The sequence below is a fragment of the Fistularia commersonii genome, chromosome 1 (genome assembly GCF_037954325.1).
Source record: "Fistularia commersonii isolate RoL2024-O1a breed Wild chromosome 1, RoL_Fcom_v1.0, whole genome shotgun sequence".
Classification (NCBI taxonomy): Eukaryota; Metazoa; Chordata; class Actinopteri; order Syngnathiformes; family Fistulariidae; genus Fistularia; species Fistularia commersonii.
In genome coordinates, this window is record NC_141284.1 from 17,491,306 (window position 1) to 17,634,916 (window position 143,611).

The following is a 143,611-nucleotide window of genomic DNA, read 5'->3' on the forward strand; positions in this document are numbered from 1 at the left end:
TATATTGGTAGATGGATGCTGGAATTGGAGCTGCCAGGCAGGAGGTCTAGAGGAAGACCAAAGAGAAGATTTATGGACGTACTGAGGGATGATATGAAGGTAGTTGGTGTGAGAGAGGAGGATACAGAGAATAGGGTTAGATGCAGTTGATTCACTGTGGCGACCCCTGAAGGGGAAAGTCGAAAGAAGAAGAGCCTCATAAGTCACTGTCATAGACGGTCTTGGCTCATGCGGTTATGCAAGGTACATCAACATACATTGTACACATAAAGAATGCTTTGCATTCTTGTTGTGGGTAGATCATTTTGACTTGGTCATCATATAAGTAGCTCGCATGTTGCATAAGTGTGTGCACCCCTGCACTAGATGAAGCTGGGCTAAAGGGAATGTCAACTAAACTGTCAAATGAGCCAGTCAGTCAAAATTTATTAACAGAATACAAACCAACGTTCTGACAACTCCGTTCACATCCAAAACAAATTAGTGCATTCACAATACGGTACCGTACGTACCGGTAGCTCTTACCAGTATTTGCGCCGCCTTCGTTGAAAACAGTGTTTTTCCAACTCCAGTTGTCACAAAGCGTTTCATAAAGCGAAAGCATCAAGAAGGACCGCCCCTAAATACATTGATGTTCATATTGCTAGCTAGCGCTGTTGCCTTCAATCGAACAGTGACCGCGGAGAAGCTTCTACTTGCTGCTCTCTGTTCAACACCACTGTTCGAGTTTGTCCTCCAACTGTAGCCATCTCGCTTTTTTTCCCCGGAAACTCCGTTTAGTCTTCTTTATCTGGCGCAGGTCATCTTATTGCTTCCTCCACTTCCGTACCATTGATTCGTTAATGTTGAATTCTTGCGTTGCTGCTCTATTCCCGTGTTTTACTGCGTGACTGATCGCCCTTGAATTTTAACTCTGCGTCGCAGGACTACAGATGGAAATTAGCTATGAGCTATAATCCGGTACAAACATCTCTGCCTCTGTGCTTAATGTATTTGTACACTGTCCTAATAAACTTCTAAACAAACAAACAAACAAGAGTGTCTTTTGAAAGGTTTTGGGATCTTTAAACTCACACAAGTGGTGTAGGACTGGAATTCCCCTTTACCGTTTTTACCGCTGCTACTTCGGCGACACCCCTGACTACGGTAGCCATAATTAACCAATATTGATCCACATATGAGGCGCAGCGGTTTATAAGGCGCACTGTCGGTTTTTGAGAAAATCAAAGGCCTTTAGGTGCGCCTTATAGTGCGGAAAATACATTAATCTTCTGATTCAGTTTTGGCACAAGTCTTCCCTTATGTTGTTTCTTATGCTGACCTTTACAGTAATGTTCTGATACGTTTGTGTTGAAACAAATTTTGTAGAATTCATTTTTTATTTTTTTTTATTAATTTTTCACCTATTCATGTCTCTCCAGTCAGACTTAAACGGCATCTGGATGGCGAAATTGTTGTCAGTTTGGGTTTGGGCCACCAGAGGCGCACGTTTCCCTCTTTACATGCAAGCAGCTGCTGAGAAGGAGTACTGAAACAAACGCTCCACTTTTAAGGGACTGATTAAGCACTGGTTTAAACTCAAAATTTATATGGCATCTTTAGTTACTGGAACCCATTTTAGCAAAATCTTCTGAATGGATCATTTAATGTCAGTCTGAAATAGTTTGTGTGCATATTTTTTCAATTGGTGTTGATTTTGAAAAGACATGGTCTTCAGTGTTTGATCAGGTTCCAGTCACACAGGAACTTGAGACTATAATTTTTTTACAGTTTTTGCTCCATTTATGTGATTTATTGGCAGCTTAGCAGGAGCATTAGAGACAAAAGTTGAAGCTTCTGGAATTATTTAAATCACAGCTTGAAACCCCGGTGATTCCTGTCACTTTAGATTTACTCATATTTTATTGTTTGTCGTTATTTATTTCTGTACTCATGGGCAACCAGAAACCCACCAGGTCTGTTTAACATCAGAACATTTCACTTTAGTTGGAAGAGAAAACCAAGTCAGTTTAAACATGTGAAGTGGTGGGTTTTTAACCGACAAAACATTGACATAAAAAAAAAACATATCTATTACATGGCTGATAGTTTCATTTTTTTTTACTTTGGAAAATGTTAGATTTTGATTTGGTGACAACAATCCAACATTGTTTGCAGTAATTTCCAAATCATATGGTGAACAACTGACAATTGACAAACAACATAAACAACCAAAACTATTGGTTTTCTACAAACTGTTAAGATCATCCATTGGAAGTACTGAGACCGATGAGCATCTCGTTTCGACTTCTGACATGAACCACCTCGAACAGCAGGGTTGGAAAAGGAACTTTATTTGGAAACATTATAGAGAGAAACAAGAAAACAAACCAACTGGTTTTAATTCTTTTTTTGTTTTCATTCTGAAAATCATTTTATTTACTATAATACACAGCGGATGGTTGTTTTGTACACCGGTGCCTTTTCACACCATGAGAGAAATTAATGATGATGGATGCAACGTACACACAAACAGATTCATCTTATTATCTAGCAGCCCCCCCCCCCCCCCCCCCCCCCCCATGCAGATCCGGATAGTCCTCGGCTATATTAACCCCCCCACCCCCCACCTTCCTCTTCAGCCCGACACCCTTCAACCCTCTGATGGGGCCTTTGACCCTCATGTTCAAACCGCAGAAAACGACAGTGATGTGTTTGTGGGAGGGCCCTTGTCCAACATGTGACCCAACAGAATTTGTCTTAAAATGCATTCACAAATGTTACAAGCATTTTGATTTTACATATCAATCATCTATACTTGTGTCATTTATTCATGGATTTGAAAGTGAAAAAAAATAAACCTGCTTCTTCAACAAGATCAGAAACCTTGTGTCAAAATGGTACGATCAATTTAAAAAAACTTTTGATCACTTTTTTCCTTAAAATGTTATAATCACAGATCAAAAAAAACATGAAATTTGTAAACACCTTTGTTTTATGAATTTTGAGTTTTTTGAAACATTTGCTAGTGTGTGTATTTCATTTGCACATGAAAGCTTGGGCTGGTAAAAGAATCCAACCTTTGACACTGAGTCAATGAACTTTTCTACCAGAAATCAAATAAACAGAGCAGTCTGTAGTATAATAAACTATCTGAAAAAAAATGGGAATCGGGACACAAAATTTTGTGTAATACTTTTCACTGATTTTAAAATACTTAAAACAGGTCTAAAAATCTATTGAAAATTTCAAATAAATAAGCAGAAACAAATTCTATGAGCAGATTTCTGGCCTCCCTCAGCAGGAAACTGTATTGTTAATAGGTTGTCACTCCACAAGTCACATGTCAAAACGAGGACACGCCCCCTGCCCAACGCTTCCCACGTCGCCAATTTTTCTCAAGTCTTCAGCAGCCTTGTTTTGTTCTTTAAGAAAATAAAATGCTGACATATTTGTGGCTGTAACATATTTAAGGTGGCTAATTTAAACCCCAACAGGTTAAAACTGTGCAGTAAGTTAGCAAACGACCAAACTGTTAGAATTCTGCATCTAAAGCAGCCAAAATCCTGGAGACAATTTTTCCATTCATTTTTAGTTAAAATACCTTCTGCTCATGACAAGGACAAATTTAGCTGTAGGCAAGAAAATGATTAAACTGGGTTAAAACTGCTTTTTACAAAGGTTCAATTAGTGTTTGCCACTATGAGGCAGTGTAGTGAAAATTAAGAAATTCTATCAACATAATTCAGAGGCCTTGACTTCGCGTTAGCTTGACAGGTGAGTCAAATTTTAAAATTCTGGCCTATCTGAAAATTTGGGCTAGCAGCGCAATAACTGGCATAACACCGGTTTAGTGGAATAAATATTTATGTAGCTTAGATCCGGATGCGGCTTCATACTTCATAGTAAAGATGGCCGGTGGGTTCCATCCCTTTCCTTACGTCAAAGCAGCGGATGGAGATTAATGTATGTGATCATCTTGACGGACTGAAGAGGATGTGGAACCTTCCCAAATCTGTCAACAGACTCCCTCAATCTACATGCGCACACACACACACACACACACACACACATACACAAGCAAATTCTCTCTCTCACATACACACACACACGCATCTTACAAAAAAGTGATTATAATTCCAGTACCCCGCAGTATTTCACTTATTCAGCAACCTCTGCTGCCGATACATTTATAGATTTATATATATATTTATTTATATATATATACTTTTTTCCTCTATTTAGGAAAAAAAAACTATTCAACATTAACAAAAAACATGATATTGTTATGTCTCCTTGCAATGATGAAAAAAAGATCCCCTTAAAACAGAAAAAAGGCTCTGATAACAAAACAAGACAAAAATGCGACTGAATAAATTCCTCCGGTAGTTTCAAGATATTTCATCTTTTTCTTCTTTTTTTGTATCTTCAGACTTAAAAGTTATTTGTCTTTTTTTCACTAAGCGGCAAAAAACAGAGACATGCAAAGTTTAGTTTCCAAACAAACCAAAAGAACAAGATTATAAAACCAATGAAGAGGAAATGGAGGGAAGGGGAGGAATCGAAAAACGGGACAAAGTTGGAAAACATGGAGGAAGATGCCAGATCAGGTCCAGGATGCGTTGAGCCATAGTGGTTTGATCATGTGCCATCGAGGAAGGGGTCACAGGGGTTAGGGAGGGGGGATGGGGTGGTGCATTGTCCCTTCAGAATAAGAGCATCAAAATCCAGAAGCTGGAAAAAAAGACCAAACCAAAAACAGATTTGCAAGTCATTTAAGTCCAATTCTGTGAACAGAGCGGTCAGAGTCCTGGGTTTTACTTCCCTCCTGGATCCCTCAAACTGGCTGAATTACACATCACACACGTCGCCACACACACAGACACAGGTATTACAAAAAAAAAAAGATAACAACAGAAGTAAAACAAACAAAAAAAGTAGACATGAAACTGGCATCTTGCATGTGCTGTCCAGTAAAGTTAGTGGGGATTTCATTGTTTTGTTTCCCTAAAAACTAAAAAATAATCTACAATTATTGTTTCTTTTTCAATATTTCTGCAGTTCAATAAATCCGCGGCTTTGTGTGTAGGATGGATGTCCAAGGTGGGGGAAGGGGTATCCTGGGTCAAAGGTCAAAAGAGAGACAGTGTTGAAATGTGAAGATTCTGCAGGAAGACTCTTGAGGTCATTCAGCAAGAGGAAAAAAATAAAATAACACCGTCTCAGCGGCGTCCCTTCTGTTGGGTCCTGGAGCAGCTGAAGGAAAAAGGAGAGCTGAGTTGGCTCAGGCCCCGTGTGCTATTTCATGGGGAAGGGAGGGGTTCATCTTTACTGCCCCCCCCTTTGCAAACTATGTCCCAAACTCATGGGAGTCTGAGTCGGACCCTGCTATACGATTAGTGTCGCTATGTGCCAAATCAAATCTTTCAGGTTCGTAAAAAGGGGCAAAACTGTGATTTTAGAATCGCTGGCTGAACGTCACTTCACAGTCAAACGGTGGCAAGTGAATCTGTTAAAAATCCCTCGCCCGTGTCACAGCCCTGTCCTGTTCGCTGGCCCGGCGGCGGCAACCTAGATGAGCGGTTCCGGCGGCAGGCTGTGCTGGATCTGCTGGGGCTGCAGTGGAGGTGGCAACTGCAGTGGAAGCAGCGCCTCCACCATGTTGTGGCAGTTTGGCGGCGGCGTGCCCTCGCTGCCTGAGCTCTCAGCCACCTCGCCGCCATGGAAGAAGTAGTCGCTCTGCACAATGAAGGACTCAATGACTGCCTGGTTGAGCTTGGTGGTGGACAGCGTGTCCTTGTTCTCGAAATCGGGCCTCATCAGCGTCGGCCAGAAACAAATGGACAGGTTGTCGGCCGTCATCAAGGTCGTCTTACTGTGCTGACTAACCCTGTGGGGCACAAAGACAAGGCACTGGTTAAAAATGATCAAACTGGTGCGTGTTGGGTCCGTTCAGAGACCGGCCTGCCACCACACTGCAGATGAAACCCTGACATGACCGACAAACTGAGACGTAAATTACTGCATTAATGCACCTGTTCATTTAATTTCCCCTGTCTATTTACTATCATGTCTGGAGGATGCGGTCTCCGTGGCAGCATGAATATTGTTTGTCATGGCAACTGAAGACCAGCCCTGACCAGAAGGGAATGTTCATTAACGCGCTGGGGCTTTCTGTCGGACAGCGGTGGCGTGGAGGAGTTTCCACTTTCACCATGTTGATTACAGAGGTAATCGATCAGCTCGGTTTTCAGCGGCTGTTCTGAGACACATCATCGTTTGAACAGGAGAAAGGGACATCCATTGGGCTCCCATTTTGAGGATGAGGAGCGAGGCTTTAGCAGGCCAGGTGGGACACTCTTGGCCCGCAATCAATACTGAACTTTATATTCATTAAGACTCTGAGGACTCCAGCGAGAAAGGCCGAGAAATCCTTGACAGATTTAGGGGGAGATTAATGTTAAATGTCACCTGATAATATCAGTGACAAAGAAGCAGAATTTACCCTTCAAGATGAAGGAGGACTTACTAAACAATGACAACCTAGAAAATTATAGAAAAGCTTTCAACATCGACAAAAGAATTTTGATAAAAACACTAAAGGAACTAGCAAGAAGCTGATACAATATGTGATGCTACTAAGAAGCCAATGAAAAAATCCCTTAGAGCACATAGCAAACATAAAGAAATTACCATAAACATGTTTAAACTGATACGAATTAAAAATACTGGGAAATCTGGAACAGAACATTTTAAAAAACAATTTGAATGTTAAGATGTTCATCAGCTGTTCATTCAGCTGGTGTTTCGAACACTTCCTGATGTAGAGGGGAAAGATGTTTAGAGTCTGTCTCAGATTCAGTCAACAAAATACTTGTAACATTCAGGAATGAGTCTTATGAATAACTTGCACGAAGGGAAAGATATTTCAGGAGAAACAAAGCAGGTAATTCTAAGAATAAGTTTTCCGGCAGCAATAAAATGACAAAATGATTCCTCTCAAATAACGTTAAAAAAAAACACGAGTATATTGTAAACTAAAACTAAACAGAAAATAAACTGATTTAATTAATCAAATATATTTCATTTGCAGGGGAATAGGAACAAGCTGGTTTCATGGATAATGAAAATAAAAGGGAAATTACCCTAAATTTGCCAAAAACCATTCAAAAGTTAACTTCTTAGCATTTAAAGTGATGATGTGTTTTTTTGTTATTTAATCTTTATTTAACAGGCAAATCACATGGAGGTTGAAAAGTTCCTTTTCAACTGTGTTCTGGCCACAAAAAGGAGAAATTACCAAATAAAAGCAAAAAATCAGATGTGTGCAAGAAATAAAAGCAGAAAACTGGGAAAGCAGCAGAACTTTAAAAACTTATTAGCTCAGTCTGCTCATTTTCTTTGTGCGTGTGTATGTGTGTATGTGTGTCTGTGTCTCACCTGTTGAGATGTGTGATGATGTATTTAAAGACTTGGTAGTTGACAGTGGGAAACTTCTTCACTATCTCCCGAAGGACCTGAAGACGCTCGATGTAGTCCACGATTTCTAAGCATGAACAGACACACACATAAACACAAAGAAAAGTCAGTCAGAAGGTGTTTAAAAGTTTACACACAGTCTTTATCTTAGGAAACGGAAAATATATGCTGCCAAGATCACCCCCCCCACACACACAAACGCACACAGCTGAGTGGGCGGATACAGAAAAAGCACCACAGGGAGGAGGAAAATACTTGGGTTTAAGTTGCTGAATGGATCCTCTTACACATGAATGTTTGACTTTTTCCAGAACTTTCAAGGACACCCTCAGAGGGCACGACCTTCTTGAGAAGCCGTTTCCTGTTTGTTCAAGAGGTTAGAGGAGATTAATGTGAGCTACAGTCTGTCGCGATGAGTCGAGGTTACTCAACTCATTTGTCTTCATGTTGGCTGGGACACCAGCCAACATGAAGGAGTTAATTTGTGTCTTGTGTGCACCGACCAGGTCCTGACCACGCCATCTCCTCCCCCCGTTTGGCTGAGGACTGTAATTGGTCCAGAGGTTACAAAATGACAGAGACTGTCCCTGCCCATTGCCCTGTGATTCACAGGCACCGGCCAGGAACCCACTTGCACCCAAAATTAATTCCTTATTAACCTTACCTTTTCAGGTGACTTTTGATAAGATTTTGAGAATTTTCTGTTTATTTTCTGTAAATTTGTGATATAATTTCAAGGTGTTCTTTTTCATTTTGAAAAACAGAAATAAAAAGATACCGATAAAAATATGTATATTAATTTTTCTAATTTTCTGTTTCTTACTTAAGTGTTGCATGTGTTTTTTTTTGTTTTTTTTGTTTTTTTTTACAAATTTGACAAAATGTTACACAGAAGCATCAACTCCGTCACATGCAACACCGCCAAACACATGGCAAAGATTTCGCACTTTTGTCTGGCAACACCACACACTATATCCACCCTTCTTCAGTACATTTTCAACTCCACAACTCCCTGCGCCAAAAGCTGGCACACCCCATGGACAAAACACCCAGACATTAGATAGAGAATGTGGTGTATGCTGTCACTTCCACTGAGGATTGTGATGTCATCTACATCGGAGTAACCAAACAACCTCTGCACAAACGGATGGTCCAAAACAGGAGAGCAACCATTTGAGGACAGGACTTCGCGGTCCACCAACACCTGAAGGACAAGGGCCATTCTTTTCAAGAAAGCAATGTCTGTATTCTGACCAGAGAAAACAGATGTTTTGAGGGAGGAGTCAAAGAAGACATCTTTGTTGAAACAGAAAAGCCTCTCTGAGTAGAGGAGGGCCTCAGACACAACCTTTCACAAACGTATGACACTGTACTGGGATCATTACTAAGAGGGATTTTCACACATGGACCAGGCTCATCTGTACCGTCCAAACAACCAGGAAAGATTCACCTCCAGAACCAGCCCCTGGTAACTTCCACAAGAGCCTAAGATCATGTGATCTAACAGGGTTCACTCGTTTGTTTAGCTTTACCTTTTCACATTCCAATCCAGGTAATCCCACAAAAGTTGCTCTTTTGTCCCAACGAATGACACCCTTTAGTATAACAACCCCCTTACAGAGAGATTCTGGCGATCAACTCTACATTTAGATAACAAGCCATCATATCCTTGACCCACCCCAAACCCTGGTAGTTATATTTGGAAGCTCCCCACAGGTCATAAGAACTGAAAAGGTGTGATTTTTCAAGTGAAGAAATTCGAGTCCACTTGCCACGACAAGAAGAATTTACTATGACCTGGACGACTGAGAGCCTTCCAGCTAAATTTAGATGCATTGTATTTCTTTTTTCCACATTCACCAGATATTCTTAAGTATTTTGACATTTCCAAACAATCTGAATATATCTCCAGGCACGTAATACTAAAACTAATTTCTCAAAAAAAACAAAACAAAAAAAAGTAAATAATAATAATAATAATCATAATAGTTTACACCAAGTTTTTCAGATTTTCAGGAAATATCTCGTCAAGTTTAAGGAAACTATCAGATAATTTTGAGAAAATGAAATTAAAAAACTTTATCTATTTAAACCTAAATGAATACGGTCAACCCATTTTTTTTTCTTGATTCCAAGGTTTTCATCATATTTACAATGTTTTCATCCGTTTTTGATGGATTTTTTTTGCTTAATTTATGGAGGAGGAAACCATAAATCTGAGGTGAAAAGCTGCTGTTAAATAGAAATAAATAAATAAGAAGAAAAGAAGATGGAGAGATAATTGATAGTCCCTAAAGGTCCTCTGAGTCCTCGGCAGTTTTATGATGTACGTGCCAACAAAAACTCATAATTCAGTCAATATTGGAAGGGCAGGAGAGAAAACCCTTGACAGGCTCCTTCCAGGCAGTGAACTTCCTTCTTCTGGAAACTCCAAGATATTCCAGACATTCCAGGAACAGTGTGAAGCCTTTTAGATGTTTGCACGTGCACATTTATAGATGCAAAGATTTATTCTCGGGGACTGTGATCCATCATCTTAATAAGGCGACAATAGCAGCCTCTAAGGCACTAATGGTGGCCAGAAGTCAAAGGTCCACAACTTGATTGTCGACTAGGAATGTCACAAAGAGCAAGGATCGATGTAAAGCTTCAATTATTTTTAAATCACTTTTTTGGGGAAGCAGCTGCCTCAGGTTGGAATGAAGCTTCTCCTTTCTTTCTTGAATATTCTTCTCTGGTTACCAGGTCTTCTAGAAACATTTCATCTTAATCTCAGAGTTTTGTGGAAAATAAAAAGTACATTCTTCGCTGCCTTTTTCAGCATTAGCAGACTAACAGCTTTGTTATTCTGACCTTTAGATTATTAAAAAGTGTGTGCGTATGTGTGTGTGCGAGAGAGAGGGAGAGAGATAATGCATTCCAAATATGAGCAAGTTTATGTATGTATGCATAGCTAAGAGTGTTGAGCAAGTCTCTGTAAGAGTTTATGTCATTGAGTGTGTGTGTGTGTGTGTGTATGTGAGCATGTGTCTAGCACGTAGTTGGGCCCTGAAGTCTCTTTTCATAATTCCAGTTGTGCGTGTGTATTTCTGGCCCATTAATCTGCTGCAGTCACCATAACAGAAACACAACAGACACACAAACCAGCAGAGCTGATGTGACTGTCGCCTGAGGAGGATAAAGCTCTTACACTACGTGATGTGACAGGATGCTGAGTGAGTGAGTGAGTGAGTGAGTGAGTGAGTGAGTGAGTGAGTGAGTGAGTGAGTGAGTGAGTGAGTGAGTGAGTGAGTGAGTGTGTGTGTGTGTGTGTGTGTGTGTGTGTGTGTGTGTGTGTGTGTGTGTGTGTGTGTGTGTGTGTGTGTGTGTGTGTGGCGACTGAAACACAACAGATTGTGGAAAAATAAAAAGGCCGGGATTATTCAGTGACTGCATTACTTTGTCCCTTTTTTTCTGATCTATGTGTGTGTCTGTGTGTCTGCAATTTCTGGAAAGTGTATTAAAATATCTTTTATGTTTTCAAGTTGTTTGCAAGTCTTTTAAATTACTTTCATTTTGAAAGTGTATGGAAATTAAATTTTCAGAACTTTTCTACAAGATGCACCTTACATTTTGTATTTGTCGAAAATAAATACATGTATTTGTATAATTGGTTAATCTTCTGATAATTTTGTCATCAAATTTTAGGTGATGACAAACTGGTGTTTTTTTTATACCAGAAATTATTTTGTATTTGTAGTAATTTCTTGTTACTGTTGAATATTTTTAAGGAGAGGAGGAAGGCATGTTCAGGAGCAGAGAGAGAGGAGGAAAGGCAAGAATCTGGTACTGACAGTAGGGACTTTGAAGATTGGGAATACAACAGGAAAAGGTAGAAAGTTGGTCAACATGATGCAGAGAAGGAAGGTGGATATACAGTGTGTCAAGGAGACCAGGTGGAAAGGTAGTAAGGCTAGAAGCTTAGGACCAGGCTTTAAGTTGTAATATCATGGTACTGACAGGAAGAGAAATGGAGTAGGAGTTATCTTGAAGGAGGAGTTTGTTAGGAATGTTCTGGAGGTGAAAAGAATGTCAGATAGACTTATGAACTGGAAACTGGAAATTGAAGGTTTGATGCTCAATGTTGTTCGTGGCTATGCCCCGCAGGTGGGATGTGAGTTTGAAGAGAAGAAATGCTGGAATGAGCTACATGAAGTGATGCAGAATATCACCAGAGATGAGAGAATGGTAAGTGGTACAGACTTCAATGTGCATGTTGGTGCAGGCAATATAGAGGGTGAAGAAGTGATGGACAGATTTGGAATACAGGATAGGAGCGCAGAGGGACAGATGGTGGTACACTTTGCAAAAAGGATGGAATTTACTGTAATGAACCCTTTTTTCCAGAAAAAAGACAGGAACATAAGGTAACGTATAAGAGGAAAGGTAGGAGCATGCAGATAGACTACATCTTGTATAGACGAGGTAACCTGAAAGAGATCAGTGACTGCAAAGTAGTTGCAGATGAGAGTGGAGCCAGACAGCATAGTATGGTGGTTAGTAGGATGACTTTGGTGACAATGAAGATCAAGGGGACAAAGGCAGCAGAGAAAGTTGTGGAAGCTGAAAAGGGAGGAGTTGAGAGAGGCTTTGGGTGGTAAGAGAGAGCTTCCAGATGATTGGGTAACTACAGCTAATGTTATCAGGCAAACAGGTACGAGAACACTTACTGTATCATCTGGAAGGAAAGTAGATAAAGAGACTTGGTGGCGGAATGAGGAAGTGCAGGAGTATAATAGAGAAAGCGGTCAGCAAAGAAGTGGGGCACTGAGAGGACTGAAGAGAACAGACAGGAGACAGGAGGAGATACAGCATAGTATAAAGATAGAGGTAGCAAAGGCCGAACAAAGGGGGTACGATGACTCATATGCTTGGTTGGACAGTAAAGGAGGGAGAGAATGATCTATACAGGTTGGCGAAACAGAGGATAGAGAATGAAATGTATTGACAGATGCTAAAAGAGTAATGAAAAGATGGAAACGGTACTTTGAAGAGCTGATGAATGTGGAAAATTAAAGAGAGGCAAGGGTAGAAGACGTGACTATTGTAGATCACAAAGTAGCAGAGATGAGTAAAAGTGAAGTGAGGATGGCATTGAAGAAAATAAAGAGTGGAAAGGCAACTGGTCCTGATGATATACCTGTGGAGGTGTGGAATTGTCTAGGAGAGACAGCGGTAGAGTTTCTGACTAGATTATTCAACAGGATCTTAGAGAGTGAGAAGAAGTCTGAAGAATAGAAACAAAGTATGACGGTGCCCATTTTTAAGAATGAGGGGGATGTGCAGAATTGCATTAACTATAGAGGGTTAAAGTTGATGAGCCATACAATGAAGTTATGGGAAAGAAAAGTGGAAACTACACTGAGAGCAGAAGTCAGCATTTGTGAGCAGCAGTATGGCTTCATGCCTAGAAAGAGTACTACTGATGCAGTATTTGCTTTGAATATGCTAAGAATGTACAGAGAAGGTCATTAGAAGAGAAGGCTGCATTATCTTTTTGTAGACCTCGAAAAAGCATGTGACAGGGTGCCAAGAGAGGAGCTCTGGTATTGTATAAGGAAATCTGGAGTGGCAGAGAAGTATGTTAGACTGGTGCAGGATATGTATGGTGGGAGTCCATCAGGGATCAGCTCTAAGCCCCTTCTTGTTTGCAGTGGTGACGGACAGCTGACAGATGAGGTTAGACAGGAATCTCAATGGACCATGATGTTTGCAGATGACATTGTGATCTGTAGTAGTGGGTCCTCAACCTTTATATGTCATCAACCCAGCATGCATTGAGCTAGTAAAACAATGGCAGGGCCCTTATATTAAAATATGTGTTTATGAATTGTTTTTTTTGTTTTTTTAACAACTCATTCTGGTCGCATTCATATGAAACCGCAAGTAAAACATATTTTGGCCTATTAGTCCTCCAAGGTAGGGCCTTTTGGTGGAGATGTTCAAAACTAGAAGTTAGGGACCTGTCTGTAAGGAATGAAGATGCTAAGGTTCTAATTGGGAGCGATTAGGATGGACAGGATCAGGGATAAGTCTATCAGAGGAATAGCACATGTTAGATATTGTGGAGAAGGTCAGAGAAGCCAGATTGAGATAGTTCGGTCATGTACAGAGGGAGAGTGAATATATTGGTAGACAGATGCTGGAATTAGAGATGCCAGGCAAGAGGTCCAGAGGAAGACCAAAGAGAAGATTTATGGATGTAGGGGATGTAGAGGATATGAAGGCAGTTTATGTGAGAGAGGAGGATGGAGAGACTAGGGTTAGATGGAGAAGGTTGATTCGCTGTGGCAAACCCTGAAGGAAAGCCGAAAGGAGAGGAAATTCTTAAAATAGATAGTAGTTGAAATATTTCTTGATTCCTATCCTGTGTCTTATTTTTCTTTAAAGATGAAATGCTGTAACGTTTGTTATTACAATGCAATAGTTGTGTTCGAATGAGCTACAGAGAAACCACACATTGTGCATGCTCCATCCTCACAGCAAGAAAAGTACGAATGAACTTTTTCCTAATTCTCCAGCTCCTCAGACAGAAGACATGTAGTTTTTGAGAGGCAGAGGAAAATATTGCTGTGACGGCTCTGGCCTGCAGCATCGCTGGGATTTATGAAATGTGATTAGTGACGTATTCATTTATAACACAGGGAACTACTGGAGAGGGTGAATCTACTCTTTTTGGTCCAATTGTGGTTTAAAATATAAGATATAAAATAAATCTGTACAACAAGAAAACAGACCAATTGATTGACCTGGTTATTAATCTGTTTGTGTGTGTGTGTGTGTGTGTGTGTGTGTGTGTGTGTGTGTGTGTGTGTCTTACTTGCAGCCTCCACCAGCTCCGGGTGTAGACTGTAGGGGATCAAGGGGTCGGGCAAATCAGCAAAGAAAGCCTTCAGCGCGCCGGCTGCTGCGTTCACTGCCACGTCCATTACCACGAAGTCTATACTGTGATCTGAACACACACACAATGTTAATACTTAAAACCAGATAACTTTTGTAACAGACCACTAGTATTTTTTCTATGAGGTATAAATCAGGCGGCATCCTCAATTTTTCGACAGCATCGACTGAAATCATCAATTTTTCTGGAAAATCTGGCTACAGAAAACCCTTTTAATTTTAGGATTTTCTCAAATCCTTCTCGTTCTTTGTAAGTTTATTGGATCATTTTTAAGGTCCTGTAAATTTTTAGCAAGTATTGCTCATACTTCTGTGAAATTCCAGAAATATTCTCAGGTAAAAATCGTGGAAGTTTTTATTTAAGTTCTTTACCCTTTTTCAAACACACGGCTCACAAGTGTAACGTGAGTGTCTGCTGGGAACGTCTGGCAGAGCCCCCTGTCAGCAGAGCTGCAACCATGTCCCAAGGGCCCCTGGGGACATTGATTCTGAATAGGCCATGTTCCATGCTTACATTGTCAAGGCTACCAACAAGAGCTTCGGCCGTAAGGTGGTCGGCGCCTATTGGGGCAGCAACCCTCGAATCAGCTGGTGGACCTCAGCGGTAAGTGAGGCTATCAAACTGAAATAGGGGTCCTATCGGGGATTTTTGGCCTGTGGGGTTCCAGAGGCAGCTGACAGATAGAGAGAATACTTCTGAGACCTCCTAAATCCCATTGAATCACCTATTTAAATAGGCATGTGTCCCGAAATAGGACACACCAATTTCCAGAGCTAAAGTTGCTGAAGCAGTCAAAATCTCTTCAGTAGCAGGGCCCCAGGGGCAGATGAGGTTCGCCCTGGGTTCCACAAGGCTCTGGATGTTGTAGGGCTCTCCTGGGTGACATGCTTCTGGAGCATTGTATGGCCATTGGGGATAGTGACCCTGGACTGGCAGAAGGGGTGGTGATCCCCGTTTTTTAAAAAAGGGGGTTCGGAGGATGTGCTCCAATTACAGGGGGATGACACTCCCCAGCCTCCCTGATAAGGTCTATTCAGAAGTGCTCAAGAGGTCGTTGACCCTCGGATCCAGGAGGAGCAATGCGGTTTTCGTCCTGGTCGTGGAACAGTGGACCTGCTCTATATCCTCAGCGGGGTCCTCGAGGGAGCATGGGAGTTTGCTCAACCAGTCCACATGTGTTTTGTGGATCAGGAGAAGGCATTTGACTGAGTCCAAGGGGCAATCCTATGGGGGGTGCGCCAGGAATATGGGGTACCGAACCCTGATATATGGGCTGTCCAGTTCCTGTATGACTGGTGTCAGAGCTTGGTCCACATTGCCGGTTCAAAGTCAAACTCGTTTCCAGTGAGAGTTGGACTCTACCAGGGCAGCCTTTTGTCACTGATTCTATTCATAACTTTTTATGGACATAATTTCTAGGCACAGGCAGGGCGTCAATGGGATTTGGTTTGGTGGCCACAGGATCAAGTCTCTGCTTTTGCAGATGATGTGGTTCTGTTGGCTTTATCAGTCCATTATCTCCAGCTCTCACTGGAGTGATTCACAGCCAAATGCGAAGTGGTCGGGATGAGGATCAGCACCTCCAAATTCAAGACCATGGTGTTCAAACAGGTGGAGTGCCCACTCCAGGTCAGTGAAGAGTTCCTGCCCCAAGTGGAGGAGTTCAAGTATCTTGGGGTCTTGTTCACAAGTCAGTGAGGGAAGGATAGAGCATGAAATCAACAGGCGCATCAGAGCAGCATCTCCAGTGATGCAGACTCTGTACCTGAGTTGAGCCAAAAGGCGAAGCTCTCAATTTACCGGTCGATCTATGTTCTTAGTCTCCCCTATGGTCACGAGCTGTGGGTAGTGACCGAAAGAACGAGATCACGAATACAAGCAGTCAAAATGAGCTTTCTCCGCAGGGTGGCTGGACTCTCCCATTGAGATGGGGTGAGACGTTCGGTCATCCGGGAGGAGCTCGGAGTAGAGCTGCTGCTCCTCCACGTAGAGGAGTCAGATGAGGTGGTTCGGGCATCTGGTCAGGATGCCTTCTGGACGCCTCCCGGGGGGAGGTATCCTGGGCATGTCCATTTGGGAGGAGGCCACAGGGAAGACCCAGGATATGCTGGATATGCTATGTCTCTAGGCTGGCCTAGGAAAGCCTTGGGATCCCCGCTGGAGCATGTGGCTGGGGAGGGGCAAGTCTGGGCCTCCTTGCTCCGTCTACTGCCCCTGTAGCAGGATTTCGGATGAGCAGTTATGACAGTTATATCTTCGTCTTTTTTTTGTGGGTTACATTTCAGTGAGAATACATAATTAGGGTCCTCCTCGGTGTGGCAACTTAGGAGGAGAATCTGACTTGCCGAGGAGAAACCAGCAGAGCGGTGGCAACACCGAAATGGCTGAGTGACAACAGGACATGGCGGAAAGAGGACAGAACCCTGAGGAAAGGCCACAGCCATCACACCCCATCTGACTGACAGCCGGACTCCTTGGTAACAATGGAGACGAGACATGGGTGCAGAGACATAAAGCCCAATGATAACCATGGCGTGTGTTCACCCGATACTGGGAAGTATTTTCAAGCCAATTTTTAACGTAATATCTTGTAAATTCTCAGATAAAGTCTGGAAGATGCCATGGTTTAATATGATTGTTTTTCAAGTAATTTTATTCTCTGCTTATTCATCATTATGTTTGAGATGATTTTTCAAATTTAAAACATTCTGAGGCAAAAAAGTTATAATTAACTCATGACACTGATACATTGGAAAACAATCAAGTGAGTTTACTGAAGAAAAAGGGGAATAAAGAGGATGAAAAGAATGTGAATTATCAAAGAAGTGTCAAAACCAACATCTGAATTTTAACATGATCACAAGTCTGGTAATTCTAAATCTACAACCATATTTGTTTGTTTGTTGGTTTTAATAGTCACAGAGTCTTGATCCAGGACTGCCACCTGAAAAGCTGTAAATCAGGACCCATGCTCATAAGCAGACAAGACACAAGCATGGTAAGTCTGAATCCACACTCACATGACTCATCTTCATCCATTTTCCTGGAAATTGAGAGGGTTCCAGCCCTCAGTTCTTCCTCCCTTATTAACACTAGAGCTAATTATCTCTAAATGTGTTTTTCACTGAGGAGCAGGATCCTGCCGACACGTGGCCCAGCAGCAGGGCACCTGCCTCTTCTTGGCTCTCTTGTCCACTTTCTGGGAAAAATATATGTTCTCCCTGATTTTTTTTGCCAATTTTTTTAAACTTCTCGCTAATTTCCTTATAATTGTCTTGGCCATTATTTGGTAATAACTTGCCCAATTTCAGCATTAAAAAGATTTTTTGTGACGTCTTACCTATTTAGGTGATTTCTTACTCAATTTCAGACGGTTCCTGACATGTTTTATGATAATTGCTCAAATAATTTGGTTTGTTTGTTTTTTTGCTGCATTCCAAAAAAAAAAGAAAATTTTGGGGGTGGATTTTCAAGTATTTCTCTGATACTAAACTGATGATTTTTATGTAGAATGAAAACATTCTTCCTGACCAAGTCAGTTTTAGCACATAATTCAGGCTAAATGCAAAAAAAAAAAAAAAAAAACACAATTATAAAAATTATTCAAAGCAAACATCAGATTCAGACCCTGAAAATTTTCTTCTGTGTTTTTTCTTGATCTGAAGTTAATTTGTTGCTCTGTCAATTTTTTCTCTCTTCAGAAAATGTTTCCCTTTCAATTGAAATCATTGAATTTGTTTCTGAAATTATCTATTATGCATCTCAGATTTCATTGCATGGCTGTACGATGACAGTAAAGCTTGTATTCTATTCTATTGTATATATATTTATTGTTTTTTATCAGGATGAGTTGGTAGGTTAACTCATTTTCTAAATCTGTAATTATAAAGGAATTTTCACTGCTTTGGGTAGCAGATTCCCACACACACGTCGTTCAGTCGTCGGAGTGAGTTGGTACCTTGATCAAACTGTTTCTGGATGTTGTCCTGGTCCGTCTTGTTCCCGCTGACCCGGTACAAGCCTTCGGTGGTGAGACCTGCCAGACAAAAACAGGGCTCATTAATATTCTGACTGCATCGCTGTTCACTCGGGGACAAAGGCTGGCGTCACACACTCATCATACATTATGTGAAATTCTAGCAGATTTAGAGGTCATTTCTTGCGGACTTTCCCGGAATTTCATGCTGATTTTCAATTATTGAAAAATGTTATATTATATTTGCATTTTCTTGTTAATTTCCAGCAGATTGTAAGAAAATGCTTATTTCCCATGGCTTTTGAGGTGATTTCTTTCTTTTTGGGTCATTCATGATCATTTTATTAGTGGTTTCTTGCTTATTTCTTGAGAATGTTAAAAGTGGGTCAAAAGACTGAACAGTGGCTTTTATCCAACCACATTTTGCTCTTTTTTCATTTTTGCTGGAATCAACACAACAGTCAGTTCACAGGTTTCCAGAAAAAGCCTCTGCAGCAGCGCCTTGTCCCCTGTCGGATGTTATTTTGGCTTTGCTGCTTGGATAATGATCATTTTGTTTGTCTTTAAAATTGGTGGCAGGGTTGAAACTTTCGTAAGAAATGGAAACGGTTAAGAATTGGACAAATCCAAGGGCTGAGACAGTGGGTCCCCGTGCCACATGGTCAGCAGCCTCCGGCAGCCCATAACTTATAAAGCACACAGAGAAGAAGGAGTTTGATCCAAGAGGTGAAGGCAGCAAAGTAGCTTCCATTTACATAATTCAAACAGATTCCTCTGCAGCAGGCACAATTTCATTTCTGGTCCCCCAGAGAAAACGGAAAGGGGGTGTTAGGCGGTTGGGTAGCATGCAGCTCATCTTGTGACAAAACGCCACCTTGTCAGATCTTGCAGAAATATTTCCATGATAGCTGGACTGGCTGAATGTTACCACCAGAAGATGTTTGAACAGACGGCCATTACTTTTTTCCTTGTTTAAGGTAATCTTCTACAGATTTTTTGGTAAATTTCTTCCCAACTGTCAGCTGGTTTCTGGTAGATCAGAGGATTGCCCTAGGATTTCATTTGTGATGATTTCTTGCTCATTTAGACTGTAGCAGGTTTTAAGTGAATCTGCTCACAGCCAAATAAAAAAAGGACAGTTGCAAATTGTATTTGTGTTTTTTGCTTGCTTTTTGCTGGATCTAAAATTCAATCCACCGATTAAAGCAAAAACTGTCATCAGGGTGTGTTTGTGTGTGTGTGTATGTTTCACAAGGAGTGTTAGCTGGTCTGAAGGCAGCACATGTGGAGGCAAAGAGTCTTAATTAGAGATTTAATGTGTGTTCTGGCTGCAGGAGTGATGGAACTACACGCACGAACGCGAACGCGCGGGCGCATGCATGAACACACGCACAGAGTTAAACACATGCCATCCATACAAGCTGTAATTCTGCTCAGTCGCTGCTACAAGGTCATCCACACTGCAGTACACATGCCTCTGTGTTTGTTGTGTGTGTGTGCATGTGTGTGCGTGTGTGTGTGTGTGTGTGTGTGTGTGTGTGTTGTCCCTGCAGAGGCTGTAAAACAGACAGTATTATGTAAATACAGATTTAATGGATTCAAGTAAACCTTGTTAAGTGTGAGCGTCAATTGATGTCTGGGTGTATTTCTGAGCCTGTTTGACTGTGTGTGTGTGTGTGTGTGTGTGTGTGTGTATGTGTGTGAGCGTGTGTTTGGGAGCACTTTGGCTTAACGCTTACATTAACAGGAATCTGTGGAAAGCAGCGTTTTTGCTAAATGACCTCAGTCTAATCAGCAAGCCACTCGACCCACTTCATGTGTGTGTGTGTGTGTGTGTGTGTGTGTGTGTGTGTGTGTACGTGCATATGTCGGTGTGCATGTGTTTGTGTGTGTGCAGCACGTGTCTCAGCGTCAGCAGAATCCACGAGCTCACAAACCTGCGGGCGAGTGACTTTAAATCCTTTGTGCTGCTGTATGTTACAGCGCAGTTATTTATTTACAGCTGATCCTTTATGATGTTCCATCATTCATCGCTCATCTCTGCCTTTAATTTCTTGGACCATTTCCTCTGTTTATAAACAGTTCCTAATTGGGTTGTTTTTTAATCTTGTTTTTTTTCTGTTATTTCTCATAATTTTGGGGTGATTTCTTCTTCCTGTTTTTTAAGATTTATTTATTTTTGTTTATAGGCCGTTTCTTCTTTATTCATTTTAAATAGTTTTTATCAAATATTTCTGATATCTTCAGACCAGATTGAATGCTTAGACTCAATCACTGTCAACCACGACAAAAAAAAAAAAAACTAAAATCTTTCAATCCTCGGAGGATAGATGTGACTATGTTGCGGCTTCTGGTTTTGATCATCTACACCGCAAGCCATACAAAACCAGTTACCAGTTATTAGGGTTGGTGTGGCGCAGAGGGTTAGAGCAGTTGCCCTCTGAACCACACATTCTTGGTTCGACTTCTGGCTTCTCCTAGCCTGTTGAAGTGTAGTTGAGCAAGACACTGAACCCCTGGCGCTGTTCCTTAGCTGCCCTCTGCTTATGGTGCATCCATGATGGGTTAAATGCAGTGGTCAAATTTCAATGATGTTGTGCTATATGTGATAATAAAGGCATTTCTTCTTGTGGTTCACAGAAGTTGGTCAGAGTTGACCTCAGGTTACTAAGCATTTGGTTCAACTGCTATTGAGCCAAGTCATTTACTGCGCACATGGACGTCACAATTACTGATTCTTACATGGGTAACAAAATGCAGCATCGCTAACTCTTACTCTATTTGATTAAACCCTGTCATTGATGCTCAACAGGATGTAGCGCACACAGGTACACGCATGCATGCACGCACGCACACACGCACGCTCACATGCACACAGGAAGTTTGTAGCTCATGTTTGCATGCTAGAATCTTGATAAGACTCATCCTGCTGAGATCTGATCTAATATCCTGATACCTGAACTGTCTCTCTCTCTCTGATACTGTATCACTGTGACAACCATCAGCTGGGGGTGGAGGGAGCAGGAAGCGATGCAATGAGTGAAAGTCAATGACAGTCTATTTTTACACTGCATGAGTAATTGAGCCGGTGCCTCTGTTGGAGCTGCAGGTTGGAGCTCCTGGACTGAGACCGTCATCATATCAGTAAGTGAATCACAGAGGGGCTGCGGTGCCTTATCCTTCCACTGGGAAATCATCACATGACCCCCCAACCCCAACTCTGGGAAGCTGCATCAGATGTCAGTTGAGCATCAGAAAGACATTGCATGTTCTTGACTAGCTGAAAGCCAGGTTAAACATTGGGACACTGAAAAAAACAAACAAACTTGAAATCAAATATGCAAGCTCGCTCAATGATGAGGGAAACTCAGCAAATCTAAAGAATCACTGATGTCCCGTGTTCCATTTAACATCAGTGACAGCAACGAAGACGTTAGCTGTCAACTGAAGTTCCAGGACAGTGGGCATGACAAGGTCAAAGGTTAGCTACACAACACTGGCAGCACATTGTTGCAAACACCAGCAGCTAAAGTAAACCCTGTCCTGCCAGTGTTCGCCTGTGGCCATCACCTGGATGTGCGTATTCATGTTAGATTTCATAATCAATAGGTGTGTGGCCATCATTTACTGTTTTTTCTTATAGCTTGCAGTTTAAACTTTAAGCATAGCATATGAGCTGTGCTGTCTCTGGGCTGGAGGGACTTCATCAGTCTGTCGGTTAAGAGAAGCGTCCTGGAGTGACAGCTGTGTGAGCACAAGGTGAGTTCCATGTGCAGGTTGACACCTTCCAAACAGCAGGGCCTAAGAGAGGATTTACTTGATGTTTTCATCATCTGTCAAGAGAACATCTCCTCTTTACCTTTAACATCAAGCATGTCATCGATTTTACCTTTATGACCCGACAAAGAGCACAGCACCTTTTCCTTCAGGCTTTTACCTTCAAGGGATGCAGCAGCGCATCCAGCTCTTCCATCTCATCATGTTCTCTGTATCCTCTTCTCTCACACCAAGTAACTTCACTACATCCATAAATCTTCTCTTTGGGGTCCCTCTAAAATTCCTGCATGGCAGCTCCAATCCCAGCATTCTTCTAACAATATATTCACTGTCCTTCTTCTGTACATGGCCAAACCATCTCAGTCTGTCTTCTTTGACCTTATCTCCAAAACATCGCACATATGCTGTCCTTCTGACAGACTCATTCCTGCTCCTATTCATCCTTGTGACTCCTCTAAAGAACCTAAACATCTTCATTTCTGCTACCTCAAGCTATTCTTCAATGCCACTGTCTCCAAAACCATACAGCATTGCTGGTCTCACGGTCCTCTACACATTTCCTTTCATTCTGGCTGGTATTATTCTATTATATAGTGACCCTGACACTTTTTCCACCGGTTCAATCTGCTTTAACATATTTTTTTCCTATTTTCCACACTCTCCATTGCCCCAGGCTGTTGCCCATAAGTACTTAAAATCCTTCAACCCCATCATCTCAACTCCTTGTAGCGTCATCGTTCCAACTGGGTCCCTCTCATTCACACACATGTATTCTGTCTTGTTCTGACTAACCTTTATTCCCCTCCTTTAAGAGCATACCTCCAACTTTTGAGACTTTCCTTCACCTGTTCCCTGCTCTCGCTACAGATCACATCATCTGCAAACATCATTGACCATGGAGATTCCTTTCTAATCTCCTCCGGTAGCCTGTCCATCACCACTGCAAACAAGAAGGGGCTCAGAGTTGATCCCTGATGTCGTCTAACCTCCACCTTGAACTTCTCTGTGACACCAAAAACACCTTCACTACTGTCACTCATCCTGCATAAATGTCTTGCACCAGTCTAACATACATCTGTGCCAGTCCAGACTTCTTTATACAACAACAGTTCATCTCTCTGGATCCTGTCGTATATCTTTCTAGGTCTACAAAGGCACAATGTAGCTCCCTCTGACCTTCTCGGTACCTCCCTTATAAGCAATCTCAAAGCAAATACTGCATCGGTAGTAATCTTTCTAGCATGAAACCATACTGGTGCTCACAAATGCTGACTTCTGCTCTCAGTCTAGTTTCCACTTTTCTTTCCCATAACTTCATTGCATGGCTCATAACTTTATCCCTCTATAGCTACTGCAATTCTGCACATCCCCCCTTATTCCTAAAAATGGGCCCCATCACACTATTGCATTCCTCAGGCATCTTCTCACTCTTTAAGATCCTGTTGAATAATCTGACCAGAAACTCTAACACTTTCTCTCCAATACACTTCCACACTTCCATAGGTATATCATCAGGACCAACTGTCTTTCCACTCTTCATCCTCTTCAATGCTCTCCTTACTTCACTTTCACTAATCTCTACTTTGTGCTCCACAACAGACACCTCTTCTATCCTTACCAGTCTTCCATTGTCCTCTTTCATCAGGTCTTCAAATCCGTTTCCATCTTCCCATCACTCTTCTAGTATCTGTCAATACATTTTCCTCTCGATCCTTGATTACCCAAACCTGATGTACAAACCTTTTTACCTATACTTCTCAGTTTTGCCAACATGTATGAATCACTCTCTTCATCCTTACTCTTCAATTTAGCATACAAGTCATCATACCCCCTTTGTTTGGCCTTTGCTACCTGTCTTTACCTTGCACTGCATCTCCCTGTACTATTGTCTTTTCTCTTCAGTGTCCCATCTCTTCTTTGCTAACCTCTTTCTCTGTATATACTCCAGCACTCCACCGCCAAGTATCCTTATCTACTTTTCTTCCAGATGACACACCACTGGGTGCAGTGTCTTTTTGAAAATATCGCCCCTGCGCTGAAACCTTGCAGGGCTGTGAAAAAGTATTAAATGTCAGTATTGAAAATCTGGGTGCTGTGAACTTTGTGAGGTCCTGAGGGGCATAACTGGGTCCTGACAATCAAAACTGCCCTGGCAGCCACTGAAAATAGGATTTACTTGGGAGGACAAAAAAAAACCCTAAATATTAGTTTACTATATGTGTATGGCAGCTCATCATAAACACATATTCATATATGGGACCTCAAGAAGCAACGCAAGTTAAAAAAAACAGCGAAAAGTTTACAACATAGCCTGGATGTCGTGACCTTTTGGACAGTGTGTTACTGAGTTGAAGATAACTTTTTAAATTTTTTTTATTTTAGAGCTGCTTAGCACTCAGCTTCATAGCACATTGCCCTCAAACATGGTGTGAGGTGACCTCTGACCTCAGCCTGATCAGTGACATGTCTGACAGGGATTGTCAGGGGTGGGTGTGCCACTGACTCAGGTCACATAAATAGATGAGCTGTGACACAACATTCCCATTAAGCTAAGGACTTTCAGGTGTTGACAGACTGAGATAATCATATTGAGGATAAAGAGGTCTGAGTGTAAAAACACTCTCCGGTGTCAACACTTTCCCTTACAATTACCAACAGCATGTGAAACATACAGTGAGAGCAGAACGTGGATGCTTGTGCTATTACACCCTGAAACTGGTTTCATCTCTGCTGATTATTAGAACAGAGAAGAAGAAAAACAAACCCATAGCTCAAGTTCCTCAGATTCCTCTTATCGTTGCTCAAACGCCCATTTTCTTTAGCTGTGATGGAAAAATATCTAGGAGACCACCGAGTCAGTTTGTAAAAACTTATCACAGGCCGGGGCTTAAATTATTTTTCTCTCCTAAAGTGCATCATGGTGACAATTTTATTTCAGTCTTACTTTCAGAAAAATGCTGATACCGAATTCATTTAATGGAGATTGTGCTGCAGTAAAGCGCAGCCTACGCTCAACAATGAGAGAAAATGGACACAAATGACCTGACAGAAAATGAACATTTTCAAGAGTCCTTAAATTCCAAAACCAAAAGAAAAACCATTGGAAAATTCAATTTTCCAATGGAATTTTCCAAATTGATTTGAATATCTTAAATTTCTCTGAGCTAGATGCCAAGGTCTGACTTATGACTGAACTGGTGCAATCAGTTTAATCAGAACATGTCAGTCTAAACCTGCCACACAAACTGGAATCTCAAAAAATTTGCACAGCATTTCCATTGACGTCAAAATGGAAATGTAATCAGGTAATCAGACCAGCTAATAGGAGTTACAAATGACATGTTACATGTTTAGACGATAATTAATTTAATTCATAAAGCAAACATTTTTCAAACTTCTGCCCTTAAAACAATGACACTGAATTGCTGAGGAGTTTCAAAAGAAAACCACCTGTGGCCAAGTGTCAGTGTATTGTTATACACCCTAAGATGCATAATATCAGTAATGATGAACACAGAAAGTAAAAAAAGAGATGTCCTCCCAGGTTCATGTATAGAAATACAGCATCCAGAAGCTGCAGGTTTGAACTTGAAGCCAAACCAAAGGGATGTGTCACCCTGCACTTCCGAGCACAGACAAATTTAGACCTGAATCTGGTTAAATAAATTAAGTTCTTATCTCCTTTTCTCAAATTGTGTTTGTTAAACACACACACACACATACACTGCTCCTTATCACCACATCAGCAGATCCCAGCCCTCATGCTCCACTTTCTCCATGAGATTCAGGTCTCATTATAAAACTGGAAACGACATATTCACGTCCGTCGATTCCCATAAGGAAGATGAATGTGCAGGTGAAAGTGCTGCTTTTCCCCAAGGAGGCCTGGTGCAGATTTTCCCACAATCCTCTGCCTCAGGAATGAGAAACGAGCTGCACTTTCAGGTCTGGAAGTGATTGTGAAACACTGCGGGTTCATGTGTGCAGCTAATGACCTGAGGTGAGCACTTTCTTTGTCTGCCCACTCCCACACACACACACACACACACACACACACACACACACACACACACACACACACACACACACACACACACACACACACACACACACACACACACACACACACACACACACAGATACAAAGTGCAGAGTACTTTTCTGGTGGAGTCATCTGTTCCTCCATCGGTGTGTTAATTTAATGACCAGCCCTCCACACAACCATGGGGTCAATATAAATCAATAGCCAGGCTACAAGGTGTGTAGTGTGTGTGCGTGTGTGCGCGCATGCGTATGTGTGTGTGTGTGTGTGTGTGTGTGTGTGTGTGTGTGTGCGCACACGCATAATTTAATACAGGGGTACCTTGTGTAACAAGATCCAGACACACACACACAGGCTGGTGAGATGTTTTTTGTACTAGATACTGAAGATCTACGATCTATGATCCCAGTTTATTTACTTTCTGTTCTGAAAACGTAAAGCGTTATTGTGTGTCTGTCCCGTGGTTCTTGTCCTTTCGTGATTATGTCGGTCTCTCCCTGTGTTCATGCATCTCTGTCCCCATATTCTTCTTTCTCGATTCCTATTATGTTTAAAAAAAAAAAACACATAAAGATAGATAGTATCTTCCTCCACCCCCTCCTACTCCCTGTCTTCCTAGATTTTGTCTTCCTGTGATTTCCCTCCCTGTCCTCCAGCTGTCTCCTCCTCCTCCCTGTCCTCCTGACCCTCCTGCTTCTTCCCGTCCTCCAGCTCCCTGTCCATGTGACTCCTCTTTGACTCAAGAGTATTTTTTTGGTTGGTGCTTGAGAAGTGCTGCCGCATGGTGGCTTCTTTCTAAAGATGTGACGCTAAAGGCTGGTGAAGGTTGACAGTGGAAGGAGAAAGGAGGTGCGGAGGTGTGTTTTTCTCAGACGAGCTAGATTAAATCCCTGTAACCACAACTTCAGCAGGATTAATGAATCACTGCCACGAAAGCCGAACACACACAACTTTTCAGGCAGAAATTGACAAACTAGGTCACACACACATCTTGTGCGTGCAGACACACACACACATCGTTTTGGCATGGAAGAGAGGATGAAGAAGAGAGATAAAGTCAGGATGTAGGGAGAAGGGTGAGGAAAGACAGAGGAGAGACTGAAGAAAGGTATCAGATGAGAGGTGGGGATTGAGAGAATGAGAGTAAAAATATTAGGCAAAGGAAGGGAGGATGGAATGAAGAAGGGAGGAGAGGTGAGGATGGAAGGATACAACTATACAGGGAAATGATAAAGTGAAGAATTACTGCAGACAGAAAAGAGAGAGGTAACACCTCCTGTTTTATCCTGTGTTTGACGAAAGAGGGGAGGCGACAAGAGGAAGACGGAGAGAAAGAGTGAGGAGGGAGGGAAGAGGGTGGGGAGGTGAGGATGAAAAGATGAAGCCAAATGAAAGAGAAGTGATGAGAAAGTGAGGTGGCACCATGTGCCATAAAACATGGCTGACTAAATGTCCTCCAGAGACCTTCATCAGAAATGTCGTGTGTGTGCGTGTGCGCAGTCTCTATCGACCCCCCACCCCCACCCACCCACACACACACCCACACACCCACACACACACACCCACACACCCACACGCACACACACACACACACACGTCGTCAGTAGATGTCTGGATAGGTTCCAGTGTGAACTGCGGTGAGTCCTGAGTGCAATGTCTGGTTAAATCCCTCTGGCTCACAGGGAAATAAGTGGTAATATTGGGGAAAAATACCTGAAAATTTATTTCAACAAAATGATTGAATCAATAATAATATTAAAAAAAATTGAAAGATAATCTTACGTTGTACTTTAAATGGTTTACTGATTGTGAAAAAATTGAAATATGCAATATAAATTATTTTTTACAAAAAAATGGGATAATTGCATTCCTTTTTAAGTTATTAAGATATATCTGACTTTATGTGGCACATTATTTTAGATCCAAGATTCAAAGTGTTTGTCTCAATGAACAGCCTGTAAACCTGTTTCCTTGTACAATGACACTTACTTTGCTGTCCACAGTGGATCAATTCACTGCCTACTCAATGAATGCCTTCATTTAAAAACTTTTTCCTTAGCAACTTGAGGAACTTTCTTCTATCACATAACGTCCCTTTTATGGCTCATTATTATTTTTATCTCAGTGTTGTAGAACCCATTTTGGGGGGCTGTTGCTTTTCCTTATTTCATTTTATTGACAATTTATTTGCTATTTATTTTCTATACTCAGGGATTTCCATCAAATTCTGTTATCCATCCATCCATCCATCCATCCATCCATCCATCCATCCATCCATCCATCCATCCATCTTCTCCCGCTAATCCGGAGTTGAGTCTCTGGGGCAGTAGCTGGGGCAGAGAGGCAAAGATCTCCCACGCCACATGGTCCAGCTCCCCTGGGGGGATCCCAAGAGGTTCACAGGCAAGCCCGGAGACACAATTTCTCCAGCGTGTCAAGGATCTTCCCCGCAACCTCCTCCCAAATGGACATGCCCAGAATACCTCCCCTGGGAGTCGTCCAAGAGGCATCCCTACCAGATGCCCGAGCCACCTCATCTGACTCCTCTCTATGTGGAGGAGCTGCGGCTCTACTCCAAGCTCCTCCCGGAGGACTGAACTTTTCACCCTATCTCTAAGGGAGATTACGGCCACCCTGAGGAGGAAACTCATTTTGGCCGCTTGTATCCGCGATCTCATTTTTTCTGTCACTACCCTTAGCTGGTGACCATAGGTGAGGGTGGGAACGTAAAACAACGGGTGAGAGCTTCACCTTTTGGCTCAGCTCCCTCCAAACCACGACAGACCGGTGCAGTCGGTCTCCGTCTGTCGATTTTCCGCTCCATCCTTCCCTCACTTGTGAACAAGACCCTGAGATACTTGAACTCCTCCACTTGGGGCAGCGCCTCTTCCGCAACACGGAGTGGGCATTCCACCCTTTTCCAATTGAGCACCATGGTCTAGGATTTGGAGGTGCTGATCCTCATCCCGGCCGCTTCACACTCTGCTGCGAACCATTCCAGTGAGAGCTAGAGATCGTGGCCTGATGAAGCCAACAGAACCACATCATGTGCAAAAAGCAGAGACTTCCCTCCATGAGCTGCCATCTTACCGTGGTGGAGGGGTTTGGGTGTCCCAGTGATCCTGGGAGCTATGTTGCCAGGGGCTTTATGCCCCTGGAATGGTCACCCAAGGCAAACAGGTCCCAGGTGAGAGACCAGAAGAAGTGTAGCTCTGCAGACCTCCCATGAAGAAGAAAAATCATTGGACCCAGTTTTCTCTTGGCCAGATGCAGGTAACTGGGGCCCCCCGGGCCAGGCCCGGGGACGGGGCTCAGCGGCGAACGTCTGGTGGCCGGGTCTTAACCCATGGGGCTTGGCCGGGCACACCCCGAAGGAACAACATGGGTCCCTCTTCCCCTGGGCTCGCCACCCACAGGAAGAGCCAAGGGGGTTGGGTGTAGTGTGAGTCGGAACGGGGGGCCTTGGCGGTCTGCTCCTTGGCTAGAGGAGCTGGCTCTTGGAACATGGAATGTCACCTCTGGCGGGGAAGGAGCCCGAGCTGGTGCGCGAAGCTGAGATTCCAACTAGATGTAATTGGACTCACCTTGGCGCACAGCTTGGGGTCCAGAACCAGGCCTCTCAAGAGGGGCTGGACTCTTTTTAAATGCCTGTTATGTTATTCTGTATTTTTATCTGCCCCATTGGGAGGAATCAGCCTCCTGAAGCTACAGTATACAAGGTACCCTTCCTGCAAAAGGCTTGTTCTTATAATACGCAGAAAGTATTTAAGACAAGAAAGTCAAAGTAAAAAGCAAAGTTCTTACTGCAAAGAATTTATATAAATGTCCTATAAGTGCCACTTCAATTTTTCTAAGGAAAGACCAGTCTGTGTGCAAGTGTGTTTTTGTTAGTCCAATCAGACAAGCGTTGCCTTTCTTTCATCTCTGATAAATACTAAAAACACCAAGAGAGCCATTTCCCTTCACGTGGCATGGTGCAGAATTTAGGGCCTTTGTCCTTGGGACGGAACATCCCCGGTTTGATTCCTCGCTCCTCCTAGCTTGTCGAAGTGTTGTTGAGCAATACACTGAACCCCTAACTGCTCCCCTGGTGCTGTTCTTTAGCTGCCTTCTGCTCTTGGTTCATCCATGATGGGTTAAACGCAGTGGTCAAATTTCATTGATGTTGTGCTCTATGTAGAACTGTATGGGACAATAAAGCCATTTCTGTCTTGGAGGCGAGCAGGACGACTTATTCTCTGCTGGATATTTAACTGGTGCGTTTGTGTGGCATTCGGCATGTTTGCAGACCCGGTGTCAGAGGGGAGGGAGGAGAACGGGGGGGGGGGGGGTCTTTTTTGAAGCAAAACTAATATTGGGCTGGTCTGATTCACACAGACACACACAAACCCCATTAGACCAGATGACTGCCTCCCAGCCAGGTGGCATTACTCGCCCTTTTTCGTCTCTGTTGCTACACTGCTCACTCTATGCACACACACACACACACACACACACATCACATAAGCCCCCAGCCTGGCTCAAACTGTCCAGTGCCTTCACATTAGTTGCTATCAGACAAGACTTTAATACTGTACTGTTCACTCAAACAAAAGACACACGCACACACCCACACACCCACACACATACACACGTTCAGGGGCCGTAACCAATCTTCTTAATCTAATCCTCGCTGTGGTTCCTCACTGGAGAGAAACTAAAGATTGAGGGAGACGATTGAGGGAGTCCAAAATGTCTAATTGAAAGGGGACATATTTTTACGCTCTGTATTTTCTGCAAAGGTCCATCTGAACATTCATGACATAAATGACCAATAACTGCTGCCTTATTTCAAATATCATTAGAGGTGGCAAGGAAAGTGGTAACTGGTCAATAGTCTAAATAATTTAAAATAATTCAAATTCAATCAGGAGATTAATAATTATGCTTTTATCTGAATGGTGGCCCCTTTGTGGGATACGTGTAAATTGCATGTCAGTTGTCCAATTTTCAAGTCGTTTTGAAAATACATTTCAAGTCATTTTGTCAGTCAAGAAATATTTTGTTTTTTTATTAAGCAATTTTTAGAAAAAGAATGACAAGGAATAAACTTTGGGAGAAGCGTCAGGCTTCTTTATCTTTTCCCAAATACACACTTACAAACATGTTTGTGCTGTTATTGGCGGCAACCGCACAGACATAACCTGACCTCAGTGCTTCCACGGTCACCACAAATACGCCCTGTGCCTCAAATGTGCGCGCGCGCGCGCGCGCACACACACACACACACACACACACACACACACACACACACACACACACACACACACACACACACACACACACACACACACACACACACACACACACACACACACACATTATCTGTTCAGAAACCACAGGCGACACAAACAGCTGCACCATCTCTCTATGCCTCAGCTGGTGGTTAAAAAATTCAACCAACCATCAAACCTCAGGCCTCAGGTTTGACTGCAGCTGCTGTCAAACACATACACATCTACATAGCGGATCAGGACACACACACTCAACCAGTCAACCAGCTGAGGAGCACAAGCATAAAGCAAGAAGTGCTTCAAAAAGGAAATGGAAAGTTGGTGATCACGTGACAGGAGAAAATGAAAGATGCATGTCAGATATAGCGACCTGGCGAAAGCGCTGAAAGCATGAAGATAAAAAATAAACTTGACTAAAAAACTGTATTTGAATCACCATGGGAATATAATTGCAAAAAAGGGGTTAACTTAAATAATTACCTTTTAATATCTTGTTTAAAAAAATGATCCAATCAACATGTGGTGACAAATCTACAGCCTCAAGTTCACGTCAGTTTTATACAAAATGTCAAAGAAGTCGAAGGACAAGCTGATTGTCTCCAACAGACAGAGCCTAATCACCATCTTACTGCAGGCTGTTGTCACATTAACAATCCCGGAATATCTCACAGAGGAAACATTCCCAACCCGTCATGTCGGGAAATGAGATTCAAGCATGACCCGAGACTTAGAAGTCAAAGTCTGTTCCTGAGAGATGTTCAAAGTCATGAACTGATGCACTCCAGCGAATCCCATGTTCCATCGAACTTCGTTTCCTCAGACCAGATGGTATCTGCACTCCCAACTGGACATGATGTATAAAGGTCAGTATTAGGGTTTTCAGGTTTTGAATTGTTTTTTTATGCAGTTCCAGCACAATAATTTGATTTGACCACTTGACACGATATTACTTCAAACCCGTATCCAAGATTCCCATGTTAATGTCGACACAACTTTTAATACTAGCTTCTTTGGATATTGACATTATGTTGGATTGAAGTCAGACATTTGCTTTTAACCTCTAATCTGAGTGTGCATGTGTTTCTTGATATTGTTAATAAAAGGTGTCCTAATTTTTCCAAAAGTTATGGTATTTGTTTTTCTCTGTAAACAATTTAGCATTTTGTCATGATTATGACATCCTTAGGGTGAACTTTAATGGAATGGAATTAAAAAGATACAACTTAATTTGCAAATGCCCCAATAACTTAAGACTGATTTCCTGAAAAACACTTCGAAGCTCTGTTTTGGTACAGTCTGATGAACATAATGAGAGACCCTAAGTGATCCCCAATTTTAAGCGTTGAAAAAAAACACATTCCAAGAAGGGACTGGTGTTGTGATATTAACAGCGCGTGTGTTGTGAGGCAGCGGTCAGATGTCACACCCATACCTGACCAACCCACCCCAATCATGCTGCTGGACATTCACAAATCCAAAAGAAGACTGAAACTTTCCATTGAACATGACGTCAGTGATACACATACACTTGCAAACGTGCGGACACACACACGTTGCACACATGCGCGCGCACACACATACACATGCACTGATCAATTCCCAGCTCGATCTCGTCTATGCGTCTATAACAAAGGTTTGCTGAGACCAGGACAATCAGAACGAACACAGACTCCAGTCAGCTGTGTCCTTCACGCCGCTGCGCTGACTTAAGATCTTGGCTTTCCTGTAACATCTCATTTGCTGCAGCGGAAACCCTCCTCTTCCGAAACAGTGTCAGGAGTGATCCCACATCAAGGCAGAGTGGAAAAGGCCAATAATCAGCTATTTGAGGAAGAAGCTCAAAATACCGCCTCAGTTCCTCTGAAGCAGAACTCCTTACTCGCTTTTCGCCTTCGTCACTGAGATCGGTCGGAAGACCACAGACCAATCATCTAACATCAGACATCAACGTCGCCAATCAGCCCACTCTGCTACAGCCTGAAATGCGGCACTTTAAACGAAAATATTACACTGAAATATTGCGAATGGCACTAAAACTGAGTACTACTAGATGGAAATTAAATCACATGTCTGAAATTGATTGGACACCTTCTATTGCAGAAGTTAAAGGAAATGTAAAAGAAATTGATCTTCAAATCAACATGAAATGGGTCAGAAAAAAGAAAAATTATCATAAGAGAAAATCTGATAGAGTTCCAAAAATTGGAATTTCCTTGAAATCCATCCATCCATCCATCTATCTTCTGCCGCTTATCCTGCACTCAGGGTCACGGGGGATGCTGGAGCTTATCCTAGCTGTCATCGGGCAAGAGGCAGGACACACCCTGGACTGGTCGCCAGTCAATCACAGGGCTCACTAACTCATTCGGGCCAATTTTCCCAATATTTTCCAATTAGCCTGCATGTTGATGGACTGTGGGAGGAAACCAAAGAATCCACAGGAAACCCCCACAGACACGGAGAGAACATGAAAACACCACACAGAAAGGTCCCCTCGTCGGATTCAAACCAGGGATTTCCTTGAAATTATGGAGAAAAACAATCCTGAAAAGAAGCTTTAAAAACACAAAGTAATCAATCATTTTAAAAGAGATTAACCTTTTTAGTGGCATGAAACAATGTAATCTGCCCTGCTACGCTCTCAAGAAATTGAATGTCTTTAGAAATTCTAAAGAAAAAGTTCTTCAAATTAGTTGTGAAGTCCATTCTGAGTCGTGTCGTGTCCTGGCCACTGTTGGGTGTTTCCATGGCAACGCAGGACTTTATTTCGACAAATGGGCCTTGAGAAATTTCAAGCCAATCAGCAGGAAACTTGAGTTAAGAGGCTTCATTAATTGAGGGGGGTGAAGGGACCAAATCTATCATTTCCCTGCTTAAATTAGAAGTGCGATGTAAAACGAGTCACATTATGACGCTCATGTGAGTCAATTACTTAGCATGGCGAGGCTAAGAATGGAGCAAACAGCCAGACTCAAAATATTTCTTCTGCAGAGTCACTCAGTTAAGTTGCGAGAAGCTCTCACATTGGGAAGAAGTGAGAAATAAGATAAAATAACAAGCCATGTGTCTTCCAAACACATCAGGATCAAAAAGCCATTTGAACACTACTCATTCGTTCTCTCTCTCTGCCTCTCCTCTCTTTCCTCCAGCCGTCCTGCCAAGCACCACTTCATGTCTCTGGGGAGCTGGAAACATTTAATAAACTCCTCTGGTGGGCGGAGACACCGCCCCTCGCCATCGCTGCTTCCAGACATTTCATGATATCACAAATTTCATCTGATGCAGCTTCTCCTGAGTTTTTTTTGTACCCCTGGCTTCCGGGCCGGAGAAGAAAGACAAGAATTTATCGGTGATTATTCATAATATATCTATGACAAAATCACAACATTTAGGACTCACTCCTTTTTTGACTTCTTCCTGCAAGTGCATTCTAGTGATTGCATGTACATTTCACATGAACTGACTGGTGGTAGATTTTTGCAACCCCCGCCAAGGGTGTGTTGTTTTTTTTAACTCAAAGGCCAAACTAATCTTTTGAGGAGTTTTATCTGAGGCAGCAGCTTTGGTGGCTCGTTCCCGCTGGGCTCAGGATGGGGGGCGGCTCATGTTTGGGGACTGTTGGGGGCGGGGGCTCAACTACACTGAGGAAAGGTAGGACCTTACTGGGACTTGAATTAAACATTAATGTGCAGACTGAAGCCCCAGGTATGCCCAAGGTACAGTATGCACGACTTTGTGTGCGTGCTTCAGCCATTTTTAAAATATCAACATGTCAGCGCTTTTAGTTCTTCACTTCCACCACTTTGTACAATTTTCCAACTACTTTTCAACATTTTGAGACACATGGAATAATTGCCATCTACATCCCTGATTCCACTTCTACTCAAACATTTCTCAGATTTTCTCCCACATTCAAAACACATACAGCAAAATTGAAAAAAATGCCCTGAATGAGTGAGTAGAGTGAAAGATTGTGTGTGGCCCTGCCTGGTGACTGGTGATCAGTCCAGTCCTGGTAACCAGTCCAGGGTGTGTCCCACCTCTGGGGGACACACCAGCTGGGATAGCGCCAGCATCCCCCACAGCCCTGAGTACAGGATAAGCGGCAGTAGATGGATGGATGGTTTTAACGGGTTAAAAATGGTTGAGAACAAAGGTGTGTAAAGTTTGCAGGATTGTGATCAACCTCAGCCTGGATTGTCAGAAAAAAAGCTTCTTAGAACCAAAATATATAACTTTATTAATGAGAAATATTTTGCTATCGAAATACTGATTAGTTACAACAGTAACTTTTCATTGTTTTTGGAATCCTTTGCTGATTTATTTGAAAAATGTTTGCTGTTTTTTTGAACAGTTCACTGCTAATTTCAGGTATGTTCTGGATCAAGTTCATGCACGTTTTAATCACTTTTTGCTGATTAAATTGATAATTTCAGTATATTGATCTCTTTCTGACTTTCAAGGGATGTCCCTCTCACTAACTCATCTCCAGTTATATATAATATCTTGACATACACGTTTAATTCATTCCATGACCGAACTCGAAACTCAATTTGTATGGATATCAAATTAAATTTCCCCAATGCAGCCTTCAGGGGAACAAGCCAGTGCCTCTCTGAGCCAGTCTCGACCCCGGACAAATGCAGAGGGTTGCATCAGGAAGGACTGGCGTAAAACTTGTGCCAAAACCAAATATGCGAATCAAACCTAAGAATCTCATACGGGATTGGTTGAGACCTGGTTTAACAACGACCGCCATCGTTGCGAATGACCCACAGGGTACCAGATGAAATTGGGCTGATGTGGGTCAAAAGAAGAGAGGAGAAAGGCGCGTTCAGAAGCAGGGAGAGAAGAGGAAAGGCAAGAGACTGAGAGCTGGGACAGTAAAAGGTAGGAAGTTGGTTGACATGATGCAGAGAAGGAAGGTGGATATACAGTGTGTCCAGGAGACCAGGTTGAAAGGTAGTAAGTTATCTTGAAGGTGGAGTTTGTTAGGAGGGGGAGGTGATTCTGGAGGTGAAAAGACTGTCAGATAGACTTATGAGTCTAAAACTGAAAATAAAAGTGTGATGCTTAAAGTTGTTCCTGGCTATGCCCCACAGGTGGGAAGTGAGTTAGAGGAGAAGGAGAAGTTCTGGAATGAGTTGCAGTGATGCAGAATATCCCCAGAGATGAGAGAGTTGTAATTGTTGCAGACTTCAATGGACATGTTGGTGCAGGCAATAGAGGTGATGAGGAAGTGATGGCAAGGTTTTGTATACACGATAGGAACGTAGAGACACAGATGCTGGTAGACTTTGCAAAAAGGATGGGAATACTTCTTTCCAGAAAAGACAGGAACATAAGGTAACTTATAAGAGCAGAGGTAGGAGCACGCAGGTAGGCTACATTTTGTATAGACCACTTAATCTGAAAGAGGTCAGAGACTGCAAAGTAGTTGTAGGTGAGACTGTAGCTGGACAGCATGGGATGGTGGTTTGGGATGACTTTGGTGACAAAGAAGATCAAAGGAAATATATACAGCAGAGGACAAAGTGGTGGAAGCTGAAAAGGGAGGCATGTTCTATGGCTTTCAGGGAGGATTTGAGAAAGACTCCAGATGACTAGACAACTACAGCTAATGTTATCAGGGAGACAGGTAGGAGAGAACTTAGTGTGTCGTCTGGAAGGAAAGTAGAGAAGGAACGTGATGGTGGAATGCTGAAGTGCAGGAGTATATACAGCGAAAGTGGTTAGCAAAGAAGACGTGGGACACTGAGGGGACTGAAGAGAAGACACAGGAGTAAAGGGAAATACAACGTACGGTGAAGATCGAGGTAGCAAAGGCAAAACAAAGGGCGTATGATGACTTGTATGCTCAGTTGAACAGTAAGGAGGGAGAGGATGATCTATACAGGTTGGCAAAACAGAGAGATACAGATGGAAAGGATGTACAACAGGTCAGGGTGATTAAGGATGGAGAAGGAAAAATATTGACAGAGTCAATATTTTTTATACAGGTTGGTGAAACAGGGGGATAAAGATGGACAGGATGTACAACAGGTCCAGGTGGTTAAGGATAGAGAAGGAAAAATATTGACAGATGTTAGAAGAGTGATGGGAAGACTGAAAGAGTACATTGGAGAGCTGATGAATGTGGAAAATGAAAGAGAGGCTAGGGTAGAAGTGGTGACTATTGTAGACCACAGTGTAGCACAGATTAGTAAAAGTGAAGTGAGGAGGGCATAAAGAGAATAAAGAGTGGTCCTCTGTACTTTGACTATAATTGAATTGTAATTTTTCATTTGTTCCATTGATTTCTTGCTAATTTTTAGATAATTTCTTCATTGCTTCAACATTTTCAAAACAAGCAGTCACAATCACATATGGGTATAGAGAAATCAATAAGAACTAAATAATACCATCAATCAAATGAGTTATATGTGGTATATATGGTTGTATTTTGATTACTGTTTTTTGAATAATTCACAAAATAAGATTTACAGGAATTCAGATTTAACAAAGATGCATCCTTGATCATCTCTTCTGTGAAAAACTAAGATGTACAGTTTCAGAATGTAGTAGTTTTTTCCTCAACCAGCTGCCTGAAATATCCACCTCTGATGAAGATGGTAGTTACAGAGAGAGACCCCCCTTTACTCTCATCTCCTTTTTCAAAATTGCTTTCCTTCATTCGCCGCTCTCAGCTTTCATCGGCTCCTCTCAAGAGTTTTATCGGGGTGCAGCAGCAGCAGCAGCAGCTCAGACCTTTGACCCCCTCCCCCTGGACGCTTGTAGCTGCCAGAGCTTCTGACGGAGAGCTGTCTCAGATAACGTTAAGAGCTTTACAGTGACAAGCTCAACCTACAGGATCAGACCCTTTACAGTGGTGCACAAAAAGGAAAAGAAAAAAATAATGGACGGGACAATCCTGTAAATACACGCCTGACCGACACACACCTCTCACACACACTGACCGGCTTACTGACATAACAGCCAACAAAGATGTCGGGATCACTGCTTGCAGGACAGAGTAGAAGTTAAGTGTTTTCAATTCTTCTTTCAATAGCTTGTTAATTGTTTTAACATCCTGTTTTTTCACATTCTTATCACAATTATTATGATTTAATTTGAGGTGCAAAGTTTAACAATGAAAAAAAAGATTGTTGACAGACAGAAGACATATACATAGTAATTTTCACATAACTCAGACATTCAAGGCTGAAATAAAATATAGAAAATGAAGATGTCTGAGTTTCTTTCTCATATTGCTCCACCCTTCATTTTGCTAAGATAAACCTTTGCATCTGAGGACATCACATTTGATCATGTCCATAAAGGATCTAATTGTCCAATATTGTTGGCCTCATATTAGTAATATAGAAATTGTAACAAATCTGGTCTCCATGGGCTGATTTCCCTGATCCATTTTGACCATAACCACTTGAGCTTATCAGATCGTATTTTTCACTGGGGAAATTATCCTCTCTCCATGGTGTAAATTTAACAGACACTGTACATTGCGTTTGCCGCATGGTCTTTTTTGGCCTCCCTTCAGGTTGGATCCTTGAAGAAGAAGAAGAATACTTTCTGTCAAATATCTAAGGTTATTTTCAGCCAAAGATTGTTTGTATTTGTGAAACTGTTGCGGCATTTGCTGCCACTATTTTGGCTTGAAGAGGTGGTAGTGTGTTCTCTCCCTCTTCTATTTCTCTACACTTTGGCTTAAATTTTGGATCACAGAGAAGTACCGGAGGTCTCAATTTCGAATGCATAGTAAGATAATTTTTGATATGGCAATGCCATAATATCGGTAAGATTAACTCCTTGGCATTTAATTGAGGTTGTATCACTTTTCAAGCTAGATTTTGTTAGAAGATCGGATGGGAGAGTTGAAGTTGTAAGCTAAAGCTTGAGTTCAGTTAATGTCTAACTTAACTGACCAAATGTTCCAAGGATCCTATGAATGTTGGCACAGGCTTCGAAGATTGAGCCAAGCACATTTACAAGTCATCTGCAAATAGAGATAATTTAGTTATAAACTAAATATTTATAGTTCTTTCCAGCATTTTAATGCTATTGATCTCTTCTTTTTGCCTGATATATTGGATGAGAGATTCTATAAAGTGAACAAAGACAAAGCAGAGAACAGGAGCAACCCTGCTTTCATTAATGCTCCAATATAAATTAGTCTGAGAGACATACAATCTTTATCTTTGCGTTTGGATTTGTATATGGTACTTGAATGCCTTAGAGTTTCTGTACATGGAAACTAAATTTGCCAGAAGCCTTAGGTCCAACGACTGTGTTAAATGCTTTTTAGGCAATCTAAAACCATGTGTCTTATTTTCATGTATATACATACTATATGACGTATCCTTCTTGGACTGCCTTTGGTTTTTCTCTCATGGTACAAGTGAATGAATACCTTTTCTATCCTCCTGGCTAAAACTGACACGTACATATATTAAAATCCGCTAAAATCTGTGATCTATCTCGTTTATTTTACCTTCTTTTGGTATTACCTAAATGATGGCTCCTCTCCCAGGGGGATCTCTCCCCTTTAGCAGTGTCTTGATTATCAAGACAGACCAAAGTGGTCTCAGAAATGAAGGTACTGGCATGGAAGTGCAGTGTTTTCTGGGGTTTATTGATCAATCCAGAGTTAATTTGTCTTGTCAGGATGAAAACTATGAAACTCTCAGACAGGCAACTGCCACCTTCCTGTGAGATATTAATTCTCGGAGAGCCGACCACAATGATTGCTGGGTTTTATCTTACAACATTTTGGAGATAAATCATAAAAGATCTTGAAACCTTGGGTTTATTACCTCCAAGTGTTCGCAGAACCCATGGGAGGCTGTAATGGGAATACAATGGCCTGATGACAAACCAGATGGGTGAACATACAGATCGTAATAACAAACAATCAAACAAACAAGAGGGTGAGTTACACGATATGTCACCAATGTTCCAATATGATGAAGAGGCAACAGACCAAATGCTGAGATTCATCTGGGATTTGAATTGAATTGAACAGTTTTGAGTCCGTAAAGTTCTGATTCACTTCAAATACAAGATAAAAGATAAAACAAGATAAAAGGAATGAATTACATCATTACAAATGTAGACAAACTGTGGTTGTCAAATAGATATTTCAGATAAAATGTGATGCCTTTTTGACAGTGATCTGATGGCCTTTTGGACGAGAAACCGAAATCATTCGGCAATTTCAGTTGTCTCGTTTCAGTGTTCCGATCCATGTCTTTCGTACACTGGACTGTCCTATTCCTGAATTCCAATTAACATCTTGCGGCAATCACTCAGTGTTTTTCAGGGTGTTGGATGTTGGCAGGATCCAAAGGCATCAGTCACTTAAATTAGTATCAAAATTTAAATTAATCTCAAATAGAACCAGCTTTGTGTTTTGTTTTGGTTTTTTCAAACTTTCTAAGAGTTCCAACCAAACCAACCAAAAAAACAAGTGCTTAATGCTTGTTCTTTCCGATTCGGATCATGATGGTGTCTATTCTGTAAAAGAACTGGTGAAAAACGATCCTGTGGCGAGTACAAATGTGGCGATGGCGAAGGAACCGTCAGGAGTACAAGGGGTTAATTATCTGAACCCCGCAAAATGTCAGCTTGATTTGTCAGCCATAAAATCCTGGAGAAAATGACCCGCTGAAGGAGGCAAAGAGATGAGGCTCCAATTAAGCTTCTGAACAGGATTCCCCCCAAGACACCCCCACACGTTTTCTCACTTCCTGCCAAATAAAGGCCTAGCACTCGAGACTATCGAATTATTTACAGCCTCAGCCTCAGTTTGTCCTCTCACGTCCTCAAACCAAAGACGGCCGTCATCGTCAACCCGCCACATGTGGTCAAGTCAACAAGTTCCACCGCCCACACAAGCACGTACACACATCAATTTTTGCCTGTAACCATTTGTTTGAGGGTTAAATAAAAAAACATATCTGTTCATCTAAGAAAAAAAATATTTTAACTAAGCAAAATAAATAGTCTTGATGTTGAAAATTCATTTTCTTCAATCACAGAAAAATAGTGAGTAAGTAGTGAATAAGCTCCAAAATTTGCCTTTCTGTCCCTCAATCTCATCTCACAGTAAACATTTTAGCAGTCAAAATTGTTTGGGGACAAAATAGGTGTTATTTTATGACAATATACCAAAACCTAAAATTACTAAACTAAATTAACATCTTGCATCATTATATAATAGACCAGTAAATAAAAAAGTTTTTACAAGAAGAATATTAGTACATTTTAAAGATACCATCAATATTTCATCAGCTAAATAAAATTATGTCACTGTAAACCTTGCCATTGCAGAAAAGGCCCAATCACATAATCAAAGGGACGAATTTCATTATTTGTTTATAGCAGATTTTTTTTTTGGGGGGGGGGGGGGGGGGGGCGATTTGATTATGATTGATTATGATGATTTTTTTCAGCAGTTTTAGATACCATTTTTCCTGATTTTTGAGTGAATTCTGATGCCTAAAATGACTTCTCGGTCAGTCGTATGACTTTGTTACGGAATATTGAGTTAACACTGTTCTAAAATTGTCACTGTATTTAAATCTTACATTTGTTTTACTCTGTTTTTTTTCGACCTATTGGGGCCTCCAGTCAGCATGACTGACAAAGAGACCATGTCTTTACAAGCTACAGTCAAATTAAAGTAATATTCAGTATGGTACTAAAAAAAAGCCACAATGCATCAAACAACCACAGCGAATGGTCTTTTCTTGCTGCATCATTTTCTGTGAGCTCATTAAGTTTGGGATTTTGAAGCAAAAGTGATCAAACACACACCCCACCCGTCCCAGTGGACCTGCCTGGGGTGGAGCACTGCCCCATAAATGTTACAAGAGTCTGCTTGGTCCCGGACTCCACAATAACATGGCAATTTTTAATATTCCCAGAGGGAGTGTCTCTTTGTGAAAGGCTGCTTCAAGGGCAGAGGTCGACCATAAAGGCAGCAGACACACTCGGTTGAACCACCCCTCCTACCACCACACCCACCAATCCCACATATTCAAAGATCAATAATTTCAAGGGGTTTTATTGTGCATTGTTTGCTATTTTTTACTGCTTTAAGAGAATTTTGTTTGTAACTAAAGATGATTTCCTTCAGATGTTTGGTCAATAAAAATCATTGAAAAATCACGGGCTTTTTCAGAAACATTTTTCATAAACAGGAAATGTTTTGCATGTTGTTAGGTTACAAATTTTTTAATGCAGACTGAAACACAATTCAGTGACTTTGTCAAGCTAAAAGGAGTTTTGAAAAACAGTAAAGCTAAAGACCAAATTGCTGCAGATAAAAAAAAAATCTGGCTTTTCTCATTTGTTTTTTGGCCATTTCAATCTTAGTCATACTGCCCTGACAGATGCCAGAAAAAAGGCAAACTTATATAGAATGATTGTACTCCAGGATTCTAATGTGTTGAGAAGAAGTATTATACATGGCAACACATATTGTATGTTGAGATTTCTGTCAGCCCCCCACCACAACCATGACCACTACACAATCCTGAATGTGTCATGGTGAACCTCTAACAAGAGCCCTGCCATTACAGACAGAGTGGCACGGTAAAAAGACTCAGCAATGCTGGAAGAGCTGTGAAACAGCCTGAATATGAAAGCACCTTATACAACAGCAGCTTAGAGGGGAAAAAAGATGCTTTTCTGCAGTGTCTGGTGAGAGATGATATTCCAGAAAAAAAAGGGAGGAGAAAAAAAGCTGTTAAAATCTAGCCCAACACACCGGGTGCACTCAGGAGTTTAAGGGCTCTCTCTCTCACACGCACTCACACTAACACATGCAAAATGCATGCACGTGCGCGCTCGCTTATGTATAGTCTCACACAAGCACAAACGTGCACATACACAGAACTGAGATTACGCCTAGTGTAGTTGGCAGACAGCACTGGGCTCATTGAGAGATGCGGCCAAACATCAACACATATTGAGGGGGATTATCAGGACAGGAATTAAGAGCCGGAGCAGCTCAGGCACAAACTGCACCTTCATGACAGACAGCAACGCAGTGGGAACATCTGGCAAAACACAGGAAGTGCTGCCTGTTTTAGTGCAAACAACACAATGCGCAATACAAACAAGAGGAGAGACGGGGCACAATCGACTCTTACCTATGAGTCTAATGCAGATGCAGCACTGACCCCTCTGCAGGCCCACAGATCCTTTAGGATTGCATCGGCCCTCAAAACTTTATAGTTGAAAAATCAAATCTGCTTCTCTGCATCCTGTTAGATGACTTTTAACACATTCTTCCCTTCAGACTCCGACTCATAGCCTTGTGATGGCATGTTTCATAATTGTACTGTCCATCATCTAGACAAATGGCAGCTACTCTTTTACTGATTTTTGGGAGGGCTGATTCCTTGTGAAATTTCAAGCGTTGTGTGTGCCAGTGTTTTTGTCTTTATCTTGTCTTTCTGATTCACGTGGTCCATCTACACAACATATTAGGTATCACTCATGGAACAATTATATTTGATCAAATTTCATATAATTGATTGAATATAAAATTATACATCAGTTAAATTTATATTAAGTCACTTAACTACATATCAATATTTATTTAATGACTGATAAAAAAAAGAAAGTTAATTTGATCATTCAGGGGCAGGGAACTGCAGCGGAGATTTCAAAATAAAAGCAGACACATAGGTGCACAATTTTCAAAAGTTTATATTTTGTAGGGTAACCTTAGCTGAGATGGGATGAGGTATACTTTAATGATCCAATGTTTGGGAAATACTTTCAATTGTTTAGATTATTAACTATATGAGCAATGTAACTGATACCAGTTGATGTGCCATCACTCCTTCGATAGGGTAGTGACAGGTTGAGTATGATTCTAGTAGGTTTCAAATGCAAAGCAGTTTAAAAAAAAAAAACAGATGGGAAGAAAAGTTTGTTTGAGGACTTGAATCTGGAGGCTCTTGGCAATGACAGAGGGCTGAGACACAGGGAGAAGGCAATGTCTCCTGACCACCCAATCATGCATTATGCAACAAACAAATCAAATATTTACTGTGTGAGTAAAATATTTATTGTGGTGGATTGGAGGAAAGAAATTAACATGTCCAGTCTTTATCCTGATGTGAAGTTCCATCAAGGCATTAATAAAATAAGCAAGTTGGTCTTTTAATAAGGAATAAAGCAACGATCTTTGACAGATCTAACTTCTGACTGTATGATTAAATTCACAATAGAATTGGGGGGGTCAACCCAACTCTGGATAAGTGGGGGAAGGATGGATGGATGGAAAATATCTGTACAAATATCTGTCTGTTAGGCTACTATGGAGGTCATTTCTTTTTCACTGCATTTATCACAGCTTGCAAATTAGCTTGGTGTATCATTCCACCTTTTTCCTGTTCATTTGTACTGAATGCAAAGTAGTTCCCAATATCACACACACAAAAACGATCTGTGGAGACAAAGCAACAGCGGGGAGCTGGAGCAGGAAATTCACTGGGTTCTAAGTTCTAGATCAAATGTTAGTTATTGATATTAACTGAATCAATCAAACCAAGGCTTTTACAATATTATCCAGCGGACATTTTTATCCACAGCTTCTAATTACACCAACCAAAGCACAATCTTCTAACAGTGGGGTTTCATCCAGCAAAAGACCTTATTCCAGAATCTTTTAATCTTAAGCCCAGCCAGAAGCTTCAAACTATTTTAACCCTGCTTTGTTGCCTTTGTGCTACGGGTGTGTGGATCAACGTTAACACACTCAACTGCCACTTTTTCAACTGTCTTTTCTAAATCCCAATCCCCCTTTCATATTTTGCAGTATTTCTGGTCAAGCTCTGGCAGCTCATGAAACGCCGCACCAGGAAAGCTCATTGGATAGAGCCCGACACGTGCTGACTGACAGGCCTGGCGATTCCCGCTTTACAAACAAGAACATAAACACCTCTTGGCAGCTGAAATTTAGAATAAAATGAAGAGCAAACTTTGAATTCAGATTTCTGAAATCAAAGCAGTTCTCTCGAATCTTATGTTCGGAAAGACATATGAAGCTCTTTCAGTTACAGTTTTCAATGTTTAAATGATCAAAAAACAGTCCAGGGGATATAAATAAAAGTGGATTTGAACACCTGAAGAGGGAATCAAAAGCAGAACGTGACTTACCTGTACGCTCAATGTAGTCCACGCACTTCTCAATGAAGACTGGGATCGAACGCTCCGGGGTCACCAGTTCCTGAAGGGGAATTCCAAAGTAGTTGCTCTCCCAGGTTCTTCTGGTTGGGGGGTACAGAGGCTTAGGGGGCTTGGAAGCTTTTGGCTGAAAATGACAGGGATGAGATTAGATGAGAAAAGGTACAAGATAGAAGTCATATGTAGCAGGGGGAGGGAGAAGGACAGAATTTAGCGACTGTGTCGGGCAGGAATTGAAAGTACGATGGAGGAAAAGAAGGATGGAAAGCAATGGGAAAGTATAAAAGCACTGGTTGAGAAGGAGTTAATGTGACAGAATGATGGATGAATAGCGATGAAGAGCGGGTAGGAATGGATATAAAGATGGGTTCGGGGAAAGACAGGCAAGGATGACAAGGACAAGGATTGGACCAAGAGGCATAACTGAAGAAAAGGAAGGAGGAAACATCCACAGGGAGGATAAGGAGACTGAGCAGGGGAATAGAGGGATGAAAATGGGAGGTCAAAAATGGAGGATGGGAATTATTAGAGACCTGCGGGAGGAGGGGGAGAGAAAACCCAGGCAAAGGGGAAGAAGGGAAAACAGAATGATGGAATAGAAAATAAGAGAATGGTTAAGTAAGGAAGGAGGAAGTTGAGTAAAAGAAATCCGATGGGACAGAAAAAAAATAAATAGAAGAAATGAAAAGAGAGTAATAATGGCGTGGGCATGAGGGGGACTAACCATGGCAGGAAACAGGTATTACAGAGCGGTAGACTGTGAGCTCTGATTGGAAGCAATGAGGAAGGCGTGAGGGAATCAATAACTGGAAGGCCAAAAAAAAAAAAAAAGTCAGTCTGTGAAGTGAAGGAAGGAAAGAAGAGGGAATCATGAAAGACACAAGGGAGAAGAGAGGAGGGTAACTGAGGAGAGAGCAAGAAGAGAATGATGGGCCTAGAGAAAGGGAGAGAGGGAATTAGAGAATAGGGGACTGGTGAAATAGAAAGGACAGAGGAAGAGAAGATTTGTTTTAAAGTGTATGAAGGAAGGAAAATAAAGACGGAAAAAAGAATGGAGTTGAGAAACCAATGGAAGAGAAAACTGACAGTGAGAGTGAAAATGAAAAAGGAAATAAGAACAACACAAAGAGATGAGACTGGGAAGAGGAGGAGAGAAAGAATCAGACAAGAAGGTCACGGGAGTGCATCGGGGAAGGAAAGAAAAAAGAGGGGATTAAAACAAACATGGAACGAAGAAGAGGGGAGAAAGTATGAGTTGGGTTAGCAAAGTGGGAATACAAAGGACTAAAAGGGTAAAGAGGAGAGAGGAGAGAAAAGGAAAGATGAAATAAAACTTAAAGGTCAAAGAAAACAAGTTGTGAGGTGCAAGAAGCAAAGAAAACAAGTCATCATCAAAGGAAGTCAACGAAGGGATAAACTGTGGAAGGGGGACAAAAGAAAAGATAACAGGATGAAGGAAAATAAATGAAGAAAAGGGAGTAGAGTGACAAAGTTAGAAAAGCATATAGGGAAGGACAGACATATAAAGAAAAAGGAAGAATACGGAGAAAACATGAGGAAAGAAGGAATCAAGAATGACAGAAGACTGGAAGGGAAGGACAGAGAATGAGCAAGGGAATCAGACAGGGGGGTGAAGGAAGAACATGAAGCAGAGGAGAGAAAGAAGAGGGCGTTGAAACAGTCATGAGGGAGGGAGAGAAGGGAGAAAGGGGGAATTGAAACAGACATGAGGGAAGAGGCAAGGAGGCAGGAGATAAAGAGAGGAGGAAGATCCAGGGAATTGATCCGACATAAAACTTAGTGGGATGGAGTAACAGAGCGAGGGAGGAAGAGGCGGGAAAAAGAAAGGGCCGGGACGAGTTGCATGGTGCAGCAGTGACTTTGATTCCCCGCACTGCACTCTTCAAAGCGTTGTCATGCCAACAGCGGCGCACGCACTGGCATAATTGGCAACAGCAGCAGCTAAACACCTTCCATTTTGTACCTTGTATGTTTTCGTCTCTGATTATCAAACGCTATGACATTGTTCTGCACTCGTGACAAATCAACTTTCCCTCCGATAATTTTCACAACTAACCTGCCAGACTTCACACCCATTTGTGCGTGTGTGTGTGTGTGTGTGTGAGTGTTTATACGAAAGAGCACAAATCAAGGCACTGAGATTACTTTGCTGTGATTGAGAGTGCACTATGAACGTCAGCTGGAGCTTAACATATCACATTTTTCAGCAGACTACAAATATTTTAATGAAGACCAGGTGGCGCTGCTCTACATCCGCCATGTTTCAATAGAATACATGTTGTTTTTCTTGTCTCTGCTCAGTTTGATTTATAATACCTAGGCTGAATGGAAAATCACAGCACAAAGATTCCAGTCTGAGCAGCCCCGACTTCATCACATCAGTGGTTCATGTCGGGGCTTCAAATCCAAAGTAAAAAAAAAAATGGATGAACATGCATTTCATGTAATTTTTATTTTTCATGGTTACCTTCTGGCTTGTTGGTGCATTAGTCTGTGCATGAGTGTATGTGCCTAAAAATGATCTTATGTAAAAATGACCTTTACACAGATGGAAAAAGATCATCATATTTGGCAAGAATAATAAAGATATAGGCAGAAATAGATTAACTTAGCATAACATACATATCGAGAGCTTCACAGAAATAGTATTCAAAAATTACCAAACATTTACCCTGAATATTAGTGATAAAAGCTAAAACTTAATATGATTTGACCAAAAGGTTAACAAATGTATTAGTTTGTCTGAAATGACAAGCAACTGGAAACCAAAAAAGAATTTAAAAAAAGTTACAATCACTTCAAAGTTATTTTCAAAAACTTAAACAAAAACGTTTCAACTTGATTTTGAATTTGTTCTGGAGGCCCATTTTCAAGCAGCAATAAAAACTGTTGCGTCACATTCTACATCTTATTGGAAAATGTATGAATTGATCTAGAAATGTAATGTATAAATTGATCTAGAAATGTACTGTATATCTCTCTCTCAGACCCAACAGTAGTGCCTCATATTGATGCCTGCAACGAGATCATTAAACACATTGTCTGGCTCTATGTTATTGCATATATTTTAAAAAACATTTTTGTTATTGGTACATGCTGACAAACATGCATTTTGGCCAAACGATCAAAAACCAAATTGGTTAAATTTCACACTGATGGAAGGGAATGATAACCAAGAAGCTAATTTGCCTCTCTCACTCACTAAGACGGGCGCACGCACGCACGCACACGCACACACACACACACGCACACACACGCACACAAACACACAAAATTTTTTTGCTTAAATACTGATTACAGCCTCACCTTCTTGGGTTCCTTTGGCATCTTGGGCGTCTTCTTCTTCTTCATCTTCTTCTCATCCTGCTCCGGGTCCGAGGTAATAGCAGGATTATCAATACCACCCTTCCAGGGGTCAGCAGGGGACAGCAGTGGGTCCTCCTCACTGCCCCGATGGGCTCTTCCCTTTTTCTTCTTCTGCGTGGCGGGGCCCGTGTCCTCGCCATCGCTGTCTGAGTGGAACCGTCTTTGGTAGGCCTTCGTCTTGCTGAACAGGATTTTGGAACGATGCTTGTACTTTGATGGCCGCCGTCCAGTCTGTGACTTGCGGTCGAACCCGTTTTCCTCCTCTGCCGCCCCATGTAGGCCATATAGACCACCAAATGAGTTCCTTATCTTGACCAGGCGGCTGTTTGTGTCCTCAGGCACAGCATAGATGTCATCATTGTTGAAGCCCTTGGACCTCAGCAGCGTGTCCACAGGGTCTGCATAGTTTTCCGATGCCTCAACGTCCTCAGTGTGGGTCATTGGTCCGCGTGGCAACCTCCGGTTGCTCCGCATTCCGGCCTCAATGGTTTTGAGGAGGTTTGGGTCCAACTTTTTGACATTGGGCTTGGGGAGGGCTGGTTTGGGCCGGACAGGTGGAGGCACTTTGTGGTTGCGTTCGTGGTCTCCGACAGGTGTGCTGTGGACCGGATACTCATTTCCTTCAAGATCGATCCTATACTTGGCCCGCTCACTGGGTGTCGGAAGAAGCTGAACATCATCTCCTATTGGACTATAAGGTGGGGGAGCTTCATTGTCATCATCAGATTCTGGGTAATAAGTGTTATAGGCAGGTGAGTGGCTGTGCGGTGAGGTAGGAAAGACCTCCTCACTGGCAGCAGTGGTACACTCTCGTGATGAGCTGTCAAACAAGAAAGAGCTCTCAATACTTGGCTTTTTTTCAAGCACTTCATTGAAAAATGGTGTAAAAACCTCTGTCTGTCTGTGATACTGTGACAACGAGTAGAGTGCCGTGAACTTGGCAGCAATCTCTGTGGCAATGTGCTCCCCTTCCGTCATCAACTCTTTGATGGCGTCGTTCTCAAAGAAGTCCGCCTGGCTGTCAGTGATGGCCACCATTTGAACAGGGATGACATCTTGGACCTCAGCTAAGAACGCCCGTAGGGTTGCCATTGAGGCCTTACGTTTGGCAGAGTATACCAAAATGTATCCGTGCACCAGTTCGTCTTTACGGACACCGATGGCAGAGTGATAGGAGAGGACAGTGACCTGAATCCTCCTCCTGCTGTCTCCGATGATCTTGTCCAGCAGCAGCGTGTTGCTCTGGCCTGGCTGCCCAGCACTGCAGCAATGAGAATCGAGAAAAGGCGAGAGAATGAGGTCGACACTAAAAGGATCCCAGCACATGGCACACATGACTATCCTGAGGTCAGCCTCTGACATGTCTTTGATTGAAGGCAACGGCACTAAGACATCGAAATTGTGTTTTAAGCCATCCAGCACCGCCCGAAGACCCTGCTTGATTTGGAATTCTGTGAATTTGCGTGGAAAGGCCCCAGAAGGAATGTCCACAAAGGTGCACTGCAGTTTGTTTGCCAGCTGCTGGCCCTGGTGACGCAGGATGGGAATGTTTTTGCAAACATTGTCCCTCTGATTGGCCAGAATCAAGATGAACGGCAATGGCTGGGCAAACCTGTCTCTCCTGCTCTGGGCTATTTCTGCTCTGATCCTGCCAATACAATCACCGATTCCATTTAAAGACTCTATGGAGTTGAAGACACAGAAGCAACCGTGGGGTTTGAAAGTGGTGACCCACGCATGGCTGAAGAGCAGCGTAGAGTTCACATCCACAGGGAGGAGATCCATCTCGTAAATCTTACCGTCGAGGGTGTACTCGTCATCTGTGGACTGCGCTCGGATCTCGTTGGCTAATTCTTGTGCGAGACCCTCCCTTCCCAGGAGGCAGAGGTTGATCTTATCGATGTTGGCACTGTTATAGTAGAGACTGGAGCGGCCGTGGTCAAGCTGCACCAGCCTGTTTGCTAAAACTTGTTCTACTTTCAAGTCCACACAGTTTTGCCCGCTCAGGCATGTCTCTTTAGTGGGATGGTAAACAAAGCCAATGTGTTTGAGGAGGAGTGACTCTCTATCTGGGGCGAGTTTCTGCAGCGCTCTATATCTCGGCTCCTCATTCAACACACTGTGAATTTCACTCATCTTGTCAAAGCTTGGGGTGGCGTTCAGATCCAAGTCGTAGAACAGCTCAGCATGCTCAAAAAGCATTTCCTGAAACTCTTCTTTGGCCCTTTCAACTATTTCCTGCTGGTGTCTACAGTAAACATCCCTCCTATCTGATTCAGTGATGTACTTGTAGGCCTCGTCCTCCATGACAAAGCACATGACCTCTTCCCATGGCTGCCCAGGGCTGATGAAATGAACCCTGTCTAACGTCTTCTTGAACCTCTCCTTCATCTCCACCCTCCTCTTCTCTGACAGCAGGTGTTGCACGTGGTTGTGATAGATTCTCTCTCCATCAGGCGTGTCCAGGAGGTCAAAAGGTATCCTCCGGTCACTGTTGTCAATATGATCGGTCTCATCCCATGGTGTTTGTTCCAGCACTACAAACCAATACTGGAAATCAGAACGGTTCCTGATGAGACTTTGAGCCTCAGGCCACGTGAGATGCTCAACCTCCTCCAGGTGATTTAGGAGATTGTTGAGGGTTTTCGGTAATGTCGCCAGATACTCCTCCCTCCTCTTACGGATGTGCTCCTGCTTCAGTTGTGCGATATGCTTTGTGAGCATGTTCCTGCCCTTCCTTGTGCCTTCCAAGGTGATGAACTCCTCATAGTCAGGGTGGCCCTTCATGTTACTAATCACCGTTTTCCATGTAGTGTGGTAATCTCTCACCGTTTGCACCATCAGTTTCTCAAATCTTTCTGTCAACGAGGCAACAAGCTGCCGTTGGATCTTATAGGCCTCTAAATACGGCACAGTTTTTGGCTTTCCCCTCGTCTTATCTAGCTGCTGGGTGAGCGCATTGAAACAGAGCTCCACATTTACATTTGATCGTGCTGATGTTTCGACCAGGAGGAGGTTCTTCTTACTGGCAACAAACGCTTGAAGTTCCCTCAGGTGTTGGTCAACGCATTCATCACACTTTGTGGCAGCGACAATGATGGGCTTCTTGGTCTTGACAATTTGCGAGTACAGGCTGTTGACAAACTTCATCTGGTCATCAAACTTCCTGTTGCAGCCTTTGCTTACATCAATGCAGAGCACAAAGCCATCAATGTTCAGCTTCCCATCAGGCATTTGCTTCTGGTCAAAGTCTTGCTCCAGGCCCAGCTGGTCAGTGCAGATGTACATCAGCTTCTCTGCTGACTGCAGCTTCGTCGCTGCTGCCCGCTTTGTGTACGGCTGCAGGTTGGTGCTCCGATGCGGAAGAAATGTCTGGTCATCAATGAACTCTGTCTGTTCAATTACTTGGATTTTACAATCCAATCCATCATCCCCTCTATGAGAAACATCCCCCCAGTACAGGAAGTGGTCGTTGTTCACCACACGCCCCCCAAAGTCTATCGTGCTCAGCACTGAGGTGTGCTCTGAATAGTAGCTGTCTGCGTCCGGACGCACATACCGGTTGCACAGACAGGACTTGCCCACGCCACAGTTTCCCTTTTCTTTCTCCGTCCCCGAGAGGCCCACCACGCTGACGGCAAAAGTTGGGGGGCGCGCATCCTTGTTCTTGGCCATTATATCCCCCCGCTCATCTCTCACTTCCCAGGAAGAAAAAAAGGTCAAGATATCATTCCAGTTCTGCTTGTCAGTGGTATGGAGGCGCTTTCATTTTCTGGTTTCCACCCTCAGCTACGGTGAGATGCCCTTCCAAACCTCGTCTGACGTTCTATCCAGGGTCTCCTCTAAGCTGGGATAGAACAGCTGGCTTCACCTCTTATCACCTGCCAGCAAGACAGAATTCAAAATTAGGTGAAGATAAAGACAAAGCAAACAAATACATATGATGTGACCTGAAGCACTCCCATTCCCTTATCGCAAGAAATATAATTAGCTCTTTGTTTCTCCTTCTATCCCTTTGACACGCTCGTGTTTGAATACCATGGAAGTTTAAATGCAACAGATTGGACGGGTTAATCTGGCATTACACAAGAGTTATCAGTTATCAGAAAATGAAGACACTAGTAAACGTTATCACACCTGAGCAAGAGAAAATAATCCCACAGGAATGCCAGAAGCTTAATAAAACAGCTTGTGATTTGTCTTTGATGTGCTAGTGATAAAGTATGTAGTGTCATTAAAGTTATATTTCTTTCATATTAAACTTGGACTTTTTTAATGACATCCAATTGAATTTGTGCAATAAAAATTAGGTGTGACTCATTCTGAACACAAAATATTATGGGGAAAAACTCCTGAATAAAGTGAATGTGACACTCTAACTTATATAAGAGAGAAAAAAGGAAAATAATTGAATCATGGTGCATTCTCACCGATGTCACTTCTCCAGGAAAAAAAAAGAAAAGAAATGCTTTCAACCAATTTGTGCCAAGGCTGGATGAAAAAAAGGACATGCAACTGCAGCCCTTTGACAGCCAGTGACCTAGAAATAATTGCCCTCACAGTGAGTGAAACTGGAAAAAAAACAAATAAACAAAAAAAATTCATCTAACAGGTTTGTAATTGACACAATCTAAATGTGGCCAAAGTTAAGACTCATCATCTCACTTTTGACGTATTTATTTGCAGACATGCACATTGTCAATTTTCAAATCATCAAGCAGGCAAAATTAAACTGATGAAAAAAAACATCCTAGACTTTATTGCAAATGGTAACTGCAAACAGCCTCATCTGATAGACCATGCAACCTTTTTCTGTCAGCGCTATCGTGATTTGTTTCAGTGAAATGAGCCTTCATTTTCTTGTGACCTAACAAGATGCTGATAACCACCCAGACAATCGAAACTATTGTTGTGTTTCATTAGAACAAAAGCAATCACCGAATAAATTTTGTCTGCATGAGCTGGAAGTGCAGCATGGCGGCCCGCCAAGACGGAGCCGAGAACTATGCTAGAGTCTGACCCAGCAGCGACGGGGAATGAGCCCACCCCCAAGAATATCTATACAAACTCAGGTGGTGATGTCACCTTCGTCAGGGAAAAAAAACAGGACCAAATGACAGAGAAATTTCAAAAGGCTGACTCTACTTTATTACTATTCAAATCAGTAGAAGAGGAACTTTTGAATATTTCAAAAGCAAAAAAAACTAAATAAATACAACACAAAAATGTAAAAAAAAATCTTTTAAAAAAAGTCAAAAAATCTTTCAGATAAAAAAAAAAATTCAATCAGTTTTAAGGCCAAAAAAAATATCTACATATAAATCTAAAAATTCGATGGGAATTTCCACAGAAATTTACAGAAAAAAAAACAACTAAAAATGTATACAGTAAGTTATATAAAAACGTTATGTTCAACCTGGATGTTGTCATTGACCATGCAGCAGCTAAAAGTACCCTCCTGAATCATGATCGGTAAATTTAGCGTCTGTCTGTGTACTAGCACGCGCTGATGGCAGGCAGGGGGATTAAGGTATCACTTGGCAGGCTGGTTTTAGAGTCAACTAAATGCAGTTAAGCCCAGAAACAGGGCAGAGCATGCTGCCTTTTTAAGTTAAAGCCTGTAGGATCAAAATGAACTTATTTTGTTTTCCAGCCTCAATCACAGAGCGGGACATCGATGAAGATCCAAGGGACTGCAAATCTTGATCACTTTTTTCTTGACCAAAAGAGGTTGTGAAATCTCAGACCTCTATCATCCCACAGGACACAATGAGGTTCAGCTTCCAGAAAACGCAGTGTTATTCAGCTCCAGGACAATAAATGGCCAAATGACATTTCTTGATTATTTCAAACTTATTTCTCAATTATTTTCAGGTTTTTTATGGATATTTTTGAGCATTATTTTTAACATTTCTGGGCAGTTCTCAAAATTTAATGTACTGTAATTTGTTACAATTTTTAGACATATAATGTTGATTTCAATAAATGTTGCAAATATTCAGGAATTTTTTGAAGGTCAAGGCAGGCTAATTTTACAGCAATCTTTGGAATGTAACTTTTTTGCCAATCTTCAAGATAAAATTTCTTGCTAAATCATTGATGGTCGAAAATAGTTCAGTAGATTTGCTGTAAAAAAAGGAAGACAGAATTAGGCAAGGACAAAAAAATAAATAATCTATACTCATGATTACTAACAACTTTGTTGCAATTTTTTTATAAAATTTTCCAGCATATTTATTTTTATATATGCTATGGTATAGTAATACACTGTAACTGCATGAGCTGTTTCAAGCATTTTCAAGATACCCTGTGATCTGCAACTTCACACAACAATTGTCTTCAAGTGATTTTGACTGATTCAGGTCTGATGGGAGAACATCACGGTACACTCAGGTAGAAGACTAGAATGCATCTTATGATGTTTTCTTAGGCTCAGGCTGCAAGAGAAATTTAACAACACTGACAATTTCATGAATTGTGCGTGCGTGAATTGTGCTTGAGCGCGAGTGTGTGTCTGCACCTGCTGTTTAAAATGAAGAGCATCACTCAGCCTCTCTGGCTAAAAAAAAACTCTGAGATGATACAAATCCCGACGGGGGAGTGACAGTGATGTGACGTCCATCCCAGACCAACACCTGAGGCATCCATCATGATACCGCCATATTGTGGATAGGCAGGAGTCTGGACTCCTCGGGATGAATTTCCTATCACTACAAATGCCCCAGATGACTCTGGGGAAGTTAAAAAGCCAGATCAGGTAAAAAAGGTAATTTCTTTCAAATCCTCAGTTACAGGTGGGCAGTATCACTGGTGTAAATACAAAAAAACTTTCTGCATTTCACAAAAATTTGTGATAACATCAGGGAGATTCAGATATTTAAGATTTTGGAAAAAAAAGGTTTGTTCTTATAAAAGTCATAACAATAAAAGTTGGGCCAACTGGTAAAGATATATTAGAAAATAACAATGTAATGCAAGAAAAATGTCGAACATGTAACATGAGGAAAATAAAACAATAATATTGTGACAATTAAGTCATAACACCATAACAAATGTTCAAATATTACAGGGAAAAACATAATTGATGAGGACAAGTGAATTCGGGAGAAATAGACATACTTATGTTAATGTTATGAAAACAAACCAGCTGTTCTAGAGACAGTGTACGCCTTAAACCGATGAAGAAGAATAATATGACATCTACTGACATCACTCTCACACAACTATTACTCACTTCTCCTGATATTACAGCCTTGTTCTTGTAATATTAACACTTTAATCTCACATTCTGTTCAGACTTTATTCTCAGAGTTCTTAGGCTTGATTCTCCTTATTGCAAATAAAGTTTATTTTTTGCCCTTTTGACTATATAGCCTGTTTGATGTGATCAAATGCAGAGAAACACCATCAAACATACTTGGTGTTTATTTACTTTTAATAACAAGCCATAAATCACCCTTCTAATCTCTTGGAAATTAGTGAACCTGTTACAGATCTGATTAGGATTATAATCTACGCTGAGGTTTCTCCACAGTACTCAAATACACCCACCCAAGCAACTGACATTTTTAGTGTATTTAACGTCTGGGACAAATAAGAAAGTAATAACACAAAAACCCATCACACAGTTAAGCACATGAAATGAAGCAGCAACCGCACACAACCATAAACTTCAAATGGAGCTGAAAACCCCAGACAAATAAAAGGCTCCAATGCTCCTTCAAATACTTTAAAACGCTAAGACATAACTCCCTGATTTTATCTTGGATGTTATCAAATCCATATTTGAGGAGTCACACATGTGTTTGTCTATGTTTACAGCTGCTAACATGAGCTTTGGAACTACTCAGCTAAGCTATGTACAGTATTTCCAACAAAAATTGCAATGTGGCAAATTATCTGCACTCAAAGACAACATGAAACTTTATCACACCAAAATCTTATCTTTAAAACCACTGCCCCAAACACATTTTAGGGCCCATACCCCACTTTTTAAGAACCACTGATCTGAGGCCCTTTTGTCAGATTTTGAGTCCCTGAAAAATGACCTGACATAAACTTCCTGCTTTGTGAACTGATGATCTGCTCCAGTAGCAGCTTTGTCATTAGTCAATACCTTTTTTTCAAACTTTGTGTCTAAATCAGAAATATTTTGCTGCTCTTACACCTTACGATCTATACGAAGGCATAAGCAGAGACGCTCTGTGTGTGTGTGTGTGTGTGTGTGTGTGTGTGTGTGTGTGTGTGTGTGTGTGTGTGTGTGTGTGTGTGTGTGCGTGCGCACACACACGGTCATCTATTCATTACCATGTTAACAAAGCAGAACATATTACAGTCTGGTTCTGTTCCCTAACAAATGTCGCAAAGGGTGTTCCACTACGAAACACTAAGCTTGACAAAAACTGCATTTCCACTACAAGAAAACACTTCCAGGGACTTAAAAGTTTCATGTACATAGTAATTTTATCAGTGTCCAGCAAATCAGTACAAGTGCAAATTTGAAAAAAATATACTATTATACCAAGTCCAAAAGGCAGAAATTAAGAAAACAAGACCACAGGATCCAATTCATTACCAGCAAATTAAATATTGAATTGGAAATTATCACGAAATTACTTAAAAAAAATAAATTCAAGACAAAGTGCCAAGAATAAGTTGACCTTGCTTTTAAAGCAATAAATAATATCAAAATTACAAAGACATCGCCTTAAGATGCACCCTAATAACTTTTTTCCCTCCACAGAGAAACTGCCTCTCAGTTGGACAATGGTGAGCTCCAGCAGCTTGTCCCTCATCTTGATGATGACTTGCAGCTACACGACACATCAGTCCAAAGTCTCACATCAGCATTTCATTATGTGGAAGCGACTGCCATGTGAATCACATCTTTTCCATCCACATAACATCTCAAGGACCGATTTGTCCCGAACCTGTTGCTACTCAGTTTCCTTGCACCTTCACCTTCCTGCTCATATCAGTCACTTTCAGCTTTATCTTATTTTCTATAAAGCCATAAATTCAGACCTTTTTCTGTTTTGATGACAATTTCTTTGAAAAAAAAGTCTGCTTTTGTTTAACTTGAAATCACATTTTCAAAGGAAAACAAAAGAATAAAAAATACTCTGTTTTTGTGCTTCAAAAACCTACATTCATTCCACTTTTACCAAGACAAATATGATTCGTGTAACCAAAGTCTGTATTGTTCTGAATATGTCTGTTATGTCTTGAAGAAACAAAAAAAAACGTGTATGGTGAAACTGTGCAAATTAGCTGTGTCAATTTTCATTTCTCTATTGTTTCTTAAGGCCAGTTGCTGGCTTAAGTCTGTCTAATTAAAGGGTCCAAGAGAGAACAACAGCAGCAGAACACTGAAAGAGTTTGGGACATGGCCTGGAAGACCCTTTGGGACAATCCTACTGGCAAAGAGTGTGAAGCCATATTAGCATACTGTCAATGTCGATCTGCATTTTCATACTAAACGCAAATTTTTTCACCCCTCAATCAATGTCTGAATGGACGGGAGTCGATCTATAACTTAAAATATGCCAGCACTTGGCTGATGAGAGATCAATATTATTAAACTGATTGATATCTTTGCACCACATGCTATTTATGAAGCAGAAAAGAAGCAGTGGCACTAATGACAAACAGCCATATTCAATCATCTGGTGGCCCCTGTGGCTTTTGTGGACAAAGAGATAAGATAATAGAGTTTCACTAAGTGGAAACAACAAATAACATAATCGAATTTTTATTTTCCCGGACGAAGTGTTTTAAATAAATGACGCTGTCAGGGCTGAGTACTGCGGGTGGAGGGTATGGGGGCGGAAGTGGTCAACCTCACCGGATAAATGTGAAACTAACCCTTTAAAACGGAGTTTGGGGAAGGGGGCAAAGGGAAGCCTGCAGCAAGTCGCTGAAAATGGCATGCGGAGCTGCTGCAGGACGAACCCACCGGCCTGACTGCGGCTGCACAAACACACACGCAAATGCACCAACACAGGAAACAATATCATTATAATCACATCACGGCAAGTGTACCGGCAACTATTTCCTATCTCGGGCAAAAGCTCGGGGCTGCCGGTGTGGAAAATCATGGTTAACGTCGAAGGTGGGATAAAATCAACATCAATCTGCCCGGTGTTGCATCTCTGCGGGTCTCAAGACTCAATCCCCCCTCCCGAACCGAAACAGGACATCGAAACTTCCCAACTTAGGAGGCGTTAACGCTTAAAATATTGAACAGAGTTAAAAAATAAAAGGCGCACACGACATTAGACTTCTGATGTCGCTAAGCTAGTCTCTACGATTTATAAAGTAGTTTTAGCAGTTCATTTTCTTTCGAACTCCCATTACCAAACCCCGCTAAGGCAAACGGGAAGAGTGACGGCGATTTTAAAACGTTAAAAAATACGGCAAACGGCGACGCAACCGGGAAACAGGGGGCAGTTCCCGGGAGTTGGGACTAGTTTAGCTTGATTTAAAACCAGCAGGCGTTGAGGTTAATGCGTCAAAGAACCGTAGCTAACATTCGTAACCACAAAAATTATGAGGAGGGGGGATATTATTCAAATCTCCCGAGAGGAGAACAAATGAAATCCAGCCTGGCCTGGCTTGGCTCGGCCCCGATGCCCCAGGAGAGAGAGGGGGAGAAAACCCACCTTTCCCCAATTCCCGATTAGCTAACATTAAGAGAGCGACGTTAGCTTAGCAAGCCAAGGGAGCGCTAGCTTAACGTAAGCTAACCCAGCCCATGGAGAAAGGGCTTGAAACGCACACCCGTGCTGATTTAACCCGCGGGTAGCTCTCCTTTAACACGGACTGGAACGAATCCTGGGGGCGAGTTTGGCCCACAGAGAGAGTGCTAGTAAAGCTAATGAACTCCCCAGAATCCCAATGCAAATGCATTCCCCTACCCACCTAATAACATGGTCGCTCCCAGATTCACATACCACGGCGGAGAGGAGAAAACGTCCCCACATTAAAAGGCAAAAAAAAACTCCGCGGTAAAATCCACAATCTGGGCTCATTAATGTCCTCCGGGGGGATCCCGAGCGAGTCCGAGCAGACAGCGAAGAGTCCCTTAAGTCCCAAACGGCCGGCGAGCCGGTTTTCTTTTTTATTTCATTTTTTTTCTAATTTTTCTTGCTGTATTTTGGTGTTGTCGGTGAGGTTTGCGATTGAAAGCCGAAACCTGCGTCTCTCGGTGAGCCGAGCTGCGCCCTCCCCTCAGCGGCTCGGCCAGCCAGTAATGGCGACTCACTCTTGCTCTCTCTCCTAACGTTCCGTAATACTGAGTCAATGCCGCTCACCCATCCATTCACAGTCTTTGCCTCTTTCTCTCTCTCTCTCTCTCTCTCTCTCTTCCCTCTAATGAAGCTCTAAAAATAGAAATACATTTCAACTCAATGTTTTATATGTTTCATGAAATACCACTTTATCAAACATTGTTACAATGATTAGTAATTGTGGTGATATTACTAATTTGCCATTATTATGAGTGGTAGTCGTAGCACAGGTAGGTCGTACTAGTATTGATTTCATAATTATGATATAATTGATGTCAAAATAACACAAATAAAATGCAGACATGAATAATTAATGCTAGTAAAAGGAACTGTGCAAATATGACCTACATAGTCTATTCATTAATTGGCACAAAAACATACATTAATATTTAAATAGAATTATCCTTCCAATATTTCACCTGTTTTCATCCCTTCTGCCTCAGACTATTTCTTTGATCTGCCTAAATATATATATATATATATATATATATATATATATATATACGGCCTTTGTTTTCTCACTGATTTCAATAATCCTCTTTATTGGCGTGAATAAGAGAAAAAAAAACCTGCTGCCAAAACATCAAAACATAAATTAAACCCTGTTCTCTCTCTCTGTCTCTTGCTCTCCCTCCCTTGCCTGCTCTGTGAGGTAGTTATGTTTGGGGTGTTTTTTCATGTTGGCTGTTTGATAAATCTTTAATTATGCATAAAGTGCCTGGATGGAAAATATCAGGCGAATGTGCTTGACACCAAAGTCCAAGTTGATGTTGAGACTTTGCCTCAGATGCAGAGAAGATGAGACAGGAGAAAAAGGAAGGAAAGGAGAAGAGAGAGAACTTCCTCTCCTTTTCTGTCTTCTCTTCTCTTCTCTTCTCTTCTCTTCTCTTCTCTTCTCTTCTCTTCTCTTCTCTTCTCTTCTCTTCTCTTCTCTTCTCTTCTCTTCTCTTCTCTTCTCTTCTCTTCTTTCTCCTGGCAGTGAATGCAGTATCAATAAAGTAAACGGTCACAGTGATGAATCAGTGTAAGGAACAGTCAGAGGTCAAAGGTCGCAGCAGTCAGACATGTCCATGACGTCTCCGATGTTATAAAACCGAGGAGGTCAAAATGTCCGTCCACTCTTATTTGGATTAAACAAACCATCAATCTTGCATTAAATATATAATGACAACTTTTGAAATGATTTAGTTTCTTATTTTCAGACATTTTGCAGATCATTTTCCTGGAGCTGCAATTTACTTCCTTCCTGCTCTTCCTGCGCAAAGCTGGGATGGGCTACAGGACAATAGGCAAGCAGCTTGGTGAGAAGGCAACAACTGTCGGCACAATTATTAGAAAATGGAGGAAGTCCAAGATGACGGTCAATCTCCCTTGGTCTCCATGCAAGATCTTGCCTCTTGGGGCAGCAATGATCATGAGGAAGATGAGGGATCAGCCCAGAACTACACAGCTGGACCTGGTCAATGACCTGAAGAGGGCTGGGACCACAGTCTCAAAGAAAACCATTAGTAACACACTATGCCGCCATGGATTAAAATCCTGCAGAGCACGCAAGGTCCCCCTACTCAAGCCAGCACATCTCCAGGCCCATCTGCAGTTTGCCAATGACCATCTGGATGATCCAGAGGAGGAATGGAAGAAGGTCATGTGGTCTGATGACACAAAAATAGAGTTGTTTGGTCTAAACTCCACTCACCGTGTTTGGAGGAAGAAGGATGAGTACAACCACAAGAACACCATCCCATCACCATCTTGGGGATGCTCTTCTGCAAAGGGGGCAGGATGACTGCAACGAATGGATGGGGCCATGTGTCGCATATATCTTGGCCAACGACCTCCTTCCCTCGGTAAGAGCCTTGAAGATGGGTCGTGGCTGGGTATTCCAGCATGGTAACGACCCGAAACGCACAGCCAGGACAACTAAGTAGTGGCTCCATAAGAAACATCTCAAGATCCTGGAGTGGCCTAGCCAGTCTCCAGACCTGAACCCGATCGAAAATCTTTGGAGGGCGCTGAAAGTCCATATTACCCAGTGACTACCCTGAAACCTGAAGGATCTGGAGAAGATCTGTATGGAGGAGTGGGCCAAAATCCCTGCTGCAGTGTGTGCAAACCTGTTCAAGAACTACAGGAAATGTCTGATCTCTCTAATTGCCAACAAAGGTTTCTGTACCAAATGAATTTCTGTTTTTCTGATGTATCAAATACTTGTGTCATGCAATAAAAAGCTAATTAAATACTTAAAAATCATACAATGTGTGTTTCTGGGTTTTTGTTTTAGATTCCATCACACAGTTGAAGAGTACCTGTGATAAAAATTACAGACCTCTTCATGGTTTGCAAGTGGGAAAGCTGAAAAATTAGCAGTGTATGAAATATTTGCTCCCCATACTGCATAAACCCTGTAAATGAACTGAACTGAAACAAAAAGAAAGAGCTACAAATGGTTGATGATCATTGAGCTTTAAGTAATGTTTAAAATCATGAAATATAACCCAAAATCATAAAAGTCTAAAAATGAACGAAATAAGTAATAGGAAGGTAAAGGAAAAATAAGTTACAGTAAAATAAAGTAAGCACAGTATACTGTAATAAAGTACAGTAAGAAAATCAAAGATGTAAAAAAAAACAACATTTGAATTATCCTGACGATAAATAAAAAAGAAGCTGGAAACATACTATATATGAAAAAGGAGAAAAAAACAGCATGAATTCAGTGAAACTATCAAAAACTTTCCTGAAAAAAATCTGCAAATCATAGTTGAATAATATGGTAATTAGGGGAAAGAGTCCCTGAAAAGGTTTTAAAATACGAGGAAATAAGTCAAACTTTTGGAGAACTTTCCCAAAGGCCTACAGAAATGTCCCATGTAAAAAGAAGAAATTGGCTCTCACATGTTCCTCCATGCCCTGACGCCCTGTTATTTCTCTCCCTGCTCCACCACCAGCTTCCTTGAACATGCACCTTCACTTCCTGTCAGAATTTCCACATCTCACCTGCGTCTTTCCAGCCTCCAGGAGGGATGCTTCTTTCATTATCCACTGCTGTCAAACCCCATTGAGAGACCGTGTGTGTGTTTGTTGGGGGGGGGGGGGGCGTCCCCACAGCAACCACAAGGAGGCCACGCGCGGTAGAAGCAGGAAGTTCAAGTTCAGGTTAAGGGAAGTTTGCCTGTCAGCGATCAGAAGGGGGATCTGAATGTGAGAAGGTTTAACACACAGGAAGTGTAAACACATGCCGAGCCGGAGGAAATACACTGTTTAAAATCTGTTCACGCAGTTAAGACGTAAATAAACAAAACACACACACAGAGTCTCAAACACACACCCTAGCTTTTACCTCATTTATTTTAAATACATTTTTTTGATACATTTCTCTGTTGCTTTTTGATGATTTTCAGGTGATGTCCTTCAGAATTTTTGGTTGTTTTGGTATAATGTTTTTTTTTTTTCCAAAATTCTCGAAAAATTTTCTAACTCAATCCTTCAGCACTATTTACGGAGTGTGTGTTTAGTAGGGCTTCACTGACAACATAAGGTGATTTAGGTGATTTCTTTAGGATTATAAGCAAATATAAGCACATATTTCTTTTTGATGATTTTAAGAGATTATCTCTCAAATAATGTGTATTTTTAAAATGTTTTTACGCAGAAGGCTAAGTGTTTTTGCAGTGACAAAATAAAGACACTTTGTGCCATATTTCTAGGGCAGTTTTCCGCCCCGTCACAATAAAAGCCTGTGACATGTCTGACTTCCAATGTGTCCAAAAGCAGGGGTGTGACTGGCATGGTCTAATCTGGCACGTTCGCATCATAATTCCATTTAGCCTCAGATTAAAAATGTCTGAGGAGGAGAAGAAGAGTCTTGTTGGGTGTGAAGTCTCTTGCCTGACTCACACATGGGGTCACATGACTGCCCAGTGATGCAGTCAGTGGTCAGCAGAGGAGTTGTAGGAGAAGGATACTGTTGCTAGGAGCTGCTGCCCAGTGATGTTCGCCAAGGTCTTTGGACCGAGACCCTGTTGTTGCCGCTGGGGTGTAATGTGAATTAGAAAAATGTTTTTGTTATCTTTATTTTCTTTGAGTTTGCTTTTCTTCACGTTTTATGAAGTTTTTGCTATATATTTCTTAGTTGTGTGTGAGCAGGCCTTCTGTAGTCTCCCCTTAACAAGAATGTTGTTTAAAAGAGCAACTTGCTAGTAAAATATAAGATAATAAGATGGAAAAAAAAAGCACAATTCATTTTTATCCAGCACTGGCCTTTACCTGAACCCTGCCGAGATATGAAGATAATTTTTCAGCTAAGAGACACTCCTCCATCCCTTTTCTCTCTCTCTTTTTGTCATTTTGTCTCTCTCTCGCTCTTTTTTTCTCTCTCTCTCCCTCTGTCCCCATCACTCAAGGGCTTATGAAATTGTTTTTCCCTTTTTTTCTCATGGACCCCCCCCCCATGTGATAGTGTAAGTGCAGCCTGGGGGAGGTGGGGGTGGGTGGGGATCACGCTGAGGAAGAGGACGGGCTGTCCTTCCTTTCAGGCTGTTGGTGCAAAGGACCCGGCTGGTTTTTCAGCAACCAGAGGCTTTTGTTTCTTCTGTGTCCAGCTGCTCTGTCACTTTTATCAGACTGACATCTTATAAACCTTATAAATCTTAGGCCCAATTAATGTCTGAATGATTGAAAAAGGTGTCCTGCTATGAGGGCAAGGGGGTTTATTTACCCTACATGATGGGTCAATATTACCGTAAATTAAATGCTGTATTTTTGCCTCCTATCCATGCACAGCTCTGTTATGGTAAATGTTCTCTTCACTTTTATAGGTCTTTCATCATCCTGCGGTTTCAAAAGTCTTCATGCTGGATTACATTGACCCATTTACACCCACGCACACACACCAATGGCGGCAGAGCTGCTATGCAAGCCACTAACCTGACCATTGGAAGCAAGTGGGCGTTCAGTGTCTTGCCAAAGAACACTTTGGGGTGAGGATATGAGGATCCAAGAATCACCCCCCTCCCACTTCCCCGCAAATGTGCCCAGGGTTGTGAACGCCTGACATCCTCAAATGGGCACATCCCGATTAATAGATTTAATTTTTTTAAATAAAGAACTCTTACCGATCATTTTTCTTGCAACTTTTCAAGTAATTTATTTCAAATTATATCTAATGTCTTTTCTAGCTTTGTTAATTACCTAAAAAGTTTTTGGTCATTTCTTACAGAATATTTCATTGCATTTTTCAGGAAATAAATTGAAGATTTTAGATTATTCATCAGATAATTTCATATTTGGGGCCATTTCTTCTTTTTATCTTTGGCTAATTTGTTGGAAATATTATTATTTTTGTGAAAATGTGACTTGTATTTAGGAATGTTTAGTATTTTCTTGAATTGGGTATTTTCTTACTAATTCATAATTGCTTGTTTATGAAATTATGATAAAGAATTTCAAGATAATTGCCTGCATATTTTAAATGTATTTTCAATCAGGGAATAATGTCTTTTAGATATGACACAGACAGCTCTGTGTACTTGGAGTGCATTTTAAGAGCAGCCTCATGCTTTCAAAGAAAGAGGAGGGTGAGAGTTTGGGATAACTGAAGGTTTCCCCCCCACCGCCTCATTGCAACTATGAGCAACAAAAACAAATATACTCCAGAAATATTTTGTTTTAGTATTGTTTCAGCTCCTGTGTTTTTTTTCAGACCTTCACTTCACTGGAACTCTTGTGTTTGTTTTGGAGGCTTCGGGTTTTATTTTTATTCTTTTGGCAACCCCCCCCCCCCCCCCCAAACAAACCCAACAACAAATAGTAGCTCAGAAATGCAGATCATCTGAGGTATTACTGCATCAAAATACCTTACAACACACAACAGCTAACAGCTAAAACAGTTTACCTCAAACCAAATTTTCTAGTTCTAATAAGAAAAATTATCATGAGAATCACTTAAAATAAACTTCCCCTTCATTTTTCCTTTTTTTTTCTTCCCTTCTTTTCGTTTCCCACCTGTTCTCCACACTCAGGTGCAGGTCAAACTCGCAAAAAATGGGAATGGATGAAACTAACCCTCCATCTTGTTTCCCATTTTGCTTTGTGCTTGACTGCCTTCCAACCAGACAAAGATGGTGTTTGTCCCTTCTTCTCTCTCAAGATGGAGCCTCTCTTTGTCTCATTCAAGGCCTTTGTGTGTGTATGTGTGTGTGTGTGTGTTTGTGTGTTGGGGGTTACTATGCAGTGAGCTTCACCTGAGCCCCCCTGAGCTGGTCAGATGGACAGATGAGCATCTTTGAATTATTAATAGCCACAAGATCACTTTCTCTTCTTTCCCTCCGTCACCAGAGTTTTCCCACCATCATCCATGTTTGAGCGAGTCAACATGCGGGTTCAAGGTACCGGAGCGGGGACTACTTCCTGCCGTAGGACATACCTGTTCCACCAGCTGGTCCTCTCCATGTTTCTAGGGCTTTCTGAAACAAAGTAGAGACTCACGCTAGCTGGTTGTGTCAGCACACCTTTCATCGTTTTAAATATTTTTGCTGATTTTATCAAAAATAAATGTGGTTTTTACATAATTTCCATGTCACTTTCCTGCTGACATGGAAGTGATATACAGCAAAGTTTAAGGCTGTTTTACCGGTAAATGTGATCATTGTGAATGTATTCAAGTGATTTCCTGTTGAATTGTTCAGTTTCTTTACATATCCAGTTCTACAAATGTTGAAGAAAGTTCTAAAAAAAATTAAATCATTATCAGAAACAAAGAGAAGGAATTAGCAGAAAAATCAGAAACAAGTTAAAATTTATAACATTAAAAGAGGGGAAAAAAAAATGCAATAAATAAAAGAAAAACAACCAATTTAAACTAAATCTGGGGATCGAGCAAAGGATGTCTTCAACCTGAGATGATCATGAAGATGAAGATGGAGATGCTGATACAATTGCTCGAGTGTCACTGGTGCACCAGCTCTGAACCCGAGGCTTGAGGCTTTGCTACCATCCAGCTGGGACATGACGCCTCGGAGCAGTTTGTGTTTTGACTTGGAGGGAAGATTGTGTGTGTGTGATTGTGTGTGTGTGTGACTAGATGAAAGACAGGCAGACTGGCCTCGGGCTGCAATTAAAAACAAGCTGAGGTTGCCATAGTGATGAAGGTGAACTCAAGTACTTTATTAAATATTACTGAATGGGTGTTTCTCACCTCATGCCGGGTGTAGTGTGTGTGTGTGTGTGTGTGTGTGTGTGTGTGTCTGGGATAAAAATACACATTACATGTTAATTAATGTGTTGTGCAGAGTGTGTCAAAAACACACATAGACATGATATTCATCTGGATCTAAAAGAAATCCCAGCATGTCAACGAATGATTTGTAGAGCGTTAATAAACTACAGATGAATAAAAACAAACTGACAGGAACAACTAATTACATTCCAAACAAGTCTGTGTGTGTTTGTGTGTCCATAGATAGAAATAGGCTTGGAGATAAAAAAAATAAAAACATAATCTCATTCAATTATGCATGCCATTATCTAACCTCATATAACCTAATCTGATATCATTTTTCCGAGTCTCATATTCAATAATCATTTCAAAATAGTTCAATAAACATGAAGCTCCTCTAATTTAACATAGGCGTAATCTTATCTAGACTGCCTAATTATACCTAATCCAAACTAATCTCTGAATTGTAATTTTTTCCAAAATCAAATCATGTTTGAGAGGTGTTAAATTACAGCAAATTATTAACAGCTATTTAGAAATAGACACAAATATTTAATGAAAATGTACTGATATAATTAAAAATGATCTTACTCCTCCTGACTCATCCCACAGACGCCAATACGCACATACGCACACACAGACACAAACACCAATGCACCCGTTTCCATCAAGTTTGTTGAAAAAGAGATAAGACTGCCCTAAAACAATCTCTGACTTGGTTTGATTTATTTCTGCTTCATTTCTCCTGAAGTTACTTTATTACCGAAGCAGCTGATTCATTACAGGCTGTTGTTTCTATCGTGGGGCTTTTTCCACCCCTGGAACACACACACACACACACACACACACAGTTTTCCCGTACGTGGTGTGTAACTGGTTGTTCCTTTCAGTTTGTTTTTATTCAGCAGCAGTTTATTAACAATGACCTCAGCGACTCCTCCGTCCACATTCTGGGAAATTTCTTTTAGAACCAGACAAACACGGAGTGTGTGTGTGTCCCTGTCTGTGTGTGTCCGTCCATGTGTGTTTGTACCCACTCAATCAGTGACACACAAATACACTCTTTACAACTAATGAATGAACCCATTATGTGTGTTTCAATTGTGGCATTGGCCTCCTGTGGCCCAACGTCCTAAAATGAGGAAGAAATTGCACAAAAATAAACAAGAAATCGTCTAATAAATCTGTAAGAAATTACCCTAAAACTAAAGATGAAGCAGCCTCAAATGACTGTTAAAGATCAAACAAAGTAAGAAAGGAGAACAACTTGATCAAAGATTAAATACAAAATGTCTGTCGAAATAACTGGAGCTTGTTTTTTTAATGTTTAATCAAATTCAAAGATAATTGGTCAAAATTTCACCTCAACATTTGTGACAGTTAATGATCAACAAATTAACTTGCCCCTTTTCTTTTTACCCACAAAAAATTGTCTGGGGAAAAAAAAAATGTGCCCAAAAAATATAAAAGAAATTGATGCATACAGGTTGCGCGACTAATTGGATAACAGGAAGTACAAGAAACCGGACACGAGTCATGCGTCTACTGAACTCTTGGCGGCCCCTGCTGTTCACTTCTAGAACTAAAGGCATTTAAGGGCCGTTGGCACATTTTCGAGACCGAATTCATGTCTTCTTTCGAAAAATGTAAAATAATATTAATAGTAATGATGTTAACAACAACAATGGAAATAAATATAATGTAGGGCAGCATCGTGGCGCAGTGGTTAGCGCTACGGCCTCTCATCTCCAACCGGGGGACCTTTCTATCTGAATTTGCGTATTCGTCCCGTTTCTGCATGGGTATCCTCCGGTTTCCTGCCACAGTCCAAAAACATGCAGCAGGTATATTGGGAAAAAAATTGGTAAAATTACCCCAAATGAGTGAGTGAATGATTGTCTGTATAAGTGGCCCTGTGATGACTGTACCCCGTTTCTCGCCCGATGAAAGCTGGGAACGGCTCCAGCATCCCCCACGACTCTGAGTGCAGGATATGCAGCAGACGATGGATGGATGGATGGATGAATAAAACGTGATTTCCAACGGAATGGAATTTCTACAGACAAATGTGATTTGAGACACAAAAATGAACCAGACTGACTTTATTATTTCATTAAATGTCAAAGAAGTAGAAATACAGACTGAAGTTTAGGTTCTGCTTGTTTGTTGTGCGGTAAAACTGTTGTGCGTTTCTTTATTGCTTCTCTGTGTTTTCAAGGGCTGAGCTCCTGTAGTCTCTGGAGTACGGAGGACGCCACCTGTCTGTACGCCTCTGCCTAGACAGACAGACAGATACACTCACTTGGGTGCACATAAACACACACACACACATTAGAGTATACCAGGATATAATTTAGTTGAGAGGTGGTGGGCATGTCAGACCTCTGGACTGTTGGGGGAAGAGACGACAACTGGGCATCCTTCATCTGACATCTCTCTGATGTTTGGGTGAAGAGGGATGTCACCTGGGGACAAACATGCATTTCACCACGCTGCCAAAATAATTCTACAAAAGCAGTCAGCAGTTAATAAAATAGACAAGAAATTGCATCAACCATCCAAATTGTTCCTAAATAACAAAATAATATATTCATAATATTTATATTACACAAGAACCATTTAGAAATTTAAAAAAAAAAATCTAAAAATTGGGTCAAAGGTCTAACCCAGAAAGGCAATGCCCAGAGCATTGGCGAGCCGTTGAGCTCCGTCCGAGCCAAAAATATGGGTCTGATGGAGACAGTTTGGACACTGAAATACACTCATGTTCTGCACCAGGCCAAGAACCTGAAAGCAGAAACACACACAAACACACAGACATTGAAAGAAAAAGATTATTTTAAGAATTTAACAATTTGAAAAAATGGAAGACATCACTTGAGTAATTGGCTGTAAAATACACAACCTTGATCAACAATAAATATGATTTAAAAGTTAAACTGAGAAGTTGACAAGAAAATATTTATTTTTAAATTGATCCCTTGATCCATCCATCCATCCTCTACTGCTTATCCAGGATCAGGTTGCAGAAGCAGCAGCCTTAGCAGAGAGACCCAGACTTCCCTCTTCCTGGCCATTTGGTCCAGCTCTTCCAGGGGGATACCAAGGCGTTCCTAGGCAAGCCTAGAGACATAGTCCCTTCAGCGTGTCCTTGGTCTTCCCTGTGACCTCCTCCCGATTGGGCATGCCCAGAACGCCTCACCATGGAGGAGTCCGGGAGCCATCCAAGCCAGACGCCTGAGCCACCTCTCCTGACTCCTCTGCCAATGCGGGAGCAGCAGCTCTACTCTCAGTCCCTTCCAGATAGCCGCGCTCCTCACCCTATCTCTAAGGGAGAGCCTGGACACCGTGCGGGGATAGCTAATTTCTGCCGCTTGGATCTGTGACCTTGTTCTTTCAGTTATGACCCACAACTCCTGACCGTAGGTTAGGACCGTGGGAAATTGGGAGCTTCGCCTTTTGGCTCAGCTCCTTCTTCACCAGAACAGAACGGTGCACAGTCCACATCACTGCTGACGCTGCTCCGGTCCGCCTGTCAAGCACCTGTTCCATCCTTCACTCACTTTTGAACTAGACCCAGAGATACCTGAACTTCTCCACTTGAGGCAGGACCTCCTCCCCAACCCGTAGTGGGCATTCCACTCATGGCTGAGAACCATGGGCTCGAATTTGGAGGTGTTGATCCTCATCCCAATCGCTTCCCATTCAGTTGCAAACCGCCACAGGAAGAGCTGGAGATCACGGCCCTAAGAAGCCAACAGAACCACACCATCCGCAAAAAGCAGAGACCCAATCTGGAGGTCACTAAACCAGATCCCCTCAACACCCTGACTGTACCTAGAAATTCTGTCCATTAAAAGTTATTAACAGAATTAGTGACAAAGGATAGCCCTGGTGGAGTCCAAACCTCACTGAAAACAAGTTTGACTTGCAACCAGCAATGCGGACCATGCTATGGCACCAATCCCACAAGAACCAAAGGACCTGTATTACAGGGTACGAATGTCTTCTCCAGGTCCACAAAACACATGTTGACGGGTCGGGCAAACACCCAAATGCACCCTCAAGGACACTGCCATTGGTGTAGAGCTGGCCCAATGTTCTACACTACTCCTCCTGGATCTGACGTTCAACGACCCATTGGACCCTCCTCTCCAGCTCCCCTGAGTAGACTTTTCCAGAGAGGCTGAAGAGTGCGATCCCTGTGTAGATAGAGCAAACCCTCCGTTCACACTTTTTAAAGAGGGGGGATCAACACCCCAGTCCGCCCATCTAGCGGAACTGCCCCCACGTTCCACATGATGCTGCAGAGGGGTGGTGGCCAGGAAAGCCACACAACATCCAGAGCCTTACGGAACCCAGGGCAGATCTCATTCATCCTGGGGCTCTGCCACAAAGAAGCTTTCTGACTACCTTGGCTACTTCAGCCCTGGAAACAAGAGAGTTCACCCCAGAGTCACTCGCCTCTGTTTCTTCATTGGAACGCATGTCGTAGGGATTGTGGAGGCCTTGGAAGTATTCCATCCACTGATCCACAATGTCCCAAAATGAGATCAGCAGCCCACCATCTTCAATGTACACAGTGTTGACAGCGTACCTCTTTTCCCTTCTGAGCCGCTGGAAGGCAGACCAGAATCTCCTTGATGCCTTTGGAAAGTTGTTCTCCATGGCCTCACCAAACTCCTCCCATGCTCACTACCAGGTGGTGATCAGTGGTAGTGATGGCACCACCCCTCTCTTCACCTGAGTTGTCCTCTCTAGGGGCCCCAAAAAATGTGGGTACGCTGAACTGCTGTTGGGCGCATAGGCACACACAACAGTCCCGGACTACCCTCTCGGCCACCCGATTGAACCCTAACATGCTGGCGCCTAGTCAGCAGGGCAATCAATATGCCCACACCTGCCCCGTGCCTCTTCCCGGGAGCAACCGACCCCTCTCAGGAGGCCTGGTTCCATGGGTTCGAGGTGAGTCCAACTAGCTGGTACCTCTCGCCAGAGAGGTAACATTCCATGTTCCTTGAGCTAGCTTCTACAGCCGCGGATCAGAGTGCCAAGGCCCCCCGTTCTGATCACCACCCAGCTCACATCGCACCCAATCCCCAAAGCCCCTCCTATGGGTGGCGAGGCCAAGGGAGTAGGACCCACGTTGCCCTTTTGGGCTGGGCCCAGTTGAGCCCAGCCGGCCACCGAGCGCTTGCCATTCAGCCTCGTCCCCAGCCCTGACTCCAAGGAGAGTCGTCGATGACCTGCATCGGGGCAAGGGAAAACCAGGTCCATTTGTCTATTTCACCATCTGGGTCTTCTTGAGGCACACTTTGTCTGGTCCCTCACCCAGGATCTATTTGCATTGGGTGACCCTATCAGGGGCATAAAGCCCCCAATAGCATAGCTACTGGGGATCAAAGGGACATGCATACACCTCCACCTCCATAAGACGGCAGCTTTAAATTTTCAGATTTAATTGTCAGCAGGAATTAAAGACCTTGCTGCTTTTTCATGAAATAATAAATGACACCATGCTGTCTCTTTGTTTAAGACTTAATTCCCTCCACTTGTGGGGGCAGGCGGAGAACATTTATGTGATAAACACCATGAAGAGGTGGACATTTGTGACTCACAGGGACGTTGACCCTCTTGAACATCTCGGTGCCTCGGCGAGCGTCGAGCAGAGCTACATCTTGTGGCGTCGACACAATTACGGCTCCTGCAATCCACACACCCGCAACGCAGAGACAACCTTTCACCTCCTGTGGACCCACCTCGTATGAGGACATTAAATTTTGACTTCTCCAGACCATACCATTCATTCTACATGACTGTAGAAATCAGTGTGCAGCGAGTACTTATGTTCAGCGGTAAAACATGAAATGAAAAACTCCCCTAACCTCCTCTGCCGGGATCTTTGTCCAATCTTCATAGGTAAACACGCTTAATAAAACCTATTAATTTCTTTACATTATCTTATATAATGTATTGTTTTTTTAGACATTATTGTTATTTACATTGTACATTTTTCTTTGAAAACATGTAACCAAGGGGCTAAAAGGATTAATAGTGTTTCAATTCATTTTAACATGGAAATTAAATTTGATATATGAGGAAATTGAGTTATGACCTTGCTCACAGAACAAATTAAACTCATAAGTCAAGTTATTACTGTATGGGCAATTTCTCCCTCGCTTTTGAGATTATTCCTTAAACCAGGGATGGGCAATTATTTTGGCTGGCTGCCACATGTCTTATTTAATTTTGAATGCATGGGACAAATCATGTAAATTGAACAAAATGAAAAATTGCAATTAAAATGTTAAAATTTTTTGGCATTTTATTTCAACTTTAAAATCATTAATGATCATACAAAAGTCCCGACATTATTTTGTACGTAATCATCCATACAAAATTAAACAAAAGGAAAAAATAAGCCGTTTCTAAATCCAATATTGATTGAAAATGCTTATCTTTACATATTTATATAAATACTTATAATACAAATATTCAAGAAAATAGTTTGGCGGGCCGGATAAAATAGCAAAAAGTAAAATGCCCAGGACTGCCTTAAACGAAATTCAAGCAAAGTTTCTGACATTTATGCAAGAGTTCTAGGATCTTCTAAATGTATTTATTGGTTGTTTCTTAAACAAGTTATTTACTAAAATAATCTAGCAAGTGCAAGAACAGGCCTGTGGACCAGATGGAGGGTGTGGACTAAATACTTGAGAGTGTAAGACATACCTGATACTGGGATGTTTTGGCTGATTGACAACTGGACATCTCCTGTCCCGGGAGGCATGTCGACCACCAGGTAGTCAAGGGACCCCCATTCTACCTGTACACAGGCACACACACACGGAATATGTCTTGTTAGACATGTATGTTTAATTGTTTGAACCTCTGCTCTATTAGGAGTGAACCCAGGAAAACAAACCAGAAGTAAATAACCCCCTCCCTTAAACAAAATAATAACTTTAACCTTGTTCATTTATTGAATTTTTGGGTCATTTCTTGAGAGTCCTTACTGACTTTTATGGGGACCTTTTCGGGAGGTTGCATTACAAATCCAAGATAATTAGCATCGCATTGTTAGGTAATGTTTGGTTACCTGTCGCAGCAGTTTCTCGATGGCAGACATCACCATCAGGCCTCGCCACACAATGGGAGCGGTGTCATCCACCAGGAAGCCCATCGACATGCTGGAAGACATGAGCAGAACATTTATGGGTCAAATGTCAGGGTTCAAGTCGCATATAGAGGGAGCATCTTACCAAGGAACACCATAGTTGGTGAGCGGGATCATCAGGTTGTCTGGATAAAACATAGAGGAAGAAAATAAATAAATCACTAAGTAACACATCATTGATCATTTCCAAAGATCATAATTAGAGGAAATGTACTTTCTGTTAGCTCTGGGTTTCCCTTCAGGTTCATCAGTTTGGGAATCGATGGACCGTAAACATCAGCATCCAGCAAACCGACCGACTTCGACTGAGAAGCAAAGACAAAGGATGTAACAAGTTCCTACCAAGTTGCTTTTTTTACTTTCATATTACTAGCATTCCCTGATGCTATGTCCTGTCCTCTTCTTTAGGTACATTCTGTTTTGACAGCAGGTGCAATTCAGCTGCACTAGGTTGTATCAACCAGTAGAGGACAGCATTATATAAATTCACAGCACAACGTGATGCAATACTAATAATGCATTTCATTTGAAGGCGTCTTTCTGGACACTCAAATACTTATGTGAAGGTGCCCTTCCTCACCGGATCATTGGCCATGAGTCCAAGTGCGAGGTTGACTGAAGATGAAACAAACAAAGAAAAGGACAAATTAAATATGTAAAGATTTCACATCTTTGGCAGAAAACACAAAAGCCTTTCTCGCACATCAATCATGTATTTTTACTCGGATATACATAATAAAATGATCACAAACTTAAAATTTCACAAAAAAGTTGCCAACGTGGTACATCATTTGGGTAGATATAACGACCAATACTGAAACACAATGCCTTGACCTGTCATCAACTACCTTAAAATGATTTGGCTGCGTCTGATTTGTTCGTGAGAAAATTTGTACCTGCGGTCGTGGATTTTCCGACGCCACCTTTTCCCGAAGCCACGACAATAACCTGTTTGACCCCTGAGATGGGCTTCTGTTTGGGAAGGCCTCTGGCCATCTGCTGCTTCTGGCGCTCCTGTAAAGCCTTGTTGTCCTGTGACCTCTGACCTCGGTGAAGACCACACAGACACACGTCACAAACCAAGGGTCGCGTAATGTCTTTACTCAAAAATTTGAATTCTATGTCTTTGTCAAGTGTGCCTCAAGAAGACCCAGATGGTGAAATAGAGGTGCAAAAATAAGGAATAAAATGTAACAGAAGCTATCTTCAAATTGCTTATGTATACGGAGGACCACTATTAAAGACTTGTTCACGTAAATCTGCTGTTACATAAAACACATTTGAAAACGTTTCAATAATTAAAAAAAAAAAAAGTGTCACCACTACTGTCAAGTTACATTGGATAAATATCACACTTCCGGCTACAAGATGGAAAAGAACATGCATGTATATGTATGTATGTATGTAGATTTCTGCGCCATTGCAAAAGAGCAAAGTAGTTTCTTATAAAAACAAAATGGAATACACATTAACGTAGAAATAAAAAGCCCCGATTTAAATTCAAGGTGGATATTCATCACAATTTGTATAATTTAAATTTTGTGACGTAATCACATTTCCTGTCTGGTCCTTCCTATACACTGTGCAAATGACGCTGAGATTATCTGATACCTAACACAAAAAGCCGCGTTCAAAGGAAATAAGCGAGGAGTCATCGTACGTGGCAGCGAACAAACTGCAGGCAGCCGATATACAGAGAATTCGTTTCCGTCCTCGTTCGTAAAACCGAAGATTTATTGTGGTATATACGCAGTAAACGGGATAATTTGCTGTACGTGAACTGCGCCATGTTTTGCTAGCAAGATGTACTTCCGGTCGCTGCTTGTTGCCCTTCAACGTTGCGCAAAGAACGCAGGACGGTATAATGATATTAAATTCCCCGTGACACTCGCTACATAGATTTTCTCTGTTGTTATTATAATTCCTTTAAACACCGTTTTTTTGTTTTATTTTTTGGGGAGGAAACGTCGTTGGTAAAAACAGTGAAAACACTTAAATGAAAAACGCGCAAGCGTGACGTTATGCGGAAGTGCGTAAAACGCGCTTTCAGTTTCTGTAAGTCGGCGGAGAACAGCGGACAGACATGGGCGATAAAGCAGTCAGCCCCGTCGCTCGGACGGTTCTCCAGCAGTGCCTGCAGGCTAAGCTGCAGGTGAAACTCGCAGAGGAGGGCTCAGAGGCCGAGTGGGTCCAGGTGAGCATCGGTCCAGTCCGGAAATCGGGCACTGGATGGTACAAAGACGCTGACAGGAAATGACCATCCAGTTTGTTTAGAAAGAGAAACTGTCCGGCAGTGAGCTGAGTTGTACAACTAGCCTGGGGCGCAGGAGGTCACCAGTGAGCTGGTTTGGTCGCACTGAACTTTCTTCCACTTGTAGATCGAGCGAGGGATGGTGATTTACGTCTGTTTCTTCAAAGGAGCGACAGAAGAAGTCCTGCCAAAGATAGGTCTGTTTGTATATTTTACTGCAATTGCGTTTTCTAATTGGCAGTGGTGCTCTCTCCTGTTGAAAAGTTTTGCAAAATGCTGACATATACCAGTCTTTCTCTTGCTTGTTAAACCAAACAAATCTCGTCCCCTCAGTTTCCACACTGCTGAACATTCGCCTGTGCGAATCGGACTCTGAGAAGTTGGTCTCAGTGTCTGAGCTCCCTGGCAACCTGTTGATCGTTCCGCAAGCGACCCTTGGGGGAAAAGTAAAAGGAAGGGTCATGCAGTATCACAACAACATTGCCAAGGGTGATGGTATGCACCTCTACGACACCTTCGTCTCCATGTGCGAGAAGGAACTAGTGGCGTCGGGCGTGACGGTGAAACACGGGACTTACGGAATCAGACAAGTGCTGAAGTTGGACACTTGCGGACCTTATACACACCTGATAGACTTTTAAGTGTCCCACATACAAGCCATAGCAAAGAAGAAAATACCCTCAAATGTTCAATAAATCACTTACCTAAAACCTGAAAATTATTTTCAATTTCTGTAACAAACTTCTCAGTTCATACATTATGTGTGGTCATTGTTACATGTACTAGTTTATGATTACATTTGGAAAATGTACATTTAAAAACAAATGTAAGCAAAAATAAAAATGCTGACATTTAAAAAAAAAAGCGATGACTGGAGATTTTTTTCCCTTTGTATTTTACTTCAGTTGTGAATAAAATGAAAAAGAGAAATAGAATTTGAAGACAACAAAACTAAAAAAAGATTCTACTTGGAACTAAGATTGAGACTTATTTATTTTGAACTTACCACTGGATATGTGACGAATTACATGCAGATCATGAAGTAACCATTTTCACCTGTAGGTGATGCACGGTCAGTTCTGGAAGTCACTGAAGTTGACCATGCACTTGGATGCAGAGGCTATTTCAAATTTATTTCAAGTCGTGGTTTGGGTTTCAGGATTATTGTCTCAATAAGTAATGGAAAAAGCAATACCAGAAATAAGAGTTTAAAAAATTTAAAAGTGTGGGATGTAAAATTAGAAGGATCATTTTATGCTAAAAGTCGTATTCAGATTCAACATATGTGAAAAAATTCAAAGTGTTTTGAGGTGGTTATGAGAGTAACTGACTGCAGTATTTGGAAAATTTTACATCAGTTTCCCATCAAAAAAGGATACCCCTGTTTACACCTATGATTGTGTCCAGGTGAACTCCCATCCTATGTGCCATGACAAGCAGGGCCAATGCGGGCAGGAGGTGTGGCAGCAGTAGATTCAGCAGGCTCTTACTAGGATGCCAGCTGCTTTGTCTCCATCGATGAGCTGGGTCTCAGAACGACCCAAGGGCTTTGCTGCAGCTTTGCTGAAATATTGCCATGAATAGCCTCATGAAAAATGCAACACAACACTTAATACTGCCCGGTGTCAGAAATTAGGTGCTCAGCCCTGATGCAGTCAAAGAAATAGCTAAAGTATCTCTTGGATGAGGGGTGAAACATCTTCAAGTGAAGAAACTCAAGTCCAGTTGCCAAGACAAGAAGATTTCGACAAGAATTCACCATGATCTTGATGACTGGGACCCTCCACAAACACAACTGTTGGTGGTTAAAGGTTTTGGAAAAGATGCACATAAATGGAGACATTTGTATTGAAAATTTCTCTGCCTACAAATAAAGGCTGGATATTCTCAAATGATGTTTGACATACATTTTTTTGTATAGAGACATCATTGGAGAAAAGTTCTCAAGGAAACTTTTCAAGGCCTCTTAGATTATCTTGACAACGGAGGAGTATGAAAGCTGCATAGACATTTCTTCACTGATGGAGCAGCAGCTATGGGTTTGTTCACAAATGAAAAAGAATTCTTCTTGTTTGGCCATGTTTTTAGCACAGTGGCACACTCATTGTGAAGACGTCACCAGACAGAATAATTGCATTTCATTCGTAAGTACAGCACTGCCAGAAACATTTGCAAAGTAACAGTCCGGACAGGTTCGCACTCACCCAGTGTGCTAGACATCAATACCACAGCAATGAGTGAGACAATAGGTAAACGTGCAAAAACTTTACAACACTTTTTCATTCTATTGTCCTTTAACCGCCACTGATTGCTTCGACAAGAATTTAGGGAGCCCTAACGTACGGTAGCAGTTGCTGGAAATAAGGTTACTTTGCAGGGGCAGGAAATAACTGAACTAAGACTAGATCGTGAATTAAAGACAAACTTTGCAGTTATACAGTGATTTGTTGCTAAGGAGTCCGTCATTCTGGCAAACAGCTGTTTCATCATATCTGTGGAGGTTCTCAGTCATCCAGGTCATGGTGAATTCTTGTCGAAATTCTCTTGTTGTGGCAATTGGACTAGAATTTCTTCACTTGAAGACGCTTCACCCCTCATCCAAGAGGCCTCTTCAATGACCTATGGGGAGTTTCTGAATAGAACTACCAGGGAATTGTTTCATCATTTCCCATGTTTTCAACAATACACCTATGTAGGCTGAGCTTTTCAACCACAATTGCCGTAAAAACTAACAAAGAGAAAGAGAGAGATGATAGGAGATATGAGAAAGAGAATGATGCCATCAGGAGTGAAATTTCCCTATGTGGAGTAAGTATAGAAATTTGGGCATTCTCTCTCATTCACACATACAAACACACACACTCCTGGAATGTGACTAACTTGATCCAAAAATCCAAAATGAAACGGCCTAAACAGCCTTATGAAGAGTATGAGGTGGAGGATGGGAAGAGGGAGTCCGTGGAGTTTGTTTGACAACAGTGACAGCAGTGATGATACAGACACGCAGGAAGGCAAATGTCTGTGTGTGAAATGCAAGTGAATTTCATCTTGATGCCTCTTGTATGTAATTCCTGACAATTGTCTCGCAATAGGATTGTTAAAATTCCTTGGTAGCTCTATTAAATTACTGGTCATGCTTCCTGCCTCTCTGCCCCGCAGTGCCCGGACGGGTGTCCCCCAAGAGGCTAGAAAACTAAGCCCTGTCCTCTCAGACCGCTTGCGAGGGATTTGCCCTCAGGAACTTTTGGTTTTTCTGAAGAGGGGAGTCCATTCTCCTGCTTTAAATGATAAAAAAAGACCTGCTTCATTTCTGCCTTTGTTTTCTTTTAACTGGTGATCCGATACACCTGCAGCTATGCCAGTTACCAGAACTGGATGCTGAATGAGGAAGTAAAGAAGGCCTGAAAGATTCACTTCCTGAAGATGCTGGAAACCTACAAAGCTTTTAGGGCATCTTCCTTTGAAAACACGAGTATCTAATTTCTGTTTTTGATATTGTCTCACAATTTTCCGTCATTTAACCTTTCATTAAATTTGTGTGTTTAGTTTAAGGGAAAACTAGCACTATGAGCTGCATTACTAGAAAACGAGCTGACACAATGAAACATTTTTAAATAGCACTATTAAAGTTTACACACAAAAGAACAGTACATTCAAATTACTTTTTATCTTTGTATCATTATCACTGCGAAGCGGTCATTTTTATTGTGATTATTTTTTTGAACAATGGAATTTAACGGTATAAACAGCTATCTTTATTAGCTCAACTTTTAATCTATAAACATGTCATCATCCTATTGAACTTAAACTGCCTTCACATCAGATCGGGTTTATTAGCTCGAACAAGGCACTTTTTTCAGGATAAAGAAAGGATTTGTAATGTAATTTCATCGTCCCACACCCGGCCCATTTTGCTTTTTTATCCAGCCCGCCAAACTTCTTCTTCTTCTTTCGGCTTTTCCCGTTAGGGGTCGCCACAGCGAGTCAACTTTCTCCATCTAACCCTATTCTCTGTATCTTCCTCTCTCACACCAACTACCTTCATATCCTCTCTCACTACATTCATAAATCTTCTCTTTGGTCTTCCTCGAGACCTCCAGCCCGCCAAACTATTTTCTGTCAATGTTTTCATAAGTATTTTCAATCAATATTGAATGTAGAAATTGAATTTTTTTCCTTTTGTTTAATTTTGCATGGATGATTGCATACAAACTAATGTCAATAGATTGATTACATTTTATTTAAAGTTGAAATAAAATGCCAAAAAAAATGAATTAAATAAAAGTAAATGTTTAAATTGCAATTTTCATGTTCTTTATTTTACATACATAGTTGGTAGATACATAGTTGGCCCGCACATAAAAATTAAATTAGAAATGCGTCCCACCGGTCAAAATAATTGCCCATCCCGGCCTTAGATTCTAAAACCATTTATGGAGCGCTGTAAAAAACAAACAAAAAAAAACACAAATATGCTAAACATGACTTGTGTTGTGGCTGTTCGTTCCTTTCTTGCCACTAGATGGAGTCAAGTAAACCTTTTCACATCGAGCCCAGTGGTGAGCTAGTAGTCTGCCCTGGGCAATAAACAGGACGCATTTTAGACAAACAAAAATTCCATTAAATAGAGTTCTGCCCTTAAGACTCCCCCCCCCTAAAAAAAATAAAAATGTTCAGAGGCTGAGGAGATGGTGCAAAGTGCCATGAGCCACAGAAAACATTTTTTTTTTATAGTTCAGATCATGCCTCAGTTAAAAAAAAAAAAAAAATCCAAAAAAAGTTGCTGCTGTTGGCTGATCATTCATCCTCACAGTAGAGTCTGGCACTTGGTTGACACGCAGTACAGCCAATCGGAGATCTTGATCCAAATACTTTTCAACTATGACTGATGACCATTTGGAAGTGTATTTGAGGCTGGCTACCAGCAGCTGCAGTCTGGACTGTGCAACTCTGGCTCATTACATTCATTGCAAGACAGCAGCCAAGTAAGGTTATTGCAAATAAAACAAACGATTAAAAAAAAAAACTGTGCCATTCATGTGAGGCAGAGTAAACCCTATGCATTTTAAATGCAAATTTTCTCAGTAGGAGTGTTTAGGATTTTTGTTATTGATCAATTTGACATGGTCATTTTATGAGCTGGAAAAGCATTTGCTTCATTTCACCAGGTTTTGTTTGTTAAAGCAGCATTAGGAGGTCCGTCCTTGTCAAGATCTGATACAGCAGGGATTTGATTTTAACAGTAAACAAGACAATTTGACTGCAAGCTAACACAAATTCCGAAAACAACCTTAGTGACGCAACACTGCATCAACTATTTCAAAATAAAAACTCAGCCATAACCTATATACCTTTTATTTGAGCAGGCTGCCAGTTCAGACCATTCCTAACAGTCCATCCTGGTCACATATCTGGAAATCGTCCGGCAAGAAACTTTGAGGGGCAGGTTGAGGTTTGCGGGAAGAGTGATCAGGATTCTGGGTAGTGAGATTCCTGTCACGGATGTGACTGAGAAATCCCAGTCCAGCTATCCAGTCAGCATTACAAAGCCCTACACCTCCTACTTAATTTCAACTGGGCTTAGTCCAAGACTTTCAGGGGAGGTCCTTTTGGCAACCGCACTTACAGTGTAAATTCTGAAACCGTGCCAAGAGAGCCCACCCAGGAGGGTCGATGATTTCCTGGAATTGTCTCGAGCTGATATTCCAACTTGCAATGGCGGGAAGTTACACATGAGCAAATGATCCTGATGAATTACTCTAGTTTCTTGATTTTTCCTCAGGAAATTCCTCAAAGCTGTTTTGACTTCATCAAGGGAATTCCCCAGTGACTGATTTTCCTGAGCATCCCATTTTTAAAGACCACCAGCTCTCAGAGCATGTAATTTGTGTACAGAAATAACTATTCAAATTAAGTTACTTGTCAGCTAGTTAATACAAAATGTAGTTACAGTACATTTATTGATAAGACACTACAGTACAGCAGGAACAAAAGAACTATTGCTCAATATACACACACGAGACCATGATTATACTTAAATACATCAGCAGAAAAACACGAAAAAATATATATAAGGTGACCAGGTAATGCAGTTTCAGTTTCACTTGATTAAAAACAAGAGAAAGTTTTCTCGACATTCAGAAACATTAAACTCAAACCATTGACTTTCATTACTTAAGCAACATTACAAAGTTGACCCATTTAAGTGACATCACAAGCACCTAAAAACCAATCAGGTTTATAAAGAAAGGACGACACACACGCACACGCGCACGCACGCGCGCGCGCACGCACGCACGCACGCACGCACGCACGCACGCACGCACGCACGCACGCACGCACGCACGCACGCACTTCACCTTTTCAAGGTCACTGCAAGGTGATTATTGGCCTTTAATGTAATGGTTGCAAATTTTGTCAGTTTCAGGTGACTTCTGCACTGCATAGATCTCATATAACAGAGCATCTGGACACCAAAAAAAAAAAAAAAACTCCTCTTCAGGCAACAGAAGAATCCTAGATGTTTCACCACAATGTCTCTTAAAACAAACCACTGACATGTCAAACAGCTGCTCTGATTTACACGCAGAATGCAAACAAAATTCCTCCCTACCTCACCCCCGGCTCCTCAGCCATCCAAGCAAGGTGGAGGCCCAGGGTCTTTATGGCTGCAGGAGCAAATGACCTGATCACCTCCACCTGAGCGGGGCAGGGCTTAGGAAGAGCACACCCTCCTCATCATTCATGTTTTTTGTAAGCTGTTTTTTAACATTTTAGATAAAGAATTTTTTATAAGTATTTTTCGAAAAAGAACAAGAATTTAATCATTTTCATAATTTTTCAAATTTTCCATTTGTAGTTTGTATCTGAATATAAATCTGTATATTCAGTTCATAAATCTTTTTGATTTAATTTTACTTCTATACCAACAAATTCTTTAATGCATGTAACTTCTTAAATTTTTTTATATTATCAAAATTATCCTGTTAGCTTATCTTGCCGATTCTTCATTACAGTTGAACTCTCGAAAAAAAGGGCTGGGAATTTGCAGTGGTGGTTTCCCTCAGCATGTCGGACAGGATAGCTTTGACAGCCCTCCTGTCGCCCCGGGAGACGGTGGTCTTGAGTTTGAGCAGCGCTGAGATGTGTTTATCACTGTGGGAGGAAGGAGGAGGAGAAGGAAGAAGATTACAGACTTGTATATGATCTCAAGTCGCTTTCATGATATTATGGGATGACATAGCAAATCGGTATCTTACTGTTTTCTTGCCATGTTCCTTTGAGCTTCTTATCAAGCCATGAAAAGTTTTACTTTTGGAAACTACCATTCTAATTTGTTATTCATCAACAAGTCAGGTTAGTTGAAATTTAAAATTCTTACACATTTCTTTTTTATACAAAAAGAAACAAAACTACACTGCTCAAAAAAATAAAGGGAACACTTAAAAAACACATCCTAGATCTAAATGAATGAAATATTCTTATGAAATACTTTGCTCTTTACACAGTTGAATGTGCTGACAACAAAATCACACAAAAATGATCAATGGAAATCAATTGTATCAACCCATGGAGGTCTGGATTAGGAATCACACTCAAAATTAAAGTGTAAAAATAAACTCCAGGCTGATCCAACTTTGATGTAATGTCCTTAAAACAAGTCAAAATGAATCTGTGTTGCTTCCTGAGTGGATACTATGATTTCACAGAAGTGTGATTGACTTGGAGTTACATTGTGTTGTTCAAGTGTTCCCTTTATTTTTTTGAGCAGTATGTTTATCTTTTCTTTTCATAAGAATAAGAATAAGAACAACTTTATTTATCCCGAAGGAAATTGTTGATATTGTTGATATTTGTAAAGTCGGTATACACAAATAATTGATGAAAAATCGTCATTAGAAATAAATGAATATATTTCAGTCCATTATAACTACATTAAGTTTGAGAATTCTTGAATATGATTTTAATTGTTTTCACCAAATACTAATTCATTCATGATTTATACTGCTTATCATGCACTCGAGATTGTGGGGGGCTGGAGGAAATCGGAGAACACGGAGGAAATTCGCGCAAACACGGGGAAATCATCCTAGTATGATCTTCCAACAGAATGGCCTGTCGGAGGGAACCAGGAAGCTTCTTCTTACGAAAAATTGAGAGGCGCTACCGGCCGCCTCTCAGTCTTGTCAATATCTTCTTCTCGTTGCAACCGGACTTGATTTTCTTCAAGCGCAGTTGCTACGAGAAAAGATTTTGACATGAATTTACCATGATCTCAATAAACATACAACAAATTTTGTATTTTTGTTCAAATTAAATAAAAAAAACAGTGGGTTGGGAGAGTGAATGGTACCTCAGGTCAGGAAAGGAAGTTCCCAGTGATACAACCTCCATCTTGATGGCGGAAAGATCCTGCAGCTTCAGCACCCCAGCCAGCATGAGGAGAACCGGCTTCAACCAGATTTCCATGGAGCCCTGCCGAAAAAGGACAAAGAGAAAGAGAAAGGATGAGAAGGAGCAGTTACAAGTCTTTTTATCTTCTTTTTTTTATCATGGGATTGGGCGAGTCCGTGGACATTTCAGGCTGATGGCAGAATGAGGACCCAAATACAAGAATAAATGACTCATTTATTGATTTTGTTTAGTTTGGTATGCAAACTCTAAAATGTTGATAAACTAAATTTTTAGGTAGTAAGGTAATGATATGGTAAATCTGTTATGACAACGATATTTTAAGTTAGTAAAAAAAGATGACACAATAGCAGCGATACTAAAATAAAGAGTTAAAAGAATAACCAAGGGTTTTTTTTTTTTCAAAAATGATTCAATAAGGTTTGGTCATCGATGATTACAGTTCCATTCTTTCGCCGTTGCCTCTCACCTGTTTGAGGAATAAAGCGTTCAGACGCTCTGCATCATCCGTCACAGTGTCCGATGCCCTCAGCTGCTCCTTCTGGTCCTTCAGCTTGATGTTTCCCTTCAGGAGTTTTTGGACATATTTTATTGTCACTTCCTGGTGGAACTGGCCAATCAGCTCCTGAAATTCATCCAGTTGTCAGAGCAAAGAAGCAGGCCGAATGAAAAATCAGCGTGGAAACGCATTTGGAAAGTTCTACCAGATCAGATAGCATTAGTTGTCTTAGTTGTTACTTTCTTGATCATGAATAAAAATATTTTTTGAAAGCAGGGAAGGACATGGAGACTCCATATTCTAGCCACTGTATTCAAAATGATATACTTTTCTCCAGCAGGGCATACGGTCAATTATCTCGAGCTTTTATTCTGAAAGAGAGGAAGAGGACATGCTGGGTGTCACCTTACCTGGTGACAGTGTCCACAGGCACCCTCAAGCTCCTGGATCTCCTGTTCCACAGCCATCAGCAGGCTCTCAGAAGACGATTTGTTGAGCCACTCAGAGGTTCCCAGCTTGCGGTAATGTGGCTGCGAGCGACAAAAACAGGAGGCAATAAAAACTACTGATCTCCGGTTGTCAGATAAGAAAGAGGAAAAAGGGGGGGGGGGAGCTGTGCACAGCAGATTTTCAAGGAAATTGATGCTTGAAAAAAATATTTTCATCTTCAGTTTATTTTGTTGTTTATTCATAAATGATATAGATAAGGGGGGGGGGATTTAACCCTTTTACAACCTCATTAAAAGGTTGAAGAAACCCAATTGATAATTATTCAAAGAATTACCACAATTTTGACCCGATATTGGGAGAGTCTTCCAGTAAATATAAAATATAAATCTATTGGGAGATTCTTCCAGTAAATATAAAATATAAAGTAGTTATAACTATGTAGTAAGCGTACCTTGAGGCTCTTGTGGCAGGGACTTAGTAAAAACACGTGAGCTGACAGTTTCATATCTTTGAGGACATTCAGGCAGCTTTCTTGGATATCGTCGGGGAAAAGGTGGCTCTTCTTGACGAAGAAGTCTCTGTAAACAAGGCAACATATACTGTAACTTTGCACAGGTCTGCTAGTGGCTTAATATCCTTGCAACCCCCGAGTCCTCCGATGTCAGATGACTGAAAAGTCTAGGAAAACGTTTCCATGACAGGATAAACCTCTAGTCCCCATATTAGGATGAAATTAGGTCAGATTGCGGAAAGGTGAGACGATACCTCAGTTGTTGGACGCAGCCGAGGTTGGCCTTGACAAATGACTTGCCGGTGGGTTTGTTCTGCTTGATGAGGTCATCCTGGGAGATACTAAACCTGCGGGAAATTTTGACATTTCAGGCATCGTTAGATGAGCGGTACAAATTAAAGTTCTCTGAAATGCAAACTGTTTCGAGACAAAGCGATGGTCTTGCCTCTGCATTAAATCTTGCAGGTTGCACGTGAGCCTATGCGCTTTTTTCCAGTCTCTCAGGATGTACTCCGCTGATGTGATCATACCGTTGATAATCTGACGAGGGAAGGAAGATTTATCTTTCTTGTGATTTTTAGTAATATTAAAAGAGAAAATCTGCTATAAATGTTTTTTTCCCTTTAGCAGTTGTGGAGCCTTTGGACATGGACTTTCTATTTGGTAGTGTCGTAGCGTACCATGTGCGCACTCATGTCAAACCGTGAAGGTTGTATTCAAACAATAAAAGCTGAGTGTTTATTTGAATCTCATCCACTTCGGCGTTACACTGACCGATGCCATTTGCTTTCGCTGCCACCAGAAGGAGCCTCTGGGAGGGTAAGTCAGCCACTGTGTGTTGTAATTATGTATATTTATATTTTTCATTTTTCTTCTACATTTTCGTTACCTGAATGATATCATAGCCGAAGTCACTAGAAAAGCAACCGTCTTCTCTGATTGGCTCCTGGCCTTGGTCCCACTTGTCCCTTTCCTCCTGCAAGACCCGCTCAGTGTACTTTGTCAGGTTTGCCTATAGAACAGGGATCAGTTATTCAGGTCGTGGTCATGGACTTTGCATTAAAGAACACATCATGCAGATCTTTCCATCTGACTGTGTTTTTGTGGTTCTTCCCTCTGGATCCTTCTGATTCAATTCCCTTTACCTTTTGAAATTCAATGTGAAAACATATCACCAGTCTTTAACTGTATTATTTCACCAACAAGCATCAAGGTGGACACTGTGTGTGTGTGTGTGTGTGTGTGTGTGTGTGTGTGTGTGTGTGTGTGTGTGTGTGTGTGTGTGTGTGTGTGTGTGTGTGTGTGAGGGGGGGCTGCAGAACCCACTATTTATCACTTTATCACTACACTTGGAGATTTTTGCCAGGAATGTGTCATGCTCAAGACCACACTTTGGAAAACTAAACAAGAAAATGAAATTATTCTTTCTATTAAATCTTAATGATAAGACAGAAGACAAAAACAGAACATATCAAAGTACCAGTTGTTTGCTGATATATTGCTCCTCCAGGGGTTTGAGCAAGGCCTTGGGCAGCAGCTCTCCCAAATCTTCAGTGTTGATGGCGCCAGCAAACTGTGGCTCCTGCAGGATACTGATAGAGGACAGACCTTGACACCTGTTCTCAAAATGAACTGAAAATTTCTGAAGCTCAAAGCCTGGATGGTGGATTTTTTGACATCTTTTAACTTTTATTCAATTTTTTGGTCAAACACTGGAGTGACTGGAGAGTTAGGTCGTCCATATTTTATAATCTCAATCGACTCGAGCGGAAATTGTTTTCTTTGTTTTAAAAAAAAAAAAATTAGGTTGTTCCTTGGTCTCTCAACCGTTTAATTCCAGTCTGATCTTCAATCGATCTGTAGTGTTCAATCAATAGAACTGCAAGTTTGATTCCGTCGAAGTCTGATGACGGATTTAAAGACTCACTCTGGATAATATCTGTGCATCCAAGTCAGCAGGAAGGTGCAGTCGTCATCATCCAGAACAAACTCCGCCATCTTCCGGAGCCTCGAGCCGACGGTTCGGTGGTATAAGGTGGCATATAGCTGAGAAATGTCCAGCTGCGACGGGTAGCAGCCCTTCACCTCCTCCACCACTTGCAGCAGGTCCCGCCTCAGCTGCCGGCCCATACCTTGGAGGTCCGCTTGGACCGAAGGCTTCCGCACTTGACCTGCGGTGGCGGTCGAGGGTTCATTCAAGCGCTCCTCCGCCAAACTTTGCAGCACTGAGTCGTGGAGCTTCCTCCAGCCACATGGCCTCCAAACAGGGGCGGTCCCCCTTGCCTGGCTCCATAGCTGGTCCTGCTCCTCCTCCTTCTGAACCGCCTGAACTGCAGACCTGAGGGCTTCGAGGTGGGCTCCGTCCTCATCGAAAAAATGTGCGAGAGTCCGCAACACGACATCCTCCAGGGCTCTGCGGTCTGATGCCAGCTTGTCTACTTCCTCTTCCCGGCCGACCAGAGCCCCGGCCTCGTTTATCTCTCCAAACAGGCGTCGCTCTCGCTCTATCAGCATCTCGCCAGCCTCACGCAAATGGCGCTCCTCTAGGTTTTGCTCAAACGTGAGTGTCACTGCGGGAGGTAGTCAAAGAAAGAGACCAAGAGAGAGGTCGTCATTATCTGAATGGCCACGTCATAAAAACCTCGGCTATTTGACGTGTAGGTTATCCGACAGACAGACCATTCCGTTGCTGGTGATGCTTCCTCACACGTCCTCCATTTGGAGTGGAAATACTGCTGATGACAGCTGGGACTCTGTTCCCTCCCCAGATGTTGAAGAGCTTTACCTTTAGCCCTCTCCCCCCTGCAAGCCTCTGGGGTGGAACTGGGGAAATAAGCCTTGACACGATGGTGCCAGTCGCTGCCATGGTGTCTGAGTGAGGCCGCATCCCTGCGCAGGATTTGAAACAGGTTCGGAATCTCAGAGTCCGTCAAGTTGGAATTGCGGTTAATGACATTTTTGACCTCTTTTCAAGATTTTTGACTTTTAATTTCTGTTTTTGAACTTTAAATAGTTCTACAATTTAAAAAATCATAGACCGTTCTAGCTTTTCCTGAATTTGAATTGGTAGATGTATTTGATAATGATATATCAATATATATATATTAATATATTAATATATATATATATATCAATAATATATATATATATGAATGAGGTAAGATAGATAAGATGAGATAAGATAAACTTATTGATCCCCATAGGGGAAATTCCTTTGTGTATATATATCAAATAAATATATATAAATATATATATATATATATATATATATATATATATATGATAAATTATATATATATATATATCAAATAAATCTACCCATTCAAACATATATAAACTAATATATTAATATATGATCAAATTAATAAAACAACACAGGCATGCAAGAGAGCAAATTAAAAACCCTTTTGTCCCATGCTATTCGGGATCACACACAGAACCAGAACATGTGAAAAAAAACAAACATGTACAAGTGATGAAGTGTCTCACCAGACAGGAGGATGGAAAAGCAAGAGGAAACCACAGTGTTTAAAGTAATTTAAATGGTTAAAAAAAAGTTTGACAAATTACCACAAGAAGAAGAATAAGAAGGAAAATTACACCCCACAACTGTCTGAATGAGAAGAATCAGGAAATAAAGATCTTGTGGGGTCTTGAAACAACACCTTCTTTTATGTAAAAAAAAAAAAACTGTATGTCATTTTAAGATGTTAATGGACTTGCTGTCACATTGCTAATGGCTATAAGTTATTTCCAAAAATTAAGTTTTTGAGACTTACCGCCTTCAATTGGCTGGTCCTGACAGAGAAATACTCCCTTTGACAGCCTTCAATGACTCAGCAGAGACTCTCTGAAACAAGAGGCACTTGGAGAGTTATTATAAAGCAGCAGCAGCAAAAGGAAGAGGATGATGATGAGGAGCTGCAGCCGTATCCCAACTATGCAGCGAATAAAAATAGTTCCTCTGAGTAGTGGAAAGTCCAAGATCCACCCCCTAAACTGCACACTTAAACGCATACACCCCCACATAGACATGCAACTACACACACACCCACAAACACACACAGACAGTGTTCAAAAATGGTCTCACAGACACAAACACATGGCCGCTAATCTTGGCACACATGATTCTCCAACTAAGTGAGCATCATTGTAACATGATGAAAAAGTTTCTGTCCAAGAAGCTACTGCTGTAACGTCTTTTAGCATTCGGAGTTCTACATGTATTATTCAACATCCTACTTCATTTGAGAAATGAGATGAGAACAACTTTATTTATCTCGAAGGAAATTGTTCCCTTGTTCCCTGGATCCCTTGTTCTAGCTGCTATCTAGCATATGGAGTCAAATCATGTGTTTGCTGAGTGTATAAATTTACCACAGACTTATAAGATGTGACAAGCTATTTGGCTGTTAATTCTGAGGTATCCAAGAGAGGACATAGAATTTGAATCACAACCATGTAATTTCATTATTAAAGCATATTTTGTATTAAAGCCCTCTTGCAACACCAAATAAGATTATAGTCGTCCACAATTGGCAGGGTCATGGAGAAAATGACCACTTTAGTAGTTTGGTTGAATCATTATACGATAAATTATAACATACCCCAATGTGATAGAGAATGTCCCCATAAGAGGACATCCTTTTTTGCCTTTTTTTTTTTTTAGTTCCAATAGATCCTAAATAGTCAGCATTAAGAATGGAGAACAATCCCAGGTCTTAGACGGTTAGACAGATGCTCCATCCAAAGCTTTTAGGCAGCTGTGCTTGCCTTTCGGGCAGTGATTGGGACAGCCCCGTCCGATCTCCAGGATACGGTCAAGCCACATGTCCCTACCCGTCCCCTCCAATCTGCCACCTCTGGGCGACTGTCCACCCCATCACTCAGAGCCCCTGGCTGCCAAATGAACCGGTCTCGGCTCTTCTCGGTCTTGGCTCGGTGGTGGAACGGACTCCTGAAACAGGTCAGAACAGCAGGGTCGCTGCCCATCTTTCGCCATGAGCTGAAAACATACCTCTTCACCAAGCACAGCCATACTAATCTTACAAAAAAACAAACAAACAAACAAACAAAAAAAAAAGAACGATGAAATGAATGTATGTATGTATATGGCGCTGAGATGGCGATTTGGTTGAGTGGTCACTTCTGACTTCCGACTACCGGTACTTCGGATCTTCGGTGACTGAATTGCACGTCTTGTAAGTCGTTTTGTATAAAAGCATCTGCCTGCCTAATGACTGTAATGTGATGTAATGAAATGTTCATCAGACGCTGTCAGCGTGCCTGTTTTGAGTTTGATTTAGGTCACCTGATGTCTTCATCAGTTGCTGGTCAAACTGAACCACTGAGTCTTCCACGACAGGATTTGGTTTTATGAGTTCCATAAACATGGTCCCTCAGTGTAGAACCTGACGTCCTGCTCTACAGGAAATGTCTGGATAATGCCTTGTTCTTCCGTCTTCTAAAAAGGTAAAAATGCCATCCTCTACAGGAGCCAGCAAACTAAAAGGTTTTTCTCCTTCTTTTTCCTTGGACATATCAGTGGTCTGGTCTGCAAACAGTTTTGGGGTAAGGTGCTGCCCCCACTTGTTCAGCCCCCTTTGTATGTTGATCTAAGGACTGGTGATGGAACTCTGCCATGAGAGGCAAACAAACTGAGAAAACACACCATAAAAGGAGTTGGATAATCTTCTGTTTTGAGAAACCCATTTCTCAAGAACGAGACTAAACAAATGATCCCTAAAAGTATAGCCTTGGTTTGCTCCACTTGATTTTCGGGGTTTTCGATCAGCAGAAAATCCCTCATACTCCAGGCAACCTTGAAAACCTTCTGGTATTGCAGGAGTCATTCAGTGTGGACAAGAGCTGGATGAGAACAAACGCAAATTCATATTTGGTGGAGATTAGGCCCAACACAGGCCGAGATCCTACACAGATTAGTTTGTGCATAAATTGGTGAATCAGACATACAAACAGCTGCTAGGTTCAGAAATAGTTTTACACACAACACAAGATAATATATGCACCGTAATAGTCAAGAATCAGTGGTTTAAAAAAATTGGACCGTGCTTGTGTGTGCTTTTCAAATGTTTCCAATCTACCTGCTTTGAACAAAATAAGTAACACTCACACACCGATGACCAAACGCTGCCTATTAGATTTTTTTTAAATTAACAAAATATCATCAGAACAACAGAAACTCCTTCCATCCCCGCTACGATAATGGCGCACTTCTAGGACTATGAGATCCAGCCCAACATTTGAAAACAAAAATCAAGAACTCAAAACAGCAAGACAAAGAAAGAGAAACTGCTGGGGAAAAAATGTTTTTTAATTCTAACATTTCTATCATTATTTGTTTTGTTCTATTTTACCCACATTATTCTACAGTAAATAATAATAATAATAATAACAATGACAATAATAATAATACACTTTATTTAACATGCCTTACTTGACACTCAAGGACACAATCTTTTTATAAAATTAGAAGAAAGAGATTACGTTTACACTGTCAAGCAGTCACATTAAAAAGAATATTCCTGAAAATAAGCTGGAAATCCAAAGAAAACAAACCACAGGGAAATTACAGAAAATAATATAGCAAATCATTTGTATTACTTAAATAATAAAAAAATTAATACACTGAACTTTTGATAATTCAAACAGTATTTTTAAGTCTGGCAGTTACTTTTATTTTCTGTCCATTTTCAGGGCTGGTTTGAGCCGAGTTTCAACCCAGCAACTTTTACCTGACCCTTCCCCCAAAGTCCAGCATTGCCAAGTAAATGAAGCATTCATGGGTAAAAAACTTTATGAACAGTAGAAAGCTGTTGTTATTCCACACCAGGGGCCAGGAGTCTTGTGGTGGTGGGTTAAAGTGGGTTCATTGTATTTGACAACCTCCTACTCGTGCCTCGACCTGACCAACTGAAAGAGGCCGAGGCAGGGGACGGGGAGCCTGGACAGCCAATCCCTGTTCGAGATCACCGTCATATCGGCAAATAGATGCTGGTCTCTCCTGTCTTCGGCGCTAAGGTGGTTCTTCTTCAGCTTGGCAAAATTGTTCAGGATAACCTGCCGCTCACGACCCCAGAGCAGGCCGCGGAAATTCAGCACAGCAACAAGGTGATGCTGACTAAGAGGGGATGGAAGAAAAAAATTACAAAAATAAATAGGATAGTGAGTTTAACAAACAAACACTTGGAAGTAACCTTTCTTTCTGAAATATTTTCTCCTTTTTATTTTGTGTTTCTGTGCAATTCACAGACGTTTTTTTTTTTTTTTACTCAAATTTCCATCTTGTTCCATATTGTGAGGGTCTGTTGGAAACATCTGGCAGACTACGTCTGATAAAGCCAGTTTAGTGTCTGTTTGAAAAGAACCTAGTGGCGGGAATGTGTTCTGAGTAGGGTTATTCTATGAAAATAAAGGATGATAAATTCCTGTTTTTATAATTATCTAAGAAAATAAAGTCCACTGTTGAGAACATTTTCTTTCCGTCTGGATTGGACCCAAAACAAAGCTAATAAGAATCTTTAGGATCACACTGAGATGGAACCACTCGTCTCCACACGGATCATAAGATCGTTGACACAAGTGAAGAAACTGAAACTGAAAAGTTTTTTTCTTCGAGTGCGAATGTTGTTTTTCCCATAGAAAATATTTATTATTAATAATAATTATTTATCTTTTGTGGAGAAATCGGTTCTCTGCAATTAATCCATCATGGACGAAGCATGAGGTGTCGTCCATCAGCGCCGGGGCAACAGTTAGGAGTTCAGTGTCTTGCTCAACAACACTTCGACACATTAGGAGGAGCCGGGAATCAAATCTGGTATGTTCGATTGTTTGTGTGAAGTAACATTATTCAATGATGGAATCAACTTCAAAAAAATAATAATAAATTATCCTGGAACAAAAGAGGGTGAAATAAATACGAGAAGGAATATCCAGGTAGGCGCGGGAAAACAAGAAGGTTTTGGTTTCTTCAATGCAAACAAATAACTTCAAAATACAAAGTATAGTACTGGCTATTTTAGCTTTGTGGGTTGCTACTTTTGCAGTCTAAGTTGGATCACTCAGACTACAGACGGAGACCAGATGTCTGTGACATACTGTATGTGGTGATAAACTGCAGCAGGACCGCAACAAGCAGCTGTCATTAAATCAAAAACAATCCCAAGTTGCATGTCAACAGGAGTTGAAGATTTCACGGCAGGTTACATTTCCCTGCTGTCTCTTGATGACAGCATCGAGACCACCACCTTCTGCGTTGCTGTTTATATAACTGTTTTGGTTTTTTAAATCTTACTATATTTCAGTCAGTTTGAATTTACTATCTTATGATATACAAAACTTTTTGTGAGATAAATAATCTAAGCTGGTCTGAGTCAGACACAACATAAGCCTGGGAGAAAAAAATGGGGGCTCCCAGGGGACAAGAAGACCATCCTGACAATGGAAAAGCAGCGTTCACTGGCTGACCGCCTACAAAGTCCCAGTAAAGGGAAAATTATAAGCACAGCAAGTTGCAGGTCCATACGTGTTTCCTTATTACTGACCCTAATTTATTTTTCTCCCCACCACTCTTTCCCCCTCCATCCTCCTCCGAGGAGTAACTGGTATGATGCCTCCGTTTCCCAGAAAAAAAAAACAAATACAAAACGGGGTTTTTCCCTTCTAATTTCCAAACTTTCGGTTTGAGCTCAAGTGTTAGAAAATTCCAGACCAAGAGAAAGGGTCTCCTACCCTGATCCTCATAGGAGGTTCTCCTGAGTCACCAGGAATACAAGTGATGGTCAGATAGGACAAACCAGGACTCCTCTTTCATAGATCATTTCTTCAGTCTCTAACTTGAGAAATATGTTTCAAAAGAGTTTGGTCTCGCTGCCCACAATGAAAAGTGAGGATTTTTCCTTCAGAGCAGGAAGTTGGTGGGATGACTTTGTTATTTCTCCACCCCTGAAGACTTTTCAGTGTCTGTGGATCAGACTCTGGTGGAAGGAACATTGTCTGAGTGGGATTTCATAACAATACAAGCTACCTGAAAACATCTGGACGATCTGAAGATGAAGGTCTAATGATTATTTGTCTGATTCTGGATTCTGGTTTAGCCCACAGGAAAATAAGTGGGTACCCTCCCCCCCCCACCCCCCCTATATATATGTATATATAAATGAATTAATTAGATTACATGATGGCACTAAAATGAGCTGGTTGTGACAGTGTCCAGGAAGAGAATTAAAAAAAAAGTATTTCTAAGGAAGCAGTACTCATGGCATGCAGGAAATCCATCCCTCTTTCAGCTTGATAGCCTCAGCTGGCAAAAGAAACCCATAAATAACAAAAATAAATAAAGGAGAAAAACCCTGATACCTGCTCTGGGTTGGATAGTTTCTTTGTTAAATCATGGGGAAGGTAGTCTTTCTATCAGCTAAATCTTCCAGTTAACAGATCCAACAGATGCCACGGTGGGTTTAACAAACTTCTAGTTTTCAGGCTTTGGCTTGATTTTTCAGACAAGTACTTTGAAATATTTAGTCAGTTTTTTTTAGATACTATCAATGAAAAATACAGTTAAATAATTGTTTATGCAGATTGCAAATTCTCAAGGTCAATACAAGGTCGTTTACTCTGTTCATTTTCTGTTTTTATTTTTTTGTTGATAACTTAGATTTTTTTGTGTTATTCCCAATAATTTCAAGAGATATTTTTAGTTTTTTTTTTTTTTTAATTTATATTTCTTTTTTTTATTTTTTCCAAAATTTTATGCAAATCATATTTATTTTTCTCATTTTCAAGTAATTTCTGTCAGATACCTTTTCAGGTACCTCATTCATGCAAATTGGAAATGGTTTAGAGGCCAAAAATACTATTTTTTCAGTCCGATATATTTTGTTAAACCCCATTGGGAAACCGGTTAGTTTGTTTGAGGCGATTGGCTCCGAACCTGAAGTCGGGGTAATTTTCCACCAAAGGCTGTAAATGGTTCTTGATGTCCGTCTTTTTCTGTCCGATGATGTCGCTAAGGTGATCGCCAACAAAGTGGAGCCACCCCAGGGGTGAATTCTGCAGAAGAAGAGTTTCCAAAACAGAAGAAAACCTCAGTTTGTCGACGCTCCGTTTGTAAACTTTAAAATTCACTGTGAAAATTTCACTTTCCAGCAGTCCAAAGTGGGATCAATGCAGTAACAAGGAACTAAATGTAGTTTTGGTTTCCATGAAAGCCAAACACAATCGTTTATCTGGGAACATGAAGGTCTGGCACCCCAACAGACCCCACAGTTGGGGTTGGTTCCTAAATGGGTCCTGTTACGAGATTCTTGGAGCCTTAATTCAATTACCTAATCTAATATATTCCTACTTTTGGCTGACTTTTCTCGCTGCTGTTGTCTTCACTGTCCGCACCAAACCCTTCTGCTGATTCCAAAGACGGTTCTGGCTGTTTGTCACAACCCTAGGCTCTGCACTGAAGTCATGTTTAGAGAATATTCGTCGGAACCTGTACAAGAACCGACACTGTTCTATTGGGCGAAGGAACGACCCAGGCTGGGATTGTTTTCTGTGTTTCCCAGGAAGGAGAAACATTAAGGTTACCATTTCTTCGAACAGACTCCTCAGCTTGTGCCACTGCCGGCGGATCTTGCTGGCCGCCTCCTCGTGCTTCCGGTTCTTGCAGGAGTATTGAGATTTCATCACCTGGCCAATGTACCTTTGCACCACATGGTGGTGCAGGCAGCTCACTAAGTCCTGTGGCCAAGAAACACAAACATCCAGGGTTTTGATGTGGCAAAACAAACCAACAAGCGTGAGTTTTCTGTCATCCATCACACTATCTGAGCGTCCCATTGACTTCCAGCTATTCATCTTTGTCTCATTAATAGCATGTTCTGCAACCACAGCATCCGGGCCAGAACAATAGGAGGCCCTGAATTCATTTACTGGAATCTTTCAAGAGGGTCACAAAAGGACCACACTTCTTGGTGTCAAGGTTCTTTCATACTGTGAAAACACCACAATTAAAACTTTTAAACCTATCTGCTGTTCTGCCAAAAAGCATGAAAGGAAAGTGTATGAAATTACCGCCTGCTGCAACCACTGCACTTTTATTCCTTACATCAGATAAGCACTAATGTTTTCCTGGAAGCCGGATACTTTTTTAGTGCGCCCCCGCCACTCACAAACACACAAATGGATGCGTGCATATTTGCACAGACACACGCACACAAACCTGGACGTGGAGTGGACTCATGAAGGCGCAATGCTGGGCGAGCAGCTGCGTTTGAGCGTAGAGCTGCTCAAAGTCCTTCTCGGTTCTCAGCCACCTTCTGGTCATCATTGTTTTCAGCAACGGCTAGAGGATTTGTTCATAGCGGACGGAAAATAAAATGAAATATCCATGAAGTACTTCTGTACTGTGAGATTCAGTATAAACGTGGTGGTTAATGTGTTCAAAGGCCTTTATTTGTGCCATTGTAGAGCTATAAAGAGCATACGACAGGGTGCCACGGAGGAACTATAGTACTGGATGAGGACGCCTAGAGTGGCAGAGAAATATGTTAGAGATAAGCAGGATATTTATGCAAGCTGTGGGATATTTATGAGATGTTCCGTAGGTGTGACTGAGGGATTCAAGATGGAGGTGAGTCTACAACAGGGCTCAGCTCTTCTTGTTTGCAGTGGTGATGGACAGGCTGACAGATGAGGTTAGACAAGAATCTACATGATGTCTGATGACGGCAAAATAAGAATTTCATTGCATCGGCAAGCAGGTTTCCAGACGGTGCACATAAAAACAAACACTTGCTGAATCTATCGATAAAGAAGGTGGAGGATTTCAAGCTGCGACTGGCAACTGTCCCATGCAATGTAGAGTACGGAAGAGAAGTGAAAAAACACATTCAGGCAGGTTAAAGCAGATGCATCAAGTGTGAGAGTATAAGCGATACTGTCAAATTTAGAGATAGCGACATGGAGGAAGAGACAAGAAGCAGAGCTGGAGGTAGCAGAGATGAAGATTTTGAGGGTAACTTTGGGAGTGACAAGGATGGATAAGACCAAGAATTAGGAGTCCATCAAAGGAATAGCACATGGTAGACATTTAGGAGATAAGGTCAGAGAGGCTAGACTTAGATGGTTTCCACATGTTCAGAGGAGGGATAGGCGGAGATAGACGAAGGCAACTGATTGGCTGTGGCGACATCCTGAAGGGAGCAGCTGAAAGGAAAAGAAAAAGAGGTGACTTCACGACGATGTTTTGATTTTTTTTCCCCAATGCCACTATCCTTTCATTCTGAACCAAAAAATAACACAGGAGGTTAGCAGAAAATCTGGTTGCCTGCAAGCTCCCAAGAGCTCCAAATTCAATTAAAAAAAAAAAAAAAAAAAACCTGAATAAGAAGATTATTTTTAACTGTTATTACCATTATTCATGTTGTTATCCCAAGATATTGAAAGGAAGATGCAAATCAGGTTAGCCAAAAATCAGACAACCCTGAGAATGTTTAAAGACCAAAGAGCTGACAAAGAGAAGCATCCTTTTTTTTTTCTCAATTCAAAAGTTAGAAACCATAGCATCAAGCACAAGGGACTTAGGCTAGTCCAGAGCCACACCTTGACTTGCTCCTTGAACTGGTTCTCCAGGCTTTGTCGTAGCCTGAGAATAAGCGAGTTCACCTCCCTCCGCAGCCCCTCCACCTGGTCCGGGCAGGAGCTGTGGTAGTCCTCCATGTGATCCCTTCGGTCAAGGGGAAAAAAAACATCTCACCTTTTATGGTTCATAAAATATTCTTCAATTAAAAAAAGGATTTGGGGATGTAGCTGGAGAAGATAGAATACTTGTTATTGTTTTGCTTAGGTGTGTGTTCAGACTGTCAATGTATTTTGGTTGATTCCATGCCTGTAAACTGAATACTGATCCTGGGTGTCAAAAATAACAAACCCCAAGGATCCCTTAACTATATTTTCAATCTTATTTGTAGACAAATGGACACTGACAGTAACATTATCTCAAAATACCTGAGGGGAAAGTGGCATCTCCGCTGGTGTTTGTATTAATAGTAGTATTAAAAAGTTGCATTAAATAGAACGCCAACTGAAATGCCAGAGAGCCGGTTGATAAATTGTATTTAACAACAGTCTATAAAGGTCATTAGTCAATGACAGCTATGTTTTATTTGAGCTGACAGGAGCAGCTGCAGTGGCCCTCCCACTCGCATACTTTGCTTTCCTCTCAGGGTTCCATTTACAAAAAATCACATGACTTATTTCTAAAGCCCTTACAGTGAGGAGGATTTATGCAGCCTCAAGGGGACAGAAGCCAGTGTCTCCCTGAGCTGGTCCACATTCTGGATAAAGAGGGTTTCATTTGGCATAAAACTTGCGCAGTACCAGGAAGACAGGAGAGCGACTGCCTGCCTATGCCTAATAGCCATATGGATATGTGCGTTTGATTTGATGCACCGGGACGATTTTCCACAACTGCTCGACAGGCAGCAAGAAACCGGGACAGGACAAACATTAAATCGCACCAACAAAATGTCATACATTCTTTTGACTCTTGAAATAGTTGAAATACCACATTGCCAAGTGTTTTTAATTCTTGGCGTACATCTACTGTAAAACATTTATATGTTATCATTTGTTTGGATTTTGACTTTGCTATTTTAAAATGCATTAAGCGAGAGAGAGAGAGAGAGATGAAGGTTTTGGTGCTACTTTCACCCCTTCCTACAACTCACATACCAGATCAGTCAAGGGCCAAGTTAAAATCCACCATCATTGGTGCCAATAACCTCCAGGGTACCGGTGGAAACTTGCCTACTGAAGAAGGAGAAAAGCGTGTTCGGAAGCAGAAAGAGAAGAGGAAACACAAGTCTTGGACTGAGTAGAGTTTGAAAATTGGGAAGATGATAGAAAAAGCAAGAGAGTTGTTTGGAGAAGTGTTTGCACCTCTGCAAACAAGAAGATGAGGTCAGATGAGACCAGAACGAGATGAGGTCAAAAGGGAATCTCCTTGGACCATATTTGCAGATGATATTGTGATTTCTGGTGAGAGCAGGCAAGGAGGAAATGCGAGAGAGGTGGAGGTATGCTCTTGAAAGGAGAGGAATCAAGTTCTATCTGGCCACCCATTGTTCTACAGAAAAGCTGACAAGGTGCTGACAAGTTATAGGGAATCAATGACAATCTTCCTGTTTTGTGATTGTTGTGACAACTCCTTAAGATTATGGGTTATCAGACTTGAATTCCTTTTGATACTAATAACACATTTTTATGGTTCTAAATGTATTAATTTTTGGTCAAAACTTTTCGAAGTCAGGTGTTCAGGTGTTCAAACTGTCAGTGACACAAAACCAGTATCACTGCCAGTGATCCTTGCAGAAGGTTCTCTCTGGTCACAAGGAATAGGAGTGACGCTCTCCTGACTGAAGTCGTTGAGAACCAGGTGGAAGAAGTCAAGACAAAACTTTCAGGGATCATTTCTCCAGTCTTTGACTGTTTGTGTTTCTAAAGAGTGTGATCTCACTGCCCATGATGAAGTGCAGCAAGGACATTTTCTTTAGAGCAGAAAGCTGGCGGGAAAACTTTGTCTGGTCTCTACAGGTGACGACTATTCAGGGTCTGTGGATTAGACTCTGGTGGGGAGAATGTGATCTGAGTGGTGCAGTTAAACTGTAAAAATCTTCCTGACCCAAATGCCAGAGCAGATGTGCTCTTGTTACCTCAATGAGCACAAACCCAGATGGAAATCTGTCTGCGGATGGTGCTTACATGATAAATACCGGTTTCCCGGAAACCCTGAAACTTACTGCAAAGCGGCAAAGGTGTTGATGTAGGAGACATGGAACTTGGCCCAGAGAGTCACGTTCTCTTGACACTGAAGTTGACCCTTGAATTGTGTCTCAAACCTGCAGATGCCAGAAAAAACTTCCGGTGAGGAGAAAAATAAAAACCAAAAACAAACAAACATCGGACTGAAATTAGTTAGACTGACCTATGTTTATTTTGAAATGAGTAGAATAATAATATGTTTTTCATGCCATATAACTTCATATATGAGAACATATATGAGAACAGTGCTAAAATGTTTATTTAGATTAAGTTAAAGCCATATTTTAAAATGTATTTCTTTTCTATGAATAAGTTTGGAAAATTTACATTAAAGGTCATAAATGACCTTTGCCTGGTTTTGACAAGTTACACAAGATTAATCAAAAAATAAAAAGAAACTACCTTAAAATTCAAATAAAACACCAAGAAAGTAGCATGAGGTCATTTGGAAACAATGCAAGTGACTTTTTCATAAATAAAATAAATTAAAGAAAAACAATAAGGCCAGTAGTGGACAAAAAGCATTTGTTAAAAATGTGTTATTGTTTCAGGATATATAGGAAAAATGCAAAAAAGTGGAATGATTTGTCTACATGAGAAATTTGAATATGTAATTAAAAAAAAAAAGTTGTGGGGTGTTTTTCAATGTTATTTTTGACTGAAAAACTGAAACCATCGACTGTTTTTTAAACAGTTAGTTCATCACATTCAGATACTCCTTATGCTGGATACTTGGGAAGAGAGACTGAAGGATGGACGGAGATGTAGCATCAGATGAATGGACGAATGAATGGGAGGATGGAGGGAAACAGGATGTCTGTTTTTGTTGCGTTTCAGACCGACGCGAAGGGCTTCGACCTTCCATTTTTATTTGTTTTATTTGGTTTAAGTTCCATCTTTGAGTTTACTCCATCATCCATGGCTTCTTTAATTACCCTTTTGTAATTTAAAGAGAGATTAACTAAATGTCCTAGGGCCCGTTTCTGACATGTGTCCTTTGACCTGACAGAGGACATTTAAGGAGATAAAATAGTTAAGCGACTTTATGTGATAATTGGGGAACATTCAGTTTATGAATCGGGATATCTTGTTTTTTATTTTATTCATGTTCTGATAAGGAATATAGTGGAAGCCTCTACATTTATGAAGGAATGAATATATAGTTACATACATATCTGATTACAGCTGAAATTCAGAAAAATCTATCAAATAAACATGTGGAAAAGAATCTAAATAAAATACTTGGATTTTTAATAGATATACTTCACTAATCCCAAAAGGAAACTGATTCGAGAGAAATAAGTAAAACAGAAGATAATTTCCAGTATTTTGTGCGGAGCAGGAAGACTCAAATCATCTTATGCCAAACAGACTTCCAGTGATTGTCTCAGGATGTGTCTGTTTACCTCTTGGGAAATGGTTTCAACTCTTCCAGGCAGGAATAGACCACTCTCTGTTTCAGTTCGTCATCAATTAACCCAGTGTTGTTGACATTTCCTTTCACTTTCTGCGAAGGGACAGAAGAACAAGCGTGCAATGCATTTGGGTGTGGGGAATCTACGCATCTATACTGTCCCCGCCTGGTGAGATGACTGCAGTGCATCCAGAAACAACAGCTCAGATTAAAAGCATGTTCTTACTTCAGGAATTTACTTTCAAATGAAAATGAAATATGAACCTGATAAATGAGGATAAAGTATGAAAATGCTTAAAATAACTAGGTGTTTTTTTTTTTTTTTTTTTTTTTTTTTACTTGTGAAGCGTCTTTGAGTGTCATGAAAAGCGCTATAAAAATCCCATGTATTATTATTATTATTATTATTATTAGGTAATTAAATCAAAACTGTGCCATCTTGATGCCTTGCAGTGAAACTCTAAGCGAATCAAACCTGATACCTAGACTTAAAATGGATAAATGATATGAAATAATATTTCCACAAATAAAACTACACATTTATACATTTTAAATATACAAAAATACATTTTCATTTAAATGAAAAAGTGAATGGAATATTTTTCATTTTGTTCAACTTCAATGCATGAAAAAAAAAATGTTTTAATTAGGAAAATCAGCATCCTGAAACTAAGGCTAATTTAAAAAAAAACTTATTTACAAAATTTAAGGATCATTTGAAGATCAGTTCAAAATTCGAATCAATTTTTTCTCTGTCAATTGAGTGTAAGTAATTTTTTACTTTTAATTTCCAACCTGCACTAATTACCTATTTATAAATTACGCGGATGTCCGTGTTGCTGAGGAGACTACCTGTGTTTAAATGCCCTCAGAAACCAGTATTAGCATTCAAATTCAATAAAATTAGATTAGTTAAGTAAAAAAATGCAAAATTTTCCATTTTCCATTTGAACTAATAAAAAAAACCCACATAGATCCAGTGACTCGAGCGGTTATGTTTTAATTTCGGGGCTCCGTCCCCTACTTTTTCTGTCTGTTTAGTGTAAATAAGAAACACAGAACACCAACAGATCTGAGATACCTCATCCTCAATCTACCGAAAGACGCACCGTCCAAATGTCCATGTGGAAGCTGGAGATGAGGAGCTTCTCTTCCACATCCGGACTTCTCCTTGTCGCCCAGAATTCCTCGTCTTCCAGATTTATGATCCTCTGCAGTGAAGACCTCATGTCCTCCTGTGTGGGGAATAAATGACAGGAAAGTTTTCAAAAATAGAGTACAAAAAGAAAGTTCCTCCAAGAGGTGTGGCTCAGACGCAGGTCAAAATGAAGGAGTTTTCTCTCAATAAGCTTTCGTTACAGGCAGAAGTAAGAGTAACAGAAGCATTTTGAAACCCAAGAGCTGAAAAGATGATTCACTATTTGTGATTTGCTTTTTTTTCTGGGTTTTAATTTGGAAGTTCAAATTGATCTTTTCCATTATTTGGAAAAACAAAAGACCTGATAAATATAAACATAATTTTATTGTTTTTGAGGTAATTGTAATTTGCTAATCATTATTTCCCCCAGATCGTCTACCTAATTACTGAATAAAAGAAAAAAAAAGTCATAAGAAAGTCTCAAAAATAATTTTTAAAAAGGCAAAGAGCTGGAAATTTGTTGTTATTTAAACATAATAAAAAACTTAAAATATAAAACAAGTGACTAGCTGCAGTGTCTTTATGTCAGTAAAAAATCTAGTAATTAAATGCTTTTTTTAAATTCAATCTACATATTTGAATTCGGGTGCTGAAAGTAAAAAAAAAACAAAAACAGTTAATTGCCTTAATATAAGAAAAAAAGTCAAAGATATCCATATCTGCATATATTAATTTACAGATGATTTTTTGTTGAAATGTACGACAATTACAAAGAAATCTGGAAAATGATCATGAACATTTCCCAGGAAATTAACATGAAATGAGCAAAAATTCATGTTTCAGAAAATCTCTGCTTTTCAACTTGAACAATAATGAATAAAGTGCCACGACCAAGGTCGATCTTTGACCCCTGGGCTTAAGACGTGAACACGCCAGAAAAAGTTAATGGGTGAGCCTGACACTAAGCCGGGCATTTGAGAGTATCCCGCGTCACCTTGATTTGGCTGCAATACTTGTCTTTCAGGTGTGGCAGGAAGTCGCTGTCGAGCTGCAGGTCGGTGCTCTCGTCTGCTATGTCAGGCTGCAGAGCCCGACTTCCCATGATATTCTCACTGTTGGGACACAAACTGCCATCAGGACCTTTGCATCTTAATAAATCCCCGCAGACACATACATACACAAAGATTCCTATTATCAACAAAACCAGCTGGATGTTGTCAGAAAAACAGATTAAACCATTTCATTTTCTAGCTTCCAGGACGCATCGGAGACTAGTCCGACCTGTAAGGGGAAAATCTTAACAGCGACAAAAAAATGAAAAAAGTCCTCAAAAACTGATTAGATGGTAAGAAAAAAATTGGTTGGGTTTTTTTTTTTCCAAATGTGAATATTAAAAGCCCATTATGGATAGCGGGGCCCAGATTTGCTGTTTAAATGTGGAAAACAGACGAATAAAAAATAGCAATAAACTAAATAGTCCCTTTGGAAATGTGTTCTAAAAAATATCTGTAAAGAAATTTGAAAAAAAAAAAGTATATATATCAGAACAAATAAGAAACAAGGATAAAAATCACACCAAAACACAAAAATGTGTACATGTCCATACATGTTTGACTTCTTCTCTTTTCGGCTTTTCCCTTCAGGGGTCGCCACAGCGAATCAACTTTATCCATCTAACCCTATTCTCTGCATCCTTCTCTCTCCCACCAACTATCTTCATGTCTTCTCTCACTACGTCCATAAATCTTCTCTTTGGTCTTCCTCGAGACCTCTTGCCTGACAGCTCCAATTCCAGCATCCGTCTACCAATATATTCTCTATCCCTCCTCTGTACATGACCCAACCATCTCAGTCTGGCTTCTCTGACCTTTTCTCCAAAACATCTAACATGTGCTGTTCCTCTGATGGACTCATTCCTGATCCTATCCATCCTGGTCACTCCCAAAGAGAGCCTTAGCATTCTCATCCCTGCGACCTCTAGCTCTGCCTTTTCATCATTGTAACTGTTTCTAGTCCACACAGCATTGCTGGTCTCCCGACTGTCTTGTACACCTTTACTTTCATTCTGGCTGATATATGTATATATACATTTTAAATGATAATAATATTGCATTCATAATTATTCAAATCAGACATTTAAAAGTCAGATCAGTGATTGAATCTGTAAACAATGAAAAGAACTGATATATTTTATCCAATTTATAATTTCAAGTGAAAATTATTAACATTCATTCATTCATTCATTATCTACTACTAATACTGCACTCAGTTTATCCCAGGTGCCACAATTTTTACAACTTTCTGCATGGTTTTTGGACTGTGGGAGGAAAAAAGGAAAAACCTGGAGGAAACCAAACACCGACAAAGAACCTGCAAACACAGAATACAGGAAAGGCCCTTGTGGGACTCAAACTTGGGTCTTCTTTCTTTCTGTATGCCCCAATTACTAACGTCTAATATTATATTTTACAGTCCAATCAGATTTATTGTGTTTGATTTTTTTTTATTCAGAGAAGAGTCACCTGTCAATCACAGGGGCTCACGCAGAGACATCATACTATTCATCCTCATTCACAACTGTGGAAAATTTAGAGTCTCTAGTGAACCTAGTGAACCTGCTGACTGTTTTGGGACTCTAGATGGTGGACAGAGATCCTGTAGAGAATCCAGGCAGGAGAACGTGGAAAACCCACACAGAGAGAACTCAGTGAACTTCTGGATTAGCAAAAGTTGTGACCACAACACCCCTGAGAGAAGAAACGCAGAAGAAAAATATTGATAATTTTTTCATATTTTGTGGGTTGGGTCTAGATGTTGTGCTGGGGGGTTGTAGTTGAGGGGGTTCTTCATCGACACGGAGCATGATGACATTGACAGGAGGAGCTAGTTCAAGTCCCTGGTGCTCGCCTACCGCACAGTGAATGGGACAGCCAGGTATCTCCAGGTTATGGTCGAGCCACACGTCCCTACCCGTCCCCTCCTATCTACCACCTCTGGGCGACTGTCCACCCCATCATTCAGAGCCCCCCGGCTGCCGATCGAGCGGGTCTCGGCTCTCCTCGGTCTTGGCTCCTCAGTGGTGGAACCAACTCCCGAAAAAGGTCAGAACAGCGGGGTCGCTTCCCATCTTTTGCCATGAGCTGAAAACATACCTCTTCACCAAACACTACCCTACTAATCGTACAAAAAAAAAAAACAAAAAAAAAAAACGATGAAATGAATCTATATGGATCTGAGATGGCTATTTGGCTGAGTGGTCACTTCTGACTTCCGACTACAGGTACTTCGGATCTTCGGTGACTGAATTGCGCTTCTTGTGAGTCGCTTTGGATAAAAGCGTCTGCCAAATGACTGTAATGTAATGTAACTGTAATGGAGCGCGTCATTCGCTGTCACAATGCAGGATCAACGTGCCACTACGTCAGTTAAGTCGACTAACTGTCAGTTAAGTAATGAGTGTTCCTCTGACAATGTTATCAAAGGTGTTTCTGCGTTCTCTGACCTCTTGTAGTCTTTGATGATCCATTTGAGCAGGTTGTAGAGATCCCTCAGCTCTGTCACCTGCTGCTCAAGCCTACTTAGGTGCAGCCCAACAGTGATGTTATAGCTCCTCACGTAGGTGCTGAATGTACGAAAGCTGGGTGGGTACAAACCGCGCAGCTTGCGCCTCACAGTCTCCAGATCCTCCACGATGGCCTTCCCTAGGAGCCCGAGGTGGACCGCCAGCCAGGAGACATTCTGCTGGCTCCTCTCCAGGCGGACGCTCTCCACCTTGCTCTGCACGTGTTTGTCTACCGCCTCCCTCCACGCATCCATCCAGCTCCCTGCCAGCCCTCCAGGCTCCTGGGACCTCTTCTCCTCCTCCTGGACAATGCGGGCCACCAGTACCAGGATGCTCTTGTCTTTGGGGAGAGTATCGGAGCTGCGCACGATGGAGCAAATCTTGTCCCTCAGCTCACCGTATAGAAGGCTCAGGTCCTTCTCCTTCTTGGCCAGCTCCACAGGCAGATCAGTGCAGCTGTGCTGCTCAAGCTCCCTCTGAAACTCCTGCCGCATGGACAGCAGGTTGAGGTGGGCCTCATCCAGAACCTCCAGCTCAATCAGCTTGTTGATCTGCATCACTGTTGGGGGAGCGAAGATGAAAACAATAACGTTCAGTTACTCCCCGAAAAATAAAAAGATGCGATAAAAAGGACGGTAATAAGAGTCAAGGGTGGATTCACAGGACGTACACGGAGGTGGTGGTGGTTGGGGGGGGGGGGGGGGGGGGGCAGTTTCTATTGTCAAAACACAGAGAGAGATAAGAGAAGATGATAGTCCAGATAGACGGAGACAGTGGAGATGGTGTCAGGCTGGGATATAAAGGAGCTAATCCTAACGGGACGGGCATCAAAAATACAATCAAACGGGTTTCAATGCGGCGAGTTTTCATAATATGGGAAGAAAAAGCATTGATTTCATGCCACTTTATGGAATTCCACCGCGCATGTTCAAGTGTGGAGTTGAAATTCGGTCATACAGAACACCTGGATGGGCCCCACATGACCTATTTCTCACTTTATTTTTCAACATTTTTTGTAAAATGAATAGCATCGTCGTCCTCGCGGATGCAGTAAGGCTGTGGAGTCTGTCGTCACGTGACTATTTGAATGGGCTCCACATCGTGCCACGGTTGTGCACCAGACAGTGTTATTTGAACCTGTCAAACAGGCTCTTAAAGGACCCACACAGAGGCGGCAATGTTACCTGACAGCGGAGTGGTTGGGAGTTCGTTAAGTGTATAGGTCTCCTCCAACGCCTCCTCCTCCTCCTCCTCCTCTATCTCTTCCTCCTTGGTCACTTCCACCTCTCTCTCCCCCAGTGCCTTGGAGGTATGCACGGACGCCTCCCAGCTCCCCCTCTCCTTCTCCTTCTTATTGGGGATTCGCAGGCTTCGACGAATCAAGATCCCCCCTCTCTGGAATGAGTCGCTGAGAGCTGTCATGTTGGGATCTGGATGGTGAAAAAATACACAGTTTGTTTTACAGCAGTGTTTCCTGAGCCAAAGAGAAAGAGTTTCTAAAAAAAAAAAAAAAAAACAGAAAAAATGGATGAAGAAAGTTGTGACTGATGTGTGTAAGCTGTTCCATTGGCATGCACAGTCCTGCCCCACTGGCGGCCCCAGGCAAGAGTGGTTGTCAACACAGAACTAATTACTTTTTCTCAATAACTTGGAAGGAAATATTTCTTGTAAAACAAAACTAAACTAAAAAAAAAAAAAAAAAAAACTAAAATAGTAATACATAAAAAGCAAGAAAAAGAATCAAAAAAGTTTTTGGAAGGATAATGAAAAATTGGCAAATCAAATTTTTTAGGTCTGATTTCTTTAATTCCATTGCATTTAAATGTAACTGACGGTAGACTTTTCTTTATCCCACTTGTAATAAATCACTGAGTTTCCTGCTCCCTCCCCTCCCCAACCTTCACCCAACACACGTACTTGTTTTTGAACGTTTTATGCCCCCCCTTTGTTGGGGCAAGGTGACTTCCTCCTCCTTCATCGAGAAGAAGCCCCCAATGTTCCTCAGTGGAGAAACCATGATTGAACCAGTCCTCTGACCTGTAGAACAGGAACCAGGAATTAAAATAAAAAACCCAACTACGCATTTTACTTTTGTAGGTCTGTTTGTGTGTGTGTATGTGTGTGTGCATGTGTGCATGCATGAGTGTGTGTGTGTGTGTGAGAGAGAGAGAGAGAGAGAGAGAGAGAGAGACCTGTTGGTACCAGAGGAATGTGGATATTATCTCATTGTCAGGTAAGAGAGAATGTAAAAGGGGACTTCTGCTGAAGGCAGAGAGCTTTAAAGGAACCAGTTAAACTCTTAGGTTAAATATGTTTGTAAATGTGTTAATTCTTTTAAAATCACAACATTGGCATGAAATATATGATATGAATTCATGATGTTCTTAACAAAATGATTTCTGCTCAGCTGAGACAAGAGTCCCTTTTCTCGGGTTGGCCGAAAAGAGTATCCAAGGCCTCCTGAAGCAGCAGCTCGCATTCTGACCGGAGCAAGTCCATTGGAACACATTACTCTGGTGCTGGCACTAGGGTTCTAGCCTTTTGCGTGTCCCCGAGTTCTGGGAAAAGGACCAACCTTGTGGAACAGCCCGGCTCTTGACATCAGCAGACCTGCCCTGCTGATGTCTTAAAAGCAAAGCATCGACACATTTGTTTGCCGCTGCTTCTGAGATCTGAGTAGTGAATTGCGTTATTGAACGAGCGAAGGATTTTCTATTTGTTCACTCCTGGTTATTCTTGTTTGTACAGTCTTGGGAAAAGTGCTCCGTCACTATTATTATCACGGTAACCTTTTCCTGAAAACAATTTAGAGTTTGTTAATTCAAAAAAGAGAAACCAGCTTTTGCTTTCGCTCCCTCTCTCCAACTGTCACGCTCGATCACACCGATCGCAGCAGACAAGTTCTCGCAGGTTCTCTGATGAAGGGCTCTGAAGGGGCGCTTGGCGAATCTCCCAAGGCCGAACGTGATTAAACACACAAAAACACACACATACACACACAGCTTATGTGTGTGTGTGTTTTAAGATGACCAGACACGCTGAAACATGTGTTTCCACCCCCGGTGACCTTGAGAGTTCATCATACTTGGCAAGCACCAGATGATCAATACGATTTTTATTACCGCTAATTTAAGTAATCATCAATTTCTTCAATGACCCTCGAAGAAAGCTAATTTTATATCAATTAATTGAATCACAATAATTGAGATGATTAAAACACAGATGGACTGTAGGGTAGGTCTGCTCACCCCAAAAATAGAAAGAAAAAAAATCAATGAATTATTAAACTTTGAACTGTCGATAAGAGTAAAGTTTAAGGTCAAGTAGTGACATAAAAATGGCTTTAAATAGATAAATAAATAAAAAATAAAACTCAACGATAAGAATCAATCAATATTATGATGTTTGAACAGCAATTATTTTTCCAAAATTTTACACTTAAATAATTTGTAAAGTACACAGGAATGGAAAATCTAAGAAAATATGTCGCAAACCATTGCCTGAACAATCAATACTTCAGTTCATCTGTATGTTGTATGAATAATTTATAGATTAGATATTTGCTGGAAAAACTGACACAACTGCAAAATTAGTAATTTCTAAGTGAAGGAGGTAAGTGACATGAAATAGAACACTGAGCAAAAACGTAACTAAATAAAAGAAAAATAAATAAATAACAATATACAAGCTGTAAAAGCTGATTGAATAAATACTGTACAACTATAAAAAAAAAATCAAAGTGTGAAATACTACAATTAAATACTACAATTAATAAACAGGAAAAGTATAAATAAAAAAAAAATACAAATAAATATAAAAAAAAAAACAAGGCAGTTTTGCTGAAAGGTCTCAGGATCATGCTACTTACTGCATGGCTTGGGAGACCCCGTTGGGCTGCTGTCCACCTTGACCTTTGACCCCCTGCCCACAGGGGACAAGGGGCTCTTGGCCATGGCTCGTTTGATACTGCAATGGAGCGTTTCAAGCCTCCCAGGGCTCCGGGCCACCATCCTGACCTCTTCAGGGGTTTCCTGTGACCTCCCTGCCATCTGCCACACCCGACCCCTGCCTAACAGCGCCCTGCTGCAAGGGAGAGAAGCAGGAGGGAAAAGCTGAGGACGAGATTTCAGATTGAATCCCTGCCGGGTGTGTTCTCGGCTCCTAGGTTCTTGACGAAATGAGTGGTGTTGGGCTTTGTTTACAGACAACACAACAAGGTCCTGTCGGCATGGCGACGGGGGACCGGCTGGGCACCACCTCTGAGGCCCTGAACTAGGAGATTTAATCTAAAGGAAGGACACATCAAGGGAGACATTGCAAAACACCAGACTTGATTCCAGGGTCAGAGTTAAAGAAAATTAACTCGATAATAACCTTTTGATATTTACTTAGTGGGTCTTAAATATGTTATTTAACTCAACCTGAATGCAGCTTACAGCATCAATCACTCCATCAGAGTGTAAAACAGCTTAAAAAATACATGTCAGATTTATCTCAAACAGCTCGGCTGACAGAGTAGACATATTCATAGTTTACATTTTCATTTCTGTGTTATTCATTTTCACTTTCAAACCTGGCCAGTATTAATTTAACAAAATTTGAATTTTGGTCAACTGATGTCAGAACCTACATTCAACCAAATAGCAGCTGACGGAGAATTTTTCTAATTTTTTTCTTCTGAGTTAAACATCAAGCCCGTTTACCTGAACGGACAACAAGCTGTCATTTCAATGAGGCGATCTCAGGGGTTTGGAAGAGAAATGAAAGTACTGTAACAACCTGCGGTACTGTTAGCGCAGTGGTTCTTAACCTGGATTCGATCGAACCCCAGGGGTTCGGTGGGTCAGTCTCAGGGGTTCGGCGGAGGTCAAGACACACATTGGTGATGACATCACTGGCTGCAGGTGATCACGCAACATAGCTTGGCCTATCCGTGCTGCAGGGATTTTGGCGCGCTCAGTTGTTGTAACTTGTGACTGTCGTGATGGTACGTCATGAGATTTCTTTCTTAATATTTTAATCCCTTCATACTAATTATGTCGGGCAAAAAAAGAAAGCGGTCGGAAGAATACGCACAATACGGATTCACATGTATGACGGAACGTGATTGGAATCGATGTCCTATCTGCATGATTTGCAAAGACAAGATGAGCAATTCTAGTCCAGCACCGGCAAAACTAAGGGAAGGCTTCCTTCAGCTGCATGGAGATGGGAACTACAAGAACATAGCGCTTGCTGAATTCAAGGTGAAGGGAGCCAGATTCGATGAAAAGGCTACTCTGCCTGTTCTTTGTACCCATCAACGAAACGATCCTCGATCCAATAAAGAAGGGTTCGGTGAATGCGCATGTAAAACAGGTGGGGTTCAGTACCTCCAACAAGGTTAAGAACCACTGTGTTAGCGGAAGCTCTGAGTTCTGTGTTTTACGACCGGCTGTGAAGGTATTTTGGGGTTGGCCGGGAGGCGAGGTGGCAGTTTGGTGGATTGTGGCAGTTTCAAGTCCTCTGCTTCGGCCTGCTCAATGCCCCGGCCACGTTCGAACAACTGACGGAAAAGGTGCTGGTTGACATCCCCCGACGGGAGTGCCTGGTCTACTTGGACAACGTACTGGTCCATGGGAGCTCCTTCAATGCAGCCTTGGGGACCCTGCTGCGGGCTCTTCAGAGGAGCAGTGCAGGAATCCAACTCTTGCTCACCCACCCTGCTTTGGGCTGGAGCTGCGGACGCCAGGGCAAATGGTGTTTGGCAGACCCCCGGACATAACAGCGATGCCAACAGGACCAGAATACGCCAGAAGGCTCCAGGATCGAATGGGGTCTGCTCATGCCTTTGCTCATGAGGGAGAAACGAAAGTATGACATGAGAGTCAGGGGGAGGGACTTTATGGCTGGGGACCTGGTGTGGGTGTAAAGTCCAAGGAGGAAGAAGGGTCGGAGCCATGAGCTGGACGGCGAATGGGTGGGGAGAGGCTGGGGAGGCTGGTAGATAGGGTCCAGCTGCCCCCCGGGAAAGCCAGGTGGTCCTCCACGAGGATTTGCCCCATACGGAGGTGATGCTCATCCATGTCGGAACCCTGAACCTCCAAGACCTACCCAGAAAAGTAAAGCAGCCACACCCCCGGGCCCAGGGACTGTTCCCCCTTCCATTACTCTGCCTTCTCCATCCCAAAACTCACCCCTTGTTTATCAACAGGGAGTTCCGAGACCACGGGCGCAGCAGCTCTCGTTCGGTCAAAAACAGCCGAGGAGATGGAGACAGCCTCCCGCTTGTTCGAAAGACTTTCTCCGTGACCCCTCGGGGCGAGAGTTTTTGTGGTTGGGCCGGGGGCAGTGTAACCACCCTGCGGTACTGTTAGTTCTGTGTTTTCCAACTGGCTGTGAGGGGATTTTGGGGTTGAGAGGGAGCGTGGAGATGGGAGGTAAGTGTAGTTGTTTAATTGCAAAAATAAAGATAAAGTTTGTTAACCGCCAAATCGTCATCGTCGTGCACGTCCATGTGGAAATTACAGTACTTTTACTTTTGGTACTTCAAATGTTACTCTGTAAACCAAATAGAAAATGACCTTCATAAACTATGTATCTATTTCATGAAAACTGGAATGAAAATACCTCAAATCACATACTAAATTCACTTTAGAAAAAGTATTTTATTTTGAATTCTCAGAAAATCGTCCCTGAGATAAAAACAGGAAGTGCTTCTCTCGCTTGAGTCGGGTTAAGGGGGCGTGGATCACCTGAACTAACATTTAATAAAACCGTCTCATCAATAAAATGATCAACACAGAGAAAAGACAAAGCAACTGTTGTTAAAAAGAAAAATAAATGAAAAAAAAAAATCAGATCCCCCGATTTACCTGTCAGCTCAGGTAGAAAACTGCTCTTCTTATCTTCTTCGCTCTCCCTCGCTTTCACTTTCAGTCGATAGCTGGAATTATCCGTGAAAAAGGAGAAACAAACACAAAAACATTCAGAAAGCTGGAAAAGTCCGACTTCTGAAAGGTCAGCGAACACGACAAAGAGCGTGTTCCTGTGATGAAATCATGAAGAAATTGAGTTAATTATTAAATAAGGCGGAGGAGGAGCTGGGGGGAGGGAGCAACCATTTGCAAGGTTAATTTTAAAGGGGAGAGAAAAAAACAAAACAAAACAACAACTTCTAATCACGGATCAACGGTTCACCGTCATCTGGACGATCCCGTTTTAATGGTATGTGATAGTGAGGTATGCGTGGTGCGTTTGAGGATCCCCGGAAATCTCAAACTTTCACGGGCCATTAAAGTGAACGTTTGTAAAACGAACTGAAATGGTGAAAATGAACCAGGATATGTTAATGCTTTGAAATCTACCACTCTAAACGCTTGAAACGTTTGAAAATCAACTTTTTTTTTTTTTTTTTGTGGTTTACATGGAATAATTTGGGGAGCATAATTCAAATTGAAATGCATTTGCAGAGAGGCTTTTTCATTTTCAGAATGTTGCTGCATATTTTGACTCATAACTAAAATGAGTTGGTAATCAAAACTGCTTTTTCCTTTTCTGTCTCACTGGGAATAAAAGGTATCAAAAATCAAAATATTTTTTTCTATTGGTTTTTCAAAATTTCTTTTGAGAGTTTTTTGGCCAATAGAATATACATAATGTAGCAAGTCGCAAATGTTGATGCTTGTTTTCTGTGTGATTTTGGGTTCGCTGGGAATTTTGTGGGTGTGTTTTGGGGTGCAAGGAATTCTGTTTTTTTTTTTTTTTTACCTGGAATTAACCAGGAACTGTTCGTTGTTTTGCTGGCTTGTGTGGCATGGCTGTGGCCAACAACAGCTATTGCTTATTAAAGGGGCATTTTACCATCTACCAGTTGTTTTCACTGACTAAAACACTCCAATAAGTTACAAAACAAATGACCTAAATGTCAGAAAAAAACACCTGTACATCTGCAGGAAATGACTGCAGACTTACTCCCTGACAAACTGTTCATAGAAATCCCCCTCAGATGTAAATCTGATAAAAGAGACTGGAACAAAATCAGAAAAAAGGCCTAAAATGATTTTGAGATTATTTTAAAATGTCGGATTATTTTCGGAGTATGCACGTTCACCGACACTGGCGAATGAGAGAGTGAATGGTTGTTTGTCTTGATATGTGGCCCAGTGATGGACTGCTGACCGGTCCAGGGTTGAATCCTGCCTCTCACCCACTAACAGCGGGGACCCCCTGCAACCCAGAGTGTAGGGCAACTAGTTTAGATGATGAATGAATGAATAATTCTTTATTTTTGTAAATCAGCATCAATTCTCTATAAATCAGCTTCTAAATTGACAGTAAGGTGGACAACACACACGCATGGATGTACAGTAGCATAGATGTATCAGATCAGTGGTTACTAGTTAGTCGAGCTGATAGGATTAGGTAATACAATCCCTTAAATCAGTAATTGGTGAAGGGTTGAGGGTTAAAGGGTAAATGCTTCAGTTGTTTTTGCTCATATGCCTCACCAACTGCACTTTCCCATGGTACAGTAAGCTCCACAATGAGCACAGACTTCTTACGAGACCAGGTCTGGCCTGAGATCCGTTGTAATGGTCATGGGCGGAGAGGAGAGTCTCTGGTCTAAGTCAACCAGTGCCTCCTGTCTAAGTGGGTTGGTTCCATTTTTGGAGCTGGTTTTGTTGGGAGTTGTCCTGTTCTTGGTGTGGTACATGAATAGATTTAATAGTTGAGCAAGTGGTACTTGCAGAAAGTATCTGAAGTCTTTCTGTTTCGCCCAGTGTGGGACTTGAACCCACAGCCCTGAGATTAAAAGTCTCATGCTCTACCAGCTGGCAATCGGGGTGGATCGTATTCATTCTTGCCATCGCAGGACTCCATCAGGGATCTTGTTCATCCTCGCTTTGGTGCATTTAAACTCTTCTATGAGGTGTGAGATGGGCAGATCCAGGGTACCATGTCTAACAAGCCAATGTTGCCAATGCAGCTTCTTGATGTATGAACTGGTAGTGCTCTTAGTTCTTGCCAAAATTTTCTTGTCCTGGCAACTGGACTTGAATTGCTTCACTTGAAGAAGTTTCACCCCTCATCCGATACTTCTTCAGTTCTTATGACCTATGAGGAGTTTTTTGGGCGGGTCCAGATTATGCTGGCTTGTTATGTAAGTGGAAGAGTACATCTGCAGAAACTAGGTGTAAACATAACAACCCCCCTTACACCCTACACAGTACACCTAGTTACACTTTGAAGCCTCTCACATGAGGGACAAAACATCTTCAAGTGAAGAAATTCAAAATTTCAACGGGAATTTGCCATGATCTGGATCCCTGAGAACCTCCACAGGCATTGTCCTCTCAAGCTTCTCAACTTTGGTCGTAGGGATCTTGTAGACCATGAGGGGGACGCATCACACAGGGAAGCAATCCGAACTGCAGCACCACAGTTTCAGCTTCCCAGGAAGGTCTTGTGTATGCTGACGTGTATGCTTTGATGGTTTCTTTCCTCAGCTGATCATTCTAGTCAGAGTCTTTGAGACTCGCATTGTACCAGCGCCAAAGGCTCTTGACTGGCAGCTCTGATACCAAGGGAATGGATGTCTTCTTAAAGCAAATACTTCTTCTGTAGTGCTCGTTCTAGGCATGAAGTCATACTGCTGTTCACAAATACTGACTTCCGCACTCAGTCTAGTTTCCACTACTCTTTCCCATAAATTCACATAAATTCAATGCCTTTCTCACTTCACTTTTACTCATTTCAATTGTCTAATGAAAATTTTCATCAAAGTCTCTACCTGTCCCAGTTTTCAGATTTAAACCAGAGGTATCGTTCATATCCTAAATTACTGATTCAGATAGATTTACTGGTTCATTTGAGGTATTTCAATGTTTCTATTGCTGTGTCTGCTTCTGAAATCAGGCTCCATCTGAATGTTACATAATGGAAGCTTTGGAACAAATAATCTGTGTGTGTCTGTGTGTCTGTGTGTGTGTGTGTGAGAGACAGAGTCCCAGATGTCCGTGAACTCAGGCGACGTCGCTGTCTCAGTCTTGCCTGCTGTAAAACCCTCAGATTTTGACACTGGTCATTGAGCTGTTGTTTTTTGTATTGTTTTGTCTTTCAAAGCAAGATTTTTTTTTCTCCTTCAGTCTGACCATACTGTAGACTTGACTTTCTTATCTACAGGACTGTCTTACAAAATTAGAATATTGTGATAAAGTTCTTTATCTGTTGTAATGCAATTACAAAAACAAACACGTCATACATTCATGACAAATCAACTGAAATATTGCAAGCCTTTTATTATTTTGATATTGCTAATTATGGCTTACATCTTAAGAAAACTCAATAATCCTATCTCAAAATATTAGAATATCATGAAAAAGTAATTTTTGTTTTTTTAATTGCATTACAGAAGATAAAGAACTTTATCACAATATTCTAATTTTCTGAGACTGTCCTGTATTTTTTAGTTGGGAACATTAATTATGAGTCTGTCACGGTATATGAACATGGACAGGGTGTTCCCTGAACGCTGGCCTGACGCCAGCATCCCTAGACGTCTCCAAGGTCTTTGCAGGGACATTCTCAAGAGGACAGAGCTGAGGATAGTCTCGAAAAAGCGACCATGTCGCCCTAATAATGTGGCAAGAGCATACTCCGGTTAAAGCAATTTACCAAAACAGGCCAAGATGGAGCTGGTCAAGATACTGTATCCATCCTGTGCTGGTATGACAATAAAAGCTCCTTGAATTTTAGAAATTAATCCTCTGCAGATTATCTCAGCAGACTCTGGGGTTAGAGGCTGGGTTTAACCTGCACTGTCAATTGATTACCAGGCCACATATGGAAACATCTAACCATTAACCATCTCTCATTCACATCTTTGGACAACATCGTCTTCAATGACCCAGTGGACGGATTTTGGATTGTGGGAGGAAAACAGGAAACCTGGTGAGCACGCAGGCAAAGAAGACGGAGAACCCCCCATTATCCCAATTAGAATTGAAAGCATGACCGTCTGGCTGTGAGGTGATAGTGGCAATCACAGCATTTGCTGATGCAACAAACCTGAAAGAAGTGAGATGTTCTCAGAAGTCAAATTATGGATTATTAGTTTGAGCCAGCTGCATCCCGGGCAGATATTTGCCAGTAAAGGAGGAAAAATCTGCTACTGCAGCCAGCCCAGTACTAAGCAAGATGGTTGTTGAGACTGTTTGCAGCAATAGTTGTTGGTAACTTCACCTAAACAAACACAAATCCTGGGTGATAGACAGAGATTACTGTCATCTGTCAAATTCTGGGATTAAAAATATCTTCTTAGGAAAGAGGGAAAACTCAAAAATCATTTTTTTCCACAATGCTGTGGAGAAGAGATAGAAACAAACTATTGACACACACACAAACACACACACACACACACACACACACACACACACACTCAGCAGGGTGCCTGGGGGCAGCCCTGAGGTTGTGGTAAATCTCGATGCAGCAGAAAAAAAACACTGAGAGGAGAATTGTGATGGGTCTTCATCTGCTGGAGGTGACACTACCTCTGCATGAAAGCGGATGATGTGATGAATTAATGTCAGTTTCCTTATTAATTCTATAATGTAATGATAAAACAGTTCTAGCAAACTAATATTAGAGTTCCACAGATAACAATAAATGCTCAGAAGCGAGACAACTCACCGATTAAACAAAATTATAAATTTAAAATAATCAAATGTGGATCAAGTTATTTCAAGCATTTTTCCAAAAACAACATATTTCAGTTTTAGGATTCACTGTTATTTACAACAAAGTAGAGATGCAGTAAAGCTGATAAGAATGCTAAAAGAAAAAAAAAATGACAGATGTGCTGCCAAAATATTATAGATTACTCTGCAGAAAGTAACTGGTTACATTATAATTTCTTTTCACAATATCGTTTGATACTGAATCCTTCACCAAATAAGGAAACACAGGATTTTTTTTTTGTTTTTTACAAATAATCTGTTTTTAAATGTACTATTGAAAGTAAATAGAGAAATAGAAATATATACTATACATACAAACAGTATTCACTACCTTTTAGATGTTTTCTCATTTTGTAGCTTAAAAAGAGGAAATTGTGGTCAATGCCATTGTTTTTTTTTTTTTGAAAATTATTTTCAATTTGATGATGATAATGCCAGCAGTGTCACAATTATTGAAATAGAAACAACCTCCAACAACTGTTGCCTTGATTTTTCACTAGTCTAAGCTGTTTGGGACGGCGGCACGAAAAGAAAGCCTCTGTTGAAAAAGGTTCACATGAATTCTGCCTGAATTTGTCCAAAGACATGTAAAAGACTCCAAGGTGAATTGGAAGAAGTTTCTTCTGGCTGATGGGCCAAAAATTTAGTTTTTTGCCTGTCAGACTACATGCTATGTTTGAACACCAAACACCGCACATCACAACAAACACACCATCTCCACGGTGGTGGTAACATCATGCTCTGGGGATGCTTCTCAGCAGAGGGCTTCAAAACAGGGGGAGGATGAATGCAGAAAAATATTGCAAAATCCTGGGGATTAATCCGATTCAATTTGCGAGAGAACTCCGACTTTGGAAATATTTATTTTCCAGCAAGACTCCAAGCATGCATTAAATGCTAAACCAAGGGGAACGTTCTAGAGTGGCCAAGTCAAAGTTTAACTTATTTGACAATGTTTAGTATTCCTTGTCAAATTCCTTGTCAAAAAGGTCAATTGTATTGACCATGATTTCAAGTATGTAAAGCAACACAATGGGAAAACATCCAAGGGGGGTTGAATACTTTTTATAGTCATTGTACATAGATGTGATTTGAAAAAAAAAACACTCTTCTAGGAATTCTCCATGGAGGTGCGGTTCGTGTGTGATGATGCAGTGCTGTCAAATGTCAGACCTTAATCAGTGAGTTTTGGTTTCAGACACTTGACGTTTCACACGGCGTCTCTCACCCAATGTCTCCCCTCGGCGTTTCACCTGGTGCCTTCCCGCCGTCACACCGAGTCTCCCCCTTGAGATATCTTCCTTGGTGCCTCACCCACCATTTTTATTTCTCCTGGCATCTTGCCTGCTGTCTATCCCCCACTGTCTCACCGGGGATGAAATGGTCCGGTTGCCGTCCTACGTGCCAGTCAGCTCATCTCTGTGTGCTCGGTTCCCCGGCTATGGATTTTGGATGCGGCCCCGGTCGTCATGGCGTTTTGCTTCTGGATTGTCATTGTAGTTAACAGTCACAAAGTCACAAAAACAGTTAAACATGGCTGCAGAGAGGAAGAGTAGGTCAGATGAGGAAACGAGTTAGTAGTGATGAAGACTATATGCTGCTCCCACGTTACTTGAATTGGTTGCAGACACACACACACACACGCGCGCACGCACATGCACACACACACACAAAGGTATATACACTTGTCATCTACCTTTTGCTCTGCTGTCATGAGCCGCTGCATTTGGGGAAGCGGACGTGATACTGCCACATATGGGATTTGGAGAAATACAACAGGCTATACTTTCTTCTCTTATGTGAAAGAGAAACAAAAATAAAGTTGAGTTGCAAAAAAGAGCACTTAAAATCAGTGTTTTGACTGTGGACTGTGTGTGTGTGTGTGTGTGTGTGTGTGTGTGTGTGTATTGGGGGTTGACACAGAGAAGACAAACTTTCATATCTCTTCATCGTGACCTTCTTTGTATACTCACATGCACGCCCCCCTCTGATACAGCAGGTGTCAGTATCCTCCTGGTTTATTGTATAACCTGTCATGGGGAGTTCGGGGAGAGAAGTCCCAATTTCTTTAATGCTCTTCCTGTTTTGCAGCTCTGTAGCATGTTGCTAATTCCATCCCGAGTATTTTTTTTCACACCCCCGCCCTCTGGCAAAGACCGGTAACACTCAGGAACAGATTCCCACCGGTGGCCTGTGCAGAACCTGGGCCCCGGCACAATTTGCATGTCTGTGTGCTGCGGCCGCGATAACTAATCCGTCTCGGACGTGTGTTCCCTTGCCGTGAGTGCTGTCTTGGATGTAATAGGTGATATTATCACGGGATGGGGTTTCTTCACGCACATTGGTTCCACACATTCGTTCCAGAAGGTTCTCACTGGTGTGTTAAATAAATAAAAGAAAGAAAAAAAAATCAGAAGCACCTTTTTTTATGAAAGGCCCGCCACCCTTTTTAGAACTCCAGCCACCTCACCGCTTCAGTGTGCAAACATCAAACGAACGTCCGTTCTCAGATGTATTTTTATCCCCTCGCCCACCCTCGCCCTGACCACTGAGCCCGCGGCCCCCTCCTCGCACTCGTTCGTGCCTTGTCTGCATTGAATGAAAGAGTCTGCATGGACCTCTTCCTTTACTCGCCCCTCTGAAGGCTAATTGAGGTTGTGCAAATTAACTGGGGGAGCTGTCAGACAGGGGGTGCTGGGGCTGGTGATGGTGGAGGCTGGGGGTGGGGGGTGTACCCTTCAATGTTTCCCAAAATAGGGCCTGCACCCCCTGTGGCATGATTGCCCCACTGTGTAGGGCTGGGCGTCCCAGCTGTGAGATGAGCTGTCAGAGTTAGTCTCCCTCTGAAGAACATGCATACACACACACACACACACACACGCCTAACAATTCCCTGGTATTACATTTTGCATTTTCTTCATCACATATTTGCTTGGGTTTCATTATGAAGCTGCCTAAAGACAGAAACGTCTCCACAAACAGTTTTGTCTGTTCAATATGAAGTTCAAACACAAAACACCTGAGAGATGTGTGTGTATGCACTTGTGTGTGTGTGTGTGTGTGTGTGTGTGTGTGTGTGAGAGAGAGAGAGATAGAGAGAGTGAGAGAGAGACTGGGAGAATATGTTTCAAGTGAAATCTCTTGCCTTTTCTGGAGAGACTTTCACTGTTGTTCCCTTCCTGTAGCAGTGATTGTGTTTCTTTTTTAACAAAAAAAAAAAAAAAATCACAAGAATTTCCTTTTTTAAAAATCTATTATTTTTGAAAGTTGCAAAAAAAAAGCAATTTTATCATTTAAAAATGAAATCCAATGGAATTAAAAATGATCACAGAATCAATTAAAGAGTCACAATATTACATAGAATTAAATAAGATTAAATTAAACAGAGAGACTGATTATGGAAAAAGGCCTGGGAGCAGAATATAATCAGCTACCGCTGCTCCTTCGTATCGTTTATCTCATTAATTAAAAATAAAAAAAAGATAAAGTCTAATTTGGATCATTCGCTTGTTTTAATAGAAGTCAGCGTTTCATGAATTACAGCAGGGTGTAGTGTGATGCATCCCACTGCTCGAGCTGCATCCAGCAGCGCCGCAGGCCCTGCAACACGCTATATAAATGCCACCAGGGGAGGTTATTAGACTTTCATACAGGTGTGCTCTCGCTTTGCTGGTGTTGCAGAACAAGTACAGATTCAAAATTGAGAACTGCATAGCACGGTTTAAGGATCTCGTGTCAGGACAGGACCCCAAACCCTAAAACCTCAATGTGTGTGAAGAGAAATGAAGAGCACAATAAACACAAAAAAATAAGCCAGAATGTTCTGCATATTAAACCTCATGCTACGGCCAGCGCCTGCCCCACCTTTCTGTGTTTCTCAAATTGTCATGCAGATGTTCTGTGTTGTCAATCAGAAGACCAATACCGTGTGGGTGTTGAGGCTAAATACTGTGAGGGTGTTGGTGTTGCTGACTCTAATGTGTTTATGTTTTCCTCCCATTTCAGGTAGCGCAGATTCTGTTTCCCTTTGTTATTCTACCTGCAGACACCCAATGTAGTGGATCCTTCTCCTTAGGAGGACTCTCTTTGTGTTTTATCCCTTTCATTGCAGCAGCCACCCTTGCCCCCTTTCCCTTAATTGCAACTGCACTTTTTTTTCAAGCTTTCATAATAAATAGATTTATAAAGTACGAGCTGGGTAACACCACAGTTACCACAGTCCAATGTCCATCAGAGAAAGGGTGATAACGGGGGACATGACCTGGACAAGGATACACAAAATATTTGTATACCAGTACATAATACATGCAGTGTGAAGTATGAAAACACTTTGTCCCAAACAAAGGGACACACGGATGAAGTACAAAAAACATCAGGATATAGATGGTTTCTTATAGTTTTATTTTTATTGTGCAGAATTTGAATGACTGAAATGTTTATGTTTCAAATTTACCCGTGGCAGTTTTGCTAGTTAGCAAATTTATTCTGGAAATGATCTTGAATTTGCAAGCAAAGATGAGAATCAGCCAGAACAACGGCAAATATCTTTCCAATTGGGATATTTTATTCGATTTCAAAGTTTCACATCTGACATTTCTGGACCTGGGATTTAAATTGTTTATTGAAGTTGGACTTAATTGACACATAAACACTTAAACAAGGAGTTTAAAAAGCACATTATTTAAAAAACAGAGAAAATTTTCAAATGAGGAACAAGTTGAACTCGATCCTGAAATTCTCCCCTATTGGTGGTAAGCATGAACCGCTCAATTGTTTTCAACATTAAGCTATGCTTGTTCCATATGTAGTTTTTAAGCAAAACCTGTTTGGGTCCATATGAAAAGGTTCATCAATACATCAGGAGGAAGATTATTTTGAATTTTTGAATTCAGTTTTGACTTTTGGCCCTCTGTGTATCTGGTTTAGAGGAACAATGAACAACCTTTTATTGATTTATCCAGTAAGTAGTCCAAGATGGCAGTCACTCAAAACCCTGGATGGGGAGGACATATAGGCGGATGGACCACCGCACCGTTAACAGGAGAGGGGGTCACCATAGGGAGGAGGGCCAAGAGAGAGAGAGCCACTCGTGAAGCGCACAAGCACACACCATGGACAACTACCATTGGTGTGAGTCAGGCATGCAGATACCCCACCACCAGGTGCTGGGGCTCCCTCCTAGCTTTGCACCCCTTTTCTATTAAAAAGACTAGCGCTGAATAAAAACGCAGCCCGCCAGCAGCAGACAGACCCAAGTATTGGAGGTCAGCAGACTACCATAAACTGCGACGCACGTAATCTCCGTCAGCAGTGGGGAGAACAAGCGATGAGCCGATTAAAAAAAAAAAAGGAACCATGGCAGCGGTCCCACTGGGAACCCTGACATCGGCCAAGCTCACAGCCAAGAAAAGCCACACAGTCCAAGACTCCCTGCAAACTTTTCCATGAAGGGCAGATCCCTATGGGTTCGGACTCCCAAGAGACAACCAAACAAGCTGTTCGGTTGTCTCTGGAGATCGTAACAAACGACGAGATATACACCTCGGAGTCGTCTGTGCCGTGCTTTTTAAAAGAAACTCAGATACGGGCAACTGCCGCCAATCAGTCGTGTGTGATGACGACAGCGCTGTGGCTTCAAGACAAAGGCACCCAATGGCCACGACACCTGCTGTGCTTCTTCTCCTTGCACTAGGGGGTGCTGTCAAACGCCTGCGCCACCACAGGTTTTTATTAAGCCAAAATTCCATCAACATTGATCAGCATTTATTTTTAAAAATAAAGTGAATTTAGATTGTTTTAAAATTAGTAACCTTCTAATGATAGTATTTCATTGTAATTTAGCAAAAAAAAAAAATATATATATATATATATATATTGGTTCCTTTATTTTGTTTTGATGATTTGTTGTTGATTCTCATGAAATTTCTGCCAGATTCATCTTTAATTTCCTTAATCATAAGCCACCCATCCCTGAGCCTCCTGTGGCCAGAGAATCCTCTCTCTCCTACATGGGAGGAGGGGAAAAAAAACATCTACTTTGGGTGGATGGAGAACCTCTCTTTGGGCAACTAAGTCATTACCATTTTAAGCCCCAACAATTCTGATTCCTCAATTTTGGATTCAGAATAATTAGAAGAATTTACGATTGTGTTGCTCATTGGTTAGGATTATAGGATAGGATTCTTCAATCCCGCCTCTCACCCCAGTGACAGCTGGGACTTTGGGCATGAGGCATAGACAGCGAAAGAATTCCATATGACAAAACTAAAAATACTCAAAATACAAAATAAAACCAAACTAAAACCAAAATACTAAAAATACAAAACTGGTATTTTTCTAAGTTCTAGAACAAAAGACTGATTTCTTTTTTTGCTCCGTTAACTGATTGCAGAATTCCCTGGGTTTTCACCCCCACACCATTTTACCCTGGTCTCTCTCTGGTCTGGAACTACTCCCTTGTTTTCGGTCCCAGCTTTTTGGTAGCGTTTCTAGTTTCAATCCAAAATTCCCGTTATATATCGAGTTACGATTAGAAACACTGGAAACAGGTCGCTGCAGCGCGGAGCACAAAATGCTTGCTAAGAAGTCGAAGCGTTGTGTTTTCCTTGCTTCTGCTTCAGGTCTTTCAGGGCAGAAATGGTCAGGGTTCAGGGTTTTTGACAGCGTTCGTGATTCTGTGCAGCAGGGCTGAAAATGAACGAGATAAGGAAATATTTTCTGAGCTGGATTTGACTCCGGAGCACCATGGACTCGTGCCAACATCCTCCACCGAAAACAAAGCTACTGTTAGAGCCAGAGTGAAAAATAGTGTGTGTGTGTGTGTGTGTGTGTGTGTGTGTGTGTGCGTGTGTGTGTGTGTGTGTGTTGCAGAGACATTTTATATGGTGCTGGAATCTAGAATATATGATTTAAGCAAAACTTTGAAATTATCATAACAAAGTCTTTTTCAAATAATCAGCAAGGCTCTATATAACATGTTTTGTAATCATAGTTTTATTAAGATATAATAATACAATAATTAACATTTACAACATGCTTATTAACCCTTTTCACATTTGAAAGAGATTATAAGCATGGATTATTTTGAAATCTTAGGAGATGATCCGGGTCACACTCACGCCACCACCCTCCCCTATCTAAGCTGGATCTGCAGCTGTGATTAAGATCTAGCATCTCGATGTTGAGAAAATGTCAACAAATGGCCTCCTTCCATCCTGCATGCTCAGAGCTGTTTACCTCCCAAAGCCTTTATGAAACCATCTGCTTGGCTAGGCGTAGGCTGTCCCTCCCCAGCCTGCTTACCCGTCCACCCCACACACCCCCGGCGGCTCCACCTGCAGAGCCGCCCCATCTAAAATTGATTATGCTGACATTTACTATTCATAGGAAAGGTTACTGGAGTAACTCTGAGCGGCGCCGCGTGTTGGAGTGGAATATTATTCCCAAACAAATGAAGAGGTGCTCTTCACCGCTCAGTGCCGGACCACTGCTGAATGACAAATAGCTCCTGCAATCATGAATAATGTGCATATTAGGAGCTTGCAGGTCTTTTTTCAATTCTTTATTTTCCAGATATGATAAAGGGAGGAAATATACATAGTGCATATTCTAGTATTTTCTTACCCATTCAAATATGCTTTCATATCCCCATCTATCTATCTATCTATCTATCTATCTATCTATCTATCTATCTATCTATCTATCTATCTATCTATCTATCTATCTATCTATCTATCTATCTATCTATCTTTTAAGAACAAACTTTTTTTATACTGACTATATAACATAAAATAAAAGTCCAGCTTTTGTTCCTTGGGTTTTATTTTTGTGAATCTAGTCAGTATGTACCCTGTAAGATTTATGAAAAAATTGGTTTAGACCAACTAAAACATTATATAATAAATCATATTTTTTAGTCATAAAAATACAAGTAATGTTTCATTATTATGTTACACTATTAAAGTCACTTATCTCAAGTTACAATGTAATAATAATAAAAATAATAATGATAATAATAATTCATTTGAAGGCGCCTAGAGTGACAGGTTACTGGAGTCACTACATTACTTTTTGTAAGATTCCACTTATATATTATATTTAATTTAAGGTGATAAGTGTGATAAAAAGTGATTCAAATTAAATCAAATTCACTTCTTTATTAAACCCAAAATAATGAGCGGGTAAATTTCACCTTTTATTTCAGGCACTTGAAAGCTCAGATCTGTAGGACATAAGATGGTCAGTATCAGGTGCTGCGGCTTCGTGTTGGCAGGTGACCAATGTTCATGTTAGTTTCCTGCAAACCAGTTGCTGAGTAGCCACGATGAGACGTGCACGGAGGTGTATTATTTATTTTTTTGTTACTCGGCGTGGGTGTTGAACTCAAAGGCAGAGAGGCCTCAGAGGAGACGGAGCTCCTCACTGGCTGCCGTCCACACAGTAAGTGCTCTTTATATGACCACACTGCTTCTCGCTGCGTTATAATTTAGTCGGTGAACGTCTGAGCGTTTCCAGTCCCCGCTGCGTTTCCTTCAGTCTCAGCCCTTCAAGAAATCAAGGTGTTTGTTGTCACTGAAACCATGCAGCTTGACCTTTGGCCTTGTTTACACGACCCACAAGTGTTTTTTTCACTTAAACTATACTATTTTGAGTCACAGTGCTGATATTAGACAGGGGATAACAAAAGAATAACTGAATGCTAATTTCCAAGAAAATAACCAGTTGAACCTCACCTTTGTGTTGAGATTCTTACATTTCAACCTGAGGAACTAAATCAAACCATCGACCATATGCCTTTTTGTTCGTGTCACATCAGTGTTTTACGTAAAGCTCTTCTGGCTTCCCTTTTTGTGTGCAGACTCCCACCACTCGCTGTTACAGTTATTTTTGAACTAATTCCTGTTGACCATTGGCTTCTTGGCGCCGTGTTCCAGTTCAAGGTTTTACCTTGGAGATGTGAAGCAATGACTGCGTTTGATTTAACTAAACACAGGATATTGCATCTGAGGGCGTTTGACATCTTGATCGTTCGGGTCAGATTTGACACCAGCCCCTTGACCTAAGACCACAGTATTTGAAAGTGGCTTTGCTTACAAGCATACAAAACCCCAATAGGCCTATCCTCCAGCACTAGCACGTCTGAGCTTGTCTATGCAGTGCCAAGCACTCTGATGACTGCCGCATTGGCTGCTTTACCCAAAAGTAGCTCCTCCTCTGTCGGCAAAAATATCAACGGGATCCGCGATACGTTTGACAGTAGAAAAGTTCAAACCCCCATGAGTGAAGGCAACACGTGGCTGAGGCGGAGGACGGCTGCGTTACCTCGCCACATTTGAAAGGCCCCGTTTGAAGCGGAGTGGGAGATGAAAGTCCGGGCGCAGCACTCTTTGACATCATCAAAACACACCTCCCTCACAGCACTCAGGCAGTGATGGCCATGCTAAAAGGTACTTTCAAATTTGCCGGTGTACAAGTGGCCACTAGCGGGCTTGGTTTGCCCTTTGTTCCATAGTGAACATGAATGAGCTGGGAATAAAGAAACAAGAGAGCAGCTGGGTGGGGAGGAGGCACAGAACATGTTTTATTGGACATTTTCTCGCACAGAAAAGAAATCCAATCAACTGCCTGCATGCAAACATGACAAATATGAAACACTTCTTCCTTGGACAAAAACCCTGCGCACACCGAGAGTAATCAAGGTTTTAGATTTAAGTGGGTTTGCTAATATGATGTCAGATCTATGGGGAGGATGAAGAGGCATGAATAAGTGTTAAAGAAGAGGAAGGAAAAAGACAAGATTAAGGCACTGATTGTATCAGGAGTGAGAGAGGGGTAAGAAAAATGTGTTTATGACAGAAAATAAATGAAACTGAAAGTAAACTGGGAAAAGAATAAAAGTGGGAGGAAATGTGTGGAACTGTCTTTGAAACCATACTGTGTATAATTACATCTATGAGAAATAGACAATGCTGAGTCGTAAACACTTTTTCTTTCAGTCGGGCGGGTATAATAAGTAAAGGGAAGTCGGTAAAGTCGACAAAACTAGAAAAGCCAATGATACCAGTCATATGTGGCCTCGGGCAATGTCTCTGACATTGAAACTGGTTAAGATGATTGTCATCTCAGGGAGTCAGACAACTTAGTCTTTGCTTGTGATGCCAACAAGGGAGGTGTGTTAACATTTTTAGTGCATTTGGTTTTATTAGATAGAATAACTTCTCGGTGAGTTTGCATGATGGACTTCATAGATTCTTGATCCTGCTTAAAATTTGATTTTAAATTATAATTTCCAAGTAAAATGACAAAAACGCCCTGCAGGAAAAGTAGAAACCCAACGCCAACCAGGCCCATTGTACCCCAATGAAGAGTTCCATCTTCCCTTAAGTGGTAGTAGCATCTCGGGATATTGCAAACTTAAGATCAATTATGTTGATGCCCCTCCTTCTCTGCTAGTTTGTGTAACCATAGAAACGCTTCCCTCCCCATCACTCACTATTGCAGCAGTTTTCTGCACGACATCTGAGCACAGTTACAGTATTTGGTTTAGCCTGTAGCTGATTAAGCTAACTAAAAGATTTAGGATGACATGATTATTGGGGACATCGCTGTGTGTGGGTGCGTGTCCACCTTGTACCTTTAAATAATATTCATGTAGTCCAAAATACGCAGAGGGCTGGAATTTGATCAACAACACCTTATCTTCACCACATACAGCCAGCAATAAACACAGAGATACCTCCCTGAGTTTGCTAATATGGCAAAGTGATGGAAAATATTCAGCCCCCCACCCTTCGAAAAGACAATGCCACTTGTGTATCCCTTTCAGGCACTTGTATCAGGCCTAAAATAGAACCCATAAAATCCCTGACCCAATCTGGGTTGACAAGGCTGGCACTCTTTTGACAGCCAGGAGATTTGACAAGAGAACTTCGCACTTTCAAGATGTTTTCTTGCGTCCATCTGCCGCCTCAGCTTGGACACGTACCAATGTCCAGCCACCCATGTTGGTGCAGTGGCATCAGAAAGGTGCACTGTGTGCAGGCAATGCATTATCACAGATAACAATTATTGTTTGCAGCAGTGGGTAGGAAAATGCTGAAAGCCTCCACCTTTGTGAACGGGGAAATGATGATGCAGTGTGTATGTGTGTGTGGTGTTATCCTTACAGGGGTGGTATGAACATCTTCCAGCCTCTGAAAACAGCTTGTGACATTTGAGAGATAATTGATGCTGCGTTTTTGTTTACCCGCCCCAACCCCTCAGCCTTCAATTCCCATAGCCCTTCGTTTTCCCAAGAGCAAGGCAGCCGATGAAGTGCTCCTCACAGGGCTGTCATCCGAAAAGGTCAGACCCGAAAGGGAGAGAGAAAGGGAGAAATGGTGAATGAAGCACGAAAGAAATAAGACGGTCTCCGATATGACCTTCAAAAGAGTATCAGCCTCAACAAGCGTGGCGGAGGGAACGTGGGAGAGAACACCGTCTGAGTGTGTTTGAACAAGACAGAGGAACAAAGATGGGCGAGAGACGACATCCAGCTGACGGGAAGCCAGATTCTGAACCTCTGAATTCTTTCAACAACTGGTCCAAAGGGACTCCATGGCTGGGTTTGTGTCTCTCAAACTGCCAACAGTAAAAAAGTTGCTAAATTTTGCAGTCAAATAAAAAATCCATTAGAGAGAATATTTTCATAAGTTAGCCTAAAATCACCTGTAGCAACATGAGATTAATGATAGCAGTAGCACTGAATATTTATCGCTCCTCATCCCTGATATTTAAAATCCGGCTCATAGTCACTCTGTTTTCTGAATATCTGTATGTGCAAAATTGAATCTGTGCTTCTTTGTTGGTACAGTGCAGAGCCTATAGCGCCGTAAACACACGTCAGATCGGAAGCTGTATGTCACGTTGTCTGATCAGGAAGTAACAACGAAGTGCGCAGCGGGAGGCGAATGAACTTGACGTAAAACCACAGGTGAGAGCGTGGCGATGTGACTGGTCAACAGAACCAGACAGTGTTTATGCAGTATCTTGTGTCAACGTTGGCATCTGTGCGGACGATCTCAAGCACCCAGCTGTGTTGAGGTCAGGGTTCACCCCGTCTCCAAAATTAGTAATGGGTAAACTGAGCGCTGCTGCCAACGGAAGTGACTGAATTTCAGGAAACTATGAATTGACGGTCAGCAAGAATCACGTACCAATCTTTTGTCTATTGTTACCTTGTTTCCAAATCCTGGTACCTCTAAAGAATAAAAGCGAAGCATTCTTGTAATTTGCTGGCTGTCATTATTTAAAACTACAATGAGAAATTAGAGCAAAAAAATATCCAACTTGGCGGGAGTTTCCATCTATTATTCACTGGAGATGTGGGAGACGTTAAAAATGTTAATTTGCTGATTCATTTGCTTAACAATAAAGCTTATTCCACTTCCAGCTCGGCGGCTATGAAAAACCCACCATCTCTACACCAGTGTTCAATGAAAAAAATCAAAATACTGGGCTGTGTTTGAAACATTAGCTCACACCAAGACCATCTGTGAGGTACCAACGGTGGAGCAGGAAATGGTCAAGCTAAATAAAATATAGAAACGAATGTATAGCCATTAAAGAAAATGAATCAGGAGCATACCAGCAATCAGTGAAATGTCATTTTAGATCCCTAAGGACCAAGCTGAATGTTGAATAAATTATTTTTAAAAAACAACTGACTCTAATAAGCCCAGTATATTTCACCCTAAAATGAGCAAATTCTACAAATAAACCTTGTTGTGACCCATTTCCGAGCCCCCAAACTGTCTTACTGATATGAAACTTTTTAAAAAGATCTGACGATCTGGCAAAGTTTCACCAGGTTTTACCTGGTTAGAGGTTGCAGATGAAAAGACTTCCTGTCAGAACAACTGTGGCCTGGGGGTTGGAAGATACTTTCATTTCAGCCTCCTCGTGAAGATTATCTTTTGTGATTAGACCCGTGCCCCCAGGAGGGGGGTGGCCGGCATCCACATGTCTCAACTGCCATATTGCGGTGAGCAATTAATTCCCATCAACACGCAGTTGGAGGTACAACAGACTGAGAGAGGAAAGTAAAAGCAGACTAGTGGCTCAGGGTATGCCCTGCATACCAGAATTGAATCGGACTGGATTGCTGGGCAGGGTTATATTGCTATTTAGGTGTTTGTTATTTGATGTGTGGAGTTCCGTGTTTCAAGTGCTTAAAGCACTATGCTGGTTCGTCTCATTCCTACGACTTCCGAAAGACTAAAATTAAGAACAGATTCATGTTGCTGCCTGAAGCTGTGAGGAGAAACACAACTGTCTTCTTCTGCGAAAAATTGCTCTGCAGCAGCTTCACGTAACAAATGTACACCCTCACAGATTCTAAACAATTTCCTCATTGGCTGAATCCATCGATGGTAGTTCATCAGAAGGTTTCGATGTAACGCAGGGAAGTTGTGGATTGGAACGTTACTGTTCAATCGTGATCAGCTATCAGACTTTCTAATCAAAAGATCAGGAACTTTTGTTTTTTGGAGGCAAATCTGTGTCACCAACAACATTTCACTGGAAAAAAAAAAAAAAAAAAAAACAACTTTCAAATCCCTCACTGCTTTTACAAGCAGAAAGCTTCACGTCACTGCCTGAGTGTCCTTTGGTGGATAGAGGTGTGTGGTGGGCTGTGGGAGGTGGGGGTCTCTCTCACAGCATTTTTTTTCAGTGGAAAACACATCTCTTTGGCACCTGCTGGTAAAGGGGGAGTCATTTGCAGCTGTGCAGGCACAGGATTAGCTCACTAGCAGAGGTCTGTCGTGCTGCATTTAAGAGCAGGTTTTTAACCAAATTTGAAACAATAATCATCAAACTTTGCTCGCAAATTTTTCAGTGTTAGTTTGAAGGCCACAAATGTGTGAGCTGCTGACGCGTCGGGAACAACGCTGTATCTGCACATGTCTTGTGAGCCCGCCCGACTAATCCCTTTGTTTGCGTCACCACAGAAAAAAAACAAGGATACCAACATTTTAAGAATTTTGAAAAGTTTTATTCACTTGTGCAATAAATTAGGCCTCCAGTACTTTGTATTTATGTATTTTTTTAAAAAATAACAAGTCTGTGATTAGCAACACACATCTAAAATATACTTTTGTAGCAAAATGGTCTGCTTTTTGAGTCCCTTGAGCATATTGCTGTCATCTGAAGTAAAACAACACGTTTACATTCCCTTTAAGATCTACTGAGTGACAACAAACTCGTTCGAGTCATCTAGGAAAAAATATATATCGCAACAACATCCAGTTAAATGATGAGGGGACTTCATCAAGTACTTTTTTGTTAAAATACCACAGCTATTGTCAAAGAGTGAGTGGCGAGACTGGGATCACCAAACTACAGCAGTCAGCACTTCACACGCGCACAGACACACACGCACACACACGCACACGCATACATACACACACACACACACACACAAATATACAGTGATATCATTTACACCTAGTTAAATGTAAAAACTGTGCACAAAATACAGCAGCTACCACGAGCGGTAGTACTAGTAATAGTAGTAGTATGGCACAAATGAGCTAAATATTTCAGACGCTATTTAGGATCGTCAGATACACCAGATCGGATGGCGAGGGCTCGGAGCCAGAGTTTCACATGTTAGATCTCAACTTCATGTCATACTTGGATTTCGTGCATAAAACATGGATTTTTGTCAGGATTCAAACTGAGCTGATTGAAAAGATTTTTATTGATTTGAAGTTCTGTCATAAATTTGGAGAAAGGTGAACATTTATTGTAAACAACTCTTTTAAGAGTTCTGAGTTTAATCCGTTCCTCAAATTAAATCCGTATAAATATTCCAATTATTCTTACAAGTTTGGTGGATTTTTTTTTATACCTGTCTGATTATGATAGTCTGAAATATCTTTTCATCAATGAAACTTTTATGTTCTGAAAAAGTATTCTTGTGTAGTAAAAAGGAACAAGATCTTAGATGCCTGACAGCATCAATTGATTCATGCGTTCCAAATGAAAAAATAAAAAAAAATCAATCAATCTGTAAATTCTGAGTAAATCCTGCTCTGCTGTGAAATAATAAAAGCATCACTGATTGATTTATGGAGATGTTGTCCGTTCTGGCTCCGAGTCCTGCGGAATCTTAAAGATTCTGGTGTCTGCTCTCCAGGTCTCTGTCTCTCAGTCGGCTTTCCATTCATTGTGTGTGTGTGTGTGTGTGTGTGTGTGTGTGTGTGTGTGTGTGTGTGTGTGTGTGTGTGTGTGTTTGGTTTTGTTCAACTGGACTCATTCTCCTTTGTCCAGAGCTGGACAAACTCACAGCTGAGGCAGAGCGTTTCGTTCAGTCGGAATCCTGCACTTCTGGCCCAAGATCCTCGCCTTCTGCACCAACGTGTGATTGGTCTTCACCTGGAAGAACACGCACTAGTTCTGTGACACTGTGACAGGTGACCCGCCGAGGCAAGACACTGAGCCATTTTCCCCAACTGGTTTGTTTGCAATGCCACTAAAAATGCAGAGAACTGGGATAAACTGAATTCCCTCCACACAGTGAATACAACTTGGAAACAGAAGCTGGCAAACAGTGGTTTATGGGCCTCAAATTTCATACACTTTTGTCCAGCAGCTTAGCATCAGTCCCTTCCAGCTTTGGTTGCACCTTCAAGAAATTCAAGCAAACCTTCAGCCAGGATTCCGACCACACCAACCAATCCTGAAATATAGGGATACTTAAACAAGGTCAGTGACCTTTTTCTGATTTTGCCATTGAATTTAGGACATCTGTTGCTGTGGAACTTCCCTGAGCTGAAGAGCATCTTTTTTCATGCCCTCAATGATCCCTTGCGTGAGCTATTCCATTCATCCCTTTCTCTAGGAAAAGATGATTGGAAGACAGCCTTCAAGACCTCCATTGGACAATGAGGTTTTGCAATTCCCCAGCTGTGTTTCAAGCCCTGATCAACAATGTACTCTGTGACTTTCTGAACATTTTCTATTTGTTTACATGGATGACATACTTTTCTCCAAGACCCAAGCTGACCACCGGAAACATGTCCTCCAGCGACCGGAGGAGAATCGTCTCTATGTCAAGGTTGAGAAGTGGGAAATCCACAAGCCATCTCTTGGTTACATCCTAGAGGGCAAACAACTTTGCACGAATCCTGAGAAAAAGAAAGCAGTCCTGGACTGGCCAGTCCCACAAACCTGCAAATAGCTCAATAGGTTCCTAGGGTTTGCAAAATTCTACCGCTGTTTCATAAGGACTTACAGTCAAACTGTTTCCCCACTGACTGGTCTCATCTCCACCAAGACCACCTTCTCACGGTCTCCTGAGGCCAACTCAGACTTCCTGGACCTGAAGAGGAGGTTCACCCAAGCACCCATCCTCATCTAGCCCAACCCCCACAAACAATTTGTCCTTGAGGTTGACTCCTCTGAAACGGGGGTCACGGTGGTCCTTTCGCAACATGGGGACTCTGCTTGTGCCTTTTTCCCTTGCAGGTTGTCCTTTGCCGAGAGAAATTACGATGTGGGGAATCGGGAACTCCGAGCCATCCAACTTGCTTCGGAGGCTTGCTGTTGGTCTCTTTTCCCGGTTTCCCGAGTGTCCAAAACACAAAGCCAGATGCTCTTTCCCGTTAGTTCTCCTCAGATGACACTGACAAGACCCCAACTCCCATCCGGCCAACTAACTGCACCATTGGGGCTCTTTCCTGGGCCATTGAAGATGTTGTCAACCAGGCAGTCCAGATGGAACCAGACCCTGGCACTGGTCCCCCCGGCAGATAAACATCCCCACCGTCTATTCTCCCGTCTATTCCATTAGGCCCTCTCTCACCTCGGGTTCATCCCCAGTCCAATGGTCAAACAGAGTAGATGAATCAAGAACTTGACCACCCTCACATGCCTCATGTCCACAACCCCCTCTGAATGGAACCAGTTCCTCTCCTGGATTGAGTATGCTCACAACTTGCACATCTCTGCTGTCACTGGTCTGTCCCCTTCAAGGTCTCCCTGGGCTACCAGCTACCACTCTTCCCCGTCGATGACAGATTGCTGTCACTTTGGTCCGTCATGGCAGGCACATCTGGTCTGCTGCCCTGAGTGTGCTGCAGCACACCTAAATGTAGAGCTGCCACTTTGCTGACCGTTGGGGTACTCCTGCTCCTGTCTATTCACCTGGGCAGAAAGCCTGGCTCTCATCTCACAACATCCCCTTTGGATTAATTGGTCCATTAGAAGTGGTGTCCGAAATCAGCCCCTCTGCAGTTCACCTCCCCCTAACCTCCATGTTCACCTGACCTTCCATGTGTCCCAGGTCAAGCCTGTCCTTGCTTGAACCTTATGGCCACCTTGCGATTCCCTACCGCTTACCCCGGACATTCTCATTCATCTCCCTTGTCAAATAAACCCTTTTAAGGTGCCTTACCTCCTGAGTGTCCTTGGGTTTGAGTCAGAAACATCCTTCAAAAAACATGACATTGAGTGGATGTTACAAACCAAAACTTCCTCATCAGCTTTTCGTAATGTAAATCAACACTCCATGCATGGCATTTGTTTCTCGAGCAAGTCCTACTCAGTGTCACAATCTGCTGCAGAGTAACATGCAATTAGGCTTTAGGCCTGTGTGAAACGTCTATCCTCGAGGTACTGAGTCACTGAGTAAAATGAAGTATAGACTATAGTGAACACGAAATGTGATGTCCTCATATGAGACATGGGGATGCAAAGGGTTCATTAACTTAGAATCATTATGTATAGTAAATACAACTCTCTGGGTAATGTACATTAATTTGATTTCATTTATGAAGCACTGATTATGTTATTGGCCTGAAGGGGAAGGTAATCTTCCATTGCAACTTCAAATCGAATGAACCTTCCTCACCTGCAGGCTGTTCTTCGCCACCCTGTCTCTCAGCCTGAGCGCCCGGGGAGCCGGGCTCATCTGGTGGCCAGCGGAGCTCGCCACTCTCCACCTCCGCACCATCAGTCGGCTCCACCACAATGGAAGGAAGCCGCTTGGACAGCTTGGGATACCTTTCATGGGTATCTGGGAATATCTGACGACTTATGTAAGGTTAACTTCTGAGTAGGGACCGGCGGGAAAATATGCATCACATGTAGAGGAACAACAATGTGGTAATAATCGGATTAGGCAAACTAAAAACTATGTTTGTGCTTGATTAAAGAAAAAACACAGATGGACATTCAATGACATCACTCATTCACTCTTTTATACTTAACTACCATCTTAAAATCATCTTAATGCACACTGTGAATGGCACAACTCTGCTGATTTGCATTGAGCGGAAAATGTATTTAAACTTTAACATTTTGCCGACATTTTATTCTCATTGTAAAATTACTGACTTTCACGTTAAAGTGAGGGTCATGATGGGAAGCTGGTAAAGCAGAAGTCAAATATTCTTGCATGATTGTAGAACATGTTGATTTGTGGTTTTTCGGTTACTGTAATGCTGCAGTTCAGTCCTCAGCTAGAAAACACATACGCTGATTTATTCACTTCCTCTTCTGTTTTTCCTTCTTCAGTGCAACAAGCAGTTGATATAATTACCGGCAATCGAGTTTATTATTGAACGTGACCAATCAGTCACACCAACACAAGCGGGACCCAGCTTGTAAAACCTAATCTGATTAGACTACCATTACAATTGGATTCAAGTAATTTAATATTGTTGTGATGCAAAACTGCATTGCAGAGAACATGTAGAAACTCCGCTCAGCTTGATGGAAGAGGGACTGGACAACAAGGAGCACTTTCTCTGCTGTCTATAGTTGGCCGAGTCATTGTCCGAAAAACTTTTGCCAGACATTTTCAGTTTTATGTCACAAGAGCTCTCATGGAAATATCAGGCAATGGAGGCATGACGGCTATGAATGTTCAGTAGAACTGAACACATAGAACTGAACCCGAAAAATAATTAATCCTTAAGAATCCAGGATCATTCTTCCTCAGTTTGGCTCCACGTGCGAAAACAGTTGAGATTCCTGCATGAACATCCGGCTTCTCTTTCAACAAATATAATGGTGATTAAAAGATAATTTTGCAATTGAAGGTGAGTGTTTTTGCTGTCAACCTCTGGGCAAACTACTTAGCAGCAATATGTAGCGCAGTTAGCTTATTAAGCCACAACTCTCAATATTACTGCATTGTAAATGTAACAACACATGCAGTTTGCCATTTTTGCTCTTCCACAGTTCCAAACTTTCATGGGAGTCAACCAACTTCCCAAAATGAAAATTTTAAATATTTACTTTTATCAAGAAAAACCTACCACCTCTGGTCAACAATTCACTGATTTCAGTTTAATGAATCTTTCTCATTGTTAATGAGAGGTCCTTAATAAAACTGACACGCAAAACCGCTGACAACTAGTGCTCAGGTAGTGCAATTGCGATTAAACAAAGACATGACAGTCTAGAATCATAAAAGGTCAGAAAATCACAATTGAAAATCATCATCAACTACATCCATTCTGAACTAAAGCAAACTTTACCCACTAGCTCCCATCCATCATGTGACAGTGACATATTTGACTGACATACTGATGATGTCACTCCGAGTGTCACCAACACGATAGTCCAGCATTCCCCTTGCGGTGGACTTCGAGACGTCAGCACCCGTCAACCTGATTTCACTCCTGCTCTTCACTCTGGTGACTCACCACTGAGCCCCACTGACTCCAATAAACCGGGACAGAGTTGAAATCACCTCAACGCGGGATGTTGGTGCTTTGAAGGATACAGCACTTTGGTCCTCCGCTGCTCCCACTCCAAAGTCCTCGGTCCCTGGCTCCAGAGAGTTCATCACCTCAGTCATCCTGAGGGGGGAGGAGGAAGAAATAAATCCAGGTCATTACCTACCTTACACCGCTGAACATTTTTTGGCCATTTTTATGACATTCGAAAAGTGTGTCAATCTTCACTACTCTAAGAGTTGGTTATTAGTTGATTAAACAACTGGCAGGGTATTAATCAACCGGTTTCAAGAGAACTTCTGAATACTCAACAGCTGCAAGACATTAATCATGTTATCTGTTTTTTTTTTCCTCCCTCCTTCAGTCATTTATCATCCAAAAGATTGAAAAAAAAAAGGCCCACACTACCAAAAACAAGCAGCAAACCGGTTCTTATCGCATCTCCATTTACAGTTATGGAAATAGTTTAAATTGGTTTGGTGGTGCCAACAAAGTCCCATTCATTCTGAAAAATGCTTTGGTCAAAATGAATTGGTCAGTCATGTAGTGTGGTTCTTAATTTCATCGAATAAGAAAATAAATAAAATAATGTAACAAAATGAAAGGAATGGAAAGTAATGAATGTAACGATAAGCAAAACATTAAAGGTAATTGAAAATACAAGGATTGAATCATCATAAAGAAGGTTGAATAAAAAGTAATAATAACAACGTTAAGAGATACACAGCCGTTCAATTCAATTCAATTAATGTCCCTGAGTTCACAGGAACAATGATATTATTTTGTCAACAATTTAATGATAGTGTTACTCTCAAATCAAATGAATAGACGGACATCTTAGAGCTTTTCTGTCTGAAAACTGTTATTATTCCATGAAAGGACAGGGCAGTTCACAGTTGCAGCAGTTTGGGTGCCCTTCAGAGGTCAGAGTTCTGATCAACCACGTTTACTTGAAGCCAACTTCACATTGTAGGATGTCTACTAAATACAATCCAGCTCAATTTCATTTTAGGACCTAGGCTGCCCAAGAGGAACCTTTTCACATTGAATCCGCAAAGACGGTAAGGGACGACAGTAAGTGCTGGTGTGACGCAAGCATCTGTGACGTGCACCTCGCAAACAAGCTACCGTCCTTTTTTTTGCAAGTCACTGGAAAACAACTGTCCAGTGACCACAAGAGTTTTTTAAAGTGGCGCTGCATACATATTAAGCATCTGCTGATGGGCGTGGCTTATGAGATCCACCAATCACCATGCACCTACATCACGCCGTTCCTACGGAACTGTAAAAAGAGCCTACCTCAGGGTAGGAGCAAAAATAATTCTAGGAACTGAGGTCTTACTTCTTAATTTGCCGTAAAAACTGCCTAATTCCCGAAAAGGTTCTCGGAAATGCAAAAAGATCCCACACTGCAAAGGCAGTATTGTCTATGAAATAGTGATGAACATAGTCACTGAAATACTTTTCCAAATATCAAAAGACAAGAAATCTGACGCGTCAGTAAACTGACAGGAACTTTAATAAGTCTGAGACAAGAACAAAAAAAAAAACTAAATTGGCGAAAACGCCCAATGTAGTCTTCGCCCAATTTAATGGACTCTACACATTTACTGATGAGAAATATTGTTTTCCTGTCACTAAAACTATGTGTTGTTTTTTAAATTATTTTCGTATGGGAAATATCCATCAACTTTTTCAACTGCAACATGTAAAAATGTGCATGAAATAAATGGACACTATAGACCAAATATCACTGTTCAAGTCTGGGTCAGAATAAAAACGAGGAGCCTGAAGACTGCTGAAAGAGCCAGTCAATTTTATCATATTTAAGTGCATAACGCTAGATTGCCGAGGTTTGTTTTGTTTTCTCGACTGCTGATGAGGATGGTGTGTTGTCTGTCTGTTTTAGCTGACAGCTCTGAACCTTCAGGTCTATTCACCAGAGACAAAGTTTTAAGCTTTTAGATGTCACTGCGTTCTAAAACACTGGAGTCTTTGAAGATCCCGGAAAGCCAACAGAATGGAGATGAACGCCTTTAAAAGACCATATGTTTTTCTTTCTTAATCATCACCAATTAATTAGCTTTGAGCCGCTGCACCCGAGACATGGTTCACGTTGTTCAAGGATCTTACGCTGGAAAAGCAGTAAAGCGCCAAAGGTTGAGGGAAAATTGAGATCCCTTCGCTTATTGTCAGACTCAAAAGTGACCTAAAATGAGAACATACGAAACCCAAACAAAGAGTGGCTTTGTTGGTCTTAAATGTGATGCTTGGATCTCTAGTTTCCAGAAAATACAAGTTTTGTGTTCAGTGTTTTATCAAACAAAAATTAAGTTTTATTAAAATACAGAAAAAGCATCAAGATTCTGAGAATCTTGCTGTTAGGTTTTTATTTATCCAGATGTCATTACAAACCCCTCGGTTCAGATGCCTTACAGATGACATATGGTTTAAAATTTTGAATTTCGTACATGCTATACTTCAGTATCATCAGAAGTGAATTATCCAGCACCAGATCAGGATACTAAAGATGATGCGAAGCAAAACCTCTCTTGGCTTATTTATCTTTTTTTCTTTTTCTATTTTTATTAACTTTGATATTGGAATTTGATATTATGTAAGTTTAACAGGTGGTGATGCTGGTGCCTGGGAAGTCTCCATGAGGATGTTTGGACTTAAAATCTATTCAAGAGTGACATTGGAAAGTCTAAATTAAGTCTAATTAGGCTGGAGGCATTTTTTGAACATAGTGACATAATGAGCAATGAACTCTTGAGTCAGATGCAAAGGACATACAGAGACTCCATTCTCACGTGACTGAAACAATATCTTTGACAAATTCCCTTGTGAAGCTGAAAAGTTTATCAAATAATTTATTATAAAGTCAAGAATGTCCTTCAGGCGCATGGTGATGCAGTGGTTACCGCTTCCGCCTCACAGCAAGAAGGTCCTTGGTTCAATCTTGACAGGAATCCAGTCTGTATGGAGTTTGCATGTTCCTCCCATGTCAGCATGGGCTTCCTCCGGGGAGCCAGAGTGAGTGAATGGCTGTATGTCTCAACATGTGGCCCTGTGATCAACTGGCAACCTGTCCAGGGTTAACCCCCATCTCAACTAATGACGGAGTGTAATTTTAGTGATAAATCCTATCATGAATTACATAATGATGTTACCATATTGTAACTTTAGTATTACAATAATACTATATTTTGACATTAACACCATATCATGAAAGTATTGTAGCCTGACTCAAGTATTGTGAAAGTAACACAGTGTCCATGGGAATTCCCAGCCTGAATTGTGGTTTTTATTTAAGGTGTTTCATAAATTATTGCCGGTCAAAATCTGCCTCATGATATCCGGCACCGATATGGAATGAAAGTCGAATATCGTTTTAATACATGTAAAAAAACTTAAAAATGCAATAGTCAACATCCATTATAAATACTGCCCGTCCCTGGACATCCTATGATACCGCTGCCCTCCTAGAAATGCGGAATATAAAGGACAAAGAATCACGTCAGATCGTTAATGAGGCGTTACTATAATCGTTTTAATTACTGTCCCTTTAAAACGCAGCCAACAGCGCCTGTCCTCCACCGGGTAGCTGAAAGATAGACTTCAGTATGACAAGTTTCTTTTGCAAACACCACTTTCCATACAATCAGCAAGCAATCAGCAGTTGCTGTTGCTATGGGGACGAATGGTCGAGATTTCGAGCCTCTCTGACTGTTTGAGTGATGCACTTTGCCTTGTCGTGCAAGGCCCATGGGAACTGATTTTGGGGTATTCATGTGTGCCATTACATAGCAATTACCACCATTCTGAACGGGGGGCTAGGGGAGGAGGCAGTGGGGGGTGTTGTTGTAAGACTTTCTCTGTGGAACCTGGATTCATGTCTGCCTTCCATTACGACTTGGAGACAATATGGCCTTTATTTCCCATCAGTGGTAGGCATTGTTGGGCTGGAGAGAATCAGTACAGCCACTTGGGCCCCTTTCATGTCCCGGGATTAAAAAGGGCTATCTGTGTAGGTGATAACTGAGAGGCCCCAGGAAGCCAGCACATGATCCAAGTCTGATGCTTCTTCCCAGAACTGCATTAACTCCTGGTGATGCGAAGCGTGACTGACACAGGAATTTAAATGTTCACGCCAAGCGTGACACTTCAGTCATGCTTTGTCTTCCGGGGGAATAATATTTCCCCATTTCGGCCCATTAGACCAGAAAAAGGTTTTAAACTCTACCTGTTCCCTCAGGGGAAAGTCAGCCTTTATGGAACATTCATGGAACTGAGACAGATACTGGGTAATTAAAATCTGATATCCATTGATTCACTAATACAATGGATCAAGTAAAG

At 41.5% G+C, this 143,611-nt stretch overlaps 6 protein-coding genes and 2 non-coding genes across 11 annotated transcripts in view; 3 read left to right on the forward strand and 5 right to left on the reverse strand.

Moving 5' to 3' along the window:
• Positions 1 to 3,116: 3,116 nt before the first annotated feature.
• On the reverse strand, positions 3,117 to 60,309 carry arhgap5 (Rho GTPase activating protein 5). Its single transcript, XM_086151877.1, has 7 exons — positions 59,973 to 60,309; positions 48,993 to 52,933; positions 45,639 to 45,792; positions 18,357 to 18,434; positions 14,318 to 14,449; positions 7,420 to 7,525; positions 3,117 to 5,869 (listed from the first exon to the last, which is right to left on the reverse strand). Exons 2-7 carry the CDS (start codon positions 52,725 to 52,727, stop codon positions 5,551 to 5,553), a joined length of 4,524 nt encoding a protein of 1,507 aa, XP_086008003.1. The 5' UTR covers positions 52,728 to 52,933; positions 59,973 to 60,309; the 3' UTR covers positions 3,117 to 5,550.
• An 8,673-nt stretch (positions 60,310 to 68,982) lies between these two features.
• Positions 68,983 to 76,524, reverse strand: nubpl (nucleotide binding protein-like). 3 transcript variants are annotated; one of them, XR_015106566.1, is made up of 12 exons: positions 76,394 to 76,524; positions 75,630 to 75,774; positions 75,314 to 75,348; positions 74,948 to 75,038; positions 74,819 to 74,858; positions 74,656 to 74,746; positions 74,289 to 74,382; positions 73,175 to 73,260; positions 70,223 to 70,343; positions 69,939 to 70,021; positions 69,699 to 69,832; positions 68,983 to 69,612 (listed from the first exon to the last, which is right to left on the reverse strand). XR_015106566.1 is itself a non-coding variant. In XM_086151891.1 (11 exons), exons 1-11 carry the CDS (start codon positions 76,520 to 76,522, stop codon positions 69,770 to 69,772), a joined length of 978 nt encoding a protein of 325 aa, XP_086008017.1. In that variant the 5' UTR covers positions 76,523 to 76,524; the 3' UTR covers positions 69,648 to 69,769. The 3 variants fall into 3 exon arrangements, 2 of the variants coding, with proteins under 2 accessions (XP_086008017.1, XP_086008030.1); XM_086151891.1 differs by lacking the exon at positions 68,983 to 69,612 and having other exon boundaries at positions 69,648 to 69,832; XM_086151904.1 differs by lacking the exon at positions 68,983 to 69,612 and having other exon boundaries at positions 69,648 to 69,832; positions 76,345 to 76,475.
• dtd2 (D-aminoacyl-tRNA deacylase 2) lies at positions 76,384 to 77,848 on the forward strand. Its single transcript, XM_086151917.1, has 3 exons — positions 76,384 to 76,927; positions 77,112 to 77,181; positions 77,318 to 77,848. The coding sequence occupies exons 1-3, from the start codon at positions 76,817 to 76,819 to the stop codon at positions 77,623 to 77,625; spliced, it is 489 nt and encodes a 162-aa protein (XP_086008043.1). The 5' UTR covers positions 76,384 to 76,816; the 3' UTR covers positions 77,626 to 77,848.
• Positions 77,849 to 81,281: 3,433 nt separating this feature from the next.
• LOC147237656 (tumor necrosis factor alpha-induced protein 2-like) lies at positions 81,282 to 91,342 on the reverse strand. The gene is made up of 12 exons (XM_086151955.1): positions 90,636 to 91,342; positions 89,536 to 89,745; positions 88,784 to 89,426; positions 88,337 to 88,448; positions 87,746 to 87,868; positions 87,302 to 87,396; positions 87,111 to 87,203; positions 86,797 to 86,923; positions 86,306 to 86,425; positions 85,866 to 86,021; positions 85,338 to 85,459; positions 81,282 to 84,139 (listed from the first exon to the last, which is right to left on the reverse strand). Exons 2-12 carry the CDS (start codon positions 89,741 to 89,743, stop codon positions 83,995 to 83,997), a joined length of 1,944 nt encoding a protein of 647 aa, XP_086008081.1. The 5' UTR covers positions 89,744 to 89,745; positions 90,636 to 91,342; the 3' UTR covers positions 81,282 to 83,994.
• A 1,932-nt stretch (positions 91,343 to 93,274) lies between these two features.
• Positions 93,275 to 114,999, reverse strand: LOC147237657 (exocyst complex component 3-like protein 4). 2 transcript variants are annotated; one of them, XM_086151968.1, is made up of 14 exons: positions 114,663 to 114,983; positions 111,677 to 111,891; positions 109,726 to 109,845; positions 108,993 to 109,238; positions 107,749 to 108,367; positions 105,241 to 105,358; positions 104,218 to 104,343; positions 103,101 to 103,201; positions 101,673 to 101,771; positions 99,475 to 99,598; positions 98,093 to 98,215; positions 97,459 to 97,611; positions 96,812 to 96,930; positions 93,275 to 93,997 (listed from the first exon to the last, which is right to left on the reverse strand). In XM_086151968.1, exons 2-14 carry the CDS (start codon positions 111,855 to 111,857, stop codon positions 93,766 to 93,768), a joined length of 2,361 nt encoding a protein of 786 aa, XP_086008094.1. In that variant the 5' UTR covers positions 111,858 to 111,891; positions 114,663 to 114,983; the 3' UTR covers positions 93,275 to 93,765. The 2 variants fall into 2 exon arrangements, with proteins under 2 accessions (XP_086008094.1, XP_086008105.1); XM_086151979.1 differs by lacking the exons at positions 93,275 to 93,997; positions 96,812 to 96,930; positions 97,459 to 97,611; positions 98,093 to 98,215 and adding an exon at positions 98,225 to 99,078 and having other exon boundaries at positions 114,663 to 114,999.
• LOC147237658 (small nucleolar RNA U3) lies at positions 95,677 to 95,883 on the forward strand. The gene has a single exon (XR_015107141.1). It is a non-coding gene; the product is annotated as a small nucleolar RNA U3 (small nucleolar RNA).
• LOC147237659 (small nucleolar RNA U3) lies at positions 101,321 to 101,526 on the forward strand. The gene has a single exon (XR_015107132.1). It is a non-coding gene; the product is annotated as a small nucleolar RNA U3 (small nucleolar RNA).
• Positions 115,000 to 133,535: 18,536 nt separating the features above from the next.
• The window catches only part of LOC147237660 (protein LBH-like), a 12,866-nt gene continuing 2,790 nt past the window's right edge, over positions 133,536 to 143,611 (reverse strand). Inside the window, exons 2-4 of the mRNA XM_086151994.1 lie at positions 139,300 to 139,375; positions 137,419 to 137,593; positions 133,536 to 134,942 (exon numbers count right to left, since the gene is read on the reverse strand). Of these exons, the coding sequence (XP_086008120.1) occupies positions 134,875 to 134,942; positions 137,419 to 137,593; positions 139,300 to 139,374 (318 nt within the window). The 5' untranslated portion in view covers position 139,375 and the 3' untranslated portion in view covers positions 133,536 to 134,874. The remainder of the gene's footprint in view (positions 134,943 to 137,418; positions 137,594 to 139,299; positions 139,376 to 143,611) is intronic.

Excerpts from the sequence above, each read along its gene's own strand:
- dtd2 (XM_086151917.1), top strand. The coding sequence starts at position 76,817 with ATGGGCGATAAAGCAGTCAGCCCCGTCGCTCGGACGGTTCTCCAGCAG. Across the intron at positions 76,928-77,111 it reads CAGAGGCCGAGTGGGTCCAG|ATCGAGCGAGGGATGGTGAT; the intron begins GTGAGCATCGGT and ends TTCCACTTGTAG. Across the intron at positions 77,182-77,317 it reads AGAAGTCCTGCCAAAGATAG|TTTCCACACTGCTGAACATT; the intron begins GTCTGTTTGTAT and ends TCGTCCCCTCAG.
- arhgap5 (XM_086151877.1), bottom strand. The coding sequence starts at position 52,727 with ATGGCCAAGAACAAGGATGCGCGCCCCCCAACTTTTGCCGTCAGCGTG. Across the intron at positions 18,435-45,638 it reads GGACTACATTGAGCGTACAG|GTCTCACCACCGAAGGCTTG; the intron begins GTAAGTCACGTT and ends TTTGTCTGGCAG. Across the intron at positions 14,450-18,356 it reads CCAGAAACAGTTTGATCAAG|ATCACAGTATAGACTTCGTG; the intron begins GTACCAACTCAC and ends GTGTGTGTTCAG.
- nubpl (XM_086151891.1), bottom strand. The coding sequence starts at position 76,522 with ATGGCGCAGTTCACGTACAGCAAATTATCCCGTTTACTGCGTATATAC. Across the intron at positions 75,039-75,313 it reads GACTCATGGCCAATGATCCG|TCGAAGTCGGTCGGTTTGCT; the intron begins GTGAGGAAGGGC and ends TTTGCTTCTCAG. Across the intron at positions 74,383-74,655 it reads TCGAGAAACTGCTGCGACAG|GTAGAATGGGGGTCCCTTGA; the intron begins GTAACCAAACAT and ends GCCTGTGTACAG.
- LOC147237657 (XM_086151968.1), bottom strand. The coding sequence starts at position 111,857 with ATGGCAGGGAGGTCACAGGAAACCCCTGAAGAGGTCAGGATGGTGGCC. Across the intron at positions 97,612-98,092 it reads TGAGTCCACTCCACGTCCAG|GACTTAGTGAGCTGCCTGCA; the intron begins GTTTGTGTGCGT and ends TCTTGGCCACAG. Across the intron at positions 96,931-97,458 it reads GGAGTCTGTTCGAAGAAATG|AATTCACCCCTGGGGTGGCT; the intron begins GTAACCTTAATG and ends CTTCTTCTGCAG.
- LOC147237656 (XM_086151955.1), bottom strand. The coding sequence starts at position 89,743 with ATGCGGCCTCACTCAGACACCATGGCAGCGACTGGCACCATCGTGTCA. Across the intron at positions 86,426-86,796 it reads CCTGCCACAAGAGCCTCAAG|CCACATTACCGCAAGCTGGG; the intron begins GTACGCTTACTA and ends TGTCGCTCGCAG. Across the intron at positions 85,460-85,865 it reads ACGCTTTATTCCTCAAACAG|GGCTCCATGGAAATCTGGTT; the intron begins GTGAGAGGCAAC and ends CTTTTTCGGCAG.